General features: G+C 44.6%; 1 protein-coding gene across 2 annotated transcripts; it reads left to right on the forward strand.

The window, feature by feature from the left end:
* The first annotated feature begins 28,037 nt into the window (after window positions 1-28,037).
* On the forward strand, window positions 28,038-119,611 carry LOC147081796 (G patch domain-containing protein 2-like). Of its 2 annotated transcripts, none has more exons than XM_085980662.1 (4): window positions 28,038-28,688; window positions 36,161-36,200; window positions 39,178-39,248; window positions 118,165-119,611. In XM_085980662.1, exons 1-4 carry the CDS (start codon window positions 28,585-28,587, stop codon window positions 118,343-118,345), a joined length of 396 nt encoding a protein of 131 aa, XP_085836788.1. In that variant the 5' UTR covers window positions 28,038-28,584; the 3' UTR covers window positions 118,346-119,611. The 2 variants fall into 2 exon arrangements, with proteins under 2 accessions (XP_085836788.1, XP_085836789.1); XM_085980663.1 differs by lacking the exon at window positions 118,165-119,611 and adding an exon at window positions 44,258-44,544.
* Window positions 119,612-131,399: the final 11,788 nt, after the last annotated feature.

A 131,399-nucleotide genomic window follows, 5' to 3' on the forward strand; every position in this document is an offset into this window, starting at 1 on the left:
ATGCTAAAAAGTGGAAGCAGCATGCTATAGACAGGGCTAAGCGGTCCCACAATCAACAGATCAGATCAGAGCTCTGCAGTCCTGCCACATCCAGTCGTGAATGGTGGTGGACCATAAAACAACTAACTGGAGGAGGAGGCACCATGAATATCCCCATCCTCAATGATGGTGGAACCCAGCACGTGAGTGCAAAAGACAAGGCTGAAGCGTTTGCAACCATCTTCAGCCAGAAATGCCAAGTGGATGATCCACATCGGCCTCCTCCTGAGGTCCCCACCATCACAAAGCCAGTCTTCAGCCAATTCGATTCACTCCACGTGATATCCAGAAATAGAAACATAGAAACATAGAAGATAGGAGCAGGAGTAGGCCATTCGGCCCTTCGAGCCTGCTCCGCCATTCAATGAGATCATGGCTGATCATCCAAATTCAATACCCTGTCCCTGCCTTCTCCCCATATCCCTTGATCCCTTTTGCCTCAAGAAATATATCCAACTCTTTCTTGAATATATTTAATGAACTGGCCTCCACCGCCCTCTGTGGCAGAGAATTCCACAGGTTCAGCACTCTCTGGGTGAAGAAGTTCCTCCTCATTTCAGTCCTAAATGGCTTACCCCTTATCCTTAGACTATGACCCCTGGTTCTGGACTCCCCGGCCATCCGAAACATCCTTCCTGCATCTAGTCTGTCCAGACCTGACAGAATTTTATAGGTTTCGATGAGATCCCCTCTCAATCTTCTAAACTCCAGTGAGTATAAGCCCAATCGACACAATCTCTCCTCATACGTCATTCCTGCCATCCCAGGTATCAGCCTGGTGAATCTTCGCTGCACTCCCTCCATGGCAAGAACGTCCTTCCTCAGGTAAGGTGACCAAAACTGCACACAATACTCAAGGTGCGGTCTCACCAAGGCCCTGTACAACTGTAGTAAGACATCCTTGTTCCTGTACTCGAACCCTCTTGCTACGAAGGCCAGCATACCATTTGCCTTCTTAACCGCCTGCTAAATGGCTGAGTGCACTGGATACAGCAAAGGCTATGGGCCCCGACAACATTCCGGCTATCGTGCTGAAGACTTGTGCTCCAGAACTCGCCGCGCCTCTAGTCAAGCTGTTCCAGTACAGCTACAACACTGGCATCTATCTGACAATGTGCAAAACTGCCCAGGTATGTCCTGTCCACAAAAAGCAGGACAAATCCAACCCGGCCAATTACCGCCCCATCAGCCTACTCTTAATCATCAGCAAAGTGATGGAAGGTGTCATCAACAATGCTATCAAGCAGCACTTACAATAACCTGCTCACTAATACCCAGTTTGGGTTCCGCCAAGATCAGTCAGCTCCCGACCGCATTACAGCCTTGGTCCAAACATGGACAAAGGAGCTGAATTCCAGAAGCGAGGTGAGAGTGACTGCCCTTGACATCAAGGCAGCATTTGACCGAGTGTGGCATCAAGAAGCCCCAGTAAAACTGAAGTCAATGGGAATCGGGGGAAAACGCTCCACTGGCTGGTGTCATACCTAGCACAAAAGAAGATGGTTGTGGTGGCTAAAGGACAATCATCACAGCCCCAGGACATCGCTGCAGGAGTTCCTCAGGGCAGTGTCCTAGGCCCAACCATCTTCAGCTGCTTCATTAATGACCTTCCCTCCAACATAAGGTCAGAAATGGGGATATTCGCTGATGACTGCACAGTGTTCAGTGCCATTCACAACTCCTCGGATAATGAAGCAGTCCATGCCCGCATGCAGCAAGACCTGGACGACGTTCAGGCTTGGGCTGATAAGTGGCAGGTAACATTCGGGCCACAGAAGTGCCCGGCAATGACTATCTCCAACAAGTGAGAGTCTAACCACCTCCCCTTGACATCCAACGGTATTACCATCGCCGAATCCCCCACCATGAACATCCTGGGGGTCACCATTTACCAGATACTTAACTGGACCAGCCACATAAATACTGTGGCAACAAGAGCAGGTCAGAGGCTAGGTATTCTGCGGCGAGTTGTCTCACCTCCTGACTCCCCAAAACCTTTCCACCATCTACAAGGCACAAGTAAGGAGTGTGATGGAATACTCTCCACTTGCCTGGATGAGTGCAGCTCCAACAACACTCAAGAAGCTCGACACCATCCAAGACAAAGCAGCCCGCTTGATTGGCACCCCATCCACCACCTTAAACATTCGCTCCCTCCACCACCGGTGTACCGTGGCTGCAGTGTGTACCATCTACAAGATGCACTGCAGCAACTCGCCAAGGCTTCTTCGGCAGCACCTCCCAAACCCGCGACCTCTTCTACCTAGAAGGACAAGGGCAGCAGGCGCCTGGGAACACCACCACCTCCAAGTTCCCCTCCAAGTCACACACCATCCTGACTTAGAAGTATATCGCCGATCCTTCATCGTCGCTGGGTCAAAATCCTGGAACTCCCTACCTAACAGCACTGTGGGAGTACCTTCACCACGTGGACTGCAGCGGTGCAAGAAGGCGGCTCACCACCACCTTCTCAAGGGCAAATAGGGATGGGCAATAAATGCTGGCCTTGCCAGCGACGCCCACATTCCATAAACGAACAAAAAAAAAATAATAATTGTTTTAACTAATTTAGAATTACCTGGATAATCTTTCTCTCCTGTTTTAAACAAATGTTTTCAATTTATTACCCTCCAGTTGCCTGGCACAATTTGCATTTCCAACGAGGATTGAAAAGTTGTGGTTGGGGCCGCTGATCTCTCTTCTCTGACTTCTTTCAAAAGCCTTGGGGTGCATGCCATCAGGGCCTGTTGACTTATCCATCTTGAGTTCTGCTAACGATTTCAGAACGAATTCCTTTTCTACAGTTATCTCCAAACATTGATCCACATCCTCCTTTAGTGTACCTACATTCTTACTTCCATTATAATTTTAAGAACTGATGCAAAGTATTTATTTTATATATATATAATAATCTCTGCAATACTTTGATCTTTCATAGCCATACTTTCCCCTTTGTTTCTGGGAAATCCTACCTTCTCTAAGTATTCTATGCTTTTATTATGCTAATAAAAGCTCTTTCATTTTATATGTTATCTGCTAGTCTTTTATCCTTTTAAACCATTCTAATCCTTTTTCACCTTCCATTACACTTTCTATATTCCTCATGATTTATTAAATATTGGCCCAGATTTTGTTGTAGCAGTGCATCTAACAGCATCTGCCGTAAGTTAGACTTGCCCTTGCTCGTTTAGGTTTTTTAATTTTTTGCGTGGCAAGTAACTGAAAGTGCAAGCTGTAACGTCACAGTGAGGGAAAATGGGCATCAGGGACGTGAGTGAACAGGGAAAGCAACTGTGTATCTCCTTAATCAATCAGATTGAAGGATTGTGAAAGAAACAGCATAAGGATTTAGGACGAAATGTAAATTAGAGTGGGTGAATTCAATGTAAAATCAGGTTCAGAAAGAGAAATAAGGAGAGGGAAAGAAAGATTGGATTAAGAGAGAAAGAGACAGCAAGGAAAAGTAAAATAAAATATTAATTTGACATTTTAAAAATTTTCAATAGCAATTAATACGTAAAGGAATGAGACTCCACACTTGTAATAGTTAATTTTCAGTGCCAGAGAGGTTGATTGGCAGTAATTAACACTTATCACATTGATAAAATGGTGCTTACACTTGAAATGACAAGACTTAACTTTCTGTGGTGAGTTCAGTTTGTATCTACCGCATAAATACAGCAACTTCACGCCATTCAATGCATTTCAATGGTGAGTCAGGCAGCGAGATGCTGTTTTTGCAACTCAGGCAGCAATTTTTGGATATTCGCGTTTAACCACGAATCTGCCCCTTGCCTGAAGTTGCTGTACCATTTGCACATAAATAATGGTGAACGCCATTAACCTTACTATTATTTTGTGAGCAAAATCTAACCCGTTGTTACTCCTAGTTTTGTCAACCTGACATCTCCCCAAGCAGAGGAGCCAAGCAGCTGTTAATCTGGAGAAACTTGCAACAACAAATAGCTCTAATTGACCTCATGTTATGCTTATTTATATTACTTCCCCACCTAAGCAAGGGCATTAAGAGGACAGGCCAGGTAAGTAGCTAAACATCAGAACCATGCTTCACACCCCAGATCAACATGGACAAAGGAGCTGAATTCCAGAAGTGACTGCCCTTGACATCAAGGCAGCATTTGACCGAGTGAGGCATCGAGGAGCCCGAGTAAAATTTCCCTCCGCCATAAGGTCAGAAGTGGGGATGTTCGTTGATGACTGCACAGTGTTCAGTGACATTCGCAACTCCTCAGATAATGAAGCAGTCCATGCCCGCATGCAGCAAGACCTGGACGACATTCAGGCTTGGGCTGATAAGTGGCAGGTAACATTCGGACAACACAAGTGCCAGGCAATGACTATCTCCAACAAGCGAGAGTCTAACCACCTCCCTTTGACATTCAACGGCTTTGCCATTGCTGAATCCCCCACCATCAATATCCTGGGGGTCACCATTGACCATAAAGTTAACTGGACCAGCCACATAAATACTGTGGCAACAAGAGCAGGTCAGAGGCTGGGTATTCTGCGGCAAGTGTCTCACCTCCTGAGTCCCCAAAGCCTTTCCACCATCTACAAGGCACAAGTAAGGAGTGTGATGGAATACTCTCCACTTGCAGCTCCAACAACACTCAAGAAGCTCGATACCATCCAAGACAAAGCAGCCCGCTTGATTGGCACCCCTCCACCACCTTAAACATTCACTCCCTCCACCACCAGCGTACCGTGGCTGCAGTGTATACCATCTACAAGATGCACTACAGCAACTCGCCAAGGCTTCTTCAGCAGCACCTCCCAAACCCGCGACCTCTACCACCTAGAAGGACAAGGGCAGCAGGCGCATGGGAAAACCACTACCTCCAAGTTCCCCTCCAAGTCGCACACCATCCTGACTTGGAAGTATATTGCCGTTCCTTCATTGTAGCTGGGTCAAAATCCTGGAACTCCCTAGCAGCACTGTGGAACCTTCACCACAGGGACTGTAGCAGTTCAAGAAGGCGGCTCACCACCACCTTCTCAAGGGCAACTAGGGATGGGCAATAAATGCTGGCTTTGTCAGCAACGCCCACATCCCATGAACGACTAAAAAAAAAGATTACCCTCGAGCCGTGCCAGGTGAGATCAAGCTTTTAATAAATGTAAAATATATACATGTCGGCTTGGCTCAGTGGTGTCATCGTGCCTCTAAGTCAGAAGGTTGTGGGTTCAACTTCAGTACCTAGCTGCAGTGGCGCAAACCTTTCAATGATCTCAGTAGATCACGACACGTTACTGCAAAGCCACACTCAACCTCATCCTGCTGTGCCACTCATCACATTCCCATAACTCTGCCTTCCCTACCCTACTCCTGCACATCCTTACTCACACCAACTTACCTACATCCACCCCTCTATCTACATTATCACTCCCCCATCTCACGAGGCACCCATCACACTAACCCTCATCCTAGTCCAATCATATCAACTAACAACACACAAGGGTAGGCTCTTGGGTGTTTTATGCAATGCTCATGTACATTTTCTGTTGATGTGTTGTTAAACATTGAAATCTTTATTTTCAACACTTTGCCTTATTGAACAGATCTGTGCTCACTTTTGGAAATGTCTTAGTGAGTTGCAGTGAATGGTGAGACATAACGGTATCCCCGCAATGGTGATGAGTGTGAAAGGAATGGCTTGGTCATTGTAGGAATGCTTTATGGTGATGGTATGGGGTGGTGTTAACCTGGCGCATCATGGGCAGCCAGGGTGTACAGCGTCAAGTGAAGTAAATCTAGCCATGATGATGCCATCGCTGGCCTCCTGGGCAGCAGTGTTGTTGGGTGCTGATGGCCTGTGTCCTGTGCAGCATCAGGTGATTGTGGAGAAGGTTGGTATTGTTGTTGGTGGTGTTGGGGCTGATCATGGAGGGATTCAGAGGACCAAGGTGAGATTTTTTCAAGGGCACCGATGTTGCTGGAATAGATGGCAGCTGAAGTTGAGGTGTCAGAAGCGATCTGTCATTGGTGAGAGAGCTTGCTCCAAGGAGGTGACAGTGGATAGAGAGTTTACTCCAAATACTTCCAAACTGTATACAGCTCAAAAGTGTCTTCCAAGGCCTGAAGGCTCAAGCTTCTGACATTGGAAAGTGACCAGCTCTGAAACGGTAGCTTTCATACCACTTTTGCAGCTGTCACCTATTCAAAGCAATGGGGAGACATAGAAAACCCGACCTACTTACCTGTCGTGATCTCCGAACGACGTGAACCCCATTAAAAATGTGGTAAAATAGAAAAAGGCTGGCAAAACAGCAGTAAACAAGCAGTTAAGTATCTTAAATGCCTCCCCCGCTGCTTGGTGTCGGGTCTGTTCTGAAATCGTAGACCCGACGCTTTGGAATTTTACATGGAGGCGGGTTCACAGCGAGTTCCCAACCCGCTGTCAATCATTTCGATTTTGACAGCGGATCCGCCTCCAAACCTGCACTTTGAGTGCTGACAAAATTCAGCCCGTTGTCTTTCAGCTGAGCTATCTGTCTGTTCAGCTGGGCGTAAATGATCCAATGGCACTATTTCAAGAAGAGCAGGGAGTGTCCTGGCCAACATTTATCCCACAACCAACAACAACTAGAACAGATTGGTCATTTATCTCATTGCTGCTTGTAGGACCTTGCTGTGTGGAAATTGGCCGACATGTTTGCCAATATAACAACAGTTACGACAACTATATATACCAAAATACATTAAAGAGGCAATCTCACTGAGCTGAATTATCAATAGCTAGTGAATTACCACATTGCTTAGGTGATTTTTGTCATTTCAATTGATTCAGCTTCCAAAAGGACAAGCTGAGTGACTCCTGCAAGCCAGTTCCCCAAGAACATTCAGCAAAATAGATAAATAAAAAGATGTTAAAGTTAGCCATAATGTAACTGCTGTTAATGCTAAAATTGGCAGTTTAATGTTACTTAAGAATATATTGGGCCGTATATTCCGATGCCTATGGGTGTGTACGAGCTATGTACACACCCGTAGAGACACCGGAAATGCCACTGAAAACCGGTATTTCCAATCTGTCAAGAATGCCCTTGACAGATCGGACACCTGCCCTAGAGAAGGGCCTCTGCGGGCAGATAGTTCCGCTTTCTGGAGAACCTCCGCCTGCAGAAATCTTACACCTGATAAAAGCAGGCGTAAGGCCTGCTTTTACCAGCATAAGAGTTGAAAAAAGTAAAAAAAAAAAATTAATTTCACTCATTTATAATTTTAAAAATTATTTTAAAAAAAGGTAAGTTTATTTTTAGCCCTGTAAAAAAACTTTAATTATTTTTTTCAAAAAATACATTTTTTGTTTAAAATATTTAATTTATTGTAATTTCAGCTCATTTTAAAAATGTGATGGGTTTTTTAAAATTTATTTAATGCTTTACTGTGTTTTTGGGGTGATCTCCATTCATATATTTGACAGGTCTACCTGTCAAGTGTATGAAGGTAGATTCCCTTCTCCTATTGGCTCCCCATGGCCCACGTGATCCCAGGGACGTTTGCGAACTGCATACACCTCTGGGATATGTGGGCCCTGCGCATTTCGAGTTTGGAGAGGCCCAGGAGCGGAACTATACGCACCTCGAGAGCCCTCAAGTAAGTTTGTAGGTTTTTTTCCAGATCGGAGACCTCCGCACGCAGGAAGTCTCCGATTGGAAAATACGGGCCATTATAAAAGTAATCAATCTGTAAATCAAACACAAGAATATATAAAGACTGTGTGTGTACGCGCACATACATCTTTGTTTGTATATTCACTGGCCCGGATTTTCCGGGGCCTATGACCGCATACACGGTGCATACGCAGCCATAAGTGCCTTACAAGTTCCGGGTTTACGCATGGGCTGCGCATGTGCGAAAACCCGGAACTTGACAGATTCTCCGCATCCCCGGGAAATGGGCTGTTTGCCCAACTCTTGCCCACTGAATGCCCATGAAACTCTTACGTCTGGTAAAAGCAGGCATAGGGCCTTCTTTTGCCAGCGTAAGGGTGAAAATAAATATTTAAAAACAAATGTTTAAATAATTTTAACATTAAAAAACATGTAAAATAAGTGTTATTTTTGGCTCTCTGAAAAATGTTTACATTTATTTTTTTTAAACTTAAATTTTTCTTTTAAATTTTTAATTAAATTATATTTTAATTTTAAACATGTAATGATTTTTTTAAATTTCAGTGCTGTTAAAATGTATTTTTTATGTGATTCCTATTAAGTTTATGGGGATTCCGTACATAAATGGAATCCCCATAAACATAATGGGAATCCCCATAAACATAATGGGAATCCCCTTTCTGATTGGTTGGGCCGGCCCACGTGATCCCAGGGACACTTGTGAACCGCATGCGCCCCTGGGATATGTGGGCCTCTACGCAGGCCTACACGTAGAGGCCCAGGAGTGCGAGTCTCCGTGGATCCAGGACCATCGGGTAGGTGCGTAGATTTATTGCGGTTCGGAGACATCCACCCATGGGAAGCCACCGACCGCAAATTCAGGCCTATTATATACACATAATATAAATGGAAAGTGGTCGCAAAAGCTTGTGTTTTAGCAGTGGTATAAATCCAACCCTATTGCTAGATTCCATTGGGTATTGCTTTGTCACCATGGATGTATGTGCCCACATTTAATCCTATTCATAAAAATAGACAATGAAAAACGTACTGACACTTTTCAGCATTTACATTACATGAATAACATATCATATGTATGTCAGAGTGACTGTATTTAAGCAATTCACAGCCCTGATTCATTCAGTCGTTTGTAACGCCATTGTTATGAGGTTAGGTCAGCTCATTGTGTGCGCCAAGGACACATGTTGTATCCTCTTATCAATTATTTTTATGCACAGTATTAGGACAATTAAGTAGCAAATGACAAACAGCAAACTCATTAAAAACGAGTGCCATTTTAGCAGAATTTCTTCTCTAACCTCATCAGTATCTGGATAATGTTAAATGACATCAGTGTTCTGCAGGACATTCTGGTTTGGTAAACACTGTAACCTCTGGCATAAGACACACAATAGGCTTTGATATCTGACAGTGGGGCATCTACAGATAATTGTTTAAGACAGCGATGCAGTAGCACACTAGTTAAAACACTTGCCTCACAACCCTGTGACCCAAGTTCGAATCCATTGTCAACTGATGCCTCAAACCACGGTTTCCTCCTTGTGAGGAGCTTTTTTATGATCTTGATAAGGTTTCTATATAGGACAGTTTCTTGCACCAGAATTTCTCACTGGGAGATAATATATATGGCAGATTACAACTTGTTCTCTTTGGAAACTGCCTTACTTACGCAAAATAGCCCTCCACCTAGCCCCATTCCTCAGCTAAAATGGCCTGCTCCCTGTGTCATTGTCATTTTTTAACTGATAACAAGAAGCCATACGATGGTTATGTTGCCTAATAAGTTGAATTCAAATCCCCAGAAGCCATTGCTGAAGCTGTACAATGCCCTGGTCAGTCTGGAGTACTACATATACCTCTTGGCTGGACACATAAAGCATTATCTGGTCCTGCTCTCGTCTGTCAAAATGGCTCACTATTCCAGAATCATTCTGGAATGCAAAGATAAATCCCGGCTTCTACTCTCCACTGCTAACCATCTTCTTAAACCCCTCCCCCCCCCCGTCTCCTCCACCCTCACCTCTGACAACAAGTGTGAGAAGCTCATGGACGACTTTATCTCTAAGATTGAGACCATCCGTTCAGCTGCCTCTGCCACTTCCCTTCCTTCCCCAGCCCACCGGGCCAAACTTCCTCTAAGGTTCCACCCTGCCCTAGCCCTGAATTCACATCTTTCTCCAGTTTCTCTCCGATCTCCCCTCATGACCTCTCTGCGCTCATCTTGTCCATGAGACCCACCTCCTGCTCCCTCGACCCTTTTCCCACCAAACTGCTGACCACCCATTTACTTTTCTGGCTCCCTTGTTAGCTGACATTGTTAACGGTTCTCTCTCCTCAGGTACTGTCCCCCTCTTCCTCAAATCTGCTGTCATCACCGCTCCCCTCAAAAAAACAACCCTTGACCCCTCCGTCCTTGCAAACTACCGCCCCATCTCCAACATCCCTTTCCTCTCCAAAGTCCTTGAACGTGTTGTCGCCTCCCAAATTCGTGCCCGTCTTTCCTGCAACTCCATGTTTGAATCCATCCAATCAGGTTTCTGCCGTTGCCACAGTACTGAAACAGCTCTCATCAAAGTCACAAATGACATCCTTTGTGACTGTGATAAAGGTAAACTACCCTACTCATCCTTCTTGACTTGTCTGCAGCCTTTGACACAGTTGACCATTCCATCCTTCTGTAACGCTTCGCCACCATCATCTAGCTGGGTGGGACTGCACTCGCCTGGTTCCATTCTTATCTATCTAATCATAGCCAGAGAATCACCTGCAATGGCTTCTCTTCCCGCTTCCGCATCATTACCTCTGGTGTCCCTCAAGGATCGATCCTTGGCCCCCTCCTACATGCTGCCCCTCGGCGACATCATCCGAAAACACGGCGTCAGTTTGACATGTGCGCTGACAGCACCCTGCTCTACCTCACCACCACTTCTCTCGACCCCTACACAGTCCCTAAATTGTCAGACTGCTTGTCCGACATCCAGTTCTGAATGAGCAGAAATTTTCTCCAATTAAATATTCGGAAGACCAAAGCCATTGTTTTCGGTCCATGCCACTGACTCCATCCCGCTCCCTAACATCTGTCTGAGGGTGAACCATACTGTTCACAACCTTGGTGTCATATTTGACCCTGAAATGAGCTTCCGACCACGTATCCGCGGTATAACTAAGACCGCCTATTTCCACCTCTGTAACATCACCTGTCTCCACCCTTGCCTCAGCTAATCCACTGCTGAAACCGTCATCCATGCCTTTGTTACCTCTAGACTTGACTATTCCAACGCACTCCTGTATGGCCTCCCATGTTCTACCCTACGTAAACTTGAGGTCATCCAAAACTCGGCTGCCCGTGTCCTAACTCGCACCAAGTCCCGTTCGCCCATCACCCCTGTGCTCACTGACCTACATTGGCTCCCGGTTAAGCAGTGCCTCGATTTCAAAATTCTCATCCTTGTTTTCGAATCCTTCCATGGCCTCGCCCCTCCCTATCTCTGTAATCTCCTTCAGCCCCACAACCCCCCGAGATATTTGCACTCCCCCAATTCTGCCCTCTTGAGCATCCCTGATTATAATCGCTCAACCATTGGTGGCCATGCCTTCAGTTGCCTGGGCCCTAAGCTCTGGAAATCTCTGCTCAAACCTCTCCGACTCTCTACCTCTCTCCTCCTTTAAGACGCTCCTTAAAACCTACCTCTTTGACCAAGCTTTTGGTCACCTACCCTAATTTCACCTTATGTGGCTTGCTTGATATCAAGTTTTTGGTCTTATAATACTCTTGTGAAGCGCCTTGGGACATTTTACTACGTTAAAGGCGCTATATAAATACAAGTTGTTGTTGTTGGCCACTAAAATTGAAGTTGATTTCCATTGTTGGAGGGAAGAGGTATGAGGAAAAATGTAATAAAAAGCTCTGAATCCTTAGCCTTGAAAAGAGACATCACAAAAGACAGCTTGTGGATGTATATAAATAGAGATAGTCAACCTAAAGGTGGTGATTTTCATTCAGAAGTCGGGAAGGAGGCGGGACTACAACTTTCGGGGTTGTAGTCCCGCCTCCATCGAAATGCGGCCAATCCACGCGATTTTAACTTGATTGACCTTGTTGAGCCCGCCCAGCGGGCTCAGCAGGCCAATTAAGGGCCACCTGGCAACAGGTGATATCACAGACTGAAATTTCATCTGTCAAGAGCTTTTGACAGATGAAATATCAGTGTTTCACAGCTGTTTGAAGCTGTCAAACACTGACAGTCTTACTTCTAACCTGAGTCCTACACAGACTCAGTTGGAAATCTCACCAGCACAGAAAGCTGCAGGCTGTCACTTTTGACAGATCGCAGCCATTCTGCTTTCTGTGCCGGTTAGATGATGGACTCCCGAAACCTAGAGGAAGGAAGGCTGTAAAGGTAAGTACAGGTCATTTAAACTTCTTTAGACACACCAAACACACTTACCTTTGCACTCATGCACCCATCACTCACCTGAACACTGACATCTCGACTCCTCCAAGTCCTTCAACCCGACGGCTCGATTAAGAAATAGCTAAATGCTGTAATGGCAAATGCTATACGGTTTGGTATTCCAGAAGGATGAGATAAAAATAGCTGAAGAACCTCTTTATCTGAATTCATAGAGTCATAACGACACAGAAGGAGGCCATTCAGCCCATCTAGTCTGTGCCAGCTCTCTGTAGAAGGGAGTGAACTCCCCCATTTATTTTTCTTTTCTCCCAATGGGAAATTGCTTAGCGCTCCTGGCTGCATTCAAAAACTTGTCATGTGGGCAGCCAGGAGTTTAAACAGAAAGTGATAAATATATATTTTTAAATACATTTAAAATGGATTGTTTGGAACCACTGTAACAGGAGCAAGCCACTCAGTTGTGCCAAACTGCTACTGCAGCAATTTAAGAAGAAAGCCCATTGCCACCTTCTCAGAGCAACTAGAGATGGGCAGTAAACGCTGGCCTTGGCAGTGACATCCACATCCTAAGAATGTATTTTAAAATGTCTTAACCTAGTTCCTAGTACAGACATTTCCACTAAATAAAACTGCAATCATTCTGCACTAAATTGGCAATCTCACTTAGAATTCTGGACCACAAAAATGGTATTGCAAGTAAAAATGTTTTACTGATGCAGAAGAATGTACTTTTCTGAGGTTGGTAGATTATGGCATAATCAGTGAAAATTCCTCTGTCTACTATGTGTAATGAAACCATAAAAACATTTAGAAATAATGCACTTCTGACTTCAGTACACATAGTACACAGAGAAATCTTCCTCAATTATGTCTCAAACTAAAAGTAACTTTATTCTGGACCTGGCCTGGAAATGGTTGATGCTGACACTGCCAAAAGTGAAAAAATGGTCCACTCCCAAACACTGATATTACTCACCTTAATCACAGCAAATATACCTGACAGAGGTGGGATACAGTGCTGAGGAATCTGAAGAACACTGGCATACATGTACCATGCAAAGCACTGCATCACGATTGACACGAGGATTTTGGTAAACTGCAACAGTAGTGGTTGCTGCCTGGTTAGAGTCACCACCTGACATATGGAGGTATGTTTTGTTTCCCTAGTAAGTTGGACCTGATGCATTTAATAAGCCAGGCAGCCATAGGCGCCGACTTGTACACCAACTGTACACATGATTCAAGGTGTGTCCAATCAACATAATGTAGAGTAGAGTAAATGGATGAAACTCACTTCCTCAGCTCAAGATTAATACCAAACAAGGCTAGCAATTGTGTGCATTCCAATTGCTTTTTTGATAAATTCCAAGCATTTAATTTGTTATCTTCTGCAGAAATGCGACACAAGATTAAAACAGATGGCAAGATCTCATGTTTACAGTGCCTTCAAGTGTTTGCCCATCCTTTGGTTGAGGACACAATATGTAAGTAGAGTCTAATGACGCTGGCATTGCGTTGAGAAGCCTGCCAACAGAAGGGACTCCAAGCTGGGAAGTATAACAGTTACTATCTGATTACCTCCATGTTGGCACATTTGCATAGCCACAACATAAAAAGAGAGAGCAGTGGATCCCTGTGCCACCTCTTGTAAATCCTCCTCAACCACGAATCGCTTCAGGTGGCCCACATCAGGCCCAAGCAAGCCAATCCTGAAATGACTGTTCAGGTTCTGCAAAAAAAACTAGGAATTCATTATGGGATAAATTTACCTTCGTCTGCATTAAATTCGGGGATAGAAGAAAGTCTTCAAACCTTCAAAGAAACAATCATTTTAACCGCAGAATCAGGAATGCAGTGATGCAAGTGCTGGGGCCTACTTGCTCAAATCTACAATACACACACAGAATTCATGGTTGTGCTGTATGTGGGTTCAATGACGACACATTCATGAAAGAGAATGTCTTTTAATCTAAAGTCTGTTCAACTCTGTTAACAGCATTACAGGAGACACCATCTTAGAGATCCATCTAAAACGAAACTGCTTGTCTCTCACATGCCCTCTGCTGGTCAGACATAAATAATCAATCAGGCAAATATGCTGGTAAGGCATAAATAATCAAACAGGCAAATACCATCACTATTTGCTGATATCATTACATCTCCCTTTCTTAAAACAAAAGTATTTTACTTTTAGCTAACAACATGTTTTCTTTGTATTACTCTGCATTTTAACTGTAACACTTAATGAACTTACATTATCATTATCATTATCAAGGTTTTTTAACCTTGTTTTGTGTGTTCACATGAAATATGTAAATACACTAGAACTTGAAGAAAGAATAAGATAACATTACTTCCTTCTATAACAATAGTCCTTAAACTTGCTCAATGAGTCTCTCAGGAGGCTTCACGTGTCTTGAGGATTTTCTGATTGATTGTCCTTGAATCTGAGTTGTTGCCTCAGATGATGAGTTCTCAGCTGTGTGATCAGGTTGTTCAACAGTATCAGTCTTTTGACCTGCTGTGTGATCAGGTTGTTCAACAGTGTCAGTCTTTTGACCTGCTGTGGCTGGTCCCATGAGAAGATCCTGACGATTTCTTCTCAGAACAGCACCCTCATCTGTCTGAATGGTGTATGATCTTGGTTGGACTTCACTCAGGACAGTTCCCTTCTCAGTCCATATGTTTGTTTTGTCTTTGAACCTTACTTGGTCACCACTGTGGAGTTCAGTTAAGTTTTGTGTTCCTCTGTCATAGTAGTACTTTTGCTTTTCTTTCTGTTGTTCTTTGAACTTCCTCACTTTCTCCCCCTCTTTTGTTTTCAGGAGGTTCTCCGGGATGGGTAGGTTTGACCTTAGCAGACTTCCCATAAGGAGTTGGGCTGGTGACATACCACACTCGAGCGGTGTTGTGCGGTATACAAGCATGCTCTGGTAGAAGTCATTTCCACTGTCTTTTGCCTTGTACATCAGTCTTTTCACTGGACCGATTTTTCCACCAGTCCATTGGACTGTGGAAAGTGAGGACTTGACGTTGTGTGGACAAAGTCCCACTCTTTGGCAAAGTGTCGGAAACTTGCATTGTAAAACTGGGGTCCGTTGTCTGTGAAGACCTCGCTTGCCACGCCATGTCTGGAGAATATGGCTTTCATACATGTTATCACAGCATCTGCAGTGGTGGTGTACAGTCTACAAACCTCTGGATACAGGGAGTAATAGTCTGTGACTACAAGATAGTCCTTCCCTTGACATACAAATAGGTCAGCGCCTACCTTCTGGTAAGGTCTGTCTGGCACTGGGTGTGGCTTTAGTGGTTCTACCGGATTGCTTGCTCGATATTTCAGGCATATTGTGCAGTTTGACACCTCATTTGTCACATCTTGGTTGATTCGTGGCCAGTACATCACCTCTCGTGCTCTTTTCTTACACTTTTCGATTCCCAGATGTCCTCCATGGATTCTTTTTAGCATCTCTTTTCTCAGACTCTTTGGGATAACTATTTTACTTCCTTTGTAGATGATGTCTTCGACCACTGATAGTTCCGCCCTGCAGTTCCAGTACTCTGCCATGTCAGGTGAGCAGTCTTGCTTCATGTTGGGCCATCCATCCAAGATGCTTTTCCTCAGTCGTCTGTGTTTCATCTTTGTTTGTCTCAGTCTTTATGAGCTCCATTTTTGCATCTGCTATGGGCAGTGCACTTGTGATCATGTCCACGTAGGCGTTCACTTTTTCATCCATTTTGATGTTTGCGGGCTCACTTGGGTCAGCAGCTCTGGACAACGTGTCTGCTGTATACATCAGCTTACCCGGTGTGTACGCAACATTCAGTGTATAGCGTTGCAGCCTGATCATCATTCTTTGTATTCTAAGCGGACATCCATTTAGTGGCTTTTGGAACAATGCAATCAAGGGCTTATGGTCAGTCTCTACACTGATTGCTTGTCCTGCCACAAACTGGTGAAATCTTTCACAGGCGTATGTGATGCTGAGCAGCTCCTTTTCTATTTGAGCATATCGCGTCTCCGCGTCTGTCATTGAGCGCGATGCATATGCAATAGGTTGCCAGTAGTCATATTTTTGCAGAAGAACGGCACCGAGCCCACTCTGTGATGCATCTGATGATATCTTGATGGGTCTCGCTGGGTCATAAAACCTCAGAACTGGTTCCTCTGTGAGCAGTTTCTTTAGATCGCTCCATGACTTCTCATGCTCATGATTCCATTCCCATTCTATGTTCTTTTCAGTTAGTCTTCTCAGTGGCGCCATCTTTTCTGAGAGGTTGGATATGAATTTACCCATGTAGTTGATCATTCCATTAAACCTCTGCACGTCCTTTTTGCATTGTGGCTTTGGCATATTCTCAATGGCGGACACCTTTCTGGGATCTGGTCTGATGCCCTCACTGCTAAGGATATCTCCCACGAATGTCAGTTCTGTCACCCCGAGCTGGCATTTCTCTCTATTCAGCTTCAGGTTTGTTTTCCTTGTTGCTTCCAGCACTTTTTTCAGTCTCTCGTCATGCTCAGTTCTCGTGGTTCCCTATACTATGATGTCATCCATTGATGTATCAACTCCCTCCAGATGCTCATAGATCATATGGATAGTTTTGTGATACACTTCAGGAGCTGAGGCAATGCCAAATGGTAACCTTAGGAATCTGTATCTGCCAAATGGACTGTTGAACGTGCACAGTCTTGAACTTGCTTCGTCCAGTTTCATCTGCCAAAATCCTGATGATGCATCTAACTTGCTGAAATACTTTGCATTTGCAAACTGTGCCATGATTTCCTCACGTGTAGGAAGCTTGAAGTGCTCTCTCTTTATTGCTCTGTTTAGATCTCTTGGATCCAGGCAAATTCTGAGCTTTCCATTCTTTTTGTCCACAACAACGAGGGAACTCACCCACTCAGTTGACTCATCTATCTTCTGAATCACGTTCAGGCTTTCCATCCTGTCCAACTCTGCCTTCAGTTGCTTTTGAAGAGCAAACGGGACTTTTCTGCATGGATGTATGACCGTTGGCATACTTTTATCTACTCTGATCGTGTGTTCTCCTGGAAGGCAGCCGAGACCCTTAAATAGGTCGTTGTACTCTTTCATGAGTTCATCATAGACTGTCTCTCCTTCGCTTTCCACAACAAGGACTCTCTACCAGGTTCAGTCTCTCACAGGCTTTTAAACCTAGTATGGCCTGCACATCCTTTGGCACCACGATTAATGCTAGCGTGTGCTCTCTGTCCTTGTGTGTCACTTTGACAATGCATCTTCCTTTCACTGGTATATCAGTACCTGAGTATCCTGTCACTTTCACTTTTATTCCATGTATCTTTGGTCTGGGTCTAATTTTCTTAAAATCAGTCTCTGATATCACATTAACTTGTGCTCCAGTATCCAATTTAAATGGAATATGTATGTCATTCACTTTTAGTGTCAACATCCAGTCTCTTTTTTCTTTTTTGTTTTCAGACACAACATCCACATTGAACTCCTCTTTCTCGCTTTCATCTACTGCATGGACCTTGCTTTGTTGCGCTTGGTTCTTGCAGCAATGGGCATAATGGTTGTTTTTGTTGCAACTATTGCATTTTTTACCATATGCTGGACAATTTTTTGGTGGATGCTGTGTACCGCATCGACTACATGACTTTCGATTGCCCCTTTCATTTTTGTTCGCTGGCCATGCCTCTTTTTTCACATTGGCGCTCTTTTTGTTACACGGTTTGTGTCCGTTCTTACTCACTGCATCCACGTTGCAGCTACTGTCACTGAACAGCTCCTTTGCCTGCGACTTCACAGTCTCTGTAGCCCAACACAGTGCTATGGCTTTTCCCAGGTCTAGATTTTGCTCTCTTAGCAGTCTTTCCCTTAGACCATTATCAGGAATACCACACACCAGTCTGTCTTTTATCAGCGAGTCTGTCAGTCCCCCAAATTCACATGTTTTGCTTCGGTTTCTCAGTTCAGTCACATACTGATCAATAGTCTCTCCCGTTTTCTGTACACATGTGAAAAATCTGTGCCTCTCAAACGTCACGTTACGTTTAGGTATGCAGTAGGCCTCAAACTGTTCCATTATTTTATCTAGCTTCATTTTGTCTCCATCAGCAGCGAATGTGAAGTTATTATACACCTCCAGCGCTTCATCACCCATGACATGTAAGAACACTGACGCTTTCATTTTATCACTTTTCTCGTCAGCTCCGATTGCTGATAAATACAACTCCAAACGTTGTTTGAACCTCCTCCAATTTTCAGCCACATTACCTGTCAACTGAAGCTTCGCCGGTGGGTGTAAACCTTCCATTTTTCACTTCGTTAGCTATTCTCCAATGGTAAGTAACGATGTTCTCTTTTGGCTTGCTAATATGTGGAGAGCTGATTTCGCTGGGTAGCTTACTTGCCACTATCTCATCGAGTTGCTAACTTCAGATTTTTCCTCTTCATCTCTTTCAATCACTTCTGACACCATGTATTGATTTGTATGTGGGTTCAATGATGACACATTCATGAAAGAGAATGTGTTTTAATCTAAAGTCTGTTCAACTCTGTTAACAGCATTACAGGAGACACCATCTTAGAGATCCATCTAAAACTAAACTAAAACTAAACTGCTTGTCTCTCACATGCCCTCTGCTGGTCAGGCATAAATAATCAATCAGGCAAATATGCTGGTAAGGCATAAATAATCAAACAGACAAATACCATCACTATTTGCTGATATCATTACAGGGCCTACTTGCTCAAATCTACAATACACACACAGAATTCATGGTTGTGCGTGAGTGCATCATCAAAGAATTGGCCCTCTTGTGTTTTGTTTCTTTCAGTACTAAAAGGGTTCTCAAATTAAAATGTTCTAACACATACACTACAATAGAAAGTGTTTCTACTTTCAGAGTGTCATCTACAAGTATGGTAAAAGATCTGTATCTTGTGTATACAGTAGACAGTAATCTCTTGAAGGAGCATGTTTTTTTGTGGGAGAAGAAAGAGAATTTTGAGACAGTTGTGAATCATGAGGTTATTTATTTCAAGCCATGCCATTAGAGCAGCTTCTTCTGTGGTGTTCCCATGTGAACTTTTAATTCAAATATAATTTAAATGTACTTTGGGGGAATATTTCATGTTCAATAACACCATGTTCAGTACAATGTTGGAAACTCTTGAGATTTCAATACATCCAGTGCTTCAAATTTGAATTTCAATGAGAGAATTCAGAGTCCTGAAAGAAATTCATGATTGGATAAACTAGTTTGCATCTCACCAGTTCAAAATGAAGTTTTGCAGAAGCAACATTTAAAGAAAAAAGTCTGCTGCTTGTAAGGCTTCTCATAAGAATCAGAGAATGATCTGTCTGCTCTAGATTCAAATCCAGGTTGGAGGTGAATTGATTTACTTAAGCCAATATGCCAAAATAGGAGAAAAATGCTTACTTGTGCTAGTGGGCCATAGGAAAAAAAACCTTAATGGTGTGTTGCATTCAAGTGAGTTTATTTGGAAAGTATTTTCACAGTACAGTGTTCAGTGTAGAGAAAACATGGAATGAACATTGAATTGCACTGCGGTATGAGCATATTCTGAGAAAGGACATGTGGGAAATATTGTAGATTACAAAGGGAACGCTCTGTGGTATAAAAAAAAGTAAAATCTATACCAAAAAAGTAATTACTCTCAAGACCTACATTATGAAACTGCTCAATCAGTGGTAGTTACTAGCTTGCACTTTAATTCTAAAGTGTTGTCACGGATAGCAACAGTGCTACTGCCAAAGTGGTATTACACACGGACAATAAAAAGGACAGCTCACTAAAATATACTTCAAAGTTTTTCTACATGCAGTGTAACAAAAATCGTGTTCCAGTTCTTTCTTGCAAATGCAGTGTTTTTGTACCTGGAAATAATTTATGTAGAAATGAATTTATGAGACAAATCTTGATTTACAGGTACAATGATAAATTGATCATGGAGATTGATGAGAAAATCATCTCGCACCGTAATGAAAGCAGATAAATGATTTCAGCATGAAAAACATTTACTGGAGCCTGGACAATTGATCTCCTTTGATAAATGTGAAGTTGTGTAGACTTAGAAGCAGTGGAAAATCAGTTTCAATTGGAATATAAACAGTAGTTTACTCAATCAAATGCATTGATCAATTTCAGATATTTTAACTGAACTGTTTAAGAACATAAGAAATAGGAGCAGGAGTAGGCCAATCGGCCCCTCGAGCCTGCTCCGCCATTCAATAAGATCATGGCTGATCTGATCCTAACTGCCAATCCACTATCACAGAACCATCTCCTGAATCTAACAGAATTAGACACACGAAATAGGAGCAGGATCAGGCTACACGGCCCCTGGGCCCGCTCCGCTACCCACAGGGCCATGACCGATCTGAACCTAGGCTCATGTCCAAATTCCTGCCCGCTCTCCATAACCCTTTATTCCTTTTACTTCTAGGAAACTGCCTATTTCTGTTTTAAATTTATGTAATGATGTAGCTTCTACAGCTTTTTGGGGCAGCATATTCCATGGACCTACCACCCTCTGAGTGAAGTAGTTCCTCCTCATCTCAGTTTTGAAAGAGCAGCCCCTTATTCTAAGACTATGCCCCCTAGTTCTAGTTTCACCCATCATCGAGAACATCCTCCCCGCATCCACCCGATCCAACCCCTTCACAATCTTATATGTTTCAATAAGATCGCCTCTCATTCTTCTGAACTCCAATGAGTAGAGTCCCAATCTACTCAACCTCTCCTCATATGTCCATCCCCTCATCCCTGGGATTAACCGAGTGAACCTTCTTTGTACTGACTCGAGAGCAAGTATGTCCTTTCTTAAGTATGGACACCAAAACTGTACGCAGTATTCCAGGTGCGGTCTCACCAATACCTTGTACAACTGAAGCAATACCTCCCTATTTTTATATTCTATCCCCCTAGCAATGAAAGCCAACATTCCATTGGCCTTCTTAATCACTTGCTGCACCTGCATACTAACCTTTTGAGTTTTGTGCACCAGGACCCCCAGATCTCTTTGTACTTCAGTACTTTCCAGTTTCTTGCCATTAAGATAATAACTTGCTCTACGATTTTTCCTGCCAAAGTTTCTACACTAATTAAAAAATGGCTGTTTGCAAGTAAGTTTTTCTTTTGATAAGTTTTTGCAGACTACAAACATCAAGGAATTTAGGGATTAGATCAAGAAATAAATGTTAATTATTTATTGTTCATTCCAAATATTTTGCACAATGATACATATATGGCCTGCACTAACATTGGCCCATAAATTCGGGTCGGGGGCTTCCCGCGGGTGCAAGCCCCCGACCTGCACTTACCTAGCGCGCCGGCCGTTCTGCTGTAGGCCCGCGTAGGATTCCGATCCTGGGCCTCCTCCAACTGCCGGCGCAGTTAGTTCGATGCGTCCCCTGGGATCACGTGGGCCATGGCGAGCCAGTGGTAGCAGGGAATGCTTCATTCATAAGTTTGACAGACCTGTCAAACCTATAAATACTATAAGCCCCAAAACATCACTAAATCTTCAAATAAATTTTTTTAAATATCACATTTTTAAAATAAACTATAAATTACATGAAATAACTATTTTAAACAATAATTTAAATTTTTGAAAAAATTAATTACATTTTCTAACGGGGCTAAAAATAAACTTACCTTTCTTTAAAGTATTTAAAAATAATAAAAGTGTGGAAAAAATGTTTCAATTTTAATTAATTCACCACTTACCTTGTAAAAAGCAGGCCTTGCGCCTGCTTTTTTAAAGTGTAACTCCTGGAGACTTACCCTCCCGGGAAAACCTGCAAAAAAAAACATAAGTTTGATGCGCACGCGCTGCCTCTCCTGCGCACGCGTTCCACCTCTGAACCCCTTCTTTCAGGGGAACAAAAGTGTCTGTTTCCCGCGCATGCACAGTGCATGCACAAAACCAGCACTTCCATTGGGCTTACGGGTGAGTACCCCATGAGTACTCACCCGTAGAGACCCGAATTTCTGGGCCATAATATCATTAAACATCAGTTTTTCTCATGTATGTATTCTGCCCTATTAGCTGCTGTTTATGTAAAAAAAAGTTCAAGTATATTATAAACTCTTTGTAATGTAAATCTTGTATTGCTTCTATGATGCAACATAGTAGCCCTCTCCCACAAGTGATTTTTTAACGTGACTTTCCTTATTCCCAAAACACACTGAATTCATCAGTGCAACCCCACATCATCATCACCATAAAGAAATATGACATACAGATTGTCTCATTATCCATCAACATAGTTATCCTTTACAGTCATGCCACAGTGAAATCGCATCAGAATTATAAATAAGAAGCAAAGTAAAATAATATTAAAGAGAAATACATGAGACCATAACTTGCATGAACTCCAGTAAGATGGCTGCTGATTTTTCCAAAACTGTTGTCAATACCATGCTCTGACCTACCAACTGAATAAGTATTTCAGGCTGGATTTCTACTCATTATTTTTCTTCCGCCCAATAGCTTACCCGTATCCCCTCTTCGACCACCCACCCCCCAAAAAAACAGCTGACCTGGCACTTTGTTTGGAAATTGACAAAACCCATCCAACTGAGGCAAGCAATAGTGAATAATAGTCAACCCCAAGTGTCAAACCCATGATTGGGAGACCGACTTGCAGTATTTCATATCTTAATATTCTGAGTGTAAGTAAATTTATAACTGATGCATTGTCAAAATGAAATGCATCTAACTTATTTTGCTGTTTTAAAATATTTGCAGTGTACAGGAATCACCTACAAACTTGATTCTGAAATCAGCTCATAAACTCCTGGTGAAACTCAATTATGATTTCCTCTCCACCATATGATAAAAGCAGTCAAGCTTCCCTTTTCATTCTGTTGAAATTTATTGTTCCTCACAATGCTGGGATGGTTAACTCACAGTGGAGGTCTCCTGATTCCCACCCCTTTATTTCTACCATGGAATATCTTCAGCTTGACTTATTGCATAATAATTCTGGGGGGAAAATCAATACTGTTATGTTTGAAAAATATGGAAACCATTTTTTAGTTCATAAGATTTATGTGGCATTGGCTAGCTCATCCCATAATATTAATTCATTTTCTATACTTTGTGTAACTGTATTTAACTGCAAATACAGCATCATGAAATTACTCATTTTGTTTCTTTACGCATTCTCTAATGTTACTTATCACCCAGCCCCGGTAATAGCACTGAAATGCTTTAAAGATAACTTTATAGTTTGTCTGCCTTTAACTAATGCAGTAAACTTATCTCTCCCCCTCGCGCCCCCCTGGTTTTGGAGTGGACTGAATACTGCTAAATATAAAAAGTAAATTTGTCGTTCGCATGCCATACTCATGGCTAGTCAGCAAAAGGAATTAATATTTAGTGCTGAATTATTATATCTATCTTTATATTCATACTGATAATCTTATAGGTCACAAAACATTTGTATACAGTTATTCAGTGGAGAAATGTAATGCTTTGCTGTCGCCTGCAAATGAAATGAGCCATGAATGATGGATTAAGAAAATAATTTCTAATTTTATGAATTTAGATTAGAAATAATTTAGACAAGGGAAATAGTACACCCACTTCGGTTGGACAGTAGTTAGAGGCAAGATGAAGGCTTTTATTAGACTAATATACGTATATAGTACAAGCTAGCTTTTAAAGCTTTACATGGTTGAGACAAATAAAACTATTTCACATCCTCAAAAGGCAATTGATCACACTTTTTATAGTCATTTATGTAATTGCAGCAGCACTTGCAATTATATTAATGGTATGATGTTATATATATGCACAACAGTAAATGTATTGTTGGGAATTTAATTTAATGATTGTATTTATGAAAGTGAACCTTTAGGTAGAATAAAATGTAGACAATGGACAGTACATTAAACAGTTTCAGAAATTGTTTTGACTTGAGGATGCAAGTGAGTCTGTCTTTTCCTTTTTGTAGTGAATATTTTTCATTTGCTTAACAGTTACGGCATTTCCCTAATTTTTGCACAGGGCAAACTGTTCAAATACCCAGCTTGCTTTTCTGACCTGGAATGTCAGAGTGCAAAGGGAAGTAGTGGTTTTATATCTAGTTGTTTTGATTCGTTCATTGGAATCTTTGACTTGATGTGACCAAATATGGTAATCAAATATACTTGTAAAATAAAATGATCCATGTTAAAGTTTGCATTCACTGGCACTTTTGTTTTGGCAAGGTACTACTGTAGGCCTAAATTCTTACTGTAAAATTGACCTCGAGCACCACAGAAATAGAAAGTACGCTTATACCTGTATTGTGCATAGCTTCTGCAATAGTGGCTAAAGTTCTCAATGGTCATCAGAGAAAACGATCAGGGTACAACTCTTGAATAATTGGTCAGTAGGGTTTGTACTTCACAATACAGCCTATGCAATAGTTGTAATTTATTAACTTTGGTATGTAATCAATAAGTCAAATTGAAACTGAGGTGGGTCCTGGGCGGCCGGGGTCGGTGACGCGGTCCCAGCCCGCTGCCTACTGCAGCCCGCACTCTCCAAGTAATTTTACAATGATTGGGCTTGCTAAGCCAGTCCTACAAGGTTCCCGGACAATTAAAAGGAAGTGGGTCTGATGACGTCATTTGATGATGCGTTATCAGCTGGTTTCCTTAAAGGGGCCATGTCCAAATTGATTTTGACAGTTCTGTTGTCAGTGTTCTACAGCATTGAGATGCTGCAAACACTGACAAGCACTGCACAGAGGTGCACGGCTGCACCCAGGCTCTCCCATGACTCCCTCCATATGCTTATGGAGGGAGTCGCAGAACGCAGGGAGGTTCTCTTCCTTTCCCATGGGCGGAAGAGACTTCCCCAGGAGATCAACGCAGCCTGGTTGCACATTGCACAGGAGGGCACAAGCATGGGTTGTGTTCAGGAGGACCAGGCTGCAGTGGCGCAAGCCTTTCAATGATCTCAGTAGATCACGATACGTTACTGCCAAGCCACACTCGATCTCATCCTGCTGTGCCACTCATCACATCCACATCACTCTGCCTTCCCTACCCTACTCCTGCACATCTTTACTCACACCAACTTACCTTGTACTTCCACCCATCCCTCTCTATCTACATTATCACTTCCCCATTTCACTAGCCACCTCTCACACTCATCCTCATCCTACTGCAAGCATATCAACTAACAACACACAAGGGTAGGCACTTGGATGGTTTAGCCAATGTTCATGTGAAGTTTCTGGTAATGTGCTGTCAAACATTAAAATCTTTATTTTCAGCACTTTGAGTTCTTGGACAGATTTGTGTGCACCTTTGGAAGTGGCTTAGTGAGTTGTAGTGAATGGTGAGACATAAGGGTTCACGCCCCCCCCCCCCCCGCAATGGTGACGAGTGTGAAAGGAATGGCTTGGGCATTGTAGGGATGCTTTATGGTGTTGGTGTGGGATGGTGGCAACCTGGCGCATCATTTGACATCCAGATTTACAGCATCAAGTGAAGTAAATCTGGCCATGGTGAGGCCATCCCTGGCATCCTGGGCAGCAATGTGGTCGGGTGCTGATGCCCTCTGTCCTGTGCAGCATCAGGTGATTGCGGAGAAGGTTGGTGTTGTTATTGGTGCTGCTGGTGTGCCTGGTGCTGATCTTGGTGTGATTCGGAGGACCAAGGTGAGATATTTTCAAGGGCAACTATGCTGATGGATTAGATGGCAGGTGAGGTTGAGATGACAGAAGCGATCTGTCAGTGGTGAGAGAGGTTATTCCAATGAGGTGGCGCTGGATAGAGAGTTGGCTCCAAACACTTGCAAGCCGCAGAAAGCTCAATGTCTTCCAAATGCAGTAACCAACAGTTTCTGAGCTTTGAAAGTGAACAGCTGTAACATGGGATCTTTAATACATCTTTGACAGCTGTCAGGTCATGAGATAATTCAATGCTGAATCCACTCACGACATGCTGAGCTAATGTGTTCCCCGAGCAGCGGGTAAACCATGTGGGAGGATGTAAAATTGAAATGTAGGCTTAAAATAACAGTTAATTGGATGTTAACAACCCATTTAATGATGTGAACAGCCTCCCCCGCCGCTTGGTGTCAGGTCTGTTCAGCGCCGACAGACCCGACATCTGTGAGACTCGTGTGTTTCCCTACCCGCTGTCAATCTTTGCTATTTTGACAGTGGACCCGCCTCCGAACCCGCCCTCCAAGCGGCGGCAAAATTCAGCCCATACATTTTCAAAGGTAAAAGCAAAATTTAAGGTAGAATTGTCACTGTAAGAGGAATACCAAACCGTTTTCTTTCCAACTACGAAAGATTACTACATTCACATTATGTTGTTTGATTGCATAGCACTGGTTTGACTAATTCTATGTTTTTTGTCACACTGATGGTAGGAAATCACAAAATTGCCATGCAAGGAAAAATATTTTCTAGAATTTATATAATGTTTTAATGATGTCATGTCAGTAAACAGAATTAGTACTGTGTAGAAAAACCAGTCAGCAGTGTGAGTAGAGGGATGCACTCTCCCTCCACACATTCTATACTATGCAACTGAATAAAAACTTTGTGTCCACCATGAGATAATGCGATCATGAACCCTTAACTCGGTGTGAAACATGCATGGACTGCTCGTCTTGCCATCATGGTGTGAAAAATGGATTAATATGTTCCAGGAATTCTAGCCAGTGATACAGAATGAAAATCTCTTCTGCGGATTTTTTTTTAAAAAAGGAAAAGATTCTGCACTTAGGTCATGAGATTGTTTATTTGCTTGGCTAAAAAAAATATTGTTTGCAGCTAAAATAGAAATCAGTTTGCAGGCATTCTAGGGTATATTTCATCAACATGAGACATTCATTTATCACATCATTGTTCTCCAACCCCCCCCCCCCCCCCAAATAAAACAAATCTCAGCTGCACCACTTGATGTACAGAATTGTATTTTTTTTTTAAATATCTAACAAATACCTTACAGTTTTAATCCTCATTAAGAAGTCACATGGTTTTCTCAGCTCCAAACCACTATTTTGTGCAAGAGAAAGGGGTCAGATCTGGATTAAGCATCACTTGTAGTTCATTTTGAGATCAGCTAATTGTTATTTTATGAACTGCATAAGATTTAATTTAATTCAGTTGTGTTTTTAAAAGTAGTAAGTTCAGGAAAACTAACTTAAAAGGATACTGTGCCTTGAATAGACAGTGACAAGTTATCATTTCCCAAGGATTTAATGAAATAGAAAGAATTTTTTTTCAGGAATAGAAAATCTTATCCTCGAGCTAAGTTCCATTGTTCCTTACACTGGGGCTTAGATAGTACTTTGTTGAGGAAACAGGAAATTCAGATGTTCTGATGCATACCAAAAAAGGGTAATCAGATTTAATAGATACTACCGAAATAAACATGTAAAACCTAATAGACAAATAGCTCTTAAGCAAGCTCGTTGGGATTTTTGTCTTGGTAGCTGTTTTCTTAAAAAATATATTTGTTAAATTGAAATTTCATATAATGGCCCAGAAATTCGGGTCGGGGGCTTCCCGCGGGTGCAAGCCCCTGACCTGCACTTACCTAGCGCACCGGTCGTTGAGCTGTGGGCCCGCGTGGGATTCTGATCCTGGGCCTCCTCCAACTGCCGGCGCGCAGTGCTTGCGTATCCCAGGGGCGCAGTTAGTTCGATGCGTCCCCTGGGATCACGTGGGCCATGGAGAGCCAATGGCAGCAGGGAATGCTTCATTCATAAGTTTGACAGGAAGACCTGTCAAACCTATAAATACCATAAGCCCCAAAACATCACTAAATCTTCAAATAATTTTTTTTTTAAATCACATCTTTAAAATAAACTATAAATTACATGAAATAACTATTTTAAACAATAATTTAAATTTGTGAAAAAAATTATTACATTTTCTAACGGGGCTGAAAATAAACTTGCCTTTCCTTAAAGTATTTAAAAATAATAAACCTGTGGAAAAAATGTTTCAATTTTAATTAATTCACCACTTACCTTGTAAAAAGCAGGCCTTGCGCCTGCTTTTTTAAAGTGTAACTGTTGGAGACTTACCCTTCTGGGAAAACCTGCAAAAAAAACGTAAGTTCGATGCGCACGCGCTGCCTCTCCTGCGCACGCATTCCACCTCTCAGCCCCTTTCAGTGCATGCACAAAACCGGCACTTCCATTGGGCTTACGGGTGAGTACCCCGTGCATACTCACCCGTGGAGACCCGAATTTCTGGGCCATTGTTTCCAAACATGCAAAATAAGGAATGAAGAAAATTGTTCTTGACACAAAAGAGGCAATAGTAATAAAAGACAGGAGCACTCTAGTCAAATTCTTCAGCTGTACTTGTATACTGTATCTTGGTTGACTGCTAGCCTTTTCATTACTAGGATAAATATTCACCTCCATAGGTGGGATGTAGTCTCTCTACAGAAGATCATTGTATCTTTGGCTCTGACAGCTCTGCATACATCATGGACTCTTCTGAGCGATTTGTTTCCCTTTTCCAGATTAACACTCCTGGGCCTGGCAGTAATGAGAGACTAGTCCACTTTTCCCAGGACCCCCATCACCAAGAGTGAGTATAATTTACATCAATGATTCCTCATCATTACCAATGCCCAGACTTATTTATTATCCTTCCTGCTGTGTGACCAATATCCCAGAGCAGCATGGTACTGTGTGACTGTTTTATTTTAAGCCAAACATTACTTGTATGCAAGGGAAACACCTGCCTTCCTATCTATATATGACTGTTTGGTTTCACGTTGTGAACTTAAGAGTTTATTAAAACAAGTAAATGCTGAATCAATCAACAAAGAAAACAGAGCTTTCTTTACAAAAAGTTCTAATCAGTGCTATCCATATAATCAGTTAGCCATAGCACTCTTAAACATGTGGTTAAATTCACTGATCCCAATGGAGAACCATACTCGAAGGAAACGCAAGTTGAAGACCTGGGTATGCAGCACTCTTGCCAGGCACAAATCCACATTGGGATCATTGGATTGGTAAATATATCCTGTAGTTTTCATTGAATCAGGGGCGGATTAATGCATGGGCCTATGGGTCCCTAGTAAAACTCACCTTAACACAGGACAACTGCATACAACCATTATTTTAGTTTCATTTAAGTATAGTATATTTCCAAAAAAAAAAGTATAGTGTATTGTGATATGATTTACTTTAATATTAACGCAGTATGTAAGCATTCTACGGGCCTATTTCTTCATGAATTTTATTACACACTTGTGTTCTAATGGATTGGGGGGTAGTTGTGCAGGGGGTGCGGAGGACCCCCCCAAGAATTCTTAATTTGGCTCTGCATGTATATTATATCATGGTTACCATTATTGAACCTTTCAAATTACAGGAAACTTTGTGCTATCCAGAGGTGAGCTATCCGGCAATCTGGAGCCACCGGCAAAAATCAGCAGCCGTTTTTTTTGCTTTGTTTGAACAGTCAAGCTGTGCAAGGTCTGTAGCTATAGCAACAGCTTCAGCTACAGAGCTTTAGGGCCACACCCGAGTGTTTAGAAGCTGTTGCTAAGCAACAGTGTTTGTTGGCAAATATGGAGATAAGAATCTCCGTATCTCTCAACATTAACTCTGGAGAGTATGGAAGTTTTGAGGCAACGGCAGCAGCTCTGTCCCGTGGGTGCCGGATAGCACAAAGTTTCCTGTAATGGAATAGAAGTGTGACATGACAACTGAACTTGGTGGTGCTGTGTAACCCAGGAGTAAAATTAGATCCAGTGCAAAATCTGTAAATGTTAAGTTAAATACAGGAAACTTTTTTATCCGGCTCCGATGGGACTGGCGTGGTGCCGGTTTATCAAAAAGTCCGGATTACAGAGCGCTATAGTAAAAGGTACCAGAGCTCCGTACACAGCAACAAATCCAGGTTTCCCTGTTGCTTAGCAACAAGTGCAGGGACCCTGGTTTCACAGCCACAGATCCAGGAACGGCCACTAATATGAAGTTAAACTTACTTGGACCTACTCCTGAATTTTGCCAGTTAACAGAGATTTCCGGTTATTTAGGTGCCGGTAAATCGAGAGTTTCCTGTAAACTGTTTTAGCTGTTTGGGTTTTAGGCATTGAAACTGAAGCCATCATATATATGCATAACGAATCAAAGTCAATCCACGGGCATCATTATACACAAGTTCCATAGTTAGGCATGGTCATTTTTCATACCCTTAATTTTCCAGTTGAAACAGAAAATTTACCTATGTACTTTTCACATTCAGTTGTACTAGAATTATAAAAACTTAAATCTAACCGATCTTTTTGGCAGAGATAGTTATTCATTTATCAGGATTTAGTTATCCACATTTTTCTTCTTTACAACATGTGATTTTGTTCACTATGACTCCTGTCTTTGGTTGATCCCTAGCTCCTGCCCAGTCCAATTCTGATCCCAGCTCTAGGTTTCATCATTGTTTTGGTGATTTTAAAGTAAGTCACATTAACAGTGAAGTACAGGGCTGCATGCCAATTATGTATAAATGCTGCAGTAGGCCTAGCTACTAGTACTAGCTAGGCCTACTCCTAGCTACTCTTTAAATTTGGACTATTTGTCTAATTTTCTTTCTCTAAGTCAAATGATACATATTTTATTAATTTTACAGTTTGATTCCTTTTATAATAGAAATGTTCCATTGTTTCCCCTTTAGTAGATAAATATTAGATATGTAACATATTTACATATTAAGTAATGTATATTAAGTAATGTATATGTGAAACACACACCCAACTGTCAATTTAAAAAGAACTTGAAAAATACCAGGATAGTAATGGGATTGGAGTTTATACAGATTAGTCATGGAATGGGAGCTTAGTTATACTTGTTGGGGTCAAAGTCTTTCCCTGACAATCGGTGCTAAAGGATGGGGGTGTTGTTGATATTAACTAATCAAATATTCCATTGAATAAGATGGACCTAAACTAATGGGACATGACCATAATACATGTAGCAAGGTGCCCTTCTGTCTGCAGTCTCTCCTAGAGTCATCTGATATGGAGGGAAACTATTCTGGAGTTGCAGTGGGTGTGTATGTGTGGTATACAATAAAAGTTGGCTCTCACACATTTTGGTGGTGCTGAGGTTCTTTCTCCCTAATTCTTGCCATTTCTCCTTTAATTAAACAGGAGGTTGAAGTACACTGTAGGACACATTCCAATCAGATGAGTAATATTTGGCCTCCACTAGTAACTGGAGAAATGCCAAGTAATTTGAGTTCCCTTCTTAGAGTGTTACTGGTGCAACCCCCATCCCCACCCCCATCCTTCAGCACCGATTGTCAGGGAAAGGCAGTGACCCCAACAAGTATGACTAAGCTCCCATTCCATGACTAAGCTAAACCCTGGAGACTAAAAACAAGCAAGTTGCCTCAACTCTTAAAACCACATTGCCACCAGCACAAATACAGACAATCTTAAAAACATGAATGAAATCAATTATTCTCTTTTTTTAAATGTAATAAAAATGTATATTAGTTTCATAACAAATACACGTGTGTGTGTTTATATATAAAAAATCTTGCATATGGTATGCACTTTCTATCCACCATCGTTACGTCTGTGTTAGGATTATGATTCACACTGTTTATGCCCATATTCAACATTGAAAGTACCTATATCAACAGTTATAATGGTAAAACCTTACATAAAAATGTCAACTTTTCTTAGTTCATTAACCATTCTAATCACTTCAAAATGCTTTTCAGAAAAAAAATGTCTACCGATTTTCTATGGCCCCGATTTTCCCCCAGCCGTCGGGCGGGGTTTCAGGCGGGCGGGGTCTGAAAATCCCGAATTTGGGGGTCCCAACACCATCCCGCCCAAAACCCCGCCCCACATAAGTTTCAGAGGCGGCGGGTACCCGCCCCGCACTGGGACCCGCCGAAACCAGGCGGGAAGGGATTAGTGCCAATTAACTGCCAGGCAGTTTTTAGCCTAATCCCTATTTTGAGGGGTTTCGTGTGGGTTTCCCGACGTCTCCAAACCACGCCAGGTTAGAGCAGGCGGGCCGTCGGGTTGAAGGAGTTGGAGGGGTCGCGATGTTGGCGCTCAGGTGAGTGATGGGTGCATGAGTGTAAAGGTAAGTGTGTAAAGAACTTTTACTTACCTGTACTTACCTTTACAGCCTTTCTTCCTGTAGCCGTCGGGAGCCCATCACTCAGCCGGAACTGAAAGCTGAACGGCTGCGATCTGTCAAAAGTGACAGCCTTCAGCTTTGAGTGCCGGTAAGAGTTCTAACTGAGTCTGTACAGAATGTCTCCTGTCAGAACTCAGACTGTCAGTGTTTGACAGCTTCAAACAGCTGTAAAACACTGATATTTCATCTGTCAAAAACTCTTGACAGATGAAATTTCAGTCTGTGACGTCACCTGTTGCCGGGTGGCCCTTAATTGGCCTGCTGGGCGGGCTCAACAAGGTCAATCAAGGGAAAATCACGCGGATTGGCCGGACGTCGAAGTAGGCGGGTCAAAAACCCGAAAGGGGAAGTCCCGCCTTCTTCCCGACAGGTTCAGGAAAATCTACCCCTACGTGCCCAAAATAATGATTAAATTTATTAATTGAATTGTATTTTGTGTCTTTAACACTTTTATTCAATTTTCTATGGAAGGGAAAGGTTTGTTTAAGTTTTTTTTAACCAGGTGGTTGTTAGGACATGAAGGCTGAGAAATTGGACTTGGTAGTGTTTTATGGGCACTACAAGTGCCCTTAGGGTATCAAAATGGTGTCTGCGGCACACGCGCACATTTCTGATGCGAAGCACACCGGACGCCATCTTGGTAAAGGAGGGGGAAGAGGAGGGCGTGGAAGAGGTGTAGGTGGAAGAGAAGGAAGAGAAAGGGAGGCGGCAACCAAGACAGCCCCTTTCTGGCCAGGCTGTACGTGACGAACTAATTCAAGTGTGATGCCAGTAACCTCAACCCCAATTCCCCATTCACCAACAGTACCACAATCCTTACCTTCCCTTTGTCACTGATCAGCTCATCGACCTGTTGGTCACAATGCAAAAATAAAAGCTAACAAAATAAACATTCTAAACCAGATTTATAAATGAAATCATGCCATGTTGCATACAAACTTAAACTAATTGTTCCTTCATCGTCGCTGGGTCAAAATCCTGGAACTCCCTCCCTAATACCCTCACGGACTGCAGCGGCTCAAGAAGGCGGCTCACCACCACCTTCTCAAGGGCAATTAGGGATGGCCAATAATAAATGCTGGCCTTGCCAGCGACGCCCACATACCATGAACAATTTTTTTTTAAACATTACCCTTGTGAATTCTCTTAGTGTCTGTCTTCTGTGTGCCTTTGCCTGTCCTAGTGCTTCTATGTAGTGGTACCCCAGTGGCTGCAAATTGACTGGTGGAAGGCTGCTAACTTTCAGTGGCGGAGACTGCAGATGGCCTTGGAGGATGACCTCAAGTAACTCTGGGCCTTGAAGGCCCGGCTTCAGACTGCACCATCTCGACATTGGCGGCAGCAGTCTGGGCTGGCTGGCTGACAGGCAACAACAAGGGCACTGGCAGAGTGGCTGGGGTGGGAGCACGAATGCTGTTATCCTGAGAGAAGACAACAGGCTCGTGGTCCATGGAGCCACTGCCACTCCCCCAGGGCGGTGCCTCAGCAATCCTAATAATCTGTTGGAGGATAGAGTGCTGGCCTGCTGTGACACCCTGCAGGCCCCTTTAAACATTGCTATCCACAGCTATGATGGCAGCAGTCTGAGCTTGCATGGGAGCAAGCTGACCTTGCAGTCTGAGCTTCCACTACAGCACTCAGACTTTTGGTGGAAGCTGCTTGTACAGCAATGGAAGCTGAGACATTGGCCATCAGATGCTGCATCATGTTTGGGTCCACAAGTTTGTTCATGGAGTTGGCCACCACTTCCAAGCTGGAAAGGATGGGCTCCAAGCTCTGCGCAAAGCCCTGTGCCAAGATGGTGCCGGACTCCTCCATGCTCCTTGACATAGACCGCGGGCTTTCTGGCAGGCTTCCAATGCACCAAGTATTTTGTTGTGTACACCCATCAGCCTTCTTCTGTAGCCTGGCCCATCAGCCTTCTTCTGTAGCCTGGCCCATCAAATCCTCATCTGAGTCCCCTGCAGCAGAACTCGCTTGCGACCTCACCCTTCGGCGAGCTGGCACCTACTGCCTGGTGTCTCACCACATGCAGATCCTGCCTTTAACCTGTCCTCTAAGATATGTGCAGTGTCATCTGAGCTGATGGCTGCGAGTGTGAAATCAAGTGACGGTGTGTCTTCATCACCAGTGTCTTCTTGGTCTTCCTCCACTGCCTGACCAGATTGCACCTCTTGGGTATCTGAAAGGGAAAAGGCACAAGGGTAAGGTTGCGGTGAGGGGAGGGGGAGAAAGTAAGAGGTGCGTGCTTAAACCATCTGCAGCTTGTAAGTCAGATTGTGGAATGAGGAGGAAGTGGATGTGAAGAGGAGGATTATGATACCGTCATCTTCAATAGTTTCAACCCCGGCATTGGCCACGGCCTCAGCAATGGCCCTTTCGATAATGGCCAGCATCGTCTCCTAAATGGGGGTTAGAGCATGCTGGCACGCCTCTCCCTCTCTGGTTAGTTCTTTCTGCCTTCGGTTGTGCACCCCCTTCTCCTGCAAGAGAGAGGGATGTGTGTAAGTGTGTGTCATGCAAAATATTTGGGTGATGTGGCTGCCATGGGTGAATGGCTGGCAGTGTGTGCAGGCTGTGAGATGTTGGTGTGAGGCATGCAACAGTGCTAAATGTGTGAGGGTGTGGTGAAACATATGCATATTAGGTATGAGCCCTGATTGATAGAGACTGCTGGTAGGTGAGTGATGGGGGTGAGGTGATTTGAGCAGTGGCTGAGGCTAGTGGTGCAGTTGGTAGGATATGGCATTTGAAGATGCATTCACTGAGTTTGACCACTCGTGTGAGGTCATTAAACTTCTTGCAACACTGCATCCAGACTCCTGGCATTGACCTCCTATCTGGCCCTACTGCCTTTTCACCGTGAGTCTGGAAGGCCTCCTTGCCCCCCTGCGAATACAGGACGTCTTTCCTCAGTTCCACCTCCTCCACCAAGACCTCTTGTGCAGCATCGGAAAACCTGGGAGCCCGCTCTCTGCCATGTTCTGCCATTCTTCTGTCTTTCTTAGGTTAGCTTCAGCTCACAAAGGACTCCCAGCACCTGCTCCAGCTACAATGCACCTCCCCTTTAAGAGGGCAGCAACTTCGTGCTGCCTGCATTACATCAAACGGGCGCAGGGTAATTGCACATCATGATCCCCGCGCCAGTTTTCAGGGGCTATCCAATTTAGCTGCCTGAATTTCTCAACAGAAACAGTGGTGGAAGTGGAATCCATAATTGCTTTTAAAAGAGAAGTGGATCAATATTTGAAAAAGAAAAACTTGCAAAGGTATGAGGAAAGAGTAGGGGAATAGGACTAAGTGGATAGCTCTTTCACAGAGCCAACACAAGCGCAATGGGCCAAAATGACCTTTTTCTGGACTGCAAAATTGTATGGGGTAGAATATCCGCTGGGGTTACCCGATCTTCCACCCTAACATGGGCGGAAACACCGTTTCTTCTGGTTTTCCGCCGATCTACCTTGAAGTTACGGAAAACAATGGGGAGAACCCCTGCAGCATTTACTGCCATATGATTTTAGGTTGTTGTTTGTTGTTGTAAAAAGTATGTTTCATTCTCTTGGCATCTAAAGAAGAAAAATAGCCCTTTTAGTGTTCTAAGAAGCTACTTAACATGCATTTTTTTGTAATGTTAAACAACCACCTTGGCAGTGGAATTTTTCAAGCTGAATGCTTGTTTGCACTCAAATCAAAGTCATAAAAGAGTTAGTGAGGACTCTTAAACGTCCCATAAAATGTACCATTAAATAACAGAATATAACAGTATAGCCTGGGGTTGCACTATTGTAGTGGTTGTTTAATGGCCAAAATGCACGTACTGGGCTGCCATGTGATAGCACATGCTCATAAAGATGTGTGTTATTAAAATCTATCCCTTTTCTCCCACAGCCTTTGGTTTTGCCCTGCGGCCAGGAAGGATCACAGCCAGGTACAAAATACTGTAGCCAAGAACTGTTTGCGTCATGCTCCTGCATATGCAGGTTCCAGTTCTAGCTTTTTTTTAAACCAACTGTTAAGACATTAATTGGCCAGCACAACACACCCTGGCTTCTTATCAACCATAAAAACAATCTGTAATCAGCTTTCAGCCACTCCGACAGGATAGAGTAGATTTACTGATACAATTTTGGCACTTTGCTTAACATGCTTGTGGATATATTGTTTCTTTAAAAAAAAGGTATTTGTATGCACGAGAGTGAAAGAAATTGTCCAGTCTCCCTTGGTTTAATTAGCCTTAGATATGAAAATGGTTTCCCTGGCATGTTTCTAGAATGTTTGAACTCTTAAAAGCTAGAACGTAGATTGCCAAAAACAATATATTTTTTTTACTATTTACAACATGACATTTCTATAATGTGGTTAATGCTTAAATTATTTGAAAGGTAAATATGAGAAGAGTATTTTTAATTTTTTTTAAAAACTTCTGGTAAAGTCTTTCAAGGGTAGTATTTGTACCAAATTATAAATATAACATGGTTATAGATTATTCGAAGAAAACTGGAAATATTCAGCATTTAAAAATACAGAAATGCTATTTTTAGTTATTCAAAAACCGGTGAGCAGAGATCTCAGTTAGCTGAAGAAGAATTATGATCCACAAGATGCCACCTCAGGTTTCTTCATTCTGTACCATTTCTCTTCTACCCCATAAAGAATCTTAGTTGTAACGCTGAGATGCTATTTCTTTTGCCATGAATTAAAATTGTTCCGCTTTGACAATGTACTATTTATTGTTAGGAGCTGCCCTTTACAGAAGTAATTGCATTGTTGACCTTAAAATGATAGTGACTGACCATTTTTTTGAATAAAAAGTGATAAATGTTTTACACATTTGCACTTCGGTCTTGCTCAACTATGATACTGCAGGTAGACTATCCTTTATCCGAACTTCCGAAAACCTCTGAAAACCGAAAGTTTTTTCGTTCAGCGTAAGTCGTGCGCACGACATGACCCGAGTGGTGCAAAACATGACAGGAGTGGTCCTCCGGGGCCCAGAACAAGAATTCCTGCAGATTGTCGACACGCCGGCCTTCGCTCTCGATGTTAAGTGTGACTGAGGGAGCTCTGCCTTTCCCTGTGAGCAGGGCAGAGGGTCACAGAGTTCCCTCCTGGGTAGGAGATTGCAGGCCGAGCCGGGCAGTGTGAAGGAGGTACCGGGAGAGTGAACCCAACAATACAGCGGCCCGTCCGATAGCTGCAGCGGCCTGTCCGATATTCTTTTCTCCACCCCCCACCCCCCCCCGGCCTGATTTGCAGGCCAGCTTAGCGTAGGAGTCAGCCAATATCCGGCTTTCCCACAACTGGCGGCGGCAGTCGAGCCCCAGACCCCCGCTAAGTCAAGGAATTCAGAGAAGCAGGAAGGGGAATGAGACACGGAGCAGGGGGAGCTGTAAACAGACTGTGAGCAGCAGCGCAGAGAAGCAGGAAGGGGAATGAGACACGAAGCAGGGGGAGCTGTAAACAGACTGGGAGCGGCAGCACAGAGAAGCAGGAAGGGGAATGAGACACGGAGCAGAGGGAGCTGGGAGCAGAGGGAGCTGTAAACAGACTGGGAGCGGCAGCACAGAGAAGCAGGAAGGGGAATGCAACACGGAACAGTCGCAAGAGGTAGCCTGAACTTTTAAAATTTATATTAAATACAAATACTAATTACCAAATTAATTTAATGTTCAGAGTTTCCCAGTCTGAAATAATACCTTCTGAAATCCGAAAATTTCCGAAAACCGAAACACAGCTGGTCCCAAGGTTTTCGAATAAGGGATAGTCAACCTGTATTAGAGTTGCTCGAATTAGAACAACTCTTTGGCCAAGAAAATGTGATCTTCTCATGGAATTTAACTTCACAAAAATAAAACTGCATTAAAGTAACAGTAATACAAAAGCAAAATACTGCGGATGCTGGAAATCCGAAATAAAAACAGAAAATGCTGGAAATACTCAGCAGGTCAGGCAGCACCTGAGGAGAGAAACAGCGTTAACGTTTCAAGTCGATGACTTTTCGTCAGAGTGGTCTGACGAAAGTTCATCAACTTGAAACGTTAACTCTGTTTCTCTCTCCACAGATGCTGCCTGACCTGCTGAGTATTTCCAGCATTTTCTGTCTTTATATTAAAGTAACAGTGAGATGTTATAGTACAGGAGATGCCCATAACAGAAGGAGTTAGATCATAGCATAGTTAATATCAAGTGAAGTCCCTGCAATGTTTTCTATTGATGTCCATATAATTTCAGGCATTGGCTCAAGCCAGATGTTTTCTGGCATAGAAATTCAAAAGAGTCTTTGTTGGCATCTATAATGAACAATTGAGACTAATTTATTTGGCATTTCAAAGTATATTCATAATTTTTTTCAGAGTACCATAATTTCTAATCACTTTTTAAGAAATACATATCCTGTAGTAAAACTAATAAATATCTATTTTACATTTTTTAAATATCCTTTCTCCTCCAAAAAACCCCACACTTTTTTGACATTTACCTCAAACACCAAATACTTTCAGTCTGTAGATTAGTGGCACTTTCTGCTAAATAGGGTATCCTAATAAATTCAGAATGAAAAGCAAAATGCAGAAAATAGTATGCTTTTTCTAAACTGACAAAGTTCACTGCACATTACAGTAACTCAATAAAATGGAGCTCCTTATCAAACCTTACAATTTAAATGGAAGATATATGAAAGCCGCCATGTCCCTGTCTTCTAGAATTCCGTTCCTTGCTACATCTATCTGCATTGAAAGGCCTTCTAAAAGGCTTTGACCATGTTTTCAGTCCCTACTTGAGGTCCACCATTTCCTCTTGTAAAATACTTTGACGTGAAAAGCCATATACAAACAAGTTGTGGTGTTGTAACCAACAGCACAACAGACCTGTGTTTGAGAGTAACATAGTTGTGTGACTTTTTTTAGCTTGGTTACCTGCAAGAAATCCATGGAGACAGTACACCCAGAAAAACCAGCTCATTACAAACATCTAGTGGGTAAGATAATTTTCATGGCGCAATGCTGAATAGATATGTTGTTTTCTTTTTAATGTAAGAGTTTAGGCGAGGGGAAAGTTGTTTAGTGAGCAGTTAATGTTTTTTCTATATGATCTTAAAGTACACAATGATAAATTCCTAACACATTAGGAAGTATATTAGCTTAGAAATGTCATGTTATTTCAAATAAGAAGCAGTTACTCAAACGTAAGAGTTTTTTGTATTCTTCATAGAATTATACAGCCAGAAGGAGACGATTCAGCATTATCATGCCTATGCTGGCTCTCTAATTAGTCCCTTGCCCCATTTGATTTAAAAATTTTCTTTCTCAAATATTTATTCACCTCCATTTTAAAAACTGCTATGGATTCTGCTTCCACCACTGTCAATCCATTACCAAACAACCCTCTGCGTCAAAAAAAATTCTCTTAACGTCTCCTTTCATTCTTTTGGCTCGTGAGCCCTTCCTCATCCATGTGCTGCCCCTTGGCAACATCATCTGCAGATATTGAGTCAACTTTCACATGTATGCTGAAGACATCCTGCTCTACCTCCCCATCACTTGTCTTAATCTCTCCAATGTCTCTGTATTATCAGATTGCTTGTCTGGCATGCATTCTTGGATGAGTCACTGTTTCCTCCAGTAAACATTGCGAAGACCAAAGCCTTCATCTTTGGCCCCCCACCACAACTCGGTATCCTCACCACTCACTCCATCACTCCATTCCTTTCCAGTCACTATCTGAGCCTTAAGTAGGCTGGCTCTGACTCCATGGCCGGAATTTTAATTTGGAGGCGGCTAGGGAGCTGGGGGGGGGGGGGTGGCGGGTTGTGGTGGTGGGGAGGCTGAACGAATTTAATGGTTGTAACATTTTGAATCTCTGTTTCCGCCCCACCCCACCCCCACCCCGCAGCCAGCCAGATAGAGAGGCTGGCTGCCTGTCGGGCGGGAAGGCCTGCGGTGCCAGGCCGCAGAGATGGGGGTGGGGGCGGTGGTTGGAAGGCCGGAGGGGGTTCGGAGGCCGGAATGAGGGTTGGAAGGCCACGGAGTTGAAAGGCCACGGGAGGGGGGTCAGAAGGCCGGAGGGGGAAGGTCAGAAGGCCGGAGGGGGGATCGGAGACCACAGGCCTCGTTGGAGTGGGGGGAGGGGGTTATTGGAGGCCTCGGCTGGGGGGGGGGGAGGCGGGGGCGGTGTCCAGTTGCGGGGGGTTGGGAAGGCAGGAATGCTGGATCCACCAGGTAAGTGGAAAGGCACTTACCTCCTGGATCCAGCAGTCCTCGCCTCCCTGTAGCTGCCGGGTTCCCCAAGGCCTGGGAAACCGCCCACTCACAGTTGAATTTAAAATGGTCACCATGGGGCACACAGCCTCATTATAATATTTAAAGTGCCAACCCACCTCCTGCGAGTGTGTTGACTGCCTGCCCCCCCGCCGCACCCCACCCACCCCGTCCTGTCTCCGTTAAAACCAAAAGTGGGCAGTTGGGGTTGGGTTCTGATTTTTAACCCTTTAACCTCCCACCCAACCCACCTGTTTTTTGGGGGTTAAAATTCCCCCCATATTTCTTCATCACAAGGACTGCCCATTGCCACTTTTGTAACATTCCCTCCCCATCCCTAACTCCAAAACCTTCACCTTCAGATTTGAATACTTCAATGCTGTCCTCTCTTTCTCCACCCTCCATAAACATCCAAAATTCTACTACCTTTATCCTATCCCACGCCATGTCTTGCTCATCCATTGGATCGATTTTCATTAAGCTGTCGGGAAGGATGCGGGACTACAACTTTCGGGTTTTAGTCCCGCCTACATCGACGTCCGGCCAATCCACGCGATTTTCCCTTGATTGACCTTGTTGAGCCTGCCCAACGGGCTCAGCAGGCCAATTAAGGGCCACCCGGCAACAGGTGACGTAAGACTGAAATTTCATCTGTCAAGAGGTCTTGACAGATGAAATATCAGTGTTTCACAGCTGTTTGAAGCTGTCAAACACTGACAGTCTGACTTCTAACCTGAGTCCTTCCACACAGACTCAGTTAGAACTCACACTGGCAATGAAAGCTGAAGGCTGTCACTTTTGACAGCTCACAGCCATTTTGCTTTCAGTGCCGGCTGAGTGATGGACTCCCGAAACCTAGAGGAAGAAAGGCTGTTAAGGTAAGTACAGGTAATTTAAACTTCTTTACACACTTCAGACACATCAATCACACTTACCTTTGCACTCATGCACCCATCACTCACCTGAACACCAACATCGCGACCCCTCCAAGTCCTTCAACCCGACGGCCCACCTGCTCTAACCTGGCGTGGTTTGGAGCCGTCGGGAATCCCACACGACACCCCTCAAAATAGGGATTAGGCTAAAAACTGCCTGTTAACCGGCAGTTAATTGGCACTAATCCCTTCCCGTCTCGGGTCGGCGGGTCCCAGTGCGGGGCAGGTACCCGCCTCCAGTGAAACTTACGTGGAGGCGGGTTTTGGACGGGATGGTGTCGGGTCCCCCGAATTCGGGATTTTAGCCCCCCCGCACGCCTAAAAGCCTGCCTCACGGCACACTGAAAATCAACCCCAATTGTCCGTTCTCACTGACCTACATTTGCTTCTGGTCCCCCAGTGCCTCAAATTTAAAATTCTCACCCTTGTGTTTAAATTGTTCTATTGCCTTGACCCTCCCTATCTTTGGAACCACCACCAAAGATAGAATCCCCCCCCCCCACACACACCAAAACTGTCCGTTCCTCTGACTCTGGCCCCCTTCCCTTAACCTGATCATTGGTGGGCGTGCATGCTTTCAGCTGCTTAAGCCCTTCGCTCTGGAATTGTCTCCCTAGACCCCTCCGCCTCTTGATATTTCTCTCCTCCTTTAAGACCCTCTTTAAAACCCAATTCTTTGGTCACCGATCCTGATAACTCCTCTTTTGCTCAGCATCCATTTTTTCTTATTGCCTTCGTGAAAAAAAGAAAGACTTGCATTTATATAGCACTTTTCACGACCTCAGGACATCCCAAAGTGCTTTGCAGCCATTGAAGTATATTTGAAGTGTAGTCACTGTTGTAATGTAGGAAATACAGCAACCAATTTTGTGCACAGCAAGGTCCCACAAACAGCAATATGATAATGACCAGATAATCTGTTTAGTGATATTGTTTGAGGAATAAATATTGGCCATGAAACCGGTGAGAACTTCGCTGCTCTTTTAATAGTGCCACAGAATCTTTTACATCCACCTGAAAGGGCAGACAGGGCCTCAGTTTAACATCTCATCCAAAAGATTGCACTTCCTGACAGTGCAACACTCCCTCAGTACTCAACTGGAGTGTCAGCCTAGAATTTATGCTCAAGTCTCTAGAGTGGGACTTAAACCCACAACCTTCTGACTCAGTGGTAAGAGTGCTACCACTGAGCTACGGCTGCCTCTAAAGCACATTGCAATGTTTTTCACTGTTCAAAGTGCTAGATCATTTCTGTTTTTTGTTGCTGTTATGTTGATGATAAGTTAATGACCTCTTGTTCTGGCTCACTGACCAGTAGAAACTGTTTTTCCTGGTTTACCTTATTAAAACCTCTCATAATTTTGAATACCTCAATCAGATCTTCTCTTAACCTTCTTTGTTCTAATGAAAAGATCTGCCCCAGTTTCTCAGATTTCTACTCATAACTAAAGCCTCTTGTCCCTGGTATCATAATCACCTGAGAACTCATTTTTAATGTGGAAGCAAGTCATCCTCGGTTCCAAGGGACTGCCTAAGAAGAAGAAGAAGAATGAATTTATTTGACATCTCTCCATGGCTTTGACATCCTTCCTCAAGAAAGCTGCCTAAAACGGTAGATAATCAATAACCCATCGTATGTGGCACCCGATCAAATGCCTTTTGAAAATCTATAAACACAATATTCACTGCATTTACTTTATCAATACACTCATTTCCTCAAAGAATTATATTAAATTAGTCAGACATGACTTCCATTTTACAAATCCAAGCTGCCTGTCCTTGATTAACTCATGTTTTTCTAGGTGAGTATTAATTTCATTTACATTATGGCCTATATCCCTTTCTCCCATTGTGAACAGAGATGTTACATTGGCAACCCCCCAGTTCTCTTAGACAATTTACATATCCAAGGATGATTGTTTTTGGAGCCTCTGCTATTTCCTCTCTGACTTCCCTCAGCATTCCAGGATGCATGCCATCAGGGCAAGTACCTTTTCCACCAATAATTTTCAGTACTATTTCCTTATCTATACTTACCGTATCTAATTGCTCCACCTCCTCCTGTACCTTTTTGTTCTCACTACCACCGAGGCAAATATTAGTTTAATATCTCCGCCATCCCTTCATCCACCAAATGGCCCATACACTTTCTTTACTAATCCTTTACATTTCCCTTTGTTCCTACCTGCCTTCCTTCATGCCTTTCTAATCTTTTGTTGCTTCCCCTCTGTATTTATTTTCTTTTGTGCTATTACCCCTCGATTTGTCATGTTTCTCTTGTTAAGCCTTATTTCATTTTCTCTACTCATCCAAGAAACTCCAGGTTTCGCTGCACCACCTATACTTCTTGTGGGAAAATGTCTTGTCTGTAGTCTGATCATCTCCTGTTTGAATGTTTCCCGTTGTTTGTGCACTGGCTCATCTCATTTACTGATTTTCTTTCCAATTAGTTCCCTTTTTAACTTATTGAAATTAGATTATTCTGCTCAAGTGCCTTTACCTTTCCTGTCTCTGTCAATATTTTCATTGAACATAAATATGCGAAAGTTGCTGTTTGCTGTAGTTACCTACCTGCCCCAGTTCATTTCCTAGAACTAGATCCAGCCTCTTTGCTTGTTGGACTAAACGTATACAGATCTAGAAAGCATTCTTGGACACATTGTAGAAACTCCTCCCCTTCTCTTACCCTAGGCTATGTTTGGATAACTAAAGTTACCTATTATTATGACCATCTTATTCCTGCACCTTTCTCCAATTTACATCTGTACATATTTTTGTCTCTATTTCCTTTCCAGTGCTCAGCGATCTATAATATACCCTCAATAGAGTGACAGTTCCCTTCGCTCTAACCAAATCGATTCAGAGGCTCTAAACTGTGGCAAGCTGTGACAGTCTGGGGGGTGGTACCGGCTCTGTTGACCTCCCCCCGCTTAGACAAAAGATCTACGTGCCCCAGGTAGGCCCTATACCTGTCACTCGAGAAGCCGGTTTGCCTATTTCACTGGGTGCATAGGACACCGATCCTACCCTGATCTGCTCTTAGGCCGGGGACACAGAAACTCCCTGCATAGGGTGTCCCTGCCCCTTCTTATGCCACTGGCTTTGCATGGGGCAGTCAGAGGCTCACCTCTTTAAAAAATCCCAACATTAGGGCAGAACCAGCATATCTTGGATCCAGCCTAATTTCTGAACCGTCTGGTGTATTCTCACCAAAGTTGCAGAAAGATTGCGCCGGAAGGGCCGCATACTTTTGGCTTCATTTTTTGACATTTCCTTGAAAAGCCCTCCTGTATCGACATGTCCAGTTGGCAGTGTAGGAATCATAAAATCATTACAGTATGGAAGAAGGCCATTCTGTCTGTCGAGCCCACGCTGACTCTCATCTAATCCCGTTCCCCTGCCTTTTCTCCGTAGCCTTGCAAAATTTTTTCTTTCAGATACTTATCCAACTCCCTTTTGAAAGATAAGATTGAGTCTGTCTCCACCACCCTTTCAAGCAGTGCAATCCAGATCTTAACCATTCGCTGCATAAAAAAGCTTTTTCTTACCTCACCTTTGGTTCTTTCTCTTAAATCTGTGTCCTCTGGTTCTCGACCCTTCTGCCAATGAGAACAGTTTCTATCTACTCCTCAAGATTTTGAATACCTCTATCAAATCTCCTTTCAATCTTCTCTGCTCCAAGGAGAACAACCCCAGCTTCTCCAGTCTATCAACGTAACTGAAGTCCCTCATTCCTGGAATCATTCTCGTAAATCTTTTCTGCACCTTGTGTAAGGCCTTCACATTCTTCCTAAAGTGTGGTGCCCAGAATTGGACACAGCACTCCAGTTGGGGCCGAACCACTGTTTTATACAGATTCCACAGTACAAAAGATAGAAATTGGGATTGATGTGCAATAATAATAATACATAATTTCCACACTTTTATACCCTATACCTCTATTTATGAAGCCCAGGATCCCATAAGCCTTTTTAACTGCTTTCTCAACCTGCCCTGCCACCTTCAACGATTTGTGCACACATACCCCCAAGTCTCTCTGTTCGTGCACCCCCTTTAGGATTGTACCATTTCGTTTATTTGTCCTCTCCTCATTCTTTCTACCAAAATGTATCACTTCGCACTTTTCTGCATTAAATTTCATCTGCCACGTGGCCACCCATTCCACCAGCTTGTCTCTGTCTTCCTGAAGTCTATCACTCTCCTCCTCACTGTTCACTATACTTCCAAGATAATTTCATCATTGATGTGCAATATTGAAATGAATGCATGAATTTAGAAGAGACTGCAGAACATACCTATGTCAAATAGTTTCTGACTAAAACTTTCTGGTTTCTACCGTTTCACATTTATAGAGTGGAAACAGGTGCCGAGTAACTCAATACCAACATTTAGAGATTGTGAACCATTGTTTTAACGTGGCTTTAAAGAACGTGTATTGTATTAAATTGTTAACATAATCCTAAATGCTGTAAAAGATAATATCAACACCATTATTAATATGTCTCGCCACTTTTTACTGTTTGGCTTGGCTCTTTTAGTAGCATTCTGAGGCAAAAATAGCACTGGGGTTTGGTTGACAATTGAGATTTTATTTCATTAAAGCAAGAAAGTACGAAAGATAGAAATTGGGATTGATGTGCAATAATAAAAGGGGGAATTTTAGGCTAGCTGTGTACATCTGTGCTAATACCTGATGAACCACAGACCAGCAACTATGGCGATTATAATGGTTTAATTTATTTACATCAAATCCAGATATGTGGCCATTTCAAAACAAATGCACAACCTGTCTTGACATCAAGAGAGAAGGATTCTCTGATGAACCATAAACTTCAGAATCAGTTTGTAAATGGATAGCAGGTTTATTCCATCTTTTAAAAACAAAACCTGACAGTTATGAAATTTATGGGGAGTGTGCGGGGGAGGCCAGAAACAGCTGAAGAACCCGGCAAGGCTGGGGACACGGTGGTCTTGCCGAGCTTAATGGCAGGACCTCATTATCATTTTTATCTTTCGTTTCCCACCTGCCAGCCGGCAAGGTTGATAGCCGGACCGGCTGCTAGACGAGAAATCCAGGAGGCTGCAGCCGGGGACCATTGGGGTGGCCCCGACAATCAGGAGGGGGAAGGTCAGCGTTCGGGACTTGTGGGAGGGAAGAGGTCAGCCGCGATCCTGGCATGGAGAGAGAGGTCATCAAAGCTTGGGGAGGGGGAGCAATTGATGGCTGGGGGAGAGAGAAGTCGCGATTGGCAGGAAGGAGGCCAAAAGGCTTTCTTGAGGGGTCAGTGGGAGCACTCCTGCTCCTCCTGGCCCAAAAGAAGTGCTGTAAAAGGCACTTAACCTGGTGAAGCCAGCAGCGCCCATCTCCCTTTCACTGCTGAATTTCCCGACCCTTGGGAAACCCGTGCAGCAGCTGTTGATTTTAAATCAGGCTCCAAATTGCACTGTGGGAGCCTGATTTAAATATGTCAGTGAAGTGTCCCGCCAAACTTGAATGCCTTGAAATCCACCGCCGTAAAAACGTCAACGGACATGTATCGAGATCCAGTTTTTTCATTTTTAAACCCCCCCACCGGCCCCCCCCAACCCTCTCCCGCCCATTATGGAAGGTTAATATCGAGGTCAACATCCCTCCTTGCTATGAAAAAAGACCTGTATATCCAGTTAATTTGATTATTTTGTTCTTTATTCAAGTAAAGGAACTGACTTGGACACTTATTTGGCATATTTAATTGTATTTGCTAGTCATCATATACTCTAAATTGAACCTGCCCTACTGAAAATACACAACCGTAACCCTCTGTAAAATTCTTGAAAGTGACTCTGGATGGGTTTCCAGGAGACAGTTTATTTATATAACTCGTTAGTTCCATTTAACGCTTCAGTTATACCGCAGCTTCCGGTATATTAGTGCATTGTATATTTGGCACATTTGAATTATACTGCCAACTGCGAGTCACACTGAGGTCAATGATTAAAGGATTGATGCACAGAGCATCATTCCTTGAGCTGCTGACATGTAATGTTAGGAGTGATGGGGGGCAGTGTCCACTTGCTCCTAACATTAAAAACAGGGGCCTAGAAATTCAGCGGTTTAGCACCAGTCGTTAAGGCCCGTTTCGAAGAAAAAATGGCGGCTGCCTTCTTTCCGGCGGGTCCCATGGCAGCCGCCATTTTGGGCAGGTCAGCAGCGCTGCCGTTGTCTGCACTCGCTGCAGAAATGGAAATGAGGCAGATCGTGACATCAATGATCGTGATGCTCACTTGACCTATGATCTGCCATTTTCGCCATCGCCACTCCACTTACCGCCGTCTCTTAATCACGACCAGCTGACCAAGCATTCAGCAGCAGGAAGAAGCCTCCAGCGGCGATATTTAAAGGGATCATCAACAACTTGCAGCTGACATGGTTTCTCAGTTTGACTGGCTCTGTGTAACTTTCTGCAACTCTTGCAGCTTTCTAAACTTGTTTAAAGTTCCTGAGGTGACAGGGAGTATGGGTGCAAGTGGAGAATGCCTTGATTCTCATTTAAAGGCTTCTGCTCATACCACTTGCTCAGTCATGGGAGCTGTACTTGCAGTCCCCCTCATGCTTGAGTATCTTCGGGAGAGGGAGTGGAGGCAGCGAAAAAGAGAAGATGCATGCAGAGGGAGGAGGAGGAAGGCTTTCAACAGGAGGCCTTACCCACCTCGAGTCTTTGGAGAGCACTTCTCTTACACTGCTGTTCGCTTAAGTGGAGGTATTAGGAGACTCCGTTTCACAGAACTCAGCCACCTCCTGCAAACAGACATGCAGCCTCAGAGCATGGCGACCACAGCTCTCCCAGTGGCCCTCAATTTCTTCCCCACCGGATTCTTCCAGTCTGCAGCAGGTGACATAGCTAACATCTCCAAGTTTGCCGTCCATCGCTGCATCTGGGAGGTCACAGAGGCTCTCTACTCCAGGAGAAGGGACTACATTGGCCCCGATTTTCGGGCAGCTGTCGGGCGGCTTTTCATGCGGCCGTGGTCCGAAAATCGCGGAAAAGGCGGGTCGGGACCCCCCCGCCTGATTCCCCGCCACGTCCGACTTTCGGACTGCCATTTTCACGCGCCCCGCTTCAGTCCCGCCCGCCGCTGGCGGGACTGCTCGTCGGAGCACTAACAAGCAATTATCTGCTTGTTGAAGTGGATTTTCCCGTGCCGTTGCGACTTTGGGGCTTTCCCCACCTGAAACCCGCCTGCGGAGAACCCCGCCGATGAGAGCTGGCGTGAAAACAGCTGGCTTGCTTGCTTGCAGTAGCAGGTCGCTGAGGGCTGAAGATATTTAAAGAGGCAGCATTTGCAGGCTGCAGGACCTTGTTGATCAAGGCTTGGGGGAACTATTTGAAGCCTTAGGAGCAGCTGCAGAAAGTTGGAGCCTCACACACTTCTTCAGTGTGAGCTCTTGGGAAGCCCCTCTCACCACCCTAACTCAGGACCTCCTCAACCGAGGCATCTGCTAGAAGCATGGGAGACCTTTGGCACCTTCCCTTCCTGGCATTAGAGGATCTCCAACAGCAGAGGTGGCAGCAGCAGAACCAGGAACAGCAGGATGATTACCAGGAGCACCAGGCTGCTGCTCACTCACCTGAAGCTGCACAAGCCAGAAGGGGCCAGCGCTTGGAAGTGGCTTGAGAGCACCTTGCTGCGCTTTAGGGGGCCAGTGGGACCCGTTTCTGCACTGGCAGTCCTACTCAGAAGGACTTCCATGAAGATCTGGTTTCTCTGTTCAACAGATGGCCAACGCTCCTCAAGAGATGTCATTCTCTTATGAGCACTCACCATGTTTTCCCTACCCTGGCGACTTATCTCCTCCATGGAGGTTGCCAACCTTTCCATGGTGCTGCGTTCATGCACCAATGACTCCACAAAGGCTCTGCTCATGGTCGCTATGGACTCCTCCATTCGCTCCACACTCGCAGCGACCCTGGAGACAAAACCTGCCAGAGACTCCTGCATCTGTGCATGGAGATCCATCACCTCTTCTCTTGCGGATGGACCCAGAGGCAGAGGGTCGAGATGCAGCGCAGCTGAGCTGAGCTGGCAGAGCCCTGCGCCCTCCGACGAGGACTCTCCACTGCTGCCCCTGTCTCCAGAATCTGCTGAGGCTCACTTGTCAGCTGTGAAACACCAGGTGACAACACTACTCTATGTCCCAAAGGTCCCCCCGAGGTGTGAGTGTCTGCGCTGGTGCTGGGTACGCTTACTTCTGCTGACGCTGCACCCTCAGAGGTTGGAGCTTCCTCTGAGGAGTCTGGCTGCACAGCCTCTTCCTCCTCCACAGTGAGGACGGGGGCTCTGGATGGTACTGTGGGGGAGTAAAGGAAGGAGTTAGAGATGTAATGCCAAGGTTCCTCTGGTGACTCCCAGCGAGTTGGCATCTGCTGACACCTGCATCCATGCAGCATTGGTCTCAGTGGGAGGCCTCTTCCTCCCTGACCTAGGGAAGAGGGACCTCCCTGTGGGCCCTAACCCCATCCAATAATGCCTGCAGTGAAGCCTCGTCAAATTTGAAGGCAGCTCGGGGTATGGCACTGGCCACAGCTGCTGCAGGCTCCTTATGCCATCCTGTATGGTTCATTTGGAAGCCTTCAGAGGATGCAGTGCTTGCCATGGACCTTGAAAGCACCATGAATGATGACATCATACTGTGGGGATTTCTGACTCGATTTAGACAATTAGCAAGGCTTCCCACATGCTGGGGATTAATTGGCCAATTGAGGGAAAATTGCGTGGGGCTGGCTGACACTTTTTTATGTGTGTCAGAAACCCCACATTCGGGGAAATCCGACCATTTCCCACACAAGCCGAAAATCGGGGCCATTGTCTTCTCTCTGAACAGATTTAAGGTGATTGGCAAAAGAACCAAAGGCGAGGTAAGAAAAAACCTTTTCGCGCAGCGAGTGGTTAAGATATTGAATGTACTGCCTGAAAGGGTGGTAGAGGCAGAATCAATCTTATCTTTCAAAAAGGAGTTGGATAAGTATCTGAAGGAAAACATTTGCAGGGCTACAGGGAAAGGGCAGGGGAGTGGGACTAGCTGAGAGTCGGCATGGGCTCGACGTGCCGAATGGCCTTCTTCCGTGCTGTAACCATTCTATGATTCTAAGCAGGACGAGCACGCATGTGGCTTTGGCAGGATAGCAGACCTCCCCATGGTACAGGGTGCCATCGACTGCACACACGTGGCTTTGGGGACAGCGTATACCAATCCTGAGATCTTCCGTAATCGCAAATTTACGTGCAGTTGTTGTGGGACCGCGCCCAGCGCATCATGATGGTCAATGACCTCTACCCTGGCAGCAGTCATGACACCTTCATCCTATGCCAGTCTGGTGTGCCAGCAATCTTCCAGCCACCACGTCAAACCCAAGGTTGGCTGCTTGGAGACAAGAGCTATCCGCTCTGCACCTGGCTGATGACTCCCCTCCGCAACCCCACCACTTGTGCCCAGCACTCCTATAATGATAGCCATGCTGCTACCAGGAACATAATCGAGTAGACTATCGGGGTGCTCAAACAACAGTTCCACTGCCTTGACTGCTCAGGAGGATCCCTCCAGTACTCGCCGGAGCGGGTGTCCCATTCCGTGGTAGTCTGCTGCATGCTTCACAACTTGACCATCATGAGGCCGCAGCCCTTCCCACCAGGGATTGTGGGACCACCTTATGAGGAGAGGAGGAAAAGGACATGGAAGAGGAGGGAGGGAGGAGGCAGGCAGCAAATCCCTGTTCCAAACAGGCTGTCCGTGAACACATCATCAGACTCCAATTTCAGTGAATTACACTCCAGATTTCCCTTGCTCACGACTACCCCATCATACCATCCCTCTGTCACAGAACATCACAGCGTTCTCCTGGGCACAAAGCTGAAATGAGAGCCACCACAAAGTACACATTCCAAACACAAATCATAAATTTATCAGAATCCAATCAACATTACAATATCAACTAATCACCCTTGTGCTTTCCCATAGGGCCTGTCGTTCGTGTGCCTTTACCTACTCTAGTGCTCTTACACAGTGCTTCCCCCAGTGGCTGAAGCACGGCCGGTGGAAGGCTGCTGAGTTTCCGTGGGGGACACTGCAGGTGACCTTGCAGGACAACCTCGACCAGCTGTGGATCTAGAAGGCCCAGTTGTAGACTGCACGCCCTTGGCATGGGCGGCAGCAGTCTTGGCTGGCTGGCTGATAGGCATCAGCAAGGGGAATGGTGGACTGGCAGTGGTGGGAGTAGGAATGCTGTCATCCTGAGAGAGGACAGCAGGTTCTTGCTCCACAGACCCACTGCCCTCGGCACCCTCGGGCCGGCGCCTCAGCATTCCTAGCAATCTGTTGGAGGACAGATTGCTGGACTGCTGTGACACCCTGCAAGTTTCTTTCGACACTCATGCACCCAGCGACGATGGCAGCAGTCTGAGCTTGCGTGACAGCAAGCTGAGACTGCATGAGAGCAGTCTGCACTTCCACTGCGACGTTGGGTTGCTTCCAGCTGTGCTGCAATGGAAGCCGAGACATCGCCCATCACACCCAGCCTCATGGTTGGGTCCACAAGGTCTCTCCTGGAGGTGTCCGTCATTTCCATCCTGGGCTCCAAGCTCTGCGTAAAGCCCCGTTTAATGTTGGAGCCGGACTCCTCCATGCTCCTTGACATTGACGAGAGGCTGTCTGGCAGGCTTGCCATTGTACCTAGCATTTCCATGTGCATGCCCATCACCCTTCTTCTGAAGACCGCCCCATCAAGGTCATCATCTGAGTTGTGTGCAGCAGAATTCATGCGCAAACTCGCCCTCCGGGGAGCTAGCACCCGAGCTACCCTTTCCCCCTGGCCTTGCTACAGCCCACTCGTGTCCAGTGCTTCGCCATGTGTAGATCCCGCCTCTGTACTACCCTCTAAATTCCGCACAGTGCCAGTTTCTGAGCTGGTGTCTGAGTGCCAAATTCAGTGATGGTGTGTTTTCTTCTTCTCCTCCATCACTCTCCTCCACAACTTAAGGGACAGTCTGTGCTGGTGGCACTTCTTGGGTATCTGAAAGCAGAAAGGCACAAGGTCGGGTTGTGGTGAGGGGAGGTGGGGAAAGCAAGATATCCATGCATACACCATCAGCAGCTTGTAAGTGAGAAGAGATTGTGGGATGATGAAGGATTAGCTATGACCATACCGTCATTATCAGCAATGGTTTCAACTTCTCCCGTTGCCAAGGCCTCCGTCACTGCCACTCTAATGATGTTGAGCATGGATTCCTCCAGATCGCTGAGGTTCTGTATTGCGGCTTGGCCGCCTCCTGTCTGCCGCTGCTCCCTCCTGTTCTATGCAACCTTTGCCTGCAAGAGAAAGTGAAGTTTGTCAGTGAGTGTCGCGCAATGTGTTTGGGTGATGTACCTGCCATAGTTGAATAGCTGTCGGTGTATGCATGGTGTGAGATGTGGGTGTGAGTGTTACGTGTGTGATGGTGAAGTGAAGCCATGATTCTGTGGTATGAGTGGTGATAGGTAGAGATTGTTGGTAGGTGAGTGATGGAGGTGTGGTGCATTGAGCAGTATGTGAGGCTTGTGGTGCAGACGGTGGAATATGGCATTTGCTGAAGCCTTCACTCACCTTGACCTGGTGTATGAGGTCATTAAACTTTTTTCAGCACTGGTGGCCGTGACGGTGTTAGCTATCTCTTCCAAGAGCCTTCTGCAAGTCGCCTTAGATGGGTTCCTGCCACTCTGTGGTAACAGTACAGCCCGCCTTCATTGTACAGCCATGACCAAGGCCTCCAGTGCAGCATCCGAGAACCTTCGTGGTTGCTCCCTTGGGTGCTGAGCCATGTCCTCAGCCAGACTAACAATGAGGTATGGCTGCAACAAAGCACTTCCCCTTTAAGTAGTCCAGATAGCCTAGGCCAAACATTTCTGGCCATTAGACTGCACCCGATATTGCCCCACCCACCGTTTAGCGCTGAAATCAACACTCCAATCATTATAATGAGCTGGCCGCATGCATTTTGCGTGCTGTCTGGACCACTTTCAAAGGGCGCAGGCAAAAAGAGCTGGTCCTTGACACCGCCTGTTTTGGGGCCAGATCCAATTTCTAGGCCAATGAAATTAAATTTATACAACACAAAAGCAAAATACTGCGAATGCTGGAAATCTGAAATAAAGATAGAAAATGCTGGAAATACTCAGCTGGTCAGGCAGCATCTATGGAGAGAGAAACAGAGTTAACGTTTCAGGTCGATGACCTTTAGTCAGTTTATACAACACTCAGTGGGCATTTTTAAGCAACCACTTTGCATCATGCTGGAGTTATACTGTATCCACCATACGCTCTAAGCTGATAAAGGTTCCTTGGAATTCCTGGACACCTTTTTAAACTTGCCTGTAACTTATTGAATTATATTGGCCCAGAATTTGCAGTGGGTAATAACAGCAAACGAACAGCGATCGATGCTAATACCCCCTTGAAACTGACCGCAACTTCAGGATGTAGCGCATGCGCATCCTAACGCGGATATCTTGAGGTTGCGGTCATTCATTCACTGCTCCGACACTGGCAGCGCTGTGCACCGCCCCCTCCCCCCATAGCCGGCAATCAGTGAAACTGACGAAAACTTCGGCTCTTCCGTGTTAATATCACTGTTAAATACCCCATTAAAAGCTAGACCCATTAGGTGTGACTGGGATTTTAACAACATATTGACTGCTAAACAAACTTTCTGGCCCTGAAAAACTAATTTTAATTTTGTGGACTGTCAAATTTATGCATTTTAATAAATATTAAACATTTTAAGAAACTTTAAAAGAAAATTTCTATTTTTTAAAAATGTTTGTTCATCTTTATTTCAGAATTACCTTTTCCCGTTGTGAGAGCCCCAATCTTTGTTTTGCTCTCTATAACATTTTTACAAAGTTAGAATCAAAGGAGCTTACTCACTTCCTGGTTCTCGGTCTGTGAGAATTCTGCATTGTGATTGGCTTCTTAGACAGCTTGTTGACGTTACAGCAGCTCGCACTATGGGATTCCCACTAAACTATGCTGATTTCAACTGCACATCCGAAAAGCCGAACTTCTCACCACAGAGATTGCAAGATCTTTGTGGGAAGCTTACTTCGAGGCCAGCAGCGAATGCCTTTGCTTCGCTACTGACCGCAAATACGGGCCAGTGAGATTGTGACCACTCCTGTCAATGCTCTCAAAACATTAAATATTTAACTGCACACATGTACAGAGCTCTCAGCGGCAGCGGCGGGAAACGCGAGCGGCGAGGCTTTAAAAGGCCCCCAGAGACCAGGTAGGCCTCGCAGCGGCGGCAGCGGGAAACGCGAGCGGCGAGGCTTTAAAAGGCCCCCAGAGACCAGGTAGGCCTCACAGCGGCAGCGGCGGCGGCAGGAAACGCGAGCGGCGAGGCTTTAAAAGGCCCCCAGAGACCAGGTAGGCCTCACGGCGGCGGCGGCAGGAAACGCGAGCGAAGAGGCTTTAAAAGGCCCCCAGAGACCAGGTAGGCCTCACAGCGGCGGCGGCGGGAAACGCAAGCGAAGAGGCTTTAAAAGGCCCCCAGAGACCAGGTAGGCCTCACAGCGGCAGCAGCGGTGGCGGGAAACGCAAGCGGCGAGGCTTTAAAAGGCCCCCAGAGACCAGGTAGGCCTCACAGCGGCAGCGGGAAACACGAGCGGCGAGGCTTTAAAAGGCCCCCAGAGACCAGGTAGGTTTACTAATCTCCAATCTCAGAGAGGGAGAGAAGTAAAAAGTAATTGAAGTGTGACATCACCAGAAAGCAGGTAAGTGATTGGTTGGTGAGTATTTCTCTTTTTTTAAACTCTAACTCTGTGGTTTATAGTTTCTAGGGTCTCTGTGGTGCAGTGGGGACTGTTGGTAAACCAGGGCCCTAAAATATATCATTTATCTGTAGTGTAATTGGTGGGATTGATTTGTTTAATTTAATTTCAATTAATTAAAGGGTAAGTCATGGCAGGACAGCCCGGTGCCGTGGTATGCCCTTCCTGTGCTATGTGGGAACTCAGGGACACTTCCTCTGTCCCTGACAACCATTTGTGCAGGAAGTGTGTCCAGCTGCAGCTACTGGCAGACCACATTGCGGCGCTGGAGCAGCGATTGGATACATACTGGACCATTCGCGATGCTGAGGACGTCGTGAATAGCACGTTTAATCAGTTGGTCACACCACAGATAAAGGTGGCACAGGCAGAAAGGGAACGGGTGAGCAACAGGCAGAGTAGTAGGCACAGGCAGGTAGTGCAGGGGTCCCCTGTGGCCATCCCCCCCCTCAAACAAATATACCGCTTTGGATACTGATGGGGGGGATGGCTTACCAGGGGAAGGCAGCAGCAGCCAACTTCCTGGCACTGTGGCTGGTTCTGCTGCACAGGACGGGAGGAAAAAGAGGGGGAGAGCTATAGTAATAGGGGATTCTATTGTAAGGGGTATAGATAGGCATTTCTGCGGCCGCAAACGAGACTCCCGGATGGTGTGTTGCCTCCCTGGTGCAAGGGTCAAGGATGTCTCGGAGCAGCTGCAGGGCATTCTGGAGGGGGAGGGTGAACAGCCAGTTGTCGTGGTGCATATAGGTACCAACGATATAGGTAAAAACCGGGATGAGGTCCTAAAAGCTGAATATAGGGAGTTAGGAGATAAATTTAAAAATAGGACCTCAAAGGTAGTAATCTCAGGATTGCTACCAGTGCCACATGCTAGTCAGAGTAGAAATAGAAGGATATTTCAGATGAATACGTGGCTAGAGGAATGGTGCAAGGGGGAGGGATTCGAATTCCTGGGACATTGGAACCGGTTCTGGGGGAGGTGGGACCAGTACAAAACGGACGGTTTGCACCTGGGCAGGGCTGGGACCGATGTCCTAGGTGGAGTGTTTGCTAATGCTCTGGGGGAGGGTTTAAACTAAAATGGCAGGGGGTTGGGAACCTGAGCGGGGAAACAGAGGAAAGGGAAACGAGGATAAAAGCAAAAGACAGGAAGGAGAAAAACAAAAGTGACAGGCAGAGAAATCAAAGGTTTAAATCAAACATGGCCACAGTAAATAATAATTCTAAGAGATCTAAGAGCGTTAAAAAAACAAGCCTGAAGGCTTTGGGGGAGAAATTCAGTTGGTTGCGCCACCCGTTAGCGCCTTAAGAGGGCGATAAGTGGGGTGTGAGCCAGCTAGCGCCCGGGCACGGCAAGACCTTTGCCTCTTGCGAAATTGAGCGGACATTTAGCGGCGGCGCTAAACCACAACGCCCGCTCAGCTGCGCACGCAGATCCTGACTTCATTTCAGAGTGCAACGCCCTTGGGGCGCCCCGAACCGGAAATTCAGTGGCGCCCCCCTCCTTTCCGCCTGTCGCTCCCAACGACTGGTTGACTGGAATGGTTCCCAGTCGCTGTGGGGCTGGGGGGGGGGGCGCTATTTAAAGGGGGCTCTTCCTGGCTTCTTTGTGGTAGCCATTTTTGGACCACTCCTTCTGAGAGAGAGAGAGAGAGAGAGAGATTTGCAGAGAGACAAAGGGAGAGAGATTTCTGCATTGAGTCAGCGCTCGCTGAGGTACTTTTGACTTCTGACCAGAACTTTGTAGTTGCTTTGCTTTTTCACCGGCATAACTTTGAGTGGCCACATACTGTGGGGGCTGCAATGGGTGGGAACGTTGGGCTTGTCCATTACATTGAGAGGGCAGAGACGCAGAGAGAGAGTGCCAATCATGGCCAGACGGAGGAGGGCCAATAGGCGTCGGCACACGAGACCTTACCATCCCAGGGTTTTCCGCCAACAGTTCTCATACCTCAATATATCTGAGGAGCAGTGTTTTCGGAGGTTGCGATTCAGCAAGGAGGTGGTCACTGAGCTCTGCCACCTGCTTCAGCCAGATCTGCAGCCTCAACTGAGGAGCAGGACGTCTCTGTCGGTGGCAGTGAAGGTAACAGTAGTTCTCAACTTCTATGCTACCGGCTCTTTTCAATCCGCTACTGGGGACATTGCCAATATCTCCCAATTCGCGGTGCATTGCTGCATCCGTCAAGTCACGAATGCCCTCTTTAAAAGGAGACGTCAGTACATCTCCTTCCCCATGACCCCGGACAAGCAGCAAGAGCGCGCAATGGGCTTTGCAAGAATAGCGGGCTTCCCCATGGTCCAGGGCGCCATAGACTGCACGCATGTGGCTTTGCGGGCGCTGCAAGAGAATGCCGAGGATTACCGCAACCGGAAAGGGTTCCATTCGTTGAACGTCCAGTTGGTCTGTGACCACAGACAGCTGATGGTCGCTGTCAATGCCCGCTTTCCAGGCAGCAGCCACGACGCCTTCATCCTGCGCCAGACTTCTGTGGCAGACCTTTTCGAGGCCCTGGCTCACCCAGGAGGCTGGCTTCTCGGGGACAAGGGCTATCCTCTGTGCACCTGGCTGATGACCCCGCTCCGTGCGCCCAGCACCCCTGCTGAAGAACGATACAATGAGAGCCATCAAGCTACCAGGAACATCGTTGAGCACACAATCGGCGTGCTGAAGCAACGGTTCCGCTGTCTGGACCATTCCGGAGGAGCCCTTCAGTACTCACCTGAGCGAGTCTCCCACTTCGTGGTTGTGTGTTGCATGCTGCATAACCTGGCAATCCTCAGGACTCAGCCACTGCCACCAGACATTGGAGCACCAGCAGAGGAGGAGGAGGAGCAGCAGCACCAAGACGGGAGGGAGGCACAAAGTGCAAGGGCCGTCCATCAGCGGCTTATAGCAAGTCGCTTCTAGGCCCCCTCTGAGGGAATGGCTTCTGCCATTCAAAGAACATGAATGGAATGGTTCCGCAACCCCTGAGCCGGTCAAGGCAACAAATAGGTAAAAGAGCAAACATGCACATTCTGAATAAAGACACTTCTTTATTTAACAAACTGTGTGCCCTTCCCGCATGACAAAGTAACAGAGCAAAACCCCCAAAAAAACAGTCAGTCACATAACTGGCTCTCACAACCTGGAGACAATGATCAAAACAGTAACAAAAATATGACCACGATCCTCGGCCTTCAATTAAACAATTAACAACATTTTGCCACACCTTCTACTTTTTGCCCTTTGAACGTGATCTGCTTCGCTTGCGAGATTGTCCCCTTCCCACCCTGCAGCTCTTCCGCAATGGGACCCCAGTGGCTGCAGCAAGGCTGGGGGGAGGCTGCTGAGTGTCAGAAACTGAGACTGCAGATGCCCTTGAGGAACGGCCTGGACCAGCTCTGGACCTGGAGGGCCCGGCTGCTGACTGCGCCAACTCTGCATGGGCAGCACCAGTCTGTCCTACAGGTGGTGGCAGCTGCAGTGGAGAAGTGACAGTGCTGGCAGCAGGAATGCTGTCATCGTGAGAGAGGACAGCAACTCCCTGTTCAGCCGACACACTGGCACTCCCGCGGGGCAGCACTGCAGCATGCGGAGCAATCTGCTGAAGCACAGATTGCTGGCCTGCTGCAGCGCGATGAGGGCCCCGGCGAACCCTGCCCGATCCAGCGAGGGTGGCAGCAGTCAGTGCTCATGTGGCCTTAATCTGCGTCTGCATGAGACCAGCCACTGACTGCATTGCAGCACTAAGCAATTGCGTGGCAGCCGTCTGCTGCGCCGAAGTCCTGAAGACTCCTTGCCTGTGCTGCACCGAAGTCCTGGACACTCCTTGCCAGTGACTCAATGGATTCGGGCATCCTTGCCACTGCAGCCATGAGCTCAGTGTGCCTGTGCTCCGCCTGGGCGCTCATTTCAGCGGGGAGCCGTACCTCTTCTGCGCTCACTGTTGCAGGACTCGAGGCCAGACTCTCCCTCCGGGGAGAAGGCCGCCGAGCTTCCCTACCCCCCTCGCGTTGCTGCAGCCCACTGGGTCCTGGAGCTTCACCCTCATCAGACCATTCCCCCCCGCTCCCCTCCAGGGAAGACGAGTCCCCATTATGGCCATGGGCTGCCTCGGCTGAGGGTGGCACTGATGGTCCAGCTTCCTCCTCGTCGTCGCCTTCAGAATCACTCACCGTGGCAGCTTGAGGGCCCGCCTCCTCACCTGGCGAATCAGCATCTGAAAGCAGGGAGGTACAAGAGTGGCTTTAGCGTGAGGACAGGGTGGCAGCAAGGGAGGCATGAGTGCTGCAATGTACTGATTTGGCTCGAAGGTGGCAAAGGATGCTGGTGTGAGGAACAAGTGGAAGGAGAGAGGTCAAAAAGGTGATGACCTGCCAAACTCTATACTGCAGCTACCAACAGACCAATAGGTACAGTATAAGTATATACTAACTGCAACCAAAATTATATACAGTACTTGGTAAATGACTATTCTGGTACAAGAATAAAGGTGGAAAATTCCAAACCATTTTCTGTCTATACACATTGGCCGCGATTTTGCAAATGGATGAGGCTTGGGAGCGGGTCAGCTGCTTTCCGGGTTCCAGTCCTGCCCCCAACTGCATCCGGCCAACGGACGTGATTTTACGTTGATTGTCCTTCTTAAGCCCGCCCTGCGGGCTTGCCGGCCAATTAAAAAGAAGCCCATTTGATGATGCGTTATCTGCTGGTTTTCTTAAAGGGACCACACACAATTTTTCTTTGACAACTCATTTCTCAGTGTTTGACAGCATTGAGGTGCTGCAAACACTGACAATGACTGTTCACAAGTGAGCTCTTGCATCCAGGCTCTCCAGTGACTCCCTCCTTAGGCTAGAACAGATGGCAGCTGCACGTGAGGTTACAGAGGCGATCTGTCACTGTTGAGAGAGGTTCTCCCAATGAGGTGGGACTAGACAGCCAATTCTAATCTTGTTACCTACAGAAACGAGTAAATACATTAAAAATGATTTTCCCAACATTTTCTTACCTCTGAAACTCACCAGTTTCATTGGATCCTTCGCACCACTTCTACAGCTGTCATCAATGCAGAAACATTACAGCAGACACACAACATGCCACACTTGCATGGCATGGTGTCTGGACATCAGGGAACCCGAGGCAGAAGCGGCAAAATTGAAAAAGAGCCTGCTAACAACTATCAAGTACCTGTTAACAGCCAGGTAAGTGGCTATAATCCTCTTCCCGCCGCTAGGAGTTGGGTCCATGCGCAAATCAGGGACCCGACACTTGGGAAGATTGATTGGAGGCGGGTTGATAGCGGGTTCCCTGCCCGCTATCAACCTTTGCGATTTTGACAGTGGTCCCACCTCCAATCCCACAGGACCGGCAAAATTCCTGTCATTGTGTTATATTCCCGTAAAGAGCAGTTTTATGCCAACTTGGTGTTTTTCTTTTACTGTAATTGCAGTTCAGATTTCTGTTGGCTATTATGTTTTTTGTTTTTTTCTCCAGATATTTTTCCTCATTCAGCATCTCAGACCACTCCCGTGGCTGTGCCTCCCTTACATAGGAGCATAGGAACGTAAGACATTCAGGGACTCGAGCCTGTTCCGCCATTTAATTAGATCATGGCTGATCTGTATTACTTGTAGCAAATGAAATTTCTGCTTCGTAGGCACAGACTATCAGTAGCTGTTTTAGCTTTACATATTATAAACAACACTTTTACACTATAAGATTATACCATGTGAAAAAAGTTTATTTTTTTATTTTTATGTTAGTAGCGATTTGAGGCTCACTGCTTATCAAGACTGAAAAAAAACCTTTTCTTTGGCAGCTGTCAATTGAGACAGTTAAGGTTCAGTTTTACAGGAGGAACCTTTTTGTACTGAGAAAATATCAAAAGTTCATGTTTACTCATATATAAAAGAGGCTCTGTTTCAAAATTACTTGTTCCAGTTCATTCTCAGATGACAGCAACAGTTAGACGTACAAAGGATTTGAGCACATATCCAATTGGGAATGCATGCTAAAAGAGTTTCATCAGTGTATCTGCAGAGCCCTCAAAACGAATGCAGTGCAACTGGAAATCTCCAGGAAATCTATGTCATGTGAAACAGGCCAGAAAATGTATGGGACATTATGAGTGAATAAAACATTAATACCTTGTAATTATACTGTGGAATAATAACATATGAATACTTAACCCATTTATCTGGAATTGCTCTGACCACTATCTTGGGAAAGGTGCTAACCTATTTATTTTAATTCCGTTAATAACTCTGCTGAAATAGCAGAAAAGGGATTTCAAATGAAAGCATAAGGGGTTTGTACACTATTATCCCACAGCATTATTTCAAGGCTTAAGTGTGTGTTCTATTTCAAAACTATTTACTTAGTACAGCAATCATTTTAAAAGTTACAAGAATAAAAGAAAAAGACTTGCCTTTATATAGCGCCTTTCCTGACCACCGGACGTCCCACCAAAATGCTTTAAAGCCAATGAAATACTTTTGATGTGTAGCTCCCACAAACAACAATGTGATAATGACCAGATAATTTGGTTTAATTATGTTGATTGAGGGATAAATGTTGGCCAGGACACCGGGGACAACTCCCCTGCTCTTCTATGTCCACCTGAGAGAGCAGACGGGGCCTCGGTTTAACGTCTCATCTGAAATACGGCACCTCCGACAGTGCAGCACTCCCTCAGTACTACACTGGAGTGTGAGCCTAGATTTTTATGCTCAAGTCTCTGGAGTGGGACTTGAACCCACAACCTTCTGACTCAGAGGAGAGGGTGCTACCAACTGAAACACAATATTATTTTGCTACAGGAGGTTACCTTTTGTAAAGCTAACTATCTTTGGACCCAAAATGTCCGTCTGTCTACTTAGTGCCACTGCTTTCCAGTTTACCATATTGTATGTTGCAGGTTTTTCAATGGCAAGGAGAGAGAATATAGTAACTATCAGCTTTGTGTACAACATTAAGACTTGTGTGCAGTATTCCATCTTGGCTCTGCATATCCACCACTATTTTTCATGTTTTAAAGAACCAGCTACATCAAATTGCTAGTGCCAGTTTGGTGTATTTTAATGTCACAATTAAATATCAACTCAAATGTTAAGTAACAATTATTTATCTCCTTTCTTACAAGTTGCTGGATAATTCTGATATTCGACTGCATTGATTTTATTACAAAATGTTTTTTTTAGTTCTGTGTACATACATCTTTGTGCAGATTTAATGCCAGAAATTCGGGTCGGAGGCTTCCCGCGGGCGCAAGTCCTCGACCTGCACTTACATAGTGCTGTCGTTGTGCTGTGGGCCCACGTGGGATTCCGATCCTGGGCCTCCTCCAGCTGCCGGTGTACAGTGCTCGCGTATCCCAGCGGCGAAGTTAGTTTGCAGCGTCCCCTGGGATCACGTGGGCCATGGCGAGCCAATCGGAGCAGGGAATCTCCATTCATAGATTTGACAGGAAGGCCTATGAATAGAGATCGGCCCCAAAACCTAAGTAAAACTTCAAATACATTTTTTTTAAATCATATTTTTAAAAGAACTATAAATTACATAAATTAACTATTTTAAACAAAAATTACAATTTTTGAAAAAATTAATTAAAGTTTTTAACGGGGCTAAAAATAAACTTACCTTTCTTTAAAGTATTTTAAAATGATAAACCTGTGGAAAAATGTTTTAATTTTACTTAATTAACCTCTTACCTTGTTAAAAGCAGGCCTTGCGCCTTCTTTTTTCACACGCAGCTGCTAGAGACTTACCCGCATGGAGAAACCTGTATAAAAAAAAAAAGTCGGAAGTTCCAGGTCTACGCGCTGCCTCTCCGGCGCATGCGTTTGACCTCCGAACTCCTTCCTTCAAGGGAACGGAAGTTCCAGTTTCCAGCGCATACACAGTGCATGAGTGAAACCGGCACTTCCATTGGCCTTACGGGTGAGTACACAGCGCATACTCACCCGTGGGACCCGAATTTCTGGCCCATTATTTATATTTAGTTGGCATATTAAAAATTTAAATTAAATCCAACTCCAAGCTTCTCAACTGTTTGCAGTTGGTGGTTTTTAAAATTCACTTTGAACATTTTATATTTTGATTCCTGTTGCCTAGAATTCTGTTTCTGATTAACAAGGTGTTATTTCAAGAAACTTTAATACCATTTGATCTTCCAAAATTCCCTAGATTCTAGAATGGACCCAGCCGATTGGAAGGTAGCAAATGTAATCCCGCTATTCAAGAAAGGAGGGAGAGAGAGTAAACAGGGAACAGGCCAGTTAGCCTGACATCAGTCGTCGGGAAAATGCTGGAATCCATTATTAAGGAAGTGGTAATAGGGCACTTAGAAAATCATAATATGTTTAGGCAGAGTCGAAATGCTTTTATGAAAGGGGAATTATGTTTCCATGGGTGAGTACGCACGGGGTACTCACCCGTAGGCCCGATGGAAGTGCCGGTTTCCTGCATGCACTGCGCATGCGCGGGAAACCGGCACTTCCGTTCCTCTGAGGTCGAACGCGTGTGCGGGGGAGGCTGCGCTTGCGCATCAAACTCAGTTTTTTTTTTTACAGGTTTTTCCATGAGGGTAAGTCTGCAGAATTTAGAAATATAAAAAGCAGGCGTAAGGCCTGCTTTTTACAAGGTAAGTGGTGAATTAATTAAAATTAAAACATTTTTTCCACAGGTTTATTATTTTTAAATACTTTAAAGCAAGGTAAGTTTATTTTTAGCCCCGTTAGAATATAAAAAAAATTTCAAAAATTTAAATTATTGTTTAAAATAGTTATTTCATGTAATTTATAGTTTATTTAAAAAATGTGATTTAAAAAAAAAAATTATTTGAAGGTTTAGTGCTATTTTGGGGCCGTAGTATTTATAAGTCTTGACAGCACTTCCTGTCAGACTTATGAATGGAGCATTCCCTGCTCCGATTGGCTGCCCATGGCCCACGTGATCCCAGGGGACGCATCGAACTAACTGCGCCCCTGGCATACGCAAGCACTGCACGCCGGCAGCTGGACCAGGCCCCGGATCGGAATTTTACGGGGCCCTACAGCTCAACTGCCGGCGCGCAAGGTAAGTGCAGGTTGGGGGCTTGCACCCGCGGGAAGCCCCCGACCCGAATTCCTGGGCCATTTATTTTTAGAGTTTTTTGAGGATGTAACTAGCAGGGTAGATAAAGGGATGTAGTGGATGTACAGGAAACTTTTTTTTATCCGGCACCGACGGGACCGACGTGGTGCCAGTTCATCAAAAATTCCGGATAACCGAAAGCTATAGTAAAAGATACGGAGCTGAGAGCTCCGTATACAGCAACAAACCCTGTTGCAGGTTCAGAACAATGGCCACAAGTTCCAATCGTCTCTGTAGCTTAGCAACGGCTGCAGCCACACCCTTGCACAGCAACAGATCGAGGAAGGCAAGTAATAAAACTTACCTGAACCTACTCCTGAATTTTGCCGGTTAACCGAGATTTCCGATTATTTAGGTGCCGGTAAATCGAAAGTTTCCTGTAGTTTATTTGGATTTCCAAAAGGCATTCAATAAGGTGCCACATAAAAGCTTGCTACAAAAGATCAGGGCTCATGTGTTTGGGGGTAATATATTAGCATGGATAAAGGATTGGTTAACGGACAGAAAGCAGAGAGTAGGGATAAACGGGTCATTTTCTGCTGGCAGGCTGTAACTAGTGGGGTGTCGCAAGGATCAGTGCTTGGGCCTCAGCTATTTGCAATCTATATTGATGACTTCAATGAAGGGATCAAATGCAATATATCCAAGTTTGCTGCTGATACAAAGCTGTGAGGAGGACACAAAGAGCCTGCAAAGGGATATAGACAGGTTAAGTGAGTGGGCAATAAGGTAGCAGTTGGAGTATAATGTGGTGAAATGTGAGGTTACTCACTTTGGTAGGAAGAATAGAAAAACCAAATATTTTTTAAATGGTGAGAAACTTAAATGTTGGTGTTCAGAGAGATTTGTGTGTCCTCGTACAGGAAACACAACGTTTGCATTCAGGTACAGCAAGCAGTTAGGAAGACAAAAATGGCATGTTGGCCTTTATTATTAGGGGGTTAGCGTACAAGAGGAAGGAAGTCTTACTGCAATTGTACAGGGCTTTGGTGAGACCACACCTGGAGTACTGTGCACAGTTTTGGTCTCCTTATCTGAGAAAGGACAGACAAACCTTAGAGGCAGTGCAACGAAGGTTCACTAGATTGATCCCTGGGATGAGAGGGTTGTCCTATGAGGTGAGAATGAGTAGATTGGGCCTGTACTCTCTGGAGTTTAGAAGAATGAGAGGTGATCTCATTGAAACATGTAAGATTCTGAGGGGGATGGACAGGGTAGATGCTGTGAGGTTGTTTCCCCTGGCTGGTGAGGCTAGAACTAGGGGGCATAGTCTCAGGATAAGGGGTAGGCCATTTAAGACTGAAATGAGAAGGAATTTCTTCACTCAGAGGGTTGTGAATCTTTGGAATTCTCTACTCCAAAGGGCTGTGGATACTGAGTCATTGAGTATATTCAAGGCTGAGATAGATAGATTTTTTGACTCTAGGGGAATCCAGGGATCGGGTGGGAAAGTGGAGTTGAGGTTGAAGATCAGCCATGATCTTATTGAATGGCGGAGCAGGCTCGAAGGGCCATATGGCCTACTCCTGCTCCTAATTCTTACGTTCTATGATGGAGATTGGCCAGGTGGTTTTATCCTGACAGTTATCAATTGGGAAACTTAGAAAAAGAAGCTTGTGTACAGTTTATAAAACTTATTGTCAGTTAAATAGTTAATAAAAGTACAATTTAATTTTGAACTTATCCAACCTTAAAGATAGTTGGTATATACTGAAAATGTTAGCTCATTGATGTAGAATTATAAATGCCTCCCAAATGTAGTAGTCTGTTTCAGTTAACCAGGTGTGTGCAGTGATTTACACAGTACATGTAATGGCTTTGAATACTGTGATTTTAGCAGTGATATATTATTAATAAAACATGCTAAAACAGCAAAATTATTTTAAAAGAATCTAGAGGGAAAAATTGGGGGCACTAACGGGGCACAAATCCCCTAGCGCCCAGGCGCGGTGCAGCTAAGGCCTCCTGCAAAATTCAGCGGGAGGTTAGCAGCGGCGGTAGCCGATAGCACCCTGCAGCACTGCGCTGCCGGCGATGACATCATCACCGTGCGCAGCACCCCGCTCGCGCCCTGGCCGCAAACTTCACTTGCGCCCCCTGACCTATCGCAGGACAATATGTCCGACAGGGTCAGGGGAGCGTTTTTGCAGCAGCGCCGGCACTATTAAAAGGGGCAGGTGTCGGGCAGCCATTTTTTTTGGCCGATTGCCAACATCTGCCCCCTTCCCCTTTTTTCCTCGGGCTGCCGGCCACAATCGCTCAACCTGGCACTCCTCTTGAGTGCCGGGCTGTTTTCACAGCACCCCGCTCCCTAGCAGGGCCTCGGTGCATGCAGTGCTAGGCCTGTAGGGGGTGGCCTGGGGTGGTGGCGCGTGCGCCCAGTCAGTTATGCCTCTGACTGTTTTGTGAGCGGTTTGAATCGCTCCCACGCCCCTGGGTTCTAGACACCGGACTTAGGTACAAGGCGGCGGTACAGAGAAGACTCGAGTAGACAGGTGGTTGGATGTAAACAAAAAACAAGATTTTATTGAAGAGGAAAAACTGATACAATCTTATGGAAAATAACTAGTGTACACTTCTACAGGCAAAAATACAAAAGAATAACTATACTTATAAAGGGAATGGGGAACACACAGCACATCGAGGGAAAACAGCTATCTTAACAATCCCCTTATCCTTATCTCACCCCCTATACCTAACTAGATTAAGCTATGAGGGGTCAGAACTTCATGCTCACCAATCAAAAGTGTTTGTCGGACTCAAAACAGCTTCGGGGCTCGCTCTTGGTGCTCTCTGGAGCCTGCTGTCGTCACGTGGTCTCCGGGCACTGTAAGGGCGTTGTCCAGGTTCGAGTACCCCAAAGTTAAAGTCTCTGTTTGGGTACTTTACCTTGCAGGGATGATTCTTCGTCATCAGCCGACAGTTTGAGTTGGTGTGCAGATACTCGTAGGTCAGCTGAGGCTGAAGGCCTGATAATTCGAAGCCTCCCCTCAGTTCGTCTCCTCAGTTGGTCTTCTTCAGTCGGTCTTCCTCAGGTGGCCTTCCCTCCGGTGGTCTTCCCTCCTCCCCTCGTCGCGTCCCGCCTCGCCTGGCCTGAATTGTCCATGTCTGCCCAATGCAGTGCCCGGGCGATTTTCAGACGGAGTGGCAAAAGGCACGGGCAAAGGCCAGGGGGTAAGCGCGGGATGGGGAAAGAGCGACAGCCATGAGGGCGAGGGGCCGAAGAGCAGAGAGAGCGAAGAGAAGAGAGCGATTGCTACCCGGGGGCCTTCAATTATACTCCTTTCGAAAACCCTTATCTGCGAGCCAAATCAGGTTAGTTCTTTGTCTTAATCTTGGCGGGCTATTTTAAATAATGGTAGCAATCCATGCTAACTGTTTTTAGATGGCCGGTAATCGCATCTACCGGCCCGATAATTGACTTGTATTGTCAAGAATGTTCCTTGATGGGCCTGTCCAGCCTCGATGGCTCTCTTAATCTGTTTCCGATTATATATGTAGACTGCTTGATGGCCTTAACTATGGGCCTAACTGAATTTAGAGTTGTCTCCAATTCGGTCTAATACATAATTCAGATTCCTGTCTGGTTTCAAAATACAAAGCCTCTCTTCACAGAAAACTGCAGCTTGGGTTTTGATCCACAAGTTGCGTTGCAGAGTCCATTTTAAAATCCCACAGGCTTTCTGCCACGAGGCACGGACGCCATCTTGGGTACCCTTTTTTGATTTAAAATGTCCACACAGGGTCCCGTTTATTAATAACAGCTTTCGGGGAAATGTAGAAATTTTGCAAATCTTACAGCCCCTCCCCTTTAATCGGGGGGGGGAGGCCTGCAATGACGCAGCACTATGTGCCGACGTGGCGCAGTTGCATGTAGCGCCGCAATCTTCAGTTGTAGTGCCCCAAGAAGGTGGTGGAGCACTTCTACCTCCTGCTTGGGGCGCTACAACTGAATTTCTGGTGATGGGGCACTAGTTGTTTTCCCCCACCTAGTCTTTTGTGCTGTGGTTTCATCAATTTGATGATGTGCTTTTTAAGTTTGCTGTACACTTTTTATTGTCTTGTGACAGGCTGAAATTCTGGCTGTTTTTTTTCATTGTAACACCAAACTGGTTGTCATGGATCTTTTCCTCTCTTATAACTTTGGTGCTGTTTTGACACTTCCAGGCCTGTTTTGTTATTGTGCAGCTGATGCCCTGTCCATGTGTATATATTCCATATTGACAATGAGTGTTCATGCCAAACCCCAGCAACCATAGTCACATCTGTTTGTCTCCCAAGCATAAATTTGCATCTGGGGCTACTTGTGAACAGCTTTTTACCAGAGGATACCTTTAACTAGGCTTGATATGCTGACATACTTCTGTTTGTAACTCCTTACAAAAGGAGGACAAGTTACCTTTGTCTTGCATTAAATGTTATCCTATTTGACACTGCTTCCTTCAGTCACTGCAAGCAGTACAATAAAAGTCAAGGTTTTAGGCAATGTGGCCTTAAGTTTTTTTTGTATTTTTATTTCAAACAAATCTTCTCTGCTGCCCCATTTGACATGCCAGAAAATTATTTATAAATGATGCCTTAGAGCAGGCAACACATAAATCAAGGAGGGGTTTAAAAAAAACTGCTGCATTCATAATTTTGTGCTAATGTATTTCAATCTGCAAAAACATATTGCTGACCCAACCTGACCAATTAAAGGTCAGAGTGCACTCTGCTCATGACACACCAAAGTAAGAAACCCAACTGTATTAACTGCCTGAATTTTCATATTATTAATCTTTCAGCTGCTTTTGGTCAGATAAAATTCAGTGGTTTAGAAACAAATGAGAAAAAAGACAAAATGCGGTGCACTTAAAAATGTATTGGCATCTTTTGTCGTCTTTGTTAAAGTGAACTCTTAAGACTGCTCCTTCAGTAAAAAATAATTAATCTAAATTGTTCAATGAAATTATTCCCTTAATAAAATCTCTTAAGCAAACTCCTTTAATAATATTATCAAGAGAACCGTACTAATAATAACTGAAGACTAAATTTCTAGACAGTTTCAAAATAAAGATATTCAGATATTATAAATTTGAACATGAAATAATTATAGGTCTTTGAATCCTGAGATGTGTGGAACTTCCTTACACACACAATTCATTTATTTTTTATTATGTACAACATAGTTTTAGTGTCCATCCCAAATGCTGGTAAAAGCACAGATAGGAAAAAGCAGTTATTTTCTGCACTATTTTTTAGCTTTATGCTTACTGACACATAATTTATTTTAATGTAGATAACTGTTGTGTCTCCTCATTCTCCTTCACTTTTGGTTTTCTTTACGCAGATCTTGAATTTGGCAAAGATCACCGCAGAAGATATTCACCCACTAAAAACATGTCCTGTCCATCATATCACACTTTATGAAAGGTTTATGCTAGGCACATTCTTGCAACTGTTTGATAGGATCGTACACAATTTTTTTCCAGCGATCATTCTTTTTAAATTATGGAAGAGAAAAATAGCCAAAGAGCCCTCCCCACCTTATTAATTATTCTGCCAAGAGTCAGAATGTTTCTCCTATAAACTGACACAAAAAAGAGAAAGAAAGCCACATTACATCCTTGGTTCTGATTTGCAGTATCAAGAACAATTAGGCTCTGATTGACCTCACACTGAACAGCTCCCTCATCAATCATAAATTTTACAGCACAAAAGAAGCCCATTTAGCACATTTCACCTGTGTCTGCTCCCACTTAGTCCCATTCCCCAGCCCTTTTCCATTGTTTTTTCCTTCTTCAAACATTTGTCCACTTCCCTTTTAAACACTTTTCTGCTTCCACCATAGTTTCTGATGGGCAGGGGCAGAGCCAGTGTGGGTTCATGACCCCTCCAATCACTTTGAGGTTGGCCAATTGTGCGCGCAGCCATGAAGCATTGGAAGAGACTTTCAGGCTGGGTGCCAAACAGACACGATATTAACGGTGCGCCTGCGGCACCTGCCCAACGCGGCAGTCAGAAAGCCCAAATCACTTACAGGTACGGCCTCATTAACATTTCTTCAGCGACCTGCAAGTGCCACATGGGAACTGTGCTGCAGCTCGTCTGTCTGTTCAGGAGTGAAATCGTCTGACTGTTGCATGCAGCTGGCCAGTAGATGAGGTCTGTTGTGGGGATGGATGGCGAGAACAGGCTGGCAGTGGGTCGGAAGAATATTGTGGAGCTCAGTGGAGCACTCCCGCCATTAGACCCCACTGGAGGTCTGTGGCAGCCCCAGACCCCCCTCCTAAAATGTTTGTCTCTGGGGGTCAGGTCAGGCAAATCTGAACTTCGATTCCCTCCCAATCCATCGGCCTTAGGAGATCTATATGCAGCACTGTGATATCTTGGGACACAGCATATGTATGCAACAGGGCAAGATGGCTTCCAGTAAGAACTGTACTGCACATGGCTTTATTATTATATACATCATTAGTCCACCAGGTGGCTCTATTACACTTCTCCCTCCTTGTTGAAGAAGTTAATCATAGCAAATGACTTGCATGGTATATACAACTCTTGGTATACGTTTCTCAAATGGAACCCATTTTATGTTTCCAAATTCTACTCTAGAATTCTGTAACACAAACAACAGATATGAACTTATTTTCTATATTTACAGATTAAACTTAACCACTGGTTTTCTGTTTTGATGAAGATGCCTCTTTCTTGAACAGAACTTTCAGATCTTGTTGTAGGACTTTGACTCATTCTAGGCTGAGCCTGCAGAGAATTTTTCTCCAAGGGCTGACCTTGATCTACATTTGGACTCTCAACACTTTCAGACTGTTTGTCTGCCTGACTCGGGCTTAGACTTAAATTCTGACTTTGTCTTGGACTTGTTTCTGGTACGTCTGATGTAGGATTTGCTACTGGCACAATACTTGTAACAAGACTCTGAACTCATCAGAATAAATTGAATCATCACAGCTTTCAACTCCTTCCACATCTGTAGGTAAGATATGATCAATGTGAACAAACCTAACCTTTCCATGATCAAACATCTTGACCAAATATGTGCGAGGGCCATATATCTTCACTATTCTTGGTAACCACTTTAGCCATTATTGGTGATGGTTCTTCACTCTAACTTTCTGGTTCAACTTCACACTTCTCTCTCTAACTCTACCTTTATCATGACAGGGATAGATACTGTTCTCTGCAGCCGAGAGCGTGAGTCCCGAAGGCTGTGTTTCCTGCCCCGGTGCCAGGGTTAAGGACATCTCCTCTGGGCTGGAGAGGAACTTGGAGTGGAAGGGGAAAGATCCAGTTGTCGTGGTCCACGTAGGTACCAACGACATAGGTAGGACAAAGAAAGAGTTTCTGCTGAGGGAATATGAGCAGCTAGGGGCTAACTTAAAAAGCAGAACCACAAAGGTAATAATCTCTGGATTACTACTACCTGAGCCACGAGCAAATTGGCATAGGGTAAATAAGATCAGAGAGATGAATGCGTGGCTCAAAGATTGGTGTGGGAGAAATGGATTTTGATTCATCGGGCACTGGCACCAGTACTGGGGAAAGAGGGAGCTGTTCTGTTAGGAAGGGCTTCACTTGAACATAAGAAGTAGGAGCAGGAGTAGGTCATACGGCCCCTCGGGCCTGCTCCGCCATTCAATAGGATCATGGCTGATCCGAATCTAGACTCACGTCCACTTCCCTGCCCTCTCCCCGTAACCCCTAATTCCCTTATCTGCTAGGAAACTGTCTATCTCCGTTTTAAATTTATTTAATGTTGCAGCTTCCACAGCTCTCTGGGGTAGCAAATTCCATAGATTTACTACCCTCTGAGTGAAGAAGTTTCTCCTCATCTCAGTTTTGAAAGGGCAGCCCCTTATTCTAAGATTATGCCCCCTAGTTCTAGTCTCACCCATCAGTGGAAACATCCTCACCGCATCCACCCGATCAAGCCCCCTCACAATCTTATATGTTTCGATAAGATCGCCTCTCATTCTTCTGAACTCCAATGAATAGAGGTCCAACCTACTCAACCTTTCCTCATACGTCAACCCCCTCATCTCCGGAATCAACCGAGTGAACCTTCTCTGAACCGCCTCGAGAGCAAGTATATCTTTTCTTAAATATGGAAACCAAAACTGCGCGCAGTATTCCAGGTGTGGCCTCACCAATACCCTGTATAACTGCAGCAAGACTTCCCTGTTTTTATACTCCATCCCCCTTGCAATAAAAGCCAAGATTCCATTGGCCTTCCTGATCACCTGTATACTAACTTTTTGTGTTTCATGCACCAGGACCCCCAGATCCCTTTGTATTGTAGCACTTTGCAGTTTCTCTCCATTTAGATAATAACTTGCTCTTTGATTTTTTTCTGCCAAAGTGCATAACCTCACACTTTCCAATATTATATTCCATCTGCCAAATCTCTGCCCACTCACTTAGCCTGTCTATGTCCTTTTGCAGGTTTATTATGTCCTCCTTGCTCACTGCTTTCCCTCCCATCTTTGTATCGTCGACAAACTTGGATACGTTGCACTCGGTCCCTTCCTCCAAATCGTTAATATAGATTGTAAAGAGTTGGGATCCCAGCACTGACCCCTGCGGAACACCACTAGTTACTGATTGCCAGCCCGAGAACGAACCATTTATCCCAACTCTTTGTTTTCTGTTAGATAGCCAATCTTCCACCCATGCCAGTATATTACCCCCAATCCTGTGATTTTTTATCTTGATCAGTAATCTTTTGTGTGGAACCTTGTCAAATGCCTTTTGGAAGTCCAAATACACTACAACCACTGGTTCCCCTTTATCCACCCTGTATGTTACGTCCTCAAAGAATTCAAGCAAATTTGTCAAACATGACTTCCCCTTGAACCATGCTGGGACCAGTGTACTGGCGAATCGAATAGCTGGGGCTGTAGATAGGACTTTAAACTAAATAGTGGGGGGAAGGGTTCAGGTGAGGGGAAATTTAAAAAGTCAAAGAGAAAGGAGAAGGCAATAGTGCAGGGTAGTGATAGGGGTAATGATAACCCTATGTGTGACAGGAAGGGACAGAGCATAAGAGTGCACCAGAAAGTAGAGTCAGAGTAGGGAAAAATGGTACAAAAACAAATTTAAAAGCTCTTTATCTGAATGCATGCAGCATTCGTAACAAGATAGATGAGTTGACGGCACAAATAGAAATAAATGGGTATGATCTGAGAGCCATTACAGAGACATGGTTGCAAGGTGACCAAGGCTGAGAACTGAATATTTTGGGGTATTTGACATTTCGGAAAGATAGGCAGAAAGGAAAAGGAGGTGGGGTAGCTCTGTTAATAAAGGATGAGATAAGTGCAGTAGTGAGAAATGATATTGGCTCAGAAGATCAAGATGTAGAATCAGTTTGGGTGGAGATAAGAAATAATAAGGGAAAGAAGTCACTGGTGGGAGTAGTCTATAGGCCCCCTAACAGTAGCTACACTGTAGGACAGAGTATTAATCAAGAAATAATGGAGGCTTGTAAGAAAGGTACTGCAATAATCATGGGCGATTTTAATCTTCATATAGATTGGACAAATCAAATTGGCAAAGGTAGCCTTGAGGACGAGTTCATGGGAGTATATTCAGGATGGTTTCTTAGAACAATACGTTGTGGAACCAACCAGGGAACAGGCTATTTTAGATCTGGTATTGTGTAATGAGATAGAATTAATTAATGATCTCATAGTAAAGGATCCTCTAGGGAAGAGTGATCATAACATGTTAGAATTTCAAATTCAGTTTGAGGGTGAGAAACTTGGGTCTCAAACTAGTGTCCTGAACTTAAATAAACGCAATTACAAAGGTATGAAGACAAAGTTGACTAAAGTGGACTGGGAAAATAGATTAAAGGGTAAGATGGTAGATAAGCAGTGGCAGACATTTAAGGAGATATTTCATAGCTCTCAGCAAAGATATATTCCAGTGAGAAAGAAAGACTCTGAGAAGGATGAACCATCCGTGGCTAACTAAGGAAATTAAGGATGGTATCAAATTGAAAACAAAGGTATATAATGTTGCAAAGATTAGTGGTAGGCCAGAGGATTGGGAATTTTTTAGAAACCAGCAAAGGACGACTAAAAAAATAATAGAGGGAGAAGATAGATTATGAGAGTAAAGTAGCAAGAAATATAAAAACAGACAGTAAATGCTTCTACAAGTATATAAAAAGGAGAGAGTAGCTAAAGTAAACATTGGTCCCTTAGAAGATGAGACTGGGGAATTAATAATGGGAAACAGGGAAATGGCAGAGACTTTGAACAAATATTTTGTATCGGTCTTCACTGTAGAAGACACTAAAAGCATCCCAATAATAATAGATAATCAAGGGGCTATAGGGAGGGAGGAACTTAAAACAATCACTATCACTAGAGAAAAAGTACTAGGCAAACTAAGGGGACAAGTCCCCTGGACCTGATGGTCTGCATGCTAGGGTCTTAAAACAAGTGGCTGCAGAGATAGTGGATGCATTGGTTGTAATCTACCAAATTTCCCTGGATTCTGGAGAGATCCCAGCGGATTGGAAAACCGCAAATGTAACCCCCCTATTCAAGAAAGAAGGGAGACAGAAAGCGGGAAACTATAGACCAGTTAGCCTAACATCTGCCATTGGGAAAATGCTGGAGTCCATTATTAAGCAAGTAGTAGCAGGACATTTAGAAAATCATAATATAGTCAAGCAGAGTCAGCATGGTTTTATGAAAGGGAAATCGTGTTTGACAGATTTGCTAAAGTTCTTTGAGGATGTAACGAGCAGGGTGGATAAAGGGGAACCAGTAGATGTAGTGTATTTGGATTTCCAGAAGGCATTCGATAAGGTGCCTATTAAAATGTTACTGCACAAGATAAGAGCTCACGGGGTTGGGGGTAATTCACGGGGTTGAGGGTAATATATTAGCATGGATAGAGGATTGGCTAACTAACAGAAAACAGAGTCGGGATAAATGGGTCATTTTCAGGTTGGCAAACTGTAACCAGTGCGGTGCCACAGAGATCAGTGCTGGGGCCTCAACTATTTACAATCTATATTGACTTGGATGAAGGGACCGAGTGTAAATCACAGAAACCCCACAATGCAGATAGAGGCCATTTCGGCCCATCGAGCCTGCACCGACACATATCCCACCCGATCCCCGTAACCCCTACACCAACACATAGCCCACCCTATCCCCGTAACCCCACGTATTTAATCCCCCTAACACTAAGTGTCAATTTATCATAGCCAATCAACCTAACCCGCACATCTTTGGACTGTGGGAGGAAACCGGAGCACCCGGAGGAAACCCACGCAAACACGGGGAGAATGTGCAAACTCCACACAGACAGTCGCCCGAGGCCAGATTCGAACCCGGGTCCCTGGCGCTGTGAGGCTTTCAGTGCTAACCACTATGCCACCGTGCTGCCCTTGTAGCCAAATTTGCTGATGATACAAAGATATGTGGAAAGCAAGTTGTGAGGAGGACACAAAGAATCTGCAAAGGGATATAGATAGGTTAAGTAAAATTTGGCAGATGGAGTATAATGTGTGAAAATGTGAGGTTATCCACTTTGGTAGGAAGAATAAAAAAGCAAATTATTATTTAAATGGAGAGAGACTACAAAATGCTGCAGTACAGATGGATCTGGATGTCCTTGTAAATGAAACACAAACAGTTAGCATGCAGGTACAGCAAGTAATTAGGAAGCTAAATGGAATGTTGGCCTTTATTGCAAGGGGGATGGAGTATAAAAGTAGGGAAGTCTTGTTACAACTGTACAGGGCATTGGTGAGACCACACCTGGAGTACTGCGTACAGTTTTGTTCACCTTATTTAAGGAGGGATATACTTGCATTGGAGGCAGTTCAGAGAAGGTTCACTAGATTGATTCCTGAGATGAGGGGGTTGTCTTATGAAGAAAGGTTGAGCAGGTTGGGCCTATGCTCATTGGAGTTTAGAAGAATGAGAGGTGATCTTATTGAAACATAAGATTTTGAGGGGGCTTGACGGGGTGGATGCAGAGAGGATGTTTCCCCTCATGGGGGAATCTAGAACTAGGGGGCAGAGTTTCAGAATAAGGGGTCGCCCATTTAAAAAGATGAGGAGGAATTTCTTCTCTCAGAGAGTCGTGAATCTTTGGAATTCTCTACCCCAGAGAGCTGTGGAGGCGGAGTCATTGAATATATTTAAGGTGGAGATAGACAGATTTTTGAACTATAGGGGCGTCAAGAGTTATGGGGAGCGGGCAGGGAAGTAGAGTTGAGGCCAAGATCAGATCAGATCAGCCATGATCTTATTGAATAGCGGAGCAGGCTCGAGGGGCCAAATTGCCTACTCCTGCTCCTATTTCTTATGTTATGTTCTTACGACTCTCTTTCTGCCTTGATTGTTTCTCTTCTACGGACTGTGCCAAGTTTGGCTTTAGCAACGAGAACCTGGTTCGTGGCTGTCGTTTGAGAAACAACTCTGCTGGTTTTCTACCAGTAGTGGAATGAGGAGTATTTCGATAAGTAATCAGAAAATTTGCCAGTGGTCCAACGACAACTGACATTTCTTCGAATTTGGATCCAACATTTGCTTGATGAGGGCACGTTTGACAATTTGTACTGTGCGCTTTGCTGCACCATTTGAAGCAGGGTGGTATGGTGGAACTTTGGTAAGTTTCACACCGTTTCTACTCATGAACTGTGTGAACTCTTCTGAACAAAATTGCGGCCCATAATCAGATACAATTTCTTCTGGGAGGCTGTATGAAGAAAATAATCTTCGCAAATTGTCTAGTCTTTTGCTTGTTATTATCCGCATCGAAAACACCTCTGCCCACTTCGAGTGACTATCTATCACTATGAACAATTGCTGTCCTTTAGCTCAGCAAAATCTACATGTAACCTTTGCCACAGTCTGGGAGGCCATTTCCATGGCTGTAATGGTACTGATGGTGGTTTCTTGCTCACTGATTGACATGTTATACACTGACTGACAATGTACTCTATCACTTTATCCAAACCTGGCCACCATAAGTAACTGCATACAAAGCTCTTGGTCAAGCACGTTCTCAGGCGCTGGTCATGAAGATCTCCTAACAATTTAGACCTGAACCTATTTGGGATAACCACTCTTGCTCACCACATAATACAATCTTTATCCACTGACAATTCATTCCTACGAACAAAGTATGGATGGATATCTTCCTTTGATACCTGGTTTGACCATCCATTTGCTATGTAATCGTACACCTTTGACATAATTGGGTCACGTTTGGTTGCCCTACCAATCTCTTCAGCTGTGACTGGCAGCTCATCAATGTATGAGAAATAGAACACTTCTTCCTTATTGGGTGTAACTTGTGTTGGGGATGGCAACCTGGACATAGCATCAGCATTACTGAGATCAGCTGATTGTCTGTACTTAATGTCATACGTATACGCTGACAAATTCAAAGACCATCTCTGCATTCGGGCTGCAGCGAAGGTTGGAACTGAGGACTTTGGATGGAGGATTGCTGTCGGGCTTATGGTCAGTAACTATGGTAAACTTACGACCAAACAAGTATTTGTGATAACAACAGAAAATGCTGGAAAAACTCAGCAGGCCAGGCAACATCCGTGGAGAAACTTCTTAACCTCAAAAATCAATGACAAAGCTTCCCTTTCGATCTGCGCATAATTCCGCTCACTGGCACTGAGAGTACGTGAAGCAAAAGCAATTGGTCTTTCCTCCCCACTATCTAGTACATGAGATATCACTGCCCCAGCTCCATATGGAGAGGCATCACACACTAGCATGACCTCCTTAGGTACATCATAGTGAACTTTAGACCTGAACCTATTTGGGATAACCTCTACTAACTGGCTTTTACACTCTTTGAATGCTGTGTCGCATTCTTTTGACAACTTCCAAGGGACCTGTTTTCTCAACAGCTCATTCCGTGGATATAACAATATAGCCAAGTTTGGGAGGAACTTTCCATAATAATTCAAAAGACCCAAAAATGATCGAAGTTCAGAGACATTTTTGGGAGTGGGTGCATTTCTGGTTGCATCCAGCTTTCTCTTGGTTGGATGTAAACCATCTTTGTCTACTCTGTGCCCTAAGTATTTCACTCGTACTATGTGGTTCTCTAGCCTTTTGAGCACTTCATTCAACAGCTCATCACGGATTTGCCTGTTTGGTGCTTAAATGCGTATGTTATCCAAATAACACTACCCCTTCAATCCCTGCAAAATTTGGTTCATCACCCCCTGGAATATGTCAGGGGCAGAAGACACTCCAAATGGTAGTCTATTGAACTGACATAGGCCTCGGTGAGTATTTATAGTCAAGCATGACGTGGACTCTTCATCTAACTCAAGTTGTAGGTAGGCGTTTGTTAGATCTAACTTTGAAAAGATCTGACCACCTGTTAGCATTGTGAACAAATCTTCCACATTTGGCAACGTATTGGGTAGATTACACTCTAGAACCTGGTTTACGGTTACCTTATAATCACCACACAACCTTACCTTACCATCTGATTTAGGTACAATAACAATGGGTGTAGCCCAATTACTCAGATCTACCTGAGAGATAATGTTCTCAGTTTCTAGTCTTTTGAGTTCTTGCTCAACTTTCTCCTTGAGTGCGTATGGTACAGGGACGTGGCCTGCAGTAACCTGATCTTGCATCCTTCTGCACTCGGACACTCGCCTTGAAGTCTTGGATCGGACTGCCCGTTTCGCTGAACATCTTCGGATACTGCTTGATGACATCATCTTTCGATGCAAATTTTGCTTCCACACGAAAAATCTCATTCCAATCCAGCTTCAGTGATCCCAATCAATTTCTATCTATCAAGGCAGGCTTGTCTCCTGCCACTACGATGAGAGGCAAGCTCTGACACAGATCCTTGTATTTCACTGGTATGGTGACACTTCCTACTACAAGGATTTGCTCTCCTGAGTAGCCTCGCAGCTCTACCTTCAATTTCTCTAGTCGATAATCACGCAACTTGTTGTGATATAGTGATTCCGGTACTACGCTCACTGATGCACCAGTGTCGATTTCCATGGGTATCCTGGTTCCTGCGACATCTACTTGGATGACGATACCTCGCGAATCGCTGTTAGATACCTTTGTGCTCCTGATGACGTGAATCTCCAGAAACTTCTCATCCTGCTGCTTCTCTTCAACGGTATGCAGTGTCTGGCGATTTCTACTTCTAGCATTGCCAGTCGGTTTACTCTTCTGGCGGCACGCCTTCACAAGATGCCCAGTTTTCTTGCAATAGAAACACTCTGCCTTCACATATGGACAGCTTGAGCGATGTGTTGTCCCAGGCACCGATAGCACGACTTCAGTGCACTGTTACCTTGGCCAGTTGCTGAGGCCTTGGGGCCCAACTGCTTTTACTTTTAGCCTGCAGCCGATTCACCTCGGTTGACTGACGACTGGAAATGGTGTGGAACTCTCTGGAGTATCGGTCGGCCATATCCATTGACAGCTGTCTGACAAGCTAAGTCAAAAGTCAAGTTAGGGGTTGTCAACAATTTACTTCTGATACTTTCATTTTCAACCCACAAACAAAGCGGTCACGCAAAGCTCGGTCCTGAAAGTTTCCGAAATGACAGTGAATGGATAGCTTTTTAAAGCTGCAATGTACTCACTGATACTCTCGTCATTTAATTGATCACGTATTCCAAAACGATAACATTCAGCAATTTCCAGGGGCTCAGGACTGTAGTGCTGTTCTAACTTGGTTAGGATCTCCTTCAGCTGTGTGTCCTTCAGCTTGGCGGGAACAAGCAAATTTTTCAGGGTTTCATACACCTTGGGGCCTGATTCAGTCAAATAAAGTAGCCCGTTTCATTTCTAAAACCGCCCAGTTACAGTTTACATCATCGAGGACTTCGACGACACTATTCGCTGTGAAAAACATTTCTAGCCGCTCCACGTACGCTCCGAAAGTCTCTCTGTCGTGATGGAACTCACCCAAGCACCCTATTATTCCCATAGGCCCGGCCATCTGGACTCTGGCAACGTTGACAGTTCAGCCACGTGTGCTCAAAATTTACCTTAGATTTTTAAGTTTTTCTGCAGAACGAAGAACCCCTAACAGTCCCTCCTTCGGTTGGCAGGATTATCCTCCAACAAAAATTTCAGCTAGGGAATCCGCAATCGCATCCTCATCGCCAATTCTGTGATATCTTTGGACACAGCATATATATACAACACCACAACATGGCTTCCGGTAAGAACTGTACTGCGCATGGCTTTATTTTTATATACATCAGTAGTCCACCAGGTGGCTCTATTACAAGCGCATGTATGTAGTAAGAGATCTCCCATGGCGCTGCTCACGGTGAGTGTGACGACACTGACAGGAAGTGCATGCTATATGGAAGACTTCTGAAATATTAAGAAATTTGCATCTGCGTAGACTTCCCATCAACTTGTTCCATTATTTAATTCCTATGTGTACATTTATAATGGCAGCTGGCGATATGAACCTGTCGCAGTGTAATTGCACCCTCCCCCCAATGGAGACACTGACGGCAAGGTGTAATTACAACATGACAAGTTTCCATTATGAATGTGGACACCTGAATCTTCTGGAAATATAAAAATAAACAGAGCAGCTTAGGCAGTAACAGGAGAGAATTGTAAAAATTTAATTTATTATTTGTATAAATGCAGCAAACCAGATGGGAACAAGGAGAGAATGTAAAATAAAAATGAGGGAAAATATTATTGCATGGGGGGAGCAGTGAAGTATGGCCCAGCAGGAGGGCCAAAGAGGGAGTGGGATAGGTTGGCCAAGGGGGTCTGACACTACTGGAGTGAAATCCCAGGAGCAGAGGCAGAGCAGGGCCATTCAGAAAATGGAATGCAGAGCAGACTACAACAGGAGGGCCAAAGTGGGATTGGGGTAGGCTGGTCCTAGTGGGCTAAAAGACCGGGGAGAGGCACAGCAGGGCCCAGTAGGAAGGATGCTGATGGTGCAGTGACACATTAGGAGAGACCTGTGAGCGTGCAAAGAAAGAGGAGGCCATGGGGAGGGGAAGTAGGTTGGTCTTAGAGCTGTCATAAGCAGACTTAAACTGTTAATATTTTTAAAAATAAAACTTAAAAGTTACATATAATGTTTTAAATATTTATCTTCTGGTAGGTTACATATAAAGATGGAAACAGAGTGGGAAGAAACAGCTGTGGAGTTTGGTGCACAAGCTTATGAGCCCCACTTTTTGAGCCTCACTGGTGCTGGTTGTGTTGCAGAAAGAGTCCCGAGATCCAGATTCTTAATTGCTAAACAGCCTTGTGTCATTTGGTGTGAGAACAGAGTTCTCTGCATTCAGCCAAAAAAAGATAGAAATTCCTTTAAATGCTTTTTCATGGGCAGAATGGACGAACTTCCGCCTGATCACATGGGCGGAAAGAAGATCCCAAAATAAGTGGAACTTATTAATTAAAATAAAATAGGCAGGCTACCAGCGCTATTCTCGTTGTTGCTGATGGCTTCCCGATGGAGGGCGTTCCTGATGCTATTTAAAGGCAGCTTGCACCTCTAAAGGGGAGGTGCACTTTGCCTGCAGGTATCTATAACAGGATTGTAGAAAATGGCAGGCACAGGAGAAGCTACATGGACAACACGGTTTTCAGACCCTGCTTTGGAGGTTTTGGTGGAGGAGGTCAGCAGGAGGAAGGACATCTTCTATCCACCAGGCAGCAGCACGATTTCCAAGCAAGCTGCCTAGCGTGAGTGGATAGAGGTGTCAGTGCAAGGAGTAAGGCCCCTAGGACATAACTGTAATGTAGGAAGAAGCTCAATGACCTCACGAGGGTAGCTAAGGTAAGCCTCCTACCTCATATCTATCATTACTCTAAGATTAGCCTTGCATTACCTGTTGTCTCAGCACACACTACCCTTTCCTTCCTCGATTACCACCACTATCCTGAAACACAGCAGGGAGCAGACAGCCACAGGGGGAGGACCACGCTTCATCCATGTGCTGTCCTCACTTGAAGGGCAGGTTATGGACATCGTGGGCAGGGGGTACGTCAGGAGCATGGCATCTGGCTAGGCTGGAGGACAAGTCCTAACCATTTTCCCTCCCTTCCCTCCTCAATAATTTACTGCATTACAGCTCTGGTAGCTCACAGTACTACTGGGCCATGCTCGTCTGCTTCCTCCAGCTCCTCATCCCCTTTTTCATCTTCCAGCTCCACTTTGCCCTCCTCAGGAATCTCCAAGGCAAGCCCTCTTTGAATAGTTAGATTTTGGAGCATGCAGGAAACGATGATGAACCTTGAGACTTGCTCTGGGCTGTACTGAAGGACCTCTTCCAATCTGTCCAGAATTCAGAACCATTGCTTTAGGAGACCAATGGTTTGCTTAGTGAGAACCCCTGTTGATGCATGGCTCTTATTATATCTGAGCTCAGTGGCTGTGCCCGGTTTCCTGAGAGGAGTTATGAGCCAGTTGGTGGGAGAATATCATTTGTCCCAAAGAAGCCATCTCACCACCTGATGGTTTGGTTGAAAGCCTCATGACTATTGCCAGGAAACTGGGCACAGACATGTATAACTCGTTGCCTGTGGTTACAACCAAGTTACACATTGAGCAAATGGAAATCCGTCCTGTTCAGAACCAGAGCTACATCCATGCAGCCAATGATGCTCTCCACCTGCCAGAATCCAACAAAATGGACAAAACCCAGTGCTCTTTCTTCCTGATTGTCAGCCTCCATGGGGAAGTTAATGAGTTCTTTCTACCTCACACATGACCTGCCAGATCATTATGTGCACAGCAAACTGATTGATGTTGCTGATGTCCCCACAAGCAATTTGGAAGGAATCAGAGGTATAAATATGCAGAGCCACGGTGACCTTCACAGCCACAGGCAGTGCAGTGCATGCCCTGGTGTTGGGCTCCAATTCTCATTTCAGCAGGTGACACAGATACGTGACTGTCTCCCTGTGGAAATGCAGCCGCCTTACACACTGCACCTCTGAGAGGTCCAGGTATGATGATGGGTTCCTGAAAACCCACATGCTGTAAGGCCTCCTGTGCCTTTGCCCTCGTCTTGCAGCCTGTGCAAGTCTTTGCTGCCTTCCTTGCTGATCCTCCTCCTCTTCATTTGGGAACATGAAGGGCAAGCCCAGCAGTATGCCCATGTTCAGCAATTATGAACAAAAAGAATCAGTGAAATTATTGTAGCCCTCCAGAAACTCACTCTTCCAAAGTATTTAACAGCCAAACAGTATCCAAAACAGCCAAAACCCTGGCCCTTAAGCACCCTAGCAGCCTAAAACGACTAACCAAAGACTTTCCTTAATGGAGGGGTTTTTAACCTGCTTTAAATACCACTTCTAAAAGCTGCTTCTAGCCTGTTCCTGTCATGATGTGCTGGGCAGGTTGAGATGACATTTGAAGGGCGCATGGACACTAAATTCAGGAAAGGGCTGTGATTATAATATTTAAATGATGCCTGCGTTTGCTCTGTGTCTACCAAGAAGTCAAGACAGCTGTTTCAGAAGTTCTCTGATTTTAAGAAAGTCTGTTCTAAACAAAGGCCAGCTAATTGGTTAATGGAATGTATTTTGCCTTGTTACCAACTAACAGGAAGGATGAGGAATCTCTGAAGAGGGATATTAGGAAAGCAAAGAGAGCATGAAAGATTCTTGGCAAGTAAAATCAAGGAAAACCCAAAGATGTTTTATAAATATATTAAGAGTAAGAGGATAACTAAAGAAAGGGTAGGGCCTATTAGAGATCATGAGGGTAATCTGTGTGTGGAGGCGGGAGACGTCAGGGGTTCTTAATGAATACTTTGCGTCTGTTTTCACAAAGGAGAGGGGCGAAACAGACATTGCTACCAGGGGGGAGGAGTGTGAAATATTAGATGAAATAAACATACTGAGAGAGGAAGTATTAAGGGGTTTAGCAGCTTTAAAAGTGGATAAATCCCCAGGCCCGGATGAAATGTATCCCGGGCTGTTAAGCGAAGCTAAAGAGGAAATAGCAGAGGCCCTGACCATCATTTTTCAATCCTCTCTGGCTTCAGGTGTGGTGCCGGAGGACTGCTAATGTGGTAGCCTTGTTTAAAAAGGGAGAAAAGGATAGACCGAGTAATTAAAGGCCAGTCAGCCTAAGCTCGGTGGTGGGAAAATTATTGGAAAGAAGTCTGAAGGACAGGATAAATCTTCATGTAGAAAGACACGGATTACTTAAGGATTGTCAGCACGGATTTGTTAAGGGAAGGTCGTGTCTGACAAATTTGATTGAAATTTTTGAGAAGGTAACGAGGGTAGATGCGGGTATTGCATTTGATGTTGTGTATATGGACTTTAGCAAGGCTTTTGATAAGGTTCCAAATGGCAGACTGCTCACGAAGTTAAAAGCCCATGGGATCCAGGGCAAAGTCAAGTTGGATTCAAAACTGGCTCGGAGACAGGAAGCAGAGGGTAATGGTTGATGGGTGTTTTTGTGACTGGAAGGCTGTTTCCAGTGGGGTTCCACAGGACTCAGTACTAGGTCCCTTGCTTTTTGTGGTATATATCAATGATCTAGACTTGAATATAGAGGGTATGATTAAGAAGTTTGCAGATGATACTATAATCGGCCGTGTGGTTGATACTGAAGAAGGAAGCTGTAGACTGCAGGAAGATATTGGTCAGGTGGGCAGAACAGTGGCAAATGGAATTCAATCCGCAGAAGTGTGAGGTAATGCATTTGGGGAGGGCTGACAAGGAAAGGGAATACATATTGAGGCAGAAATTCTGATCCCTATGGTCGAGTACACGCTGTGTACTCACCCGTCGGGACATCGGAAATGCTGGTTTCAGGCATGCGCTGAAAACCGGCATTTATGATCTGTCAAGAAAGCTCTTGACAGATCGGATGCCTGCCCTGGAGCAGGGCCTCTGCAGGTGGAGAGTTCTGTTTTTTGGAGACCCTCCGCCCGCAGAAAACACTTACAATTCCTGCGCCTGTAAAAGCAGGTGCAAGACCTGCTTTTACCAGGCAAGAGTTGAAGAAAGTAAAAAAAAAAAAAAAAATTTCCACTGATTTACCTTTTTAAAATACTTTAGCCTCATTAAAAACTTTAATTATTTTTTTCAAAAATTTAAATTTTTGTTTAAAATAGTTAATTTATGTAATTTATATAGTCATTTTAAAAATGTGATGTTTTTTTTAAAATTTATTTGAAGTTTTACTTATGTTTTGGGGGTGATCTCTATTCATAGATTTGACAGGTCTTCCTGTCAAATCTATGAATGGAGATTCCCTGCTCTGATTAGCTCCCCATGGCCCACGTGATCCCAGGGGCGCTGCAAACTATCTGCGCCCCTGGGATATGCGTGCCCTGCACACCGGCAGTTTGAAGAGGCACAGCAACGGAACTCTGTGCCCCCCGGGAGCACTCCGGTCCAGGCGGAGATTTTTCCAAATCGCAGCCCTCCGCCTGGACCGGAGGGCTCCCGGGAGGGCTGTGAACGGAATTTCTGGGATTAAATGGTAGGACACTGAATAGTGTAGAGGAACAAAGGGACCTCGGAGTGCATGTCCACAGATCCCTGAAGGTAGCAGGGCAGGTAGATAAGGTGGCATAGAATACAAGAGCAGGAGGGTTATGCTTCAACTGCATAAAACACTAGTTAGGCCTCAGCTGGAGTACTGCGCACAGTTCTGGCCACCACATTACAGGAAAGATTTGATTGCACTAGAGAGAGTACAGAGGAGATTTACAAGGATGTTGCCGGGAGTAGAGAATCTTAGCTATGAGGAAAGACTGGATAGGCTGGGTCTGTTTTCCTTGGAACAGAGGAGGCTGAGGGGCGACCTTATTGAGGTGTATAAAATTATGAGGGGCATAGATAAAGTGGATAGAAAGGACCTATTTCCCTTAGCAAAGGAGTCAAAAACCAGGGGGCACAGAGTTAAAGTAATTGGTGGAAGGTTTATAGGGGATTTGAGGGGAAATTTCTTCACCCAGAGGGTTGTGGGGGGTCTGGAACTCACTGCCTGAAAGGGTGGTAGAGGCAGGAACCCTAACCACATTTAAAAAGTACTTAGATGTGCACTTGGGATGCTCTAACCTGCAGAGCTACGGGCCAAGAACTGGGAAGTGGGATTAGGCTGGATAGCTCTTTGTTGGTCGGCGCGGACACGATGGGCCGAAATGGCCGCCTTCTCTGCTGTAACTTTCTATGATTCTATGAAAATCATCCTGATAGAGTTGTAGCCACATAATGAGCCAATTTTGAGAAGGTGCCCTCGGACTGAATTTGTAAGACTGCTGTATGGAGTATTTGTGAGAATTTCACCCAATTGTTTGGATTTACAGTTAGGTCTGCTCTGGCAAATATTTCACAAGCTTGCTGGAACATCATTAGGTCAGGATTGTATGTTATGTGGAAAAGGAATAATTGAAGAAATTCAGATTGATTTCTTTGATTTTATCCTCTTTCTACCAAATTATTACTCTACTATATCCTCTGTCCACAATATAATGATTTGAATTTGTGACTATATTTCTTTATATCTGTATATTATATAAATATATATTTATCTCAAATAATATGTTTTTGTGTGTTTTGATATATGCCAATTGCTCTTTAGCTCTGCTTCCTTAGGAGCTGCTCAAGGGCAAAGCTTATATCCACATGGAAAGGCACAAATCACTTCATTATACAGGTTGACTATCCCTTATCCAAAAACCTTGGGACCAGCTGTGTTTCGGATTTCAGAAGGTATTATTTCAGACTGGGAAACTCTGAACATTAAATTAATTTGGTAATTAGTATTTGTATTTAATATAAATTTTAAAAGTTCAGGCTACCTCTTGCGACTGTTCCGTGTCTCATTCCCCTTCCTGCTTCTCTGTGCTGCCGCTCCCAGTCCGTATCTGAATTCCTTTACTTAGCGGGGGTCTGGGGCTCAACTGCCGCCGCCAGTTGTGGGAAAGCCGGATATCGGCTGACTCCTACGCTAAGCTGGCCCGCAAATCAGGTCGGGGGGTGGGGGGGAAGAATATCGGACGGGCCGCTGCATTGTTGGGTTCACTCTCCTGGTACCTCCTTCACACTGCCCGGCTCAGCCTGCAATCTCCTACCCAGGAGGGAACTCTGTGACCCTCTGCCCTGCTCACAGGGAAAGGCAGAGCTCCCTCAGTCACACTTAACATCGAGAGCGAAGGCCGGCATGTCGACAATCTGCAGGAATTCTTGTTCTGGGCCCCGGAGGACCACTCCTGTCATGTTTTGCGCCACTCGGGTCATGTCATGCGCACGACTTACGCTGAACGAAAAAACTTTCGGTTTTCAGAGGTTTTCGGTTTTTGGAAGTTCGGATAAAGGATAGTCTACCTGTAATGTCAAAACATCTTCAGAGTGCTGTCTATGATTTTTTCTTTCTTATTCCACTCCTCCTGTGAAATTCAGCTACTGAGTAATATGTGGACAATTGGCAAAACAATGCAGAAGAAAATTATCTATCTGTTTAAAGACCAGCAGTCACCAGCTCAGAGACCAAAAGACCAAAAGTAATTCCAGACAGAAAAAATTTCTACTGTCAGTGAGAAGAGAAAATATGGCATCCCGCACTGTTGATTTATTGCCTGGTTTACTGAACAGGAAAGGCTGAAGCCATTTTCTTTTTTTGTTGGGGTGGGGGTGGATAATCGGTAACATAACAATGCCATGCAGCTGGATGGTACTGCAATTGCAGCTAGTGGACTTCTCCACCTGAGCATGCAACTGTAACCATGACAGATGTTTCACAAATGTGACCCTTGTAGTTGCTCAGTGTCTGAGTTCCAGGTTACCAAAGTGTCAAGAAGAGAGCTCCACTGTCAGTAAAAGCAATCTGAAGCTTTGATGCTGGTATTCTAAACGGACTTTGGATTGTTGTGCAGTGCTGAGCTGCAGTCGTCATGTCTGATATAAGTGTTAGCAATTCCTCTCATGTTGTTACACTTATCAGCCAGACGACATCCGTCTGGGTTAGAGTAAATCATCCCCATCAGCATAGCTTTGGACCGTACTGAATCCAGAATATGTTTTCTCTGCAGCCTGCCAAACAGAGCTACAAGATTACAGGTGGAAATACAATTTAAACGGTTGAACTTTCTGACTGACAAGTAGGTTCGAGCTTGTGTTGATTCCTGCCACCCTTCTAGATTTTCTAGGTAACTTTACCACTTGTTTGCTCCAGTGGTGTGAATAGGATTACCAAGCCAAGTAGCTGAATGTTTATAACCAAAAGCATTTAACAACTCTTTTATAGTGGGTGTGGAACATCATGATCAATATTTCTCGACAGAGTTATTGAGTTGCTCATCTCAGTACTGAAGGTAATAGACCAGTCGTATGACTACTGTCCAATTCTGTTTTATCTCCCAGCAGAGACTCAGTCATTGCTTGTCTTTCACATGGTGCATTAACTGCTCTGCAGAGAACGTCACTTTTGATGACAACCATTAGGTTCTTGATGAAAATGAACAGAGTAGGGTAAAAGAAGCTTTCCTGAAGGACCCCTACATAGTTGTTGTGTTACAACAAATAAACATTTACTAATACCTGATATTTGCACTTCAAGAAATCTCTTACCCAGTTCAGCAGATCACCATCTATGCCCACAAGATGGCAGCTTCTCAGTTGGTCTTGTTTTACTGCACCACTTGGTACAATATTGAATGTTAATAACCAAGGTGAGTGGAGAATAGTAGTTATACTGACCACTTACACTGCTGTTGAGTGGGAGAGGCAGAGCTCTGCACATACATGGACACATACACAGAGCTCTGCTCACTGACCCCCAACTGTATATGGACATTTTTAATGATTGAAAAGAGCTAACATGATAGCCACTTCTTTTCAGTCATCATAAATGAAAAGTTAGCGTGGCAGCACACAAGGTTTCTTTAAATTTGAAACACCTGAATCCATCTGGAGGTGCCCTATAAAACAGCCCAGTGAGTTTCAAGGATTATTGCTGCATGCTACACAAAATTTATTTTGCAAAGAGGTATCATTATGTAACCCATAGAAAAGTAAGGCCCCCAGGTGCAGCAAGGGGACCACCAAGAGGGGCTGGAGCAGCAGGAAGAGGTAACAGAACCCTTTGCCGGCTGCAAGAGAAATTGGTGCAGCTTTTAACTCACAAATATGCTCACTGCATTAACAGTTGTATCTATATATTCCCCATGCCTTCTCTGCATGTGCCTTCACCAACAGTTCCTTCTCTTTTCAACCCAACTCACAAATTTGCCATTCATGGCACCTGATGAAGCCTGCTTCCAAACCTTTGCAGGAACATGCACTCCACAAACAACTGTATGCAACTGTATTTCTAATCTCCAAACATTATTTGTGTGTTTGCCTAATGTTTTCCACCATGGTGTTTTTCCTCAGTGACAGTATGGAAAGTATGCCCTCTTAACATTAATATGGTGCTTCGTGTAGATGTTACATTAGTAGCAGGAGTGCTTCAGGTGGCAGTTGATGCATGTCAATGGGCGTTTCCTGGGATTGAGGTGGCCCTTGCTTCACAACAGCAGAGTCCCGGGATGGACTTGTAGCACTATTGCTACTGCTTGGCACCCTGAGCCTGCATGTTTTCCAGCACCTGTGCCGGCATTGTACGGGGCTGGCAGGGGAGTGTCTGAATTTGTTAGCTTCTTCAGTCAAAGCACCATCATTTGTGCCATTTCCAGCCATGCCCCATCTACTGGGCATTGCCTTACCATGGCCACTGATCAGTGTAATGGCAAACCTAATAACATCAATAAGATCAGTAAAGCCCCCCTCTCAGAGTTCACTGTAACCAATAGACAATCCTGTCAAGGCCATTCTACTCTGAAGCAGAATGAATATCTGTGGCAGAAACTCTGACTGCTCTTGAGGCCGCTGACATGAACAGCACCTTTGCAGTTACCTCTGGAGTTGTTGCATCCACCATAGTGGACTGCAGTGTTACAAAGTTATTCTGCAGGGTACTGTCATTGCGGTTAGTGATCTTCTGCCATCTGCAACACAGAGTTTGGAACAACCCTTTACCAAGGCTTGATATTCAGACAGCATTTTTTTAGAAGCAGAATCCATGAGATCCCGATCTTCAGGCTCGTCACTGAAGCGCAACGCAGGTTGGCCCTTTGGACAGCACGTTTCTTCTCCTTCTGTGTCACTATGCACTGTCTCACTCAATGAAGTCCCCTCTAGCTCACGTTTTAAATTCCCATCATGGGTGTATCTGAATTGATGCTTGGGAGGGAAACAGTGAGTGCCGCAATCCACTGTGAAGAGGTGGTCGGGTGCACTTGGGCCTGGCTCGCTGTTGTCTGGCACATGTAGAAAAAGACAGGAGAAAGACGCATTACAGTGGTATCCGAATGAGCAGCCTTCACATTTACAGCTTTCAGTAGAAGCAATGGCATGGTAAAGGACTTCAGTATATGTTATCAGTTAGTAAATGAGAAAATAGGAAGAGAAGCAGCAGAAGTTGGTACTAAAGTATCCATCCCAGTGCTGGATTTCTGCTCTCTCCCAAGCGTCAACTCAGATACACCCGTGATGGAAATTTAAAAAGTAAACTCAAAGGAAGTGTAGCACCCTGCATGGCCTCTCTTCCAAGGTTTTTGAGGGCTTCTTTCTCATAGTAATAGTCAAGTGTCAACATGCATTGCATGCAAACCATAGTAGGTCTGATAATATTAACATGCAGGACATTTTTGGGGGCTGAATGCATACAAGATGAAGGTTCGGGTTGTAATGAGCACCTTGTTGCTTCACTGGCATTCATGGTAAGATTATGTAAGAGACAAATAATGGTAAGTGCCATACATACTGAGTGTACGTCAATAATGTTAGGCGCAAGTGAGTTCTTGTACCTTGACTGACTTGGTAAAGTACAGGAAACTCTTTTTTATCTGGCACCGACGGGACCGGCGTGGTGCCGGTTGATCAAAAAGTCCGGATTACAGAGAGGTATACTTACCAAGGTACGAGAGCCCCGTACACGGCCACAGGAGCAGGAGCCCCGGTTACACGGCACTTGTGCAGGAGTCCCGGTTACACGGATCAGATCCAGGAGTCCCTGTTGCACGGCCACAGGTGCAGGAACCCTGGTTACACGACCACAGATCCAGGAACCCCGGTTACACGGCCACTAATATATAGTAAAACTTACCTGAACCTACTCCTGCATTTTGCCGGTTAAGAGAGATTTCTGGATTTTTAGGTGCCGGTTAAAAGAGAGTTTCCTGTAATTGAATCTTTTCCTGTGCCACTTTTATGTGCATGGTAGTGTGGAGTTGACACTTGCACTGGAGGAAACTGCTTCCCATTCCCACTGAGCTGCTCTTCTTGGGGGGTCTGTGACACTCACTGCTGAAGAGTGCCGCCCCCTCTGCCTCACGTCTTCCAGGAGAACCTCTGCTGCCCATCGGAGAAGTGGGCTTCTCTGTGGCCTACACCTGGGATGACCAACCTTCCCGAAGCACTCAAAGCCCAAGCACCTCTGTCCTATTTGCACTTATAGTTTTTATTTGTTGGTTTGTCCTGTTTGAATTTTGTGGGCCTTGAGGTTTGGAAATTATTGTTTTTAACACTGTTGTCTCATTGGTGGATAAATCCTAAATCAAAACATAAAGATCTGTTGGTATCAGTGACTTGAGATATATGCAAATTAATTGGGAACATAGATTTAAATTTTACATGTGGTTCTGAAGCTCCATGGTTTGCAACTATGCAGCCCACGAAGACAAAAGATTAAACAATTCTGGGTGAATGTTTCCAGACATCCTTCCAAACATCCTTGGCACAAAATTTACTCAGTTGGAAATTCCTGGATGCCTGCCCCTTTAAGCTGCTGCAGGCCTTGAAATTAAATCAAACATGGCCACAGTAAACAATAATTCTAAAAGATCTAAGAGCGTTAAAAAAACAAGCCTGAAGGCTTTGGCCTAGAAATTCGGTGGGCTGCGCCACCAGTTAGCGCCTAAAGAGGGCAGTCAGTGGCTGTAGCGCCACTGGGCGCGCCTCCCGCGATATTCAGCGGGGGCGCTAATGGTGGCGTTAGCCTGTTGCGCTGCGCCACCACCGATGACGTCATCGGTGTGCACAGCGCCCCATTAGCGCCCCGATCGCGATATTTGGTTGCGAACGCCGCTGTAGCGCCGTTCGCTACCCACGCCCGGTTCACGGGGCCTTGCTGTGCCGGCAGTGGCACAAGTTAAGGTGGAGGTGCGGGGCGGCTTCCTTTTTCGGCGGCCGCCTGCCAGCACCTCCGTCCCCGGCCTCCTGACCCCCCCCCCCCCCCCCCCCCCGCAACCTCCCCACGGCATTGCCAGCTGTTTCCCGAGAGCCCGGCACTTCTCCTCGGTACCAGGCTCTTTTGCTGGCACTCGCGATCAGGGATCGCGCTGCTGCAGGCCCCTCCCCCTTAACAATGGGAGGAAGGCCTGCAGTACCGCAGCGTGCACACTGCGGCACGTTGCACTGCGATATTCAGTTTCAGCGCCCTAAGAGGGACGCGGAGCGCCTCGAGCCTCGCCCCGTCTCCCTCTAGGGGCGCTGAAACTGAATTTCTGACGTTCGCTAATGCTCCGAACGCTGCGCAAAAATCAGCGCCCAGGCGAACTTGGCGCCACTTTGGCGCCTCAACCCAATTTCTAGGCCTTTGTGTCTTAATGCGAGGAGCATTCGTAATAAGGTGGATGAATTAGCTGCACAAATAGAGGTAAACGAATATGATATGATTGGGGTTATGGAAACATGGCTCCAGGGTGGCCAAGGCTGGGAACTCAACATCCAGGGGTATTCAATATTCAGGAAAGACAGGCAAAAAGGAAAAGGAGGTAGTGTAGCATTGCTGGTTAAAGAGGGGATTAACACAATTGAAAGGAAGGATATTAGCTCTGATGATGTGGAATCTGTATGGGTAGAACTGAAAAATACCAAGGGGCAGAAAACGTTACTGGGAGTGGTATATAGACCTCCAAACAGTAATGCGGAGGTCGGGGGATGGCATTAAACGGGAAATTAGAGAAGCGTGCAATAAGGGCACAGCAGTTATCATGGGTGACTTTAATCTACATATAGATTGGGCTAACCAAATTAGTAACAATACTGTGGAGGAGGAATTCCTGGAGTGTATACGGGATGGTTTCCTGGACCAATATGTCGAGGAACCAACTAGAGATCAGGCCATCTTAGACTGGGTATTATGTATTGAGAAAGGATTAATTAGCAATCTTGTTGTGTGAGGCCCCTTGGGTCAGAGCGATCATAATATGATAGAATTCTTCATTAAGATGGAGAGTGAAATAGTTGACTCAGAGACTAGGGTCCTGAATTTAAATAAAGGAGACTACGATGATATGAGGTGCGAGTTGGGTAGGATTGATTGGGGAATGTCACTCAAAGGGTTGACGGTGGATGGGCAATGGCAAACATTCAAAGATCGCATGGATGAACAACAGAATTTGTTCATCCCAGTTTGGCATAAAAATAAAACCAAAAAGGTGACTCAACCGTGGCTAACAAGGGAAATTAGGGATAGCATAAGATCCAAGGAGAGCACATATAAATTGGCCAGGAAAAGCAGTAAACCTGAGGATTGGGAGCAGTTTAGGATTCAGCAAAGGAGGACAAAGGGATTAATTAAGAGGGGGGAAATAGAGTCTGAGAGTAAGCTTTCAGGGAACATAAAAACTGACTGTAAAAGCTTTTATAGATATGTGAAGAGAAAAAGATTGGTGAAGTCAAGTGTAGGTCCCTTGCAGTCAGAATCAGGGGAATTTATAATGGGGAACAAAGAAATGGCAGACCAATTAAATACATACTTTGGTTCTGTCTTCACAAAGGAGGACACAAATAACCTTCCAAAGAGGTCAGGGAACATAGGGTCTAATGACAGGGAGGAACTGATAGAAATCAGTATTTGTAGGGAAATGGTGTTAGGGAAATTGATGGGATTGAGGGCCGATAAATCCCCAGGGCCTGATAATCTACATCCTAGGGTACTTAAGGAAGTGGCCCTAGAAATAGTAGATGCATTGCTGGTCATCTTCCAGAATTCGATAGACTCTGGAACAGTACCCATGGATTGGCGGGTAGCTAATGCTACCCCACTGTTCAAAAAGGGTGGTAGAGAGAAAACGGGGAATTACAGACCGGTAAGCCTGACATCGGTAGTGGGGAAAATGCTAGAGTCCATTATAAAGGATGTAATAGCAGAGCACTTGTAAAAAAAGTGACCGGATCGGACAAAGTCAACATGGCTTTACAAAAGGTAAATCGTGCTTGACTAATCTACTGGAATTTTTTGAGGATGTAACTGGTAAAATAGATAAAGGAGGACCAGTAGATGTGGTGTATTTGGATTTTCAAAGGCTTTCGATAAGGTCCCGCATAAGAGATTAGCGTGTAAAATTAAGGCACATGGGACTGGGGGCAAGGTATTGACTTGGATAAAGAACTGGTTGGCAGGCAGAAAGCAAAGAGTTGGAATAAACGGCTCTTTTTCCGAGTGGCAGGCAGTGACTAGTGGGATACCGCAGGGATCGGTCCTTGGACCCCAGCTATTCACAATATATATTCATGATCTGGACGAGGGAACTAGATGTAATATCTCCAAGTTTGCAGACGACACAAAGCTGGGTGGGCGTGTGTGCTGTGAGGAGAATGCCGAGAAACTCCAGTATGATTTGGACAGGTTGGGTGATTGGGCAGAAGCATGGCAGATGCAGTATAATGTGGATAAATGCGAGGTTATCCACTTTGGTGTCAAAAACAGGAAGGCAGAGTATTATCTGAATGGCAATAGATTGGGAGAAGGGGAAGTGCAACGAGACCTGGGCGTCCTTGTGCACCAGTCGCTGAAAATAAGCATGCAGGTGCAGCAGGCGGTTAAGAAGGCAAATGGTATGTTGGCCTTTGTAGCGAGAGGGTTTGAGTACAGGAACAAGGATGTCTTGCTGCAGTTGTACAGGGCCTTGGTGAGACCACACCTTGAGTATTGTGTGCAGTTTTGGTCGCCTTATCTGAGGAAGGATGTTCTTGCCATGGAAGGAGTGCAGCGAAGATTCACCAGGCTGATACCTGGGATGGCAGGAATGACGTATGAGGAGAGATTGGGTCGATTGGGCTTGTACTCGCTGGAGTGTAGAAGAATGAGAGGGGATCTCATCGAAACTTATAAATTTCTAACCGGACTAGACAGACTAGATGCTGGAAGGATGTTCCTGATGGTCGGGGAGTCCAGAACCAGGGGTCACAGTCTAAGGATAAGGGGTAAGCTATTTAGGACAGAGATGAGGAGGAATTTCTTCACCCAGAGAGTGGTGAACCTGTGGAATTCTCTACCAAAGAAGGCAGTAGAGGCCAATTCATTAAATATATTCAAGAAGGAGTTGGATATATTTCTTAAGGCTAAAGGGATCAAGGGATATGGAGAGAAGGCAGGAACAGGGTACTGAATTTGGATGATCAGCCATGATCTCATTGAATGGCAGAGCAGGCTCGAGGGGCCGAATGGCCTACTCCTACTCCTGCTCTTATCTTCTATGTTTCTATGTTGCACAGCAGCACGTGATTTGCCATTCCTGAACAGCAAGCTCCCATTCCTAATTCAAGTTTTAAACTGTAAATATTGTTTGCAACATGGTTTTAGCCAAAAGGCATCAGTTTGATTTTCATTCATCTCTCAGAAAATCTTTCTGCATTCCACCTGGGCCTAGAAATTGGTTATGGCACATTTTCAGGTGTATAACCAGTGGCACGCAGACAGCAAGTGCCTGAACCAGGAGGCCTGAGGCCAGCCCAAACTTGGGCCTCGGGCTTCATAACATTATCTGGACAAGCTGCTGGTACCTGTTGCACCTCCACCAGCAGTGACTTTTGAAAAGATGACTTTCGGGCCACGGTGCTCACCAGCAGCAGTCCAAAGGTAAATCCTGGGGGGCAGGAGGGGGGAAACCAGTCATGAATAATGGGGAGTTGAGGGAGCACCCCTGCTCCTCCTGGCTACACCAAAATGTTTTTTAATTTTTAGCCTTCAGTGGCAGACACTGCTTAGGGATCAGCAAACACTGAAGAATGCAGAGTGGAGCAGGCCTGGCTACTGCTCCAGTCCGTAATTTTCAATTTCCTAAAGGGGACCTAAAATAGGCATCCAGCCCCTCATTTGCATATGTTATGGGCCTTCTTGTTTAAGGCAGCTGCTAATGAAGCCTGAAAAATAACCCGACCCAATATCGGTCCCTAAAACTGGCCCTCTTTGCGCCCATTTTATGAGCATAAAGCATGCGTAACAAGGTCCAATTTCTAGGCCTTGATCTTTTAAACTATAGATCGTGTTCAGATTTATTGTGATAGAAGCCTACTGGGACTGAACTCGATATATAATCTACTTTCCAATACTTTATCTGCGAATGAACCCAACATAAAAGACTAGTCTATAATGAAAATGTTGGTTAAAAAAAATAGCAGCAAGGGATTGAGGACCATTTTGCTTAAGGAAATCAAAATGTTCAGATCCAAAATAATTTCCTTAAGAGAAATGAACTGTATTGGAACACTGAAATGATGTAAAATCTTATTGTAGAAGTGGCTTTTGGCCAATTGTGTGCATTTTTGGAATAAAACTCAAACAGTACACTGTTTCAGATGCACTTAATCAATTAGGGCATGCATTCCATCCATAATGTCTAAATGTCAGCTGCTATTGCAGCAGAGTTTTCAAACTCCATATTCACTTTCACAATCATTCTAGACACTTTATTCATTTAAGTTTAGTTTACCCAATTTTGGAAATTATTTTTCTCTTTATTCTTTTGAGATACTTTTCTACCACTTACCATTCCTGACTTAATCTAGCCTGAGGCAGGCAAATGCTCCCATGTCTGCACTAATCCTGCTCTAAGACTAATCATAGAATTGTGTAAAAGTTATGTGGGTTTCCCAGTTCCTCTGATTTTCCATTCCTTCTGTGCGTGCGGGCAAGATCGTCCTCTCCACTTGCTAAGACCCAACAATTTACTACATGTGGACGAGCGGGGCCAAACCTTTATCTTACTAGTGTCATTAGTAAGTGGCTTGGCTCAGTGGTAGCACTCTCGCCTCTGAGTCAGAGCTCATTCTGAGCTCCGAGTCTGAGCAACTCAAAGTACTGCACTGTTGGAAATTCCATCTTTTGGATGAGACATTAAATTGAGATACTGTCTGCCCTCGCAGATGGATCTAAAAAATCCCATGGCACTATTAGAAGTAGAGCAGGAGAGTTTTCCCGGCCTACATTTATCCCTCATCCAACATCACTAAAACAGATTATCTGGTCATTTCACCTTGTCCAGAACAGTAGAACCAGAGAACGTGACCAGCACTTGAAGGGGGGTAAATTCAAAACTAATCTGCGAAAACAATATTTTAGTGAGCGAGTGGCCAATCTATGAAATATGTTCCCTATGGAGATGGTGGAAGCAGTTAGTATTAATCCATTCAGATGCAAATTAGATCAATTTTTTTTCAGAAAATAACATTTTGGGATACAGTATATGAGTAATTTGAGACATAACATGTGGTAAGTGTTGCATGCTTGAGAGGAAGCTTAAGCGCCTTGGACACTTTACTATGTTAAAGGCGCTATATAAATACAAGTTGCTGTTGAACAGGTGACTTTGGACCTATGGCTCTCACAGTTCTCCACCTCTGAGGTTTTCCACGTGTCATTTCTGGGTCCGTTGTAGACTAATTGATAGAATTGATTGCTATGATTAGTTAACAACTCCATTCTCATTGTATCATGTGACTATTGGGATGGTAAAAGGCGAACTAGATGGACTGTGGTCTTTTTTCCTCTAGCAATTTCTATGTTCCTACTTATTTCATTGCTGTTTGTGGGATCTTAGTGCTTTTACAGGGGTTGTCGCATTTCCCTACATTACAATGGTGACCGCAATTCAAAAGTACTTCATTGGCTATGCAGTGCTTTTGGATGTCCTGAGGACATGAAAGGTGCTATATAAATATTTATTTGTATTTGTATTTCTATTAGTATTTTATCATTGTTATGTCATATTTATTCCAATGTTGGGAGGACTCGTAAAAATCAACATTTCATTGTGCAGTACACACGTCTGCTACATATCACAGAATCACAGAAACCCCACAGTGCAGATAGAGGCCATTTCGGCCCATCGAGCCTGCACCGACACATATCCCACCCGATCCCCGTAACCCCTACACCAACACATATCCCACCCTATCCCTGTAACCCCACGTATTTAATCCCCCTAACACTAAGGGTCAATTTATCATAGCCAATCAGCCTAACCCGCACATCTTTGGACTGTGGGAGGAAACCGGAGCACCCGGAGGAAACCCACGCAAACACGGGGAGAATGTGCAAACTCCACACAGACAGTCGCCCGAGGCCGGATTCGAACCCGGGTCTCTGGCGCTGTGAGGCAACAGTGCTAACCACTATGCCACCGTGCTGCCCTTGGATCATTAGTCCAGGCCTCTGGATTACTAGCCCAGTGACAATACCACTACGCTACCATTCCCTTGCACTATGACAAATAAAATTGAATTGTAATTGTAAATGCAAGTTTGTTCTTATTTCTTTCTGCCACTCCAAAATTGACTTACAATATTTATCAAGTTAAAAATATTACATCAAGATTATATTCTAGCATGCATCAACATGCAGTCTTGCAGTTGAGTGAGTTATTTTTACATAATATGTAAGATTTTGTAAAACTTTTTTTTAGTTTTTTTTAAATTTTATCTTTAAGAGTTTACATTTAAATATTTTATGAAATCACTGTACATTTCAATTATAAGATGGTCGCGGGAGGGGTCATTGATATATTAAGTTTTCTTGTGGAGTTGAGATTAAGCTGGGAGCAATGCAGGCTCAAGAGCTGAAACTATCTGTTTGTTTTTGGTACAGGGGTTCAGTTGTGGCAGCAAACACTGGGGTGGTGTTGTTTAGTGCCCATATCCCTGTCTGCTTATGGGTGGAGTGTGGCTCTGATAACATTTGAGCCCCGATTTTCTCATGATGGGGTTGAGCTGACCCAATGCGCAAGGTAAATGTTTAAATCATCATAAATATATACCACTATTTGATTTATTAAAGGGCTACTGTTGCTGGCATTCCATTTAACACTTAACTTACTGCATGTTTCAAGATGTGTGGCCATTTTTCCACAAAAAAGATTTGAAAATTTGAGTTATTTTTTTTAAGTATTGGGTTTTAAAACAAAGTAGATTTGCACAGGTTTAAAAATGAAGGCCACAGGCTGCAGGCATTTGCTGAATGTGTTTTAAGGTCTGACATTGATACTGTTATCCAGGACTGTTGAGAACAATGGGAGAGTCATTATTTCATCCCAGAGGCTCGCAATAAACATGCCATAGGGGGATGGAATGTCCCTTCCTGTTGAGTTTTGCATTGGGGTGGGGGGGGCTGGCGGGAGGCAGCAGTTGGTTTGATTAGCAACTCTTCTGGCGTGACCAGAAAAAGCTGGAAATACTCAGCAGGTTAGGCAGCAACTGTGAAGAAGCAGAAGTCAGCCATTCGACATTTCAGGGCCTAAGACACTTCTGCAGTCGTGAGGAAGGATCTTAATATCTGAAACAATGACTGACTGGCTTCTGTTTCTCCACAGATGCTGCCTGACCCACTGAGTATTTCCAGCTTTTTTCTGTTTATTGTTTCCACATATTAGCAGTAAGGTTTGATAAAAGGAAAGCTGTGAGAGCCTTGGCTGAGGTGAAGATGTTAGAAATGCTGGAGAATAGTTAGAAGAGGCTGTAGTGTCCATGTGTTGATAAAGACACTGAAGACAGGAGTTGGTTCATAGGTGTTTACTAAGCAAAGTCTGGGGGGGTTCTAACGGATATACACAATATACAGGCTTATATAGCCTGAGTGGCCATTACCGGCATTACAGCACACCTGGGGCTCTTAAAGGCACATACACTACAATTCCTCCCCTTTTAGCTAACCAGTACATCATATTTTAAGTAATTATTAATTACATGTTATAAGAAAAATAATATACACATTGCTGTAGTTAATTAATTATAAGTCAGTCTCTCAGGAGGCTTCCTGACTCGGTCCGGATAACGCCTCGGGGGTGTAGTAGTTTCTGGTGGTGTAGTAGGTTCTTTTGGCAAGGCTGATTCGGCTTGAATGCCAGTGTCGGGTTCATCGGGTTCCAGTATCACCGGATCGGAGGTAGATATGGGTATCTCTACTTCATCGTTAGACATATAGAGTTGTGGTGTAGGTTGTCCCTTTTCGGATGACTTTATGATTTGGTCAGCATGGCGCCTTATTATGCTTTCTCCGATGTCCACGGTATACATCAGTGGTCCTAGTCGTGTGCAGATAGTTCCAGGCTGCCATTTCTCGGTACGGTAGTCCCGGGCCAAAACTTGTTGACCTATCTGGAAGGTTCTAGTTGGCCTTTCATTCATGCCTTGAAACTGCTGGTTCTCCACGTCCCTTCTGATGTTGGGCTTGACAAATCCAGCCGGCATCTTAGGTTTCTATTGAAGAACATCATGGCGGGAGTTTGGTTGGTAACCATATGTGTTGCATTCCTGTATGCGAATAAGAAGTTATCCACCTTGTGCTGAAGTTTTATGTCTTCATTACCCATGGCCTTTATGGCCTTCTTGAAGGTCTGGACAAACCTTTCAGCCAATCCATTGGTGGCGGGATGGTATGGGGCGGACGTGTAGTGCTTAACCCCATTGTTTTTTAAGAACTTTCTGAATTCTTCGGACACAAATTGCAGTCCATTATCAGAACATATCTGTTCTGACAGCCCATTCCTGGCAAATATGGTCCTTAATACTGTGATGGTTTTTTCCGTGGTGGTGGAGGACATCTTTATTACCTCCGGCCACTTGGAGTGTGCATCAACCGCGATTAAGAACATTTGAGTCCATAAATGGACCAGCAAAGTCGATGTGCACCCTTTGCCAGGGAGATGAGGGCCACTCCCATGGATGTAGAGAGGCTTGTGGTGGAGCGTTTTGGACCTTCTGGCATCCTAGGCAGCTCTTGGTCATTTCTTCGATGTCTCCATCGATACCTGGCCACCATACAAACGCCCTAGCTAGGTTCTTCATTTTCACTTCACCCAGATGCCCCTCGTGAAGCTCCTTTAGCACTTTATCCTGGAGTTTGGGTGGAATCACCACTCTGGATCCACACATCAAGGTTCCTCGGCACACTGACAGCTGTTCTCTTCTTTGCGAGAATGCTGGCAACAGTGGTTCGCCATGTGCTGGCCATCCCTTCACTGTTAAATTGTAGACCCGTGAGAGAGTCGGGTCATTTCTCGTCTCCCTTTCAATGGCAGAATTTGTTACTGGTAGACATTCCACTATGGTAGAGTGGAACATCTCTACTGGGTCTACTGTAGGTGCCTCTTCTACCGTTGGCAACGGTAGGCGCGATAAACCGTCAGCATTCCCATGCTGTTTTGATCCTTTGTATTCTATGTTGTATTGGTGTGCCCCTAGAAAAAGGGACCACCTCTGTAGCCTTTGCGCTGTCATAATGGGAACACCCTTTTTAGGGTTGAATATGGAGATGAGGGGTTGATGGTCACTCAACAAGGTAATTTTTTGTCCGTGTAGGTAATGGTTGAATTTCTTCACTCCCCATACCAGGCTGAGTGCTTCCCTGTCGATTTGGGCATAGTTACGCTCAGCTAAGTTTAATGAGCGTGACGCAAAAGCTATCGGCCGTTCTGAGCCATCAGGGAATTTATGGGATAATACTGCTCCTATGCCGTAAGGGGATGCATCGCACGCCAGTCTGATTGGCAGTGATGGGTTGTAATGAGCCAAAACTTCTTCGGATGTGATTAAGTCTTTGCATTTATGGAAGGCACGTTTACAGTCTTCGTTCCATTTCCAAATCACTCCTGTTTGTAGAAGTTCATTAAGAGGGTGTAGAAGAGTTGATAAGTTCGGTAAAAATTTATGATAGTAATTTATTAATCCCAGGAACGACCTTAATTGTGAAACATTTTCAGGTGCTGGGGCTTTTATGACCGCTTCAATTTTTTCAGGTGACTTATGCAACCCTTCCTTATTAATTATGTGGCCACAATATGATATCTGATTTTGGAAAAATTCGCACTTGGGGCGATTTGCTCGTAGGCCCCGTTCTTTCAGCCTAGTGAGCACCTGCTCCAAATTGGCAAGGTGCTCGTTGTCGTTTTCTCCTGTTACAAGGATGTCGTCTAGGTAGCATTGAGTCCCCGGAATCCCTTGCAGGACTTGCTCCATAGCTCTTTGCCAGATAGCTGGAGCTGATGCTACTCCAAAAACCAGTCGATTGTACTGGTACAGGCCTTTGTGTGTGTTTATCGTGAGATACTTTTTAGAGGCCTCCTCAACCTCCATCTGTAGATATGCCTGTGCCAAGTCATTTGCTGAAACGTTTCCCTCCGGATAGTGAGGCGAAAATATCTTCTATCCTCGGAAGAGGATACTGTACTGTGTGAAGGACCAGATTTACAGTCACCTTGAAGTCTCCACAGATGCGAAATTTTCTCTGTTCTTCAGATTTATCATTATTCAATGCTTTTTTCATGACTGGAACGATGGGTGTTGCCCACTCACTCCAATCTATTTTGGATAATACGCCTGCCTTTTCCAAATTCTCCAGCTCTGCCTCGACTGCTGGACGAATTGCGTATGGCACCGGTCTTGCCTTAAAAAATTTGGGAATTGCTGCATCTTCCACTTTTATTGAGGCGGTGATGCCTTTCAAGGTTCCTAGTTTCTCTTGAAACACTTCTTTGGCGTTGGCCAAGATGTCTTTTAATCGTTCAGGTATGATGTCATCATTGTTTATTTTCTTACTGGTCACCGTCAGTGCCTGAATGGAGTACCAGTCTAAACGTATCTTTCTGATCCATTCATGTCCCAACAATGGTGGACCACCATCTTGTAGAATGTATAAATACAACTTTTGTATTTCTTTGCCGTTGTATACAACGGGCACCCTTATTTTTCCTTTGGGGTATACTTTCTGCCCCGTATATGTTTTTAAGATAACGGATGTGTCTTTTAGATGTATATGCGAAAATAGCCTCTCGTAATCCCGTCGATTTATTACGGTTAGAGCTGATCCTGTATCTAGCTCCATTTTAACAGGGGACCCTGCTATCGTGAGGGTAACCCAAATGGTTTGGTAATCATCTTTGGCAAGTACATTATGTAATTTGAGACAGCTTAGTCTCTTGTTTTCGGAGTCGCTATCGCTCTTCTGGTCTTCGGAGCTACTGTCCGTCATCATTTGTACCTTCCTGTACTTTCCTTTATTGATTTTTTTTTTTCTGTCTGTGGATTTATTTTGTCCAGATCGGCATACCCGTGCAATGTGTCCAATCTTTCCGCATTGCCTGCATGCTTTGTCCTTGAACCAGCAGTCCTTCTGGTTATGGGTGGATCTGCCGCAGCGATAACATCTTTCGAAACCCTGTGTCATTTCATGGGTGCCGAAGTCCTGTGTCTTTTGTTGTATCTCTGCAGCTCCTCTTGCTGCTGCTTCGTATGATACAGCCATACTGAAAGCTTTGTCCAATGTTAAATCTTTTTCAGAAGCAGCCTTTTTTGTGCTCCTTCACTTAAGAGACCGCAAACGAATTTGCCTCGAAGATAATCTGCTAGTCCTGCCCCGAATTGGCAGTACTTTGATAGCTTTCTTAATTCGGTTAGGTAATCAGCGTTACTTTCATTCTTGTGTTGATTTCTCTTGAAGAATTTGAATCGTTCCGCTATCAGCAGCGGTGTTGGGTTTAAGTGCTCCTGCAGGGTATCAACAATTTCTTTAAAATTCTTGTCCTTTGGTTTGGCTGGAGTGATTAAATTTTGTAACAGCCCGTATGCCTTTGCGCCCATTAGGTTCAGCAGTACTGAAGCTTTTTTTTCATCTTCTATTCCATTTGCAGTGCAATATACCTCTACTCTTTCCACGTATGTGGTCCAATCCTCTATTTCGCTATCAAAAGCATCAATATTGCCAGACTTAGGCATTTCAGAAAAGATATGGCGCTTCCTGCGCTTTCCCGCCGCTGCTGCCGATGACAACGCTGTTTCCCGCGGTTTCCGTTCTTTGTTTTTTTTAAAAATTTGTTTACAGTTGGAGACTCGTTCCCGCCGGACTTTCTCTGCAGGTCTGAACGCTGACCTGCTTGCCGCGCCGGCCGTCTCCCGAGTGCTCCCTCCCAGTCCGTTATTGCTTGCCTCCGATTTCGCTGCCTGTCTCAGCTGTACAGCCAGCCGCTGGAGCCCCAGGAAGGATTAGCGCAGTACCTGCCACCAGCTTGGCCAGCTGGTGAAACCACAGCTTCTCTCACTTTCTTGAGTCTTCTGGACGCCCGAGGAATCGATGTCCTTGAGGTGCTACCGAATTGCAGGCAAGTCCGTTTCCACTTCGTCGCCACTGTCGTGTCCGTGTGTTGATAAAGACACTGAAGACAGGAGTTGGTTCATAGGTGTTTACTAAGCAAAGTCTGGGGGGGTATCTAACGGATATACAGGCTTATATAGCCCGAGTGGCCATTACCGGCATTACAGCACACCTGGGGCTCTTAAAGGCACATACACTACAGAGGCCTTAAGTCTAGTAAGATTACTCACCAATGTGGGGAGGCATGGATGTTCTTTATTTTGTGCACATAACCAAGGCTGACACTTCAGTGCAGTATTGAGGGAGTGCAGCACTGTCAGAGGTGCCGTCTTTCAGGATGAGATGTTAAACTGAAGCTCCATTTGCCCGATCAGGTGGACGTAAAAGATCCCATGGCATTTTTGAAGAAGAGCAGGAGAGTTCACCTGGTGTCTCGGTCAATATTTATCCCTCAACCAATGGCATTAAAACAGATTATCTGGTCATTATCTCATTACTGTTTGTTGGACCAGGCTCTGTGCACATTGGCTGCCACATTTCCCTACATTACAGCAGTGACTACATTTTAAAAGTACTTCATTGGTTGTAGTGCGCTTTGGGACATCCTGAGGTCATGAAAGGTGCTATATAAATACAAGTTCTTTCTATTACACGAAGTTGTATTGATTGAACTAAGTGAATCTGGTCATAACTGATGTTCTTGAGCATTTGAAGACAAACAGCTTTTGGAGTTACTGTTAGTTGTATAGCATTTAATATTCTGGTTTGTTGCAGTGTTGGGGTTGTGAACTGAAAATAGTCCAGGTAGCCTGAAATCCCTTGGCGTTGCCAGTGCTCCGATAATGAACCAGCAGACTGTTTAAAATGTCAAAAGTTATTTGTGTACTTTGGAAAATTTTATCGTGTTCATCTCTTTCAAGGCAGTAAGTTATGAAATTGATATAATTCATCACACTAGTGTAGAAATTAAGGCAATATTTTCCATATTTTCACTTTATATATGTGAAATTGTGATATAGTCTGATAGTTTGCTCAACCTTAAAAATGAACACGTCTGTTAGAAATACATTTTTAATTAAGGAAAATGCAGCAAGTATGATAAACACAATTAATACCTGCCTTTGATATGTTTTTATTTCCACAAATTTGCACAAGTGAGTCAGGCTATAATTATTTCTGATATCATCCACTGTGAGTTATTCAATCAGTCTCATACATGGAACTAAGAATTCTTATTTCACTGGGAAACAGTTTTATGATGGTGAATAATAAGCATTGCTATGAACTGCAAGTGAAGCTCCCAGATGCTTCAACCAGGACAGTTTCCATCAGTTAGTTTTAGATCTGCCAATGAAGCAGAATATTGCTGGGAATAATACCCTCATAAAATGCCTCAAAATGGTTGACCTTTTGTTTGGCATAGTACCTTTTTTCTAGGATTGCCCCTCTAAAAGCTTGAGATAGAGTAGACACCTTGGAGTTCCACTGGACATGATATTTAAGCAACTGGCAGGCTGGACTGAATAATGATGTCAGGTCCACTCACTGGAAAAATATCCCATCCAGAGGCAGACTTATTGCAAACTTAGGATGTGCCACTCCTGCATTGATGAGAAGCAGTTTCAGGTGTGCAGCGTGAAAAATGACTATGTAATTCGGGTGTCAGATTTGTCACCTTACTTCATAGCAGCTACAATACAATTCTAGTGAAGTTGCAGGCATTGGACTGCTTTGTAGATTTTAAACTTTTTAATTTTAGGACAAAGTAGTCACCCCTGCTACTCTCTTCTGACATTGGAAAGAGACGAGCTCTGCTAGTGCATCAGAAGCACACGTTTGCGGAGTTTTGCTGTCCCTGCACTTTTGCCAGTTAGATTTGAAATCAGTGTCCAAAATAGGAGTTTCTTGACTGCATCACAACTTTTTTTTTTACTCGTTCATAGGATGTGGGCATCGCTGGCAAGGCCAGCATTTATTGTCATCCCTAATTGCCCTTGAGAAGGTGGTGGTGAGCTGCCTTCTTGAACCGCTGCAGTCCGTGTGGTGAAGGTACTCCCACAGTGCTGTTAGGGAGGGTGTTCCAGGATTTTGACCCAGCGACGGTGAAGGATCGGCGATATACTTCCAAGTCACGATGGTGTGTAACTTTGAGGGGAACTTGCAGGTGATGGTGTTCCCATGCGCCTGCTGCCCTTGTCCTTCTAGTTGGTAGAGTTTGCGGGTTTGGGAGGTGCTGCCGAAAAAGCCTTGGCGAGTTGCTGCAGTGAATCTTGTAGATGGTACACACTGCAGCCACGATGCGCTGGTGGTGGAGGGAGTGAATGTTTAAGGTGGTGGATGGGGTGCCAATCAAGTGGGCAGCTTTGTCCTGGATGGTGTCGAGCTTCTTGAGTGTTGTTGGAGCTGCACTCATCCAGGCAAGTGGTGAGTATTCCATCACAATCCTGACTTGTGCCTTGTAGATGGTGGAAAGGCTTTGGGGAGTCAGGAGGTGAGACACATGCTGCAGAATACCCAGCCTCTGACCTGCTCTTGTTGCCACAGTATTTATGTGGCTGGTCCAGTTAAGTGTCTGGTCAGTGGTGACCCCCAGGATATTGATGGTGGGGGATTCGGTGATGGTAATGCCATTGAATGTCATGGGGCAGTGGTTAGATTCTCGCTTGTTGGAGATAGTCATTGCCTGACACTTGTGTGGCGCGAATGTTACTTGCCACTTATTATCTCAAGCCTGAATGTCATCCAGGTCTTGCTGCATGCGGGCATGGACTGCTTCATTATCTGAGGAGTTGCGAATGGCACTGAACACTGTGCAGTCATCAGCGAACATCCCCGCTTCTGACCTTATGATGAAGGGAAGGTCATTGATGAAGCAGCTGAAGATGGTTGGGCCTAGAACACTGCCCTGAGGAACTCCTGCAGCGATGTCCTGGGCTGTGATAATTGACCTTCAATCACCACAACCATCTTCCTTTGTGCTAGGTATGACTCCAGCCAGTGGAGAGTTTTCCCCCTGATTCCCATTGACTTCAGTTTTACTAGGGCTCCTTGTTGCCACACTCGGTCAAATGCTGCTTTGATGTCAAGGGCAGTCACTGTTCCCTCACCTCTGGAATTTAGCTCTTTTGCCATGTTTGGACCAAGGCTGTAATGAGGTCTGGAGCAGAGTGGTCCTGGCGGAACCCAAACTGAGCATCAGTGAGCAGGTTATTGGTGAGTTAGTGCTGCCTGATAGCACTGTCGACAACACCTTCCATCACCTTGCTGATGATTGAGAGTGGACTGATGGGGCGGTAATTGGAAGGATTGGATTTGTCCAGCTTTTTGTGGACAGGACATACCTGGGGAGTTTTGCACATTGTCAGATAGATGCCAGTGTTGTAGCTGTACTGGAACAGCTTGGCTAGAGGCACGGCTAGTTCTGGAGCATAAGTCTTCCAGACGACAGCCGGGATATTGTTGGGGCCCATAGCCTTTGCCGTATCCAGTGCTCTCAGCCATTTCTTGATATCACGTGGAGTGAATCAAATTGGCTGAAGACTGGCTTCTGTGATCCAGGGAACCTCAGGAGGAGGCTGATATGGCTCATCCACTCAGCACTTCTGGCTGAAGATGGTTGCAAACGCTTCAGCCTTGTCTTTTGCACTCACGTGCTGGACTCCGCCATCATTGATGATGGGGATATTCATGGAGCCTCCTCCTCCCGTTAGTTGTTTAATGGTCCATCACCATTCACAACTGGTTGTAGCAGGACTGCAGAGCTTTGATCGGATCCGTTGATTGTGGGGTCGCTTAGCTCCGTGTATAGCATGCTGCTTCCGCTGTTTAGCATGCATGTAGTCCTGTGTTGCAGCTTCCCCAGTTTGGCACCTCATTTTTAGGTACGCCTGGTGCTGCTCCTGGCATGCTCTTCTGCACTCCTTATTAAACCAGGGTTGGTCCCCTGGCTTGATGGTAATGGTAGAGTGAGGGATATGCCGGGCCATGAGGTTACATGTGGTAGAATACAATTTAGCAGCTGCTAATGGCCCACAGTGCCTCATGGATGCCCAGTTTTGCGCTGCTCTGAATCTATCCCATTTAGTGCCACACAACACGATGGAGGGTGTCCTCAGTATGAAGACGGGACTTTGTCTCCGCAATGATTATGCGGCGGTCACTGCTACCAATGCTGTCATGGACAGCTGTATCTGTGACAGGTAGATTGGCAAGTAGGTTTTTCCGTCGTGTTGGTTCTCTCACCACCTACTGCAGGCCCAGTCTAGCAGCTACACGGCCAGCTCAATCAGTAGTGGTGATACCGAGCCACTCTTGGTGATGGACATTGAAGTCCCCCAACCCAGATTACATTCTGTGCCCTTGCTCCTCTCAGTGTTTCTTCCAAGTGGTGTTCAACATGGAGGAGTACTGATTCATCAGCCGAGGGAGGGCAGTAGGTGGTTTCCTTGCCCATGCTTGACCTGAAGCCATGAGACTTCATGGGGTCAGGTGTCAATGTTGAGGGCCACTCCCTCCCGACTGTATACTACTATGCCGCAACCTCTGGGGGGTGGTAATGGAGGAGTCTGACATTGGCTGAAAGGTATGATTCTGTGAGTATGATTATGCAGGGTCTGCTGGGCTGGGTGTGCCATTGTCGTGTATGGTGCCGAGGTCGATGCAGGGTGGCCCGTCCGGTTTTATTCTTATTATTGTTTTTCGTAGCGGTTTACTAGGCCATTTCAGAGGGCATTTAAGAGTCAACCACATTGCTGTGGCTCTAGAGTCACACATAGGCCAGACAGCATATTTCCTTCCCTAAAGTTTCATGGTCACCATTACTGATACTAGCTTTGATGGCCCAGTAATTCCGGGCACAACGCATGAGTAAGGACGGGGTACTCACGCGTGTGCCCGGAGGAATTGCCGGTTTTCAGCATGCGCTGAAAACCGGCATTTCCTGTCCTCTGACCCAAGGGGTTAAGAGGCAGTACGCGCGCAGTGAAATTCCTTTTTTTTTTCACAGTTGCCCGAGTGTAAAGGCCTCCGGTCTTTACGCGTGGAAAAACCAGACGTAAGTATTTAGTTTTACAGGTAAGTGGGCTTTTAGTACAATGTAGAATTTTTTTTTCCACAGATTTGTTATTTTTAAAGAATTTACAGTAAGGTAAATTTAGTTTTAGACCCTATTTTTAAAAAATGTATTTTTTACAAAAAATTGATTAATTGTTTAAAACATTTTTAAAAACTTATTTATAGTTAATATAATCAGTGGGATGTTTTTTAAAATTTTATTTAGAGTTAAAGTAGTGTTTTGGCAGCCCATACTTTTCATGAGTTTGACAGCTCTTACTGTCAAACTCATGAATGAGTTTCCCCTCCCCTGATTGGCTGCACAGTGCTCACCTGATCCCAGCCGGCACATCGCACTAACTACGCCGCTGGATCAGGTAAGCACATCGCGCCGACATCTGAACCGGGCCAGTGACAGGAAATGCGAGCAGGCCCGGGCTTCAGATGTTGGCGCGCAGGGTGAGTGCAGATCGGGGGCTTGCACGCGCGGCAAGCTCCCGATCCTAATTTCAGGGCCTTTATTCCAGAAATAACTGACTATAAATTCCCCAGCTGCCATGGTGGGATTTGAACTGATGTTGCTGGATCATTAGTCCAGGTCTCTGGATTATTAGCCAGTAACATAACCACGATGCTACAGTATAACTAGAGCCTAAGCTGATGTGGCACATGGTAATGCCATACAAGAGGTGGAATCTTTACAAACCTATAGTTAAAACATATCTACAAAAAGAAAATACTGCAGATGCTGGAAATCTGAAATAAAAACAGAAAATGCTAGAGATACTCAGCAGGTCAGGCAGTATCTGTGAAGAGAGAAACAGAGTTAATGTTTCAGATCGATGACCTTTTGTCAGAACTGGAAAAAAGCAGGAAATGGAACAGATTTTTAAGCAAGTGTAGGGGCTGGGAAAGCGGGGAGGGGATGAAAGAACAAAAGGGAAGGTCTATGATAGGATAGAAGGCAGGAGAGATTAAAAGACATTAAGAAATATTCAAGGCAAAAGGAGATGGTAATGGGACAGGTTAAGAAACAAAGGCAGGTTAAGAAACAAGATGAAGTGTAAATTGCGCTGGCAGAATGAAAGACAGCTGCCATGTGGGAGAGAAGAAAAGACACAAACAAAAATTGTGGATAAAAAATATATATAGGATAGGGGCCGGGGTTATGATCTGAAATTGTTGAACTCTATGTTGAGTCCAGAAGGCTGTAAAGTGCCTAATCGAAAGATGAGGTGCTGTTCCTCGAGCTTACGCTGAGCTTCAGTGGAACAATGCAAGAGGCCGAGGACGGTGAGGTCTGAGTGGGATTGGAACAGTGAATTGAAGTGACAGGCGACCGGAAGCTCAGGGTCTCCCTTACGGACTGAATGGAGGTGTTCCGCAAAGCGGTCACCCAATCTGAGTTTGGTCTCCCCAATGTAGAGGAGACCACATCGTGAGCAGTGAATACAGTATACTAAATTGCAAGAAGTACAAGTAAATCGCTGTTTCACCTGGAAGGGGTGCTTGGGGCGCTGGACAGTGGAAAGGGGGGAGGTATAGGGGCATGTGTTGCATCTCCTGCGCTTGCACGGGAAGGTGCCGGGCGAAGGGGAAGGGGTGATAGAGGAGTGGACCAGGGTGTCGCGGAGGGAGCGGTCCCTTCAGAATGCTGAAAGGGGAGGTGAGGGGAAGATGTGTTTGGTGGTGGGATCACACTGGAGGTGGCGGAAATGGCGGAGGATGATTCGTTGAATGTGGAGGCTGGTGGGGTGAAAGGTGAGGACAAGGGGAACTCTATCGTGGTTCCGGGAGGGAGGGGCAGGGGTGAGCGCAGAAGTGCGGGAGATAGAACGGACACGGTCGAGGGCCTTGTCAACCACAGTAGAGGGGAATCCTCGGTTGAGGAAAAAGGAAGACATGTCGGAAGCACTGGTATGGAAGGTGGCATCGTCAGAGCAGATGCGGCGGAGACGGAGAAACCGGGAGAATGGAATAGAGTCCTTACAGGAGGCGGGGTGGGAGGAAGTGTAGTCCAGGTAGCTGTGGGAGTCAGTGGGCTTGTAGTGAATGTTTGTCAATAACCTATCCCCAGAGATGGAGACGGAGAAGTCGAGGAAGGGAAGGGAAGAGTCGGAGATGGACCATGTGAAGGTGAGGGAAGGGTGGAAATTGGAAGCAAAGTGAATGAAATTATCTAGTTCAGGACGAGAGCAGGAAACGGCACCGATACAGTCATCAATGTACCGGAAAAAGAGGTGAGGGGGGGGACCTGGGAAGGACTGGAACAAAGAGTGTTCCACATATCCCATGAACAGGCAGGCATAGCTAGGACCCATGTGGGTTCCCATAGCAACACCTTTGATTTGGAGGAAGTGAGCGGAGTCAAAGGAGAAGTTGTTCAATGTGACAACAAGTTCAGCCAGGCGGAGGAGGGTGGTGGTGGATGGGGACTGGTTGGGCCTCTGTTCAAGGAAGAAGCGGAGCGCCCTCAAGCTGTCCTGGTGGGGGATGGAGGTGTAGAGGGATTGGACGTCCATAGTGAAAAGGAGGCGGTTGGGGCCAGGAAACTGGATACTGTTAAAGTGGCAGAGGGCATCGGAAGAGTCGTTGATGTAGGTGGGCAGAGACTGGACAAGGGGAGAAAAAATAGAGTCGAGATAGGAAGAGATAAGTTCCGTGGGACAAGAACAGGCTGAAACGATGGGTCTACCAGGGCAGTCCTGTTTGTGGATCTTGGGAAAGAGGTAGAAGCAGGCAGTGCAGGGTTGGGGAACTATGAGGTTGGCAGCTGTGGGGGGGGAAGATCTCCAGAGGAGATGAGGTCAGTGACAGTCTTGGAAATGGTGGCTTGATGTTCGGTAGTGGGGTCATGGTCCAGGCGGAGGTAGGAGGAGGTGTCGGAGAGTTGGCTTTCAGCTTCCGCTAGTTAGAGGTCGGTTCGCCAAACAACAACAGCACCACCCTTGTCAGCAGGTTTAATGACAATGTTGGGGTTGGATCTGAGAGAATGTGGTGCTGCAAGTTCAGAGGGAGGTAGGTTGGAGTGAGTGAGAGGAGCAGAGAAAGGGAGACGGCCGATGTCACACCGGCAGTTTGCAATGAAAAGATCTAAGAGTTTAAGAGGCCAGAGGGAGGTGTCCAGGTAGAATGAGAATTCTGAAAGCGGGAGAAAGGGTCGGCCGTGCGGGGGGAAGACTCCTGGCCAAAGAAGTGGGCACAGGGACGAAGGCGGTGGAAAAAGAGCTCAGCATCGTGCCGAGCTCGAAATTCATTGAGGTGGGTGCGTAAGGGGATGAAGCTCAGGCCTTTGCTAAGGACTGATCGTTTGGGATCAGAGAGGGGAAGGTCAGAGGGGATAGTGAAAACGCGGCGGGGGTGAGATTGGGAGAAGGGATGGGGTCAGAGGAAAGTGAAGGGGAAGAAGGTTCCAGAGGGGCGTTGGTGTCTAAGAGTTGTTGAAGCTTGCGATCCTTGACACCTGAAAGGAAGAAAAAAAGTTTTTTGTTAAAGCAAAGGATGAAATGGAACTGCGGACCAGGACAGCTTTGAGATAGAGTGAATCGGTGCTCCTGAAGAGAGAGGTCAAGAGTGTTCATGTGGCGGCGCATGACATTCAACGTGGATCTCAGGATACGGCGAGAGCAGTGGTTCGAGGAACGCTGAATATCTTGGAGATATCTGTAGTCCTGGGTGGATCCAAAACACGAAGGGTGGAATTTCCGTTGGAATCCACGTGGAGTAAGTCGGAGCCGGAAACAGTTGCTGAGGAAAGATATGTGGCTGTGAAAGCAAGTTTTGGTAGATACCTGATCAAACACGAGAAGGGGGACAGAAAAAGGGAGACAGGGAGTTAAAACATATCCATTGGTTTTGCCTTTGTCACTGGTGTAAATTAGTTAGATTAGAGCCTCTTGTTCAAAGATTAATGTTTTTGTTTAGCACAGGATTTTCTTTATCATTCAAATAAGAAGAAAAAGCTGTTTATGGTTAGCATGTTCTAATACTGCCATGTAATTAACTGAAATACTTCCTCTTAAATGATTGGTTAGAGTCCATTATAGATTGGGTTATACATGGTCTAAGGGAAGAAATTACTTGATGAGCTGAGTAGCCTGTTCTTGTTTTATGCTTTCTTGTGAGCTAAACAATGCAGATTCTGTATTAAATTGTCCTGCCTCCCATGAAGTACAGCTTCAGAAATGTTGATCCATACTGTGTGGAGGAGCCTAAAGTTAAGGAAAAAGGAAAAAAATACTTGTTAGACTTGTTAGCAAAATTGAAGCCTATGGGATTAAAGGGGCAGTAATAGTGTGGATACAAAATTGGCTAAGGGACAGAAAGCAGAGCGTAGTGGTGAACAGTTGTTTTTCAGACTGGAGGGAAGTATACAGTGGTGTTCCCTGGGGGTTGGCATTAGGACCACTGCTCTTTTTGGTATAAATGACCTGGACCTGGGTATACAGGGCATAATTTCAAAATTTGCAGATGACACAAAACTCAGAAATGTAGTAAACAATGAGGAGGATAGTAACAGACTTCGGGAGGACATAGACAGACTAGTGAAATGGTCAGACACATGGCCAATGAAACTTAACACAGTGGCAGGACAAGTTGATAGGCTGTTAAAAAAAAAACTTAGGGGATCCTTGGCTTTATTAATAGAGGTGTAGAGTACAAAAGCAAAGAAATTATGCTGAAACTTTATAAAACACTGGTTAGGCCTCAGCTGGTGTATTGTTTTCAATTCTGGGCACCACACTTTAGGAAGGATGTCAAGGTCTTGAAGAGGGTGCAGAAGAGATTTACTAGAATGGTACCAGGGATGAGGGACTTCAGTTATGTGGAGAAACTAGAGAAGCTGGGGTTGTTCTCTTTAGAGCAGAGAAGGTTAAGAGGCGATTTGATAGAGGTGAACGGTTTTGATAGAGTAAATAAGGAGAAACTGTTTCCAGTGGCAGAAGGATTGGTAACCAGAGGACACAGATTTAAGGTGAATATTTTTTTACACAGCAAGGTGTTGTGATCTGGAATGCACTGCCTGAAAGGGTAGTGGAAGCAGACTCAGTGGTAACTTTCAAAAGAGAATTGTATAAATACTTGAAGGGAAAAAATTTGCAGGACTGTAGGGAAAGAGCGGGTAGGTGGGACTAGTTGGATAGCTTTACCAAAGAGACAGCACAGGCATGATGGGCCAAATGGCGGCCTCCTGTGCTGTATCATTTTCTGATTCTATGACTTGCATGCATAGTAATATTAATTCTCTGAATAAAATGTCCTCATCCACCAACTTCTTCCTCTCCTTATCTTATAAGGGAAGGCAGCTCGCATTAAATAACCCAATGGTACTCAATGCTGCCCACCTCCCCTCCATCTACAGCCCTCAGCAGATGTCTCTACGCCCCCATCCACAGCATACCAGCTCTGCTTTGTTGTTGAAGTTCAGATATGTAAAATGATTAGTATTGAGATTATGGGGGAAAAATTCAGTTGGCAGTGCCACCTGTTAGCGCCTTAAGAGGGCGCTAAGTGGGGCACAAAGCAACTAGCGCCCGGGCGCGGCAATATCTGCGCCTCTCGCAAAATTGACCGGACATTTTGCAGCGGCGCTAAACAATACCACCACGATCTCCTGCGCCGGCAGATCGTGACATCAGTCGAGTGTGCAACGCCCCGTTAGTGCCCCGGACCGGAAATTGAGTGGCGCCCCCTGTCTTACCGCCTGCCGCTAGCAACAACAGGTTGAGGGGAACGTTATGCTGTCAGAAAGGGACTAGGGGAGCGCTATTTAAAGGCGACCACTTCCTGCCTTTTTTTGTCAGTAACATTTTTGCACTACGCATTCTGAGAGAGAGAGGGAGAAATTTCTGGAGAGATTCAACGCTGTGTGAAGGAGTTGTGGGTACTGAGCAGCACTTTGCAGGTTTATTTTGATTTGCCCTTGTATCGATTTAGAAGAGACGATGGGGTCTGCACTCTGAGCTCTTCCCCTGGTTCTCTCCATTGTTCTTTCCAGCAGATTTGATGTACAGGTCTCTCCAGGCTGAGATTCAGTCCGATATTCAAGGCTGCAATGAGCAGGATGTGGAGGGAGAGCAAGATCAACCCTCCCCTTTAAGATAAAAACAGAAAATGCAGGAGAAACTCAGCAGGTCAAGCAGCATCTGTGAAGAGAGAAACAGATTTAACGTTTTAGGTCGATGACCATTCTTCAGAACTCCCCTTTAAGAACTGGCCGGTGCCAGTGTGTCTGTGTTCCATTGCTGACTGAAATCACATGAGCTTCGCCAGCGCTGTGAGGTAGCACCTCGCTCCTCAGCCTTAGCGCCTTAAGAGAAGTGTGTAGCGCCTGATTTAGCGCTCCAATCACCTTCGGGGTGATAAAAGCCAAATTTGCTGTTGGAGGCGATAATTAGCGCCAGGCGCTAAACTTTGCGCACCGCCAATAATAGCGCCCCAAATGGGGCGATACTGAATTTTTCCCCCTATGGCCTTTGCCAAGGAATGACAGTTACATATACACGACAGAAGGGGAAAAGCACCCTTCTTGCATCAGAAGGCCCAGGAAGACTGCCCTGAAATTTAAAGGGATAGATTTTCAATTTGTTCTATAGTCAAGTGCAGGGATATGTCTCTTAATATTTGAAGATTGTTAATGGTCATATATGGCTTATTACAATGCTTCCTTTTCATGATACAGGAGTGTCATCATTGTATTGTGTGTATATATGTTAAATAATTAAACAATGATTTGAAATATGCTCATGATATTGCACACAAGTACCCTTTCTGTCATCCTTAAAAATAATACTTCCAAAGTATTACCATAAATATATTTTAAGCTTCAAAATAGCTATAGAGCTGGCTTTTGTGATTAGAATTTCAGCTAACTGTAAATAAAAATGAGATCCTAAAAATCTAATATTTTCCATTGTTACAAATAGATTTATTGATTACACTTTTTAAAAAACTGTGGGTCTCTTTTAAAGCCACAGTTTCCCTTTCTGTTGGCATGCATATTAGGTGAAACATTAGTTTCAAGCCAGATGTGTTGTGATATTTTTATTGTTATTGAAATTAAATATTGTAATTATTCATGCCCAGATCCTACGGGCTCAAGTTAAATATAAAATCAAGTACAAGTAAATTGTTGAAAAAAATATCAAGGGGCCTTCAGTTAACATCAGTGTAAGTGAAATTTCCATTTATTTTGTATTTTTCAAATGTATGATGAATAAGCCAATAAAAGAATGCTGCTGATTTAAGTGTGTATATATAAAAATGTGTGTGTATGTGTGAAACATTTCACATCTCCAGCCATTTAAAAAATGCTGCATACTGGCATTTGTTTGCAAACAAGAAAAACACATTCACACAGGTTGTACTTTTCTCATTTGAGGTGCCTTGTTCCTAGCTCCCTTTTAATCAGGTGATAATTCTTGGTGCATGTGATTCTGAAGCATTTCATGTTATTAAAATATATTTGTTTCACTCTCACCTTGGCTGGTGATCAAAGTGGTACTCCTTGGAAAGACAAATGGTTCATTTATGCTGATGGAACAAGGCTGCCTTTCAGACTGTCATTGATTTTAAATTAAAAAGTAACTGCTGTGTTCTACATGAAGAGTGACAACAATAACAAACTAGTCCTTACTTAGTGCTATTTGTTGCAAGTATAGCATGTCTTTCTATGAGAAAATAAAAGATGCCTGAGTACCTTAATCTCCGTGATCAATAGTGTAGATATCTCAATGCAGCATAACAGATAATCAATTCTTTGCAAAATTACTGAAGCAAAGCTCTCTGCTAAGCCTGTACCTTGGGTGCTCATGGGGTCTTCAGGTTCAATTGGAGGTCTATCTAAAAGATTCATTTCAGTTTTTGCCCGTTTGTGCCTTAATGAATGCGATGCTGACAGTGAAGTATTAGTGGCCAATTGAAATCTCAGCAACTGTATTGTAATCCCTATAGATAATTAATCTCCAACATTTGCCTGTCAAAGCAGTGCTGCCTGATTTTATGTGGAGCTGGAAAGATTGCCAGTTTTGAAAATTAAAAAGCATTCCTTTTATATTATTCATTCTGGTAACAATTTATGATGCAGTTTGGCTGCTGAGCAGTTGTCCAAAAGCATAATTATGTTTTGATATAAACAAGATTGGTAGCTTTATTATGCAGCTACATCTTCATTGTGGGTGTTTTGATTCAGGGTTAGATCATACAGGCTTTGTGTTTGTATGGAGACAGGCAGAGGTGTTTTGTCCCAGTTAATAACTTTCTTTGATAATTACTTGCAGACAAACAAACGTTCATTTCGGATCACTGTGTACAGGAGATATCAAACGTAGAAGAAAAGCAGCACCTCCCCCTGGACCTTCGGCAGCAGGTACTGTACAAAGGCAGAATAAAATCGACATATTATTTGTTCGTCTCCAGCAAGTTTTAATAAGACCATTTTGGAAGACTGTTTCATATTAATAATTCAACCTTAGGAAATTTCTTTGTTAACTTCTATTGAAGACTTTGCCACATAGTGGAAGAGATGAATCAATCTTGAAACTGATTTTACTACTTACAGCATAATTTGTGAGAATATTTTTCAGCATATTTTCATTATTTTCTGCTTTATTATCCCCTTTGAAGTTTTGCATCTGCCCTTTTTCTCTGTCTTCAGCAAAGAGAGTAGGCCATCAACTTACCCAAATTTTATAAGCAATAAGGAGGTGTATCTTGTTGGTATAAAGTAGGCCCAATAATTGTTTTGTTCATAAACATACACATTTCCTTTAACTGCTGGACTTCTGAAAGTACAGGAGATGCTTGTTAAACACCATGTGGCCATCTGGGCCTCGACACAGTACAAAGCCCTTGATGAACAGAAAGGAATTTTATTACATCAATATGTAGCTGGTCAGTTACTGCCAAACACTATGAAGGTTAGTGTCCAGTTATCAGGCAATAGTGACAATGCTTCATTTTGTGTCAATCAATTGTCCCAGTTTTATTTGAAGGGAAAGGCAGACTGGAAGGATGGCTCTTTGGAGATCAAAGGCTACCCTCTTCAGCCCTGGCTAATGGCACACTTGCAGCACCCAAGGACAGATCTGAACGCAGAGGTGCCTAGGCCATGCAACCATCAGGATCATTTTTAAGCATACCACATTGGCATCTTTAAATAGACCTTCAGATGTCTTGACAGATCAGAAGGCACCTTATTACGGCACCTCACCACTGTTCTCCAAGATCATTGTTGTGTGCTGCATGCTTCACAACTTTGCTATACAAAGAGGCATGACCATATAGAAGGATAAAAGTAACCCAGAATCAAGGCCATAGTAAGACACAGGCACTGACCAAGAGGATATAGCTGCAGAAATACCAGCAAGCCTGGTGCATCAGGTGCCTGTCTAGCTAAGTGCTTGAGCTGCATGTTCAATAACCTTGCTTTCCATATGTAACCAATAATGTGGCTCGAAGCATCTTGTGAAACACTGTCTTCTGCATTTTCCTCAACTAACAGGGCTTATTGTTTGCTGTGTTACTACCTTATTCTACATAATGAGTAAAAACCTTAGATACAGTGTAACCAATTTATTAACTTATTTTGTGCCATGTGTGAACAATGTATGTGGGGATAATTGTGACTGGGTGATAGTGTAAAATGCGCAATATCAATTCAGGCACCCATTATACATTGAAGTCAATGGAAATGAAAATCAGGAGAGATGTATAACAAGCGACTGAATCAATAGCGCCCTTTTTACTGTATCACTATGGTGCTTCCACTTGGTGCTGGTGTATCATGTGTGGCGTCTAATCCTTAGCCTGTGACTTTTAAGTGATCGTTCCATAAGGTTGCAGAGTTTCCGTGGGGGGCCAGTTGGGATTTTGGTGGCCCTGTACCTCCTTGTGCTGGTTCCTGATATAGAATCAAAGAACCATTGGCAGCTACAGCATAATGGGAGGCCATTCATCCCATTGTTTTTGCTGGCTCTTTGCTAGAGCAATCCAAAGCTTCTCCTGCTGCCCTGATCTCCCAGTAGCCTTCTACCTTCCTCTGCTTCAATTATTTAAAAGATGCAATGGTCTCTGTCTCGATCACTCTCTGTAGTAAAACATTCCATGCTCCAACAACCCTCTGAGTAACAAAATATCTCCACAGCTGTCTCCTCACTCTCTCAGTGATGACCCTCTCTCCTCACTTAGTTTTAAATTGATGACCCCTTGTCACTGACTTTACAGCCAGAGGAAATATTCTTTCCCTATTTACCCTATCCAAATAGTTCATAATTTTGAATGCCTCGGTTAGATTTCCTCATTACCTTCTCTGCTCCAATGAAAAGGGCGCCCTTTCCTCTTAAGTAAATCTCTCATCACAAGCATAATTTTAGTAAATTCTGTATGCTCTCCATGGTCCTGCAACTAATTCAACCACACTGGAAGCTCAGCTGCACCTGGAGTTGCCATATTCTCTATGGTAGACTGCAGTGCAGATTACTGTTTATCCATGACTGCACAGATGCAGCTAGTGGACTTCCTCCATACTTCTAGCCTGACCTTGCAGCGTATTTTGTGTGAAGTGAAATAAATGGGTAGGAGCTGTAGACAGTAGTAAGGGTGCCAGGCCCACGTCTGTAGCTACCTCATGTATAGGCAGGGGGCTTAAAGAAAGCAGACGTAATGCCATTCTCTGGAAAGACTGCGATATCTGTGCCCACTCCTTGCAGCCCATTGGTGCTGGTCAGGCTCAGAGGTGCTACTGGTCAGTGTCATTATAGACTAAATAGTCCCAACCAGGTCTTGAAAGCCCTGTGCAACTATGGTGTTCAGGCTGATACCAAAGCATCTATTAAAAGAGCGATAACTGCCAGTCCAGAATATCCTTGAAAGCTGTTCTTACTGTCTTGATGCTGCAGAAATCTCCCGGGCTGTCACAGTCTCCAGGGTCATGAGACTGCAAGTCATGGGAAATTTCCTGCAATGTGTTGCAAGTGAGGGTAGTGGCCACCTCCCACTTATCTATTATCTCAACCATGTGCACGGAAACCTTCTCAACTACCTGCACATGAGATTGATGCTCCCTAATTATAGCTCTTTTAAAGATTGGGCCTCTGAGGTCTCGGTTCCTAGCCTCCTCAGCTAAGGGTGGTCATTTCTCCATTCTCTGTGAAGGGATAGCACTCTCCCTCTCTTGCAATACCAGGTCCTCATTCTCACTAGTGCTCAGTGCTTCACCCAGTGGCAGCTCTTCTAACTCACTAGCTACTTTCACCTGAGTGGATGTCTGTGCTGGCGCTTGCACAGGTAAGATGCTATGACGGCATTGGTGATGAAGTAGCAGTAGTTGTGTATCTGGATATGCCCAAGTGATGCATGCTATGCTGATGAGAGTAGTGGGTGCATTGTCCCCTTAAATGAAGTGTGCTAGAAGCCTTTATGGCAAGCTATGAGTTGACAGAGTGTTTGCTAGTCAAGATGGGGCTTGAGTGATTTGAAATGTTGCATTTTGCATTCATGAGTTTCCATGAGAGCCAAGTGCTGGGGGAGAAAGAGAATAACAGGTAAGGAGATGAGTGGTAGGAGATGTGTTTGGCACCAGTACTTAGACTTACTTACCTACCCTTGTGAGGTCATTGAACCTCTTTCTGCACTGTGGCAGTTCTTGGGTGGCGGAGGTTAAGTTGCACTGACTGACTCTGCCATTTGCATTGGAGAATCTGGGGACTCTTCCATCTGCTGCACTTTCAGAGATTTTTGGAGTGAAATTCTTCTTGGGTGATAAAATCAAGTGGAGCGTAAAGCAGGCTGCTGGTTCACTATGGCCCGTTTTGCACGACCGTTCAATTTTACCCCGTTTGGTTAATGTTGCCTGCTGCCATGTCCTTTTAACTTGCTACATTTTTAAACACTGCAGCTTTGAATTTCCTCCCTCCCAGCTGCAGTAAACCTATCCAAACCCACAATCCTTACCAAATTAGGGCCACAGGAGAAAAGTCAGTTGGAACTCCAGTCATTCTCACACAGAAAGGCTCCATTTTATACTCAACAACAATATTGAAGCACTAAACCCTGGCCAGCTTTCTTCTGCACAAATGGAGAAGTTTCAAATGGGGTTTAAGCCATTTAACTGCTGCTCAGCTGCCTAACCAGTGCCAAAGCATCATTGGCCAGCCAAATGTGCAGGCAGAAACTTGTACAATTTGCACATGCTTCTTAAAACGACAAATCACGGTAGATAATTCTCCGAGAAACAACACCAACTTGCATATATATAGTAAAACGTCACAAGGCGCATCACAGGAGCGTAATCAGACTAAATTTAATACCAAGCCACATAAGGAGATATTTGGACAGGTGGTGGTCAAAGAGGAGGTAGGTTTTAAAAAGCATCTTAAAGAAGGAGAGGTAGAGAAGCGGAGAGGTTTAGGGAGGGAATTCCATAGCTTAGGGCCTAGACAGCTAAAGACATGGCCACTTAGGGAGAGATGAAGAAAATCAGGCTTTAGTAACCCATCATCAATCCTGAATAGCACAGCAAAAGCATTTTCCAGAATTACATTTCATTTAATTAACAAATGTGGCCCTGAATTTCCAATCGGAGGCTTCCTGCGGGCGGATGCCTCCGATCAGAAAAAAATCTACGAGCTTACCTGCGATCCTAGGCCTCTCCTCTTCGAAATGCACAGAGGCCCAGGTATCTCAGGGGCACATACGGTTCTCAAGCACCCCGGGAACACGTGGGCCAGGCGAACCAATGAAAGAAGGGAATCCCCTTCATACTTTTGACAGTTCTGTATGGACAGAACTGTCATAAGTATGAATGGGGATCACATTTAAAAACACAATAAAACATTAAATGTTTAAAAAATTACATAATTAAAATTAATTAAAATGCCATTTAATTAAATATTTGAAACAAAATATTTTTTACAGGGCTAAAAATAAACTTTTTTGAAGAGTATTTTTAATTTATAAATGAGTTATCAAATTTCATTTTCTTTTTTTTAAACTCTTAAGCTTGTAACAGCAGGCCCGACGCCTGCTTTTACCAAGCGTAAGAATTTGACAGTTACTCAGCGGGCGGAAGTTGTGCAAAAAGCGAAACTGTCCATCCGCAGAGGCACTTTTCTTGGGCATGCGGATAATCTGTCAAGAGAATTCTTGACAGATTGCAAGTGCCAGGTTTCAGCGCATGCGCTTTGTATGCCTGAAGCCGGCACTTGCGTGACCCCTACGGGCGCATACGCACCCGTGGGGGTTGGAAAATCCGGCCAGTGAGAACATTAAAAAAAGAAGTCATATTTTCCTTAAAATGCTTATATATTTCAACTTATACAAAAAAGCCATGATACCAGCAGAACAGCATTAATTTTTAGCCATCTGAAAAATGACACAAGCACTTGATTTATACTATTTATTTCATTGCTGATATTCAATACACTTCCCTCTTTGTATTGAACAACAAAATTAATATTGATATACCCAAATATTGATTTCTGAATTTACAGCTACTTCTCAGCTCTGAATCAAAGTCAGTGTCATTGTTTGAAATTGCTAGTTAAGTAATGAATTACATCTGTAGCCTTAATAAATGATTTTAAAAGATTTTATGCAGTTTACATTTGTTTGACCAGTGAAAACATTACAGCTGAATTGGCTGTTGTACCAAAAGCACAAACCGAAATATATTTTGTTTCTGTTATCTTAGTAATATGAACCATAAATTTTTCATCTTAAATCTAGAGCAAGCCATAATGCTAAATGTGGCTAATTGTTTTACATATATATGGGGTCTGTGTATAAAAAATAGATTACAGTATACACAACTCCTAGTTTTACAGTTAATCTGTCATTCTAGTGCGTAATTGGAAAATATCTTGTTTCATAGCACTAAACTAGTTGATTTAGCTGGTTGCACAATTCAGAATTTAGCAAAATATTGTTACTTATACAAAATGTTTATTTTATTAAGAGGAGAAAAAGAAAACATCCCTTATGTCCGTAAAACTCATAACATATACCAAACATTATCTCTGGCTTCAAGCACTGAAACACCTTGTATCCCCACAGTATGGCTTCTTATCCAACATCAATACAGCCACTTTAGGATCCAAATTACTAAACAAACTGCCAATTAGGCCTGCAGTCAGTTGGATAGATTAGTGGCTGTAGAGGCTGATACAAGATTTTCATCTCTTGAGCCAATTACGCAAGTGAATTACCATCCACTGTACGCCTTGGAAGATTTGAAGGAAAAGAAGGCTGTGCTGTGACAGTTGTAAATGAGATATAAGGCCAAAAGTGGAAGATTTTGCACTATAGTATTGCCCAGTATGAGCTCCTTCCAGAAATCATTTCAAAGAACTTATGTTATGAAGACTGCTTCATGAAGAAATCTGCAGAAGTAATAATTTTGTTTCTTTAACCCTTAAGAACAGAAATGCAGGGTCTAAATTTCTGGTGACTTAATTCTCACTGAGTGTTTAAAGGAGACCAATACTGTATCAAGGAATGCTTTCATTGTGAAATGCTTACCTTTATTGTGTGTCTCAGCCTTTTTTGGGGGGAAAGAAACACAGCTACTAGCTGTGCAAAATAACCTTTTTGCTGAATAGCTGCTCCACCCACATCTCATAGCCTCATCAGAGAGGTATGTACGTCGGAACAGTGGAATTCATGTTTACTTTAAATCCTACATGTTATTTGGCAACTGAAAATGTACTTTGTAAACTATTCCTTTGTCAATACCAATTTAAGAAGCAAACAGTTGCTGACAAAATAGCATATAGAAATTAAAATAACAGCAAATTCTATTGTTCCCAATGGACTTTTAGTCACCCATCCCAATATCTGCTTCTTTGGCACAGTGTCAATTTTTCTCTGATTACGTTCATGTGAAGCAACTTTGGAAGATTTCTGTGTTGAAGGTGCTATATAAACACAAGTTGTTGTTGTTGACATAGTCCCTGAAGTGACACATTATTATCAATAAAGTTAAATCTTTCATTACAAGATGATTACTGATAGGCATGACATGTTTTAAAAATGGAATTGAGTGGAAGACATGGCGTGGGGGCGGCGGGTGCGGGATAGCTACTTTGCACTATAGCTATGGTCACACCCTTTCAACATTCGCTCCTCCCATGTAACACCTTCCTTTACACAAGAACTATTATGAATTGATGATGCTGAGGAACTTAACCTTTTTTTCTCGTAACATCAACTACAACATCAACTACAGCAATATACATTTCTAACAACATTATTTAGCCTATTCTGTTGGGAAAGCTGTCCCATTTCATCCATGCCCAATGTGGCCTCCCTGAGGATTGCTATATTTGTGCCAATTCTGTTTTTTATTAATCTTCATCATACTATGGGTAATTCAGCCAACTAAAGAGAATCATAGGGATGCCTGTTGCCTCCCCCCCCACCCCAATCATTATAATTAATTGCATTTGCGTTGCTTTTGCAGTTGAAAGTCACTTTGTCTCAGACAGTATTGAATCCATTTTCAGCCTGTGGGCTTGAATTATTTTATTAGAGCCAATTTTACATTCTGATGCTGTATTTCAGGCTTCTAAATCAGTCAGCCTATCTTGTAATAGAATGTAACCAATGCCCTAGCTGTACCATAATTTAATATTGCAAGAGCTTTTCCAGAAGTTCCAAGGAAGCCCCATAAAACAAGAGATCCCAATGGTTTGGACAACATCAGCTACAGCAATATAAACTTCTAACTATATTACTTTAGCATTAAAACTTTTAAGTTTGATAAGGTACCTGCTATTCTGTTAGGAAAGAGGTAAAAGGTTCAATTCCTCAGCAACATCAATTCGTAATAGTTCTTGCATCGAAGGAGAGGTGGCAAGAACCATTCTGAGTCCATCCACAAGTATTTCTCCAACTGCACATTTTTATATAAGAGTTAAACTACTCATACAAATGAAGCTTTGTTTTTGCTGTATTACTCAGTGCTTAACTCCTCATTCGATCCTTTGAATTCGGTCTGCAATCTCGATCTGGAAGGAAACACAAACACTCTAGGTCAAATAGGGATTTGTGTGGCACAGAAAGATGGCATCATGAGCTTTGAAACGGATCCATTACACCAGATAATGCACACTTCATTTCATCTCCGGTGTCAACCTTAGCTCAGTGGTAGCACTCTTGCCACTGAGTGCTGCACTGTTGGAAATGCTGTCTTTTGAATGAGACGTTAAACCGAGGCCTTGTCTGCCCTTTCAGGTGGAGGTAAAAGATTTAATGGCACTATTTAAAGAAAAGCAGGGGGTGGGGGTTCTCCCTGCATCATGACCAATATTTATCCCTCAGCCAACATCACTGAAAAAACAACTGATCTGTTCAGTTATCTCAAAGCCGTTTGTAAGACCCAAATAACTGTATTTTCTACGTCTGTAATTGAGTCCTTAATTAATAAGGCCATTACTCCACCTTTCTTTGCCTCTCTATTTTTATAACCAGGAATATTTAGTTCTGAATCGTGCCGACTGAAGCCAACATTCCATCAAATTTATGACATTGTGTTCCTCCATTCTAATAAATGTCTGTAGCTCCCCAGCTTTATTTCTGATGCTTTGCACGTTGGCGTACTAACACTGCAACCTGATCCATTTATATTCCTCAGTACATTTTTCCTTATTCTTTCCTTCTCTATCCTTCTCCATAACCTCATTCCTATTTTCCCTTAGATATACGTCTCCATAAACCCTCTTGAGCTTACAGACTTCTTTTCTCCTTCATTCTACTTATTCTTAAACTCTCCCTTATATGTTTATATCCACCCCCACTGCTCCATTAACCTTCCCTCCAAGGACGTTCATGTCAGTTCAGTATAGATGAAATCCATCCATCTATAGGACTTCCCCCTTTGTCCCAAAGTCTGAGGAATGTGAAACTCTCCTTTCTACACCATATTTCTGGCAATATATGTTGATGTATCTAATCTGTACCTCTGTAACTTGCCCAGTTCATATCACTGGGCGTAATTATTAGATGACTGTCCTTAAGGTCTTGCACCGCAATCAAGAGCATAACTGCTAAAGCTGCAAAATCTCCATCCTTGTCTTTCCTATGTCATTGGTTCCTACATGAACTATGACTTCTGGCTGATTTCCCTCCCTTTTAAGAAGTTTTTCTACCTGTTCTTTTATCTCCCCTTACCCTAGCGCCTGGGAGGCAGCACTCCATTCAACACTTCCAATCCCAGCAGCAAAACGAGTTTTTTTTTTACCCAAGAGTAACCCCTTGCTCTATGGTGTTGCTCTTGAATACCCTCCTCTATGCCTCTGTCCCTATCCTCATTAAAAGCATTAAATCTGTTGGACAAATCCAGATCCCCAAATTTTCCTGACTTCTTCCATATTCTTCTGCTCAAGCAACACAGCTCTCTGACACTATTTGCACATATATTCCTTCTGGATGTTTTGCAGATCCAGAACATCCCACACACACTAGTGGCCTTGCTCCTGATCCTGCAATTACTATACTCCTACCTTCTGCACTACTCTAGATTTAATGCCCTAGAAATTGGTTTGCACAAAAGCGTCCAATATGATGAGCACGGCCCAGAAGTTCGCCACCCGCCATATTGATAAAGGCTGAAAAAGAGGCTCCCTTCCTATAGGAATTGCGCTTAATGAGTTAGACATCTTCCTCAAAAAGACATACAAGTTTCCTTTTGGAATTAAAGAGGTTGTTACAAAATGTATCTTATTTTCCATATACACAGATCCCACCTTGTTTTCCCCACTGTTTCTGACTCTAATATTAAGTGGATGTTGTTATTTTTTGACATTGATTCCTTTACTGACTAAGCAAATCCTACAGGCTGCTCTTTTAAAAAACATGATTGATCTGTCACTTCATCCCAGTGATTCTCCCTTATTGTTTGATGGAACTATTCTGATGCAGGTACAGGAATTTTAAGCACCATCTATCTGTGGTATTTTGGGAGAGAGGAAAACTTACACTGGTATGATTATTTTTAATTAGTGATTATTTAATTCGTGGCTGAGTGGGTAGGACTTTCACCCCGCTCTGAGTCAGCTGGTCATGGGTTTGAGTCCCCACTCCAGAGACTCAAGTCCCATAATCCAGGCCATCACTCCCAGTGCCAGTACTGAGGGGGAGCTGCACTGTCAGAGGGGCAGTACTATGGGAGCGCTGTCCAGTTGGAGGTGCTGTCTTTCGGGTGGGACACCAAACTGAGGCCCCATTTTCCCTCTCGGGTAGATATAAAAGAGCCCACGGCCACTATTGGAAGAAGAACAGGGGAGTTATCCCTGGTGTCCTGGGACCAATATTTATCCCTCAACCAAATTCACTAAAAAAGATTGGTCATTTATCACATTGCTGTTTGTGGGACCTTGCTGTGTGTAAATTAGCTGCTGCGTTTCCTACATTACAACAGTGACTACACGTCAAGGGTACTTCATTGGCTGTAAAGCGCTTTAGTACGTCCCGAGGTTATGAAAGGTGCTATAGAAATGCAAGTCTTTCTTTCATTTTTAGTGCATTTATATATATAACTAGCTGGAGTGCCCGGCGGTGCCGAGGGAAGTGAAGAAACCTGTGCAATGTTTATAAAACTGTTTATGAAACTGTTGGGATTGTCTGTGTGGGAAGGAGAGAGAGAGAGGGAAAGCGAGAAAGGGGGAAGGAGAGAGAGGAGGTAAGGAGAGAGAGAGAGAGAGAGTGGGAAGGAGACCAACTAAATACATATTTTGGTTCTGTCTTCACAAAGGAGGACACAAATAACCTCCCAGAGATGCCGGGGAACATAGGGTCTGATGAAAGGGTGGAACTGAAAGAAATCAGTATTTGTAGGGAAATGGTGTTAGGAAAATTGATGGGACTGAAGGCCGATAAATCCCCAGGGCCTGATAATCTACATCCCAGGGTACTTAAGGAAGTGGCCCTAGAAATAGTAGATGCATTGCTGGTCATCTTCCAGAACTCGATAGACTCTGGAACAGTACCCATGGATTGGCGGGTAGCTAATGTTACCCCACTATTCAAAAAAGGTGGTGGAGAAAAGGCGGGGAATTATAGACCGGTAAGCTTGACATCGGTAGTGGGGAAAATGCTAGAGTCCATTATAAAAGATGTAATAGCAGAGCACTTGGAAAGCAGTGACTGGATCGGACAAAGTCAACATGGATTTACAAAAGGTAAATCATGCTTGACTAATCTACTGGAATTTTTTGAGGATGTAACTGGTAAAATAGATAAGGGAGAACCAGTGGATGTGGTGTATTTAGACTTTCAGAAGGCTTTCGATAAGGTCCCGCATAAGAGATTAGCGTGCAAAATTAAGGCACATGGGATTGGGGGCAAGGTATTGACTTGGATAGAGTACTGGTTGGCGGACAGAAAGCAAAGAGTTGGAATAAACGGGTCGTTTTCCGAGTGGCAGGCAGTGACTAGTGGGGTACCGCAAGGATCGGTCCTAGGACCCCAGCTGTTCACAATATATATTAATGATCTGGACGAGGGAATTGGATGTAATATCTCCAAATTTGCAGATGACACAAAGCTGGGTGGGAGGGTATGCTGTGAGGAGGATGTCGTGAAACTCCAGCATGATTTGGACAGGTTGGGTGATTGGGCAGAAACATGGCAAATGCACTATAATGTGGATAAATGTGAGGTTATCCACTTTGGTGGCAAAAACAGGAAGGCAGATTATTATTTGAATGGTAATAGATTGGGAGAAGGGGAAGTACAAAGAGACCTGGGTGTTCTTGTACACCAGTCACTGAAGGTAAGCATGTAGGTGCAGCAGGCGGTTAAGAAGGCAAATGGTATGTTGGCCTTCATAGCAAGAGGGTTCGAGTACAAGAACAAGGATGTCTTGCTGCAGTTGTACAGGGCCTTGGTGAGACCACACCTTGAGTATTGTGTGCAGTTTTGGTCACCATACCTGAGGAAGGACGTTCTTGCCATGGAAGGAGTGCAGCGAAGATTCACCAGGCTGATACCTGGGATGACAGGAATGACGTATGAGGAGAGATTGTGTCGATTGGGCTTATACTCACTGGAGTTTAGAAGATTGAGAGGGGATCACATCGAAACCTATAAAATTCTGTCAGGCCTGGACAGACTAGATGCAGGAAGGATGTTTCTGATGGCCGGGGAGTCCAGAACCAGAGGTCATAGTCTAAGGATAAGGGGTAAGCCATTTAGGACTGAAATGAGGAGGAATTTCTTCACCCAGAGAGTGGTGAACCTGTGGAATTCTCTGCCACAGAGGGCGGTGGAGGCCAGTTCATTAAGTATATTCAAGAAAGAGTTGGATATATTTCTTAAGGCTAAAGGGATCAAGGGATATGGGGACCGGGTACTGAAATTGGATGATCAGCCATGATCTCATTGAATGGCGGAGCAGGCTCGAAGGGCCGAATGGCCTACTCCTGCTCCTATCTTCTATGTTTCTATGAGAGAGAGACTGGGGGGAGAAGAAAGAGAGAGAGACTGGGGGGGAGAGAAAGAGAGAGACTGGGGGGAGAGAAAGAGAGACTGGGGGGGAGAGAGAGAGAGAGACTGGGGGGGAGAGAGAGAGAGAGACTGGGGGGGGGGGGAGAGAGAGAGAGAGACTCTGGGGGGGGAGAGAGAGAGAGACTGGGGGGGAGAGAGAGAGAGACTGGGGGGGAGAGAGAGAGACTGGGGGGAGAGAGAGAGAGAGACTGGGGGGGGAGAGAGAGAGAGAGACTGGGGGGGGAGAGAGAGAGAGAGACTGGGGGGGGAGAGAGAGAGAGAGAGACTGGGGGGGGAGAGAGAGAGAGAGAGACTTGGGGGGAGAGAGAGAGAGAGACGGGGGGGAGAGAGAGAGAGAGACTGCGGGGGGAGAGAGAGAGAGACTGGGGGGGAGAGAGAGAGAGAGAGAGAGACTGGGGGGGAGAGAGAGAGAGAGACTGGGGGAGAGAGAGAGAGAGACTGGGGGGGAGAGAGAGAGAGACTGGGGGGGAGAGAGAGAGAGACTGGGGGGGAGAGAGAGAGAGACTGGGGGGAGAGAGAGACGGGGGGAGAGAGAGAGACACGGGGGGAGAGAGAGAGAGACGGGGGGAGAGAGAGAGAGAGAGACTGGGGGGGAGAGAGAGAGAGAGACTGGGGGGGAGAGAGAGAGAGACAGGGAGGGAGAGAGAGAGAGAGAGAGAGAGAGACTGGGGGGGAGAGAGAGAGACTGGGGGGGGGGAGAGAGAGAGACTGGGGGGGAGAGAGAGAGAGAGACTGGGGGGGGAGAGAGAGAGAGAGACCCGGGGAGAGAGAGAGAGACGGGGGGAGAGAGAGAGAGAGAGACTGGGGGAGAGAGAGAGAAAGAGAGAGAGAGAGACTGGGGGGAAGAGAGGGAGAGAGACGGGGGGAAGAGAGGGAGAGAGACTGGGGGGAAGAGAGGGAGAGAGACTGGGGGGAAGAGAGAGAGAGAGACGGGGGAGAAGAGAGAGACGGGGGGAAGAGAGAGAGAGAGAGAGAGACTGGGGGGAGAGAGCGAGAGAGAGAGACTGGGGGG

This window comes from Somniosus microcephalus, unplaced genomic scaffold (genome assembly GCF_052327205.1).
Source record: "Somniosus microcephalus isolate GS21.2 unplaced genomic scaffold, FLI_Smic_1.0 scaffold361, whole genome shotgun sequence".
Lineage (NCBI taxonomy): Eukaryota > Metazoa > Chordata > Chondrichthyes > Squaliformes > Somniosidae > Somniosus > Somniosus microcephalus.

Bases quoted from the DNA above. Each gene is read 5' to 3' on its own strand.
- LOC147081796 (XM_085980662.1), top strand. From the start codon at position 28,585: ATGGACTCTTCTGAGCGATTTGTTTCCCTTTTCCAGATTAACACTCCT. The intron at 28,689-36,160 runs GTGAGTATAATT...TTTCTCCCACAG, and splicing joins CAGGACCCCCATCACCAAGA to CCTTTGGTTTTGCCCTGCGG. The intron at 39,249-118,164 runs GTAAGATAATTT...AATTACTTGCAG, and splicing joins TCATTACAAACATCTAGTGG to ACAAACAAACGTTCATTTCG.